This window comes from Brachycentrus maculatus, unplaced genomic scaffold (genome assembly GCF_059751285.1).
Source record: "Brachycentrus maculatus isolate JH-2025_06_01 unplaced genomic scaffold, ASM5975128v1 h1tg000326l, whole genome shotgun sequence".
NCBI classification, from domain to species: Eukaryota; Metazoa; Arthropoda; class Insecta; order Trichoptera; family Brachycentridae; genus Brachycentrus; species Brachycentrus maculatus.
Window position 1 is genome coordinate 3,095,591 of NW_028281075.1, and position 129,507 is coordinate 3,225,097.

Genomic DNA, 129,507 nt, shown 5'->3' on the forward strand with positions numbered 1-129,507 from the left:
GAAAGCTCTGGAGATTTTTATACCGTTTGTTACAACATATCTTGCGAGCAATCCTTTTCGAGGATGCTGAATATAAAAACGTAGAAAAGCGACAGACTGTTGCGAAAATGACATGTAAGTGGCACTTGCCAAGGTAAAGCCGCGCATTTCGCTCACTCCTTTCAAGAACGTCATACATAAAAAATCGTCAATTTTCAGTTGTGCGTGTTTTCGAAATGCCCAGAAAATGTACTATATTCCAGCAAAAGCGGCATATTTTTAACTAAGTATTTACCCGCTACAGGGCAGAAAGTGTTGTTTTTGCATTTTGAAGAAAAGGTATTGTTTAATAATTTTTTAAGTATACTAAATATTTTTCAAATGGCGAAAAAACCTTCAGGATTTATCTAAAAAGATCTGTTGCACTATAACAAGTTCAATAAGTGGCTTGATATTTATTTTTAATACATTTTATTATATTTTTAAACTTTAAAAACGTTCTCCTGAAAAATCAAGTTATTTTTATTTAGGACTTTCTTGAAAGGAGTGAGTGATTCCTGAACTGGTCGTTGTAATGCAACAGCAGAAGTCACACTGATTTGCGGTAAATATTCATTACTTTGTTTTTATGTAAAAATCATTTTATAATGGTTTTGTTCTTTGTTTGAATGGTTTTGTTCATTTTGTGCACCTATGTATTTTATTTTTCCAATTAAGGGGTTCGGTGAATGCGCAAATGAAACTGGTGGGGTTCGGTACCTCCAACACGGTTAAGAACCACTGCTCTGTACAGGTAGGGCAGAGATAATAACCTAATACATATATCCCTTTCGCCCACCGATACGGGAACGTGGGGGCTGAGATTTTGTTTGGAGAGATAATAACATTATTTCGTCAATAAATCAGTCAGTAATTTTGTTTGGAAAATACAGCTGATAAAAATGTGGATTAACTACCAAGTAATTATCGTATTTTTCCCACACCGTTTACCGAACACAAAGGCAATGGCGGATCCCCTCAATATAAAAACGGTCCTCCTTACCTCATCTTCACCTGATGGTGCATAGGGCACTGCATCAAACTGATACAATTTTAACGCCTTACTCGCAATCAGTCAGCGTTCGGCAACGGAAGGAACCGCACATCATTTCACGCCCGATTTTTTTAGAATATCTATGTGTACATTGGATTTTTTTGTTTGTTTTTTAGAATACATATTGAAAAAATATTTTTATAATTTTAACTCCTCGCTATTCAATAATTCTTTTTTTTCAAAACCATATATTTATTTCAAAGACAAACATATTTTTTCAATACAAAAACGATGTTGTAAGAGAGAAAAAAATAGTAAAATAAAATATTACCTGGGTGTAAAGAAAGTTAAGTTCCTATTTAACGTATGTAGGGCTTTAAGTTGATCCTTAATGTTATGAAGGCAAGGTAGTCATTCACTTCAAGCGCCCTTGTGGTCATTTCCTAAGAAAACGGCGCTATGTAAATTGGCCATATTTACTATTATCATCAGACCTGGGTAAACAGGTTTTTCACTTTAAATTGGGTGTATTACTAACCAAATTAGACACCTTAAAAATCAAATTGGACGTTTGACAAATTAAATCGGACGTGCAGCGTAACAAAATAATATTTTCAGAACGTTTTTAATTTTTGTTACATTTGACCGGATTTTATGTCCGTTATACCCGAGGTTCGTTAAATAGAGGTCCGTTATACCGAGGTTTTACTATAGGTATATGTCTTCATTATATGCATAATTATTCCCATGGAACTGAGGTTATACAATACATACCATATTAATATCCGCAGCATATTATAAAATATTCAAACCTCACCAATGCGCCACATGCCTTTGAATTTTATCAGTCCATATGGTATCTCCATTAAAGGTCATTTTGGCATGTTTACCTTGCTCTCACGAATAAAAGCAGATAGACTCTATGAAAGTATGATCAACTTGTTTAGAGTAAACCTTTTTAATAAAGAATCAATGTTCTAGTTTATTCATATGCGCTTCTATGTACATTACTTCATTAATCTTTTAGTTCTTCTTCAAATGCATAGGGTACTGCATCATATAAAAGCTGTATTATCATGATCAGTCATCTCAGGATGTCTTAAAAAATTATATTTGGAAAAACCCTGACATGAAGATTGGCAGCAAAATCTAAATACACAAAACTTGTGTGCGACCCATCATGACATATCGCTCACTCCTTTCAACAACGTCATATATCAAAAATCGTCAGTTTTCAGTTGTGCATGTTTTCGGAATGCCTAGAATATGTACTATATCCCAGCAAAAGCGGCATATTTTTAAAACTAACTAACTGACTAACTAACCATCACGCCGCTTCCCCGCAGGGGTAGGCAGAGAGAATAGAGTGCCACACCACTCTGTCCTTGCAAACATTCTTCGCCTCCTCCACGTTCATGCATCTCCTCATACATACCCGCCGATTGTTACGACTCCTAAGCTGACCACTTTCAAGTATTTGGCATACCTGATCGTGCCATGTTTTTCTCGGTCTTCCTCTGCTTCTTTTCCTAATGACATTCGCCTCATAAATTTGTTTTACCGTTCTTTCCTCACTCATTCGTTCATATTTTTAACATAATATTTACCCGTTACAGGGCAAAAAGTGTTGTTTTTGCATTTTGAAGAAAAGGTATTGTTTAATTTTTTTCATATCCTAAATATTTTTCAAATGGTGAAAAAACATTCAGGTTTTACCCCCCTCCCTGGGAATCGAACCTGGGACCTCCAGAATGGTAGACGGGCATGCTAACCATTACACTACGGAGGCGGACATCTTTTAGAGAAAATTGATACTCATACAAGTACTAAATGATAAAAATAAAAATAAAATAATGTGAGCGTGTGCGTATCATAAAAGAATTTATAACCACATCTACAATATTGTATCAATTTATAAAAATATTGATTGATACATTTTTATATGTATCAACTACAAACGTTTAATTTATCGTAAAAATTGTCACGTTAAATCTACCAAAATATCAAAAATATTAGGTAAATAATGTCATTTGGGAAGTATGGTTTCTAGGGATGGAAAGATTGTTAAAGGTATAGAAAAGAGAGTGAATGCCAGGAACATTAAAGAATTTATAACCAAATCTACAATATTGTATCAATTTATAAAAATATTGATTGATACATTTTTATATGTATCAACATCAAACGTTTAATTTATCGTAAAAATTGTCACGTTAAATCTACCAAAATATCAAAAATACTAGGTAAATAATGTCATTTGGGAAGTATGGTTTCTAGGGATGGAAAGATAGTTAAAGGTATAGAAAAGAGAGTGAATGCCAGGAACAGAGTGAATGGCAAAATAAGCTATAGAAAATAAAAACCTTTCAACAAAAGCTAAACTGGCAATGCACAATAGTCTTCATTCCAACCCTAATGTATGGAAGTGAAGCATGGAGTTGGCAGAAGAAGGATGAAAGTAGACTAAATGCAGTCTAAACCCGATCTCTTAGATGAATGAGCGGCAAAACGATGTATGATAGATGTTTGAATAGTGATATGTATAAGGAAAGAATGTAAGGGTGAGATAAGCAGTATTGATAAAATTAAGGAAGGTATGTTGAGATGGTTAGGGCAAGTGAATCGAATGAGTGAAAAAACAATAGTGAAACAAATTTATGAGGCGAACATGGTTGGTAATAGAAGCAGAGGAAGACAGAGGAAAACTTGACACAAATATTTAAAAGTGGTCATGTCAGGAATAATCGGTGGTTATGTATGAGGAGATTCATGAATATGGAAGAAGCGAAGATTGTTTGCAAAAATGGAATAGTGTGGCATTCTATTCTCTCGGCCTAACATTGCGGGGAAGCGGCGTGATGCTATATTAGTTTTTTATTTAAATAATGTTTACCTCTCCTGGATTTTTAAAAATAGCCACAACCATACTTGGTTTATCTTTATTAGTTATAAGTAGGTACTTGTTCTGACTATGTGAATATGTATTTTTATTATGTGCATGTAAGTAGGCACTTCTGTAGCCAATATTAATTAATAAAAATATACTACATCGATGTTCAATCTGCAATAGCCATTATCCTAACAGGAGCCAGAAACTTGTTTCGCCTGCATAAAAAAAACATTGAAAATGAAGATATACTCCTACAAATTCACATCGAATTACTACTAAATTTGTAATTTGGTTAATAACTTGGATATTAAATTTATATCTGCGCCAGCCTAATGTGAAAGTCAGAAAAGGAGGAATTATTTAATGTTTTTATAAGAATATTATGTACCAATCTCTTTTTTAAGGTCTAAAGCATGGGTCGGCAACCTGCGGCCCGCGGGACGCATGCGGCCCGCGAGACATCTTGGTGCGGCCCGCGAGATTCTCGCCGCAACGCACATGATGGACGATATTATACACAATCGAGTGAAAGGAAGCGAGCTTCCTTTCAGACCTCTCCAGCATAAACGTCCCATTTCCCACCAACATCTCAACCTTACTAACCTCCCCTAACAAACTTGTTTATAAAATAATTTGTAAATATCTTAAAATTAATTGTATAAATTTGTAAAGGTGTATGATAACTTACTAAAATAACTCACTAAACAAACTAACATAACTAATAAAACTAACCCTACTAACAGGAATACTAACACTTATAAGTCAAATGTAAAAAGTGTATATAAAGAATAACTCGACACTGGCTATAACACCCAAGAAGGGTGAAAAGCCATCAAAAAAAAGAAGAAGAAGAAGAAGAAAGGAAGCGAGAAAGGGAGCGAAGGGAATCTCATTGATTATATTAAATACAATAAATGTCATTAAAATATACACTTAGCGTTTTATTTTTAAAACTAAAATATTTGTACATAAATATTGTATGTATACCTACTGCAAGTGCGGCCCGCACTGATCCCCATGAAAAATATTTGGCCCTTTTACAACAAAAGGTTGCCGACCCATGGTCTAAAGTCTAAAAACTGTATGTTGAATATTACCCTGGATTGGTACCTGAAGCGGAGGGCTGATCTTTAGTCCGCCTCCGTAGTGTAATGGTCTGCACGCTTGGCTACCGTTCTGGAGGTCCTGAGTTCGATTCCCAAGGGGGGTAAAATAAATATAAGTGATTTTTTCACTGTCATATTTATTCAATATTACCCTGGACTGGTACCTGAAGCGGAGGGCTGATCACCTTTCCTTCATGTGTAAACGATCAAGATAACACTGCGTTTATATGACGCAGTGCCCTATGCACCATTGGGGTGCGGATAAGGGTTTTATTATTATTATTATATAATGCAGTGCTCTATGCATCATTGGGGTGCGGAATGAAAAAAAAACTGTATGTACACAATTATTAAATCCCATCACCAGGGATCTGCAGGCGTAAAAAGACACCCGTCCAAAATGTGTCAAGACCTTAACAAAGAGATTGGTACTGTTATATACAACATTTATATAAAAACATAATAGTATAATTCCTTCTTTTCTGCTTTTGAAATGAGCCCTGTGCAGGAGGTAAAAATACCCTTCCCGCCCTTAAGCATCAATCGACCAACCAGTTAGAAATACCTTTCCCGTCCAAAGTGTGTTTATGACAATGGTCACCAATATAGTAAGAACACATTTTTCCTGCTTATTTCATTAGTTTGTGCTTTCAACTAATGGATTCCTCCTCACTCACATGGTCCATCAAATAAGGCTTTAAATACAAGAGAATTAAAAAAATAAAAAAAGGTTTTGTAATCTTTGGATTATTTTTTATTGGGAATTATTTACAGGTGTTTTTTTTCAGTTTTATTTTACACATAGACATAAAAAATGAACAAGGATAGTTTTGGTGATGATAGCATTTCTTTGAGTTATTTCTACTTCTTGTCGAAAAGTGTGAAAAGGAAATAACATGTTAACACATTGTTGTCGGGACATATAAATCCCATATTAATTGTGCATAGGAAGCGGGTCACATATAAATAGGTTTTCTCGGAACCGTCCAGTTGGTTGTTTGCGGGGCACATATATATAATATATGGGTTTGAATGTAAGCGCAAAATACCACATCATAACTAATGATTCAAGTGACAACTTCAAATGGAAACATTACAATATTCAGGGTCAGGTCTGTCAACAGTATCATAAATATTGAAGCTCAATGGGGGTAGTCAAATTTCAGAAACTAAATAGCTTTCTTGGTTATTTAATTATTTTAGTATGATGATTGTCGTCTTGGGTGTAAGATTGTTGTTTTATAGCGCTGGTTTAAATTTAATAAACCATGAGAGTGTAATATACATAGAGATCCGCCCGACAAGAATGTGTTAATATAGAAAAATGCTATCACCACCTCGGCTCTCCAAACTTAAAACACAGTAAGGGACACATTTTTTGTACTACGTTTTTTTTTGCATTTTTGGACTAAGTAGCTTCTACTTAGTCCAAAAATGCAAAAAAAACGTACTACAAAAAAAATGTCCCTTACTGTCTTTTAAGTTTGGACAGCCAACCTTATAATAACTATGGTGACAAAATTCAAGAGTTTGAAAGAGATTTATTATCGGGTAAAATATCAAAAATAAAAAGTTTATGGTTTTATCAATTATTTTTCGGCAAAATATTTTTGAAGTCAGCTCTATGTAAAGAATGTGTAATATTATTAAATCCACTCAAAGTACACTTTGAGGCACACTTTGATCGAAGGACATTGCAGATTTTCTAAAATAAAATAATATTTCCTAACTGGCATTAATATAACTCAAAAGTAAAGTTTGAAACAGAAAATTATATTTGAGGAAGGAATTAAAATATATACTTTTATATTATTGTAGAGAAAAAAGTCAATAAATTTATCCTAATCTGTAAGCGAAATACTGTAGAATTACAGAATATTAATAGAATTACATTGTAGAAATTAAAAAAAAAAATTAAACATGATTAACGAGATCATGGCACATAATAATAAACAATGTAGATACTCGTATATGATTTTCATACATAATTTAAAACTAACAAATTAATTTCCCAAAATATACAAATTTCAATTATAGGCTTTAAAAAAAGTATGGCACCTTTAAACTAAGTACACATTTAATAATTGGAGGTTGAAATTGGCATAGCCATCAAATTATTATATGGGCAACGGCCCAAGGACGATAGGGCCTGGTCCCTGAAAATAAATAATACTTGATACCATCTTAATTAATTACAATTTTCAGTTCATCAAAATATAAAAACATTCTGTCACCAATTCTTTTCAATAAATAATACCTTAATTGAAGTAGGTACATGTAATAATTTTTATTTGTGTCTATAGGTTTACTAGAATCATGACTTATAAAGGCTTGACAATGATGCGGAATGCATCGAAACACGTGTCAAAGTAGATTTTAAGAAATAGTGGTATTTACTAAGTAAAAATTAAATTCAAATGGATAAATTTTACCAAAAGTGACTGCTGAATCAATTAACCTTTCCCTCCCAGTGATACGTATTTACTACAACTCGACTTTCAAAATGAGAATATCAATATAAAATTTAATAGTAATTTTTGTATTCTTCCGTAAAATATTACGTATTACATAAAAATATTATTATTGCAGCGATGGAAATAAATAATTTTTGAAAAAATCGGGAATAAAATCACCAATACACAAACGTTTCTGTGTGTGTGCATGTGCCGTGCTTTGCATATACGCGCATGTCTTAGCGTGTTTAGTAACGTCAGTAGCGCGCAGATCGTCCTCTGTGGAGGTTGTGTTGCAACGCTAGCTATTGCGGCTACTTGTGATGTATTTTTTTTTCTCGTTTTCAGATACTTACCAGAGCTAACATTACAAAATTGTTTCAACTTCAACAATAAAAGCAAAATTTAGGAATATTCACATTTTACCATTTTTAAATAACATTTTCATATGGTGTACAAATCACCATTGCACGCGAAAGTTTTTTTAGCACCGTAAGGGAAAGGTTAATGAAATAATATAAAATTGTTAACTTTATCAAAAATATGTTTCCAACATAAATATAATTACATGCGCAAATATACCTTATCATATTTTTATTATATTCATCAGCCTCGGTTAAATATTTAAACGAGTCAATAATTTCAATGAAGAAAAAAAAAAGTTTTACAAATGTGTAGTAAATATGTAAATATAATTTGAGGCCTGTTTTACTAATCCCTGTTTTGCTCACTTTGCCAAATTTTAGAGGGCAAAAATAATAAAATTTGAAAATAAAATTTTATTTTTAGATAATAATGGCGTGAAAAAATGTATCATAAGACCTTCTATTAAAAGTCACTTTTTCATGTTATCTGAACTTGGTATTTTGACTGAGAAAATTGGTATTTTGTGTCAGACTTGATGGATTCAGTATGACAATTACTTAAAACTATTGCAAAAATAATTCTCACATTTTATTTTGTTTGTTAGGATTGTGCTTTTCAATATCAAATTTAGTTCATAAACACACATAAATTTAAAAAAATTACGGACTTAGCGTAAGGGAGTTTAGAGTGATGGGCCAACTTTGAAGCCATTTTCCACCTATATCTGACAGGTTTTAGACGATAATGTATATAGTGTGGCATAACAGACCTTCCATGTGTGACGTAACAAAGAAATACCGAGCGTTATCATAATCCAATTCCTCACACTCAGTTGGAAAGAAGAATGAGTAACGAATAGATTACAAAAACCACGAAAAATTTAAAATAAATATTTTTTGGATTTTCGGAACTGACGGGAATAAACCAAAAATCTTAACCTAACTGATGTTAATAATATTTTGGTACGAAAGGGCAAAGTTTATCACTTTTAAATTTGAATACAAATAACTTTTTTATATTATTTCAGCATCACTCTCGTTTGAGTCTACTTTTTCCATCTGTAAAAAAAATACATCTTATTAAACAATGTGCTCTTCTATCAACATTAGCTTTTATACAAATACATATATATGTTTTTAAAATATAAGACAAAAATATAATTACCAGAACATCATCATCATCATTCTTTCCCAGAATAGAAAGTTTTGTAACCCGTTCCTCAGGCAGGATATAAGAATCATCCTAAAATAATTGGTATCCAAAATAATGTCTTATTAATAAATGTAATGATATAATATATTTATATATATATATATATATATATATATATATATATATATATATATATATATATATATATATATATATATATATATATATATATATATATATATTTTTTAATATTGAAAGCATTAACTTTGTGTATCATATTGATATATTATTTCGAGAAATAAAAATACTGTGTTCTGATCCACTCCCATTTTTATTAACCAACTAGTTTCGGCAACAACCTGTTGCCCTCTTCAGGGTTTAATTTATTACTAATACAGTAATAAATTAAACCCTGAAGAGGGCAACAGGTTGTTGCCGAAACTAGTTGGTTAATAAAAATGTGAGTGGATCAGAACACAAAGTATTTTTATTTCTCGAAATAATACATATATTATTATTTGAGTAATATGTTTGGGGCAATAGTGGATTATTTTGCATAAATAAATAATAAGGTATTTTCTTACCACAACACTATCATGCTGCGCCTTGAGATGATCTCTAAGAGCGAATGACCTAGCGTAACTCGCTCCGCAGTATTCACAGTTATACTTTAGGTTATTTTGACGCTTATGAGTTTCCATGTGGACCCGAACTGCGTACAATGATGCAAAAGGTCTGAAATATATCAAATATATATTAAGTCAAAATCGCATATTTTGAGTTAATGTTTGTTGCCAGTACACCCACAATATGTACTTATCTTCTTCTCATAGAGCTCTAAATCAGACTCTAGAATTGAATACTGCGCTTTCATTACTCACAAATTTCTATCAATTATCAGATGTACATTGTAGCAACTTTTGGAAAATCATTCAAATTCGGTCAATGTAAGAGACACTCATTCCTTTCAACAACGTCATATTTCAAAAATCGTCAATTTTTAGTTGTGCATGTTTTCGGAATTTCCAGAAAATGTAATATATCCCAGCAAAAGCGGCATATTTTTAACTTAATATTTACCCGCTACAGGGCAGAAAGTGTTGTTTTTTGCATTTTGAAGAAAAGGTATTGTTTAATTATTTTTTTAAATATAATAAATATTTTTCACATGGAGAAAAAACATTCAGGTTTTACCTAAGAAGATCTGTTGCACAGTAAAAAGTTCAAGAAGTGACTTGATTTTTATTTTTAATACATTTTAATTTATTATTTAACTTTAAAAACGATCTCCTGAAAAATCAAGTTTTTTGATATTTGACGTTGTTGAAAGGAGTGAGCGATATGTTTTTGAAGACATCAATGTTTGGAGTATAGCAATGGATAGAATACAGAATTTCCATTATTTTAAATTTCGTACCTTACATTGATTCATACATATTTCCCATAGTGAAATCAAATAAATATCTGATAATTTGTTACTTACCGATTGCACTCAGTACAGGAGAATGGCTTTGTGTGAGAATTTTTATGTCCTGCCAATTGAACTGAAGTTTTGAAGGCCTTCGGACAGAATGTGCATTTGTATGCTCTTACGTTTGAATGAGTAAGCGCATGATGGTTAAACACGCTGTGGGCCTTAAATCTATAACACCAAATTTTAAAAAATACATTTTAGTTTTTTTTATAACTTTATCGAAAATGTCAACAATTTTTATAATCATAAAGATTTTTTTTTTATTATTTTTTTAAATAAAGAGAAATATTTGTGTTTTTACTGTTTCTGTGAGCCTCAGCAGCTCATTATTAGAAATAGGTACATATCAAATTGTGGTAGCGTGGATTTGAACCGAGAAACTCTGACTTAAGAGTCCGCGACACTAACCACGGGACCACAACCTGACGCTATTTGTTATGAACCCAGGATTATAACAATGATCCATCTGTTATGAACCCAGGATCATAACAAATGTTGTTAATTTCTATATTCATCGTACATGCAAAGATTTTCTATTTAAATTTATACAATCACTGAAATAGATAATCCAAATCATATCTCAGTGTTGTAGTGTTTAACCACTTAACAGGTAAATTTTGATAAGAAAATTCGTGGGTGCAGGAAATCATCACCAAACATCTCAAAACAGGACTACCCGAACACTGCTCGGGTTAGTCAATAAAAACAAATACATAAATATAATTTTTGGGTAATATGTATATCCAAAATTGAACACGGTTAATGGATTGAATTGTGTTTTATTTACATATCGCTCACTCCTTTCAAGAACGTCATAAATCAAAAAACTTGATTTTTCAGGAGAACGTTTTTAAAGTTTAAAAATATAATACAATGTATTAAAAATAAATATCAAGCCACTTATTGAACTTTTTACTGTGCAACAGATCTTTTTAGGTAAAACCTGAATGTTTTTTCTCCATATGAAAAATATTTAATATACTTAAAATAATAATCAAACAATACCTTTTCTTTAAAATGCAAAAACAACACTTTCTGCCCTGTAGCGGGTAAATATTTAGTTAAAAATATGCCGCTTTTGCTGGGATGTAGTACATTTTCTGGGCATTCTAACAACATGCACAACTGAAAATTGACGATTTTTGATTTATGACGTTCTTGAAAGGAGTTCTCGATATATGATATGTGACGCGTTTCGTCTTAAACACTGAAGTGTTTGATAATGTCTTAATAAGACAAAACGCGTCACATATCATATATGTAAATAAATTAGAATTCAATCCATTAATCGTGATTAATTTTTGGATATATTACCCAACAATTCAATATGGAATTTTACCAACTCTCTGCAGTTACAAAATATATTTGGCTCGGGCAAATAAATTTATGTATTTGTATATTTATGTATGTATTTGCTTATAAATGAAACACAAACTCCTTGACCGAGTCACGCTCGGGATAAACTGGCAACTGGTTAATAAAACTGTTCCTAACCGTAATTCTACAAAAGTGTAAAGTACAATATAACTGACATTTATCTGGTAAATATTGATATGTATTTAAGTCATTCTAATATACCTTTTGCCACAAACACCGCACACATAAGGGCGAGCACCTGTGTGCGTACGCATGTGCAAAGTGAGACAATACGAAACTCGAAAAGATTTTCCACAAATGTCACAACTGTGAGGCTTCTCCCCTGAAAAATAAATTTAAAATTAGCAAAACTAAATAATTAAATAAACGCAATGTAAAATGACCCATATTAAATTTGACTTCATTGACCATATATGTATACTATTTATTCAACAGTAATATCAATGATAATATTAAATCAAATATTTTCTTAAATACTGCGAGTATACTGCGCAAAATTACGTTAATCAATCCATGTAATTTTGACATAAGTTAATTTACATAAGTATTTAGTCATGTCAACCGTTTGATAATAAAAAAACAATAATTTGCTCAGTTTTAGCCACATAATATGTATATGTGTTGAATCTGTTCAATCGGGACACATGAGGCGACGCTGGATATTTAGCATAATTAACACACTATGGACGGGAAAGGTATTTCTACCCGTTCGGTCGATTTATGCTTAAGGATGGCAAGGGTGATATTTTTACCTCCTGCGGCGACCTCATTTCAAAGTCAGAAAAGAAGGATGTTTTTATATTAATATTATGCACCAATCTCTTTGTTAAGGTCCTAAATATTGTACACAATTTTCGAATCCCGTCGCCAGTGCTCCGCAGGCGTAAAAAAACACCCGTTGTGTGTTAACCAGCTGCTTCAATCAACTGAAATAAGAAAATATATATGTATATACAAAATACCTGTATGAATCCTTTCATGTTTTACTTTCTCGTGCGGCCTCGCAAACTGCCTGTTACAGTAGTTGCATTCGTATGGCAATCGCCTACTGTTCTTGACGTTTGGTACCTGAAAACCAATATATAATCGTCACCCTAATTGTAGAAATACTCGTAACTCTGCGGAAGACTTACACTTCTTTGTTGTTGAAATTTTCAAGACATACAAAACATATTTAAAAAAATATATATGAAAAAGAATATGTCATTCGAGGTGGCATAAACATAAATACAAAGCAAGCTACTGCATATGTGTGCATACCACGTAATTTCTCACAGTCTCCTAATATTTGGAGTTACGAGCATTGACAATTAAGAAAACGAGAATATAAAAAAATGAATTACAATAAATGTATATAAAGAACGTTATTCGGAAGGTATAGTGTAGAGCAGTACTCCCCAACCAGTGTGCCGTGAGCCGAATACAGATGTACCATAGTCAGATTCAATGTATTTGACATTTTACAATTTTTTATTATGTATTTGATACACAAACACATATTATATTTAATAATATTGTCTATTTTTCGAAATGTAGTACAGAATAATTATAACTTAATAATTTAAGAATATTTTTAAATAATGTTTTACTTAATAAATATGTACCACTATTTCTTAAAATCTACTGTGACATATGTTTCAATGCATTCTGCATCATTTTCACCATGTGAAGCTAATTCTAAATTTTAGAGTTGTTCCTTGGGACGTTGAAGGTTGAAGAGGGGGTAGTAGCTGTTTCTTATTATTTTTTTTTTATTTAAAAAAAATATATATTTCTTATCAGTGGGAACATAGATAGATAGTAGATTTTAAGAAATAGTGGTATTTACTAAGTAAAACATTAATTAAAAATGGATAGATTTTACCACAAAGTGACTACCGAATCAATTAATAAAATTTTAGAATAGTCTATATTTTTAGCTTTTGATTTGCCGCAGAATTCTAGGAAGAATTTCGGTGTGACGTAGGTGAGAAAAGGTGGCGGAGCACTGGTGTAGAGGAAAAAAATCCCAATCATGTACAATAATATGTCGACCAATGAATGCCCCAACTAATAAATAATTTGGCTAACAAATATTTCCTTATAAAGTCCTTGATGCAGAATTATTTCAGGTCACTCGGTACATTTACTCCGCTCCCTAGGAAGTATGTTCATTAAAAAAATCACTTCATTCGATGTATCAAATTCATAAGATACACAAACTGCACCAGATCTATGAGAATAGCTTATTGAAACATTTATAAGGAAAATTTTATTCATTTTCTTGGCTTCATATTGTTGGCAGACTATTAATTACTTGACTTTTCCCTGTGGATGGTAGAAATATTATTTTTCAATCATAAAATAAATAGTAAAAATATTTCCCTACCTTGTCAACGGAGTGAACGTTCATATGCATATCCAAGTTCTCCTTGGTGAAGAACTTCCTGTTGCAAATATTGCAATTGAATTCCACCTGCAAGAATGTCTCTATTATTATCCAGAATATACCGCAATAACACGGTATTAAAGAGTGCATAGTTTGTTTTTTTTAATTTGGTCACCGTGGTTTTAGCAGACTGCCGTCACTAATTTTAATTTCATATTCTAGACCGGTGGTTCTTAACCCCAGGGGTTTGGTGAGTCAGTTTCCCGGGTTTGGCAAAGGTAAAAACACACAACCAACTTATTGTGTGAGAAAGGATACCATGTACGATATATAAATTTATCCAATAGATCTCGTATATTATTTAAAAGGAATACATACATCAATCTAGCAATAAAAAAAATACAAGAGCTCAAACGCTAAAACATTGCACCTACTCCGCATCGCACATTTCTTTTTACTGGGATGGGACTTCGATTAAGTCCAGTGGTAGGATTCAGCCGGTTTTAAAATTTTTAGAGTTCGCCAAACCTGTCCTTAACCCTTTGTCGTCACACAATATTTCGATTCAGATCATGTACCGGAGCACGCTCGGTTTACTTGATCCACCACGTTGTCAAAATATTTGAACCTCACAAAAAGAAAAAAACATTGGAAAGATGAAAAAAATTGTGGAAAAATTCAATTGCACTTAATAAAAAGAATTTCGTGAAAGATAAACGCTTGCATTTGGAGCATACTCATTTGTTACGTGAATGTTCTGTTTATGCGCAGAATAAAAAACAAATAAATCAATAAATGTATGAAACTATTTTTTTATAGGGGGGGGGTAGGGGTAGTACCTAAAGGGCGAACCGTTTCTTGAAAATCCGCGAGTGTTTTTGCCTAGAATTTTCACTCATGAATTACATGAAATTATAGTAACTCTAAACATAAAGAGTAAATCCACTTACGAGTAGGCATAGACTATAAAACTTATAAAGTTGAAGCCTGAGTAGGGACATGATAAACGGTGTTGCATAAGTCGTAGCTAGATTTCAGAGTCGCTTGGACATTAGGTAAAAAAAAAATCTTGATAATCTTGAATCCCATCACTAAATAAGTCATAACAAATGTACTAGATCTATTGTCATAACGTGTCATCATTGCGAAGTGTGGATTGGGTTTTTATTATTGATGTGAAAACTTTGTTTTTAATGGTTTTATTAATTTTGTGCACCTAAGAACCTTTCATCGCCATTTTAATGATACTTAGTATAATACGAAGATGTTGAATTTGATTACAGGTAATTTACAAATAAATAGAAGTTGAAGATTGGCGGAATTGCGCATTTACCTGCCCGGTGTGGACCGTCTCGTGGATCTTGCGGTAGCCGACGTGCATCCACTTGTCGCACAGGGCGCAGTGGAAGCGCTCGCCGGGGGCCGCGGGGCTGCCCGAGGGCGCGTACTCCGCGGGGCCCTCCACCAGGCGCTGCTTCACGGGTTCGTGCATGCGCCCGTGCAGCAGCAGCGACTTGTTGGACGGGAAGATGGTGTCGCACACGCCGCAGCGATAAGGGCCCAGGGGGCCGGCTGAGAGAAGACAAATTTACACATCTTTTTTAGCATATTTTATAAAAGAAAACTAGAACTTTGTTTTAAACAGGTACTGTGGCGTAGTTGGGTAGACGCTCGACTAGGAAACTGGTGTTGCAGGTTCGATTACCGCCAATTGCAAAATGAACTCAAGAAAAATTTATTTGCAATTGGTCTGGGTGTTTGTGATGTATTTTTCACATTGAAATTCCCTTTTCTTACTATCCTACCTGCAGACAAGCATCTAAAATAGACGCTTTGTGGGTTATTCCTTTAATAATAAAAATTTCAAAAAAACACTTTTTCTATTGGTACTTTTCTTAACTGGTTTCGACAAGAACACTGTCATCATCAGGGATTAACATGTGTATGTTTATCCCTGAAGATGACAAGGTTCTTGTCGAAATCGCTCGAAGAAAACTACCAATAAACAAAGTGGTTAAAAAGAAAACTCTAGTTATATTACATAAAATTTAACATCAACTCAAAATCAACACAGAAAAAAGGTGTTTTGCACTTTTTTTCTGAAAAATCAGAATCAGAATATTAAAGTCTGTCATTGGCTGGATAAAGTGATCATTTTACCTTTGTTTAAGCTTCAATTCAGAATGTTAGAGCAATGTAACGATTGAAAATAAGAAAAGAATTTATGTAACCTAGAAAGGTTTTGAACATTCAGTTGTACTTATTTTAAAATTTCACAGACTGACTTGTCAGTTTTCTTCAGTATCCCCGTGACATTATATAAAAGGTATATTTTACCTGATGTTTTCATAGTAACCCATTTATCGGTCCTTTTCAATGACTTGTGTACTTTCATATGAGCGCACAACGATTTGGAGTTATTATAGCTAACACTGCAGTGTTCACATTTGTATTTTCCTGAAAGCAACAAAATATTATATTATATTCAAATTTAAATTCATAAAGACACATACAGTATTATGTCGACGTGCCCTACGTAAAGTGCTCTAACTAAATTTTTGTCAATTTTGAGATATTTGGTGTATGTTATCAACTGACCATTATCTACAAATATAAATAAACAAAAAAATATATAAAATAAATTACGCCTATTTTCGGGCGTATAAGACACTTTCTACATCGAATTTTCGAAATGAACTAATCTCCTAAAACGCTAACTACATACTTAATTCTGACACTCAAACACTCATGAGTGTTTGATAATGTCTTAATAAGACGAAATGCGTCACATATTACCATATATTTGTGAATAAAAGTAGAATTCAATCCAATAATCGTGTTTAATTTTGGATATATTACCCAACAATTCAATATGGAACTGTCTGCAGTTAAAATAAATGAGATTTTTATTTTATTTATTGTTTCGGCATTGACTTTGTGGTAAGACATGTTACAATGATTAAAGAAAACACTTCGTTTTTTACCACTTGAGTTTTATTATAGACTACATGTTTCAGAAGTTAAACTTCCATCATTCAGGTCTGTATAATAACTAAAATATAAAATATAAAATTGTTCTATAAATAGCGGTCTTGTTAGTAATTATTTTTCGGAATTTGCAAATCATATAATAGATACTAATCACTCATTTCACTCATAAATTAAAATTATTACACCTTGTTCCATATAAAGGCCAAATTATGAATTATCTTGAAAATTTAGAAATACAAAAAAACCTGAATTCTAATAATAATTTATTAAATAATATATTGTTTCAAAATTCTTTGCCATTGCTTTCCATTTTTCCTTTGTTTTCAAACTCCGTTCCTTGACTAACCCCTTCCCCTTACTTTCCCCTCTCCTTATTTATAGAACAATTTTATATTTTATATTTTAGTTATTATACAGACCTGAATGATGGAAGTTTAACTTCTGAAACATGTAGTCGATAATAAAACTCAAGTGGTAAAAACCAAAGTGTTTTCTTTAATCATTGAGATTTTTATTATTTTACACAAAGAGTATAACTCCGTGATTTTTTTTTATGTTTTGCAACTTTCTTTATAATGTTTTTGTTCTTATATTAAAATAAGCAAATTTAAATTGAAATTTATTAAAAACTAAATAAATACAATAGTTTGCACAGAAAGATTTGCACGAAAAACTCACCTTGGGAAGGTTTGCATGTATGATTTTCAAACCTGTTCAGATTTGGGTAATGCATAAAACAGCGCGAACAGTAATATATCTTTGAAACTGTCGCCATAGCAGTTTTATTTTCTTCTCCTTCTTCCTCTGAAAATGAAAACATTTATATCACATAATATCAATGAAGATCAAAACATAGAAATATGCTAAATCATTTTTATAAAACAATTTTTAGTTTATGTATAAATTTTGAATCAAACACAGATTTTTGAGTCTACTAAGTTGTATTTTATTAACAAAAACACATAAAAAATTAAATTGTGACAATTATTTCGCCTTGTTAGGGCATTATCAAACGAATGTCTGACATTCGTTTGATAATGCTCTAACAAGGCGAAACAACTGTCACAATGTATTTTTTTATGTGTTTTTGTTAATAAAATACTTAGTAGACTTCAAAATCTGTGCTTGATTTGAAATTAATACATAAATTAAAATGGAGTTCTACAAATTAAACGCCAAATCAATAAATAACAATTTTTAGTTGTTGAAACAAAATGGAAAACAATATAATAAGAATTGTATAATCACATTTTGTGACTGAAAAAATAATAATTTTGATTATTAACATGTTATACGCCATGTGGGTTATATTTAACCTGTCCGAGAGTATGGCCGTACATGTGTACACCAAATTTTCCTCAAAGGATACAAAACATGACTTATATCAAAACATATTGAAAACGATTTATGTCAATATTATCAATGTTTCGATAAATCTTGTTTGCTGGTGTAAATAAAAAAAATTCAAGAAAATATATTGCTTATAGCATCGACTATGATATAAAATCAAAAAAAGAAAAAAAACAACAAAAAAACTCACTTCCCAGATACAGTTTTGTCCGCAGAAACTCACCCCCGGACAGGTTAACTCACGCTGTATTTGGTCAAGAGGTTGCGTGAGTTAAATGTGACTCCAATCATGGATTCGATTTTACGTTCTGTGAATTGGACACGCTTTACGTTTGCTATGTAAAGTAAATGTATGCACTTTCTGTGTGGACTCTTTTACATTTTTATCGCTTTGAGTTTCATGAAAACGTTTAACTTAAAAAAAAATTAACAGCAATGTTCACATTTGGATGCAGTCCGTTTACAGTTGTGGCCCCAAGGATGGTATATTTTCTAATTTGGCAGTCAATGTGTTAATATATTATTTTGAGAAATAAAAAGACTTTGTGTTTTGATCCACTCATATTTTTATTAACCAACTACATAGTTTAGGCCTGTTGCATTCTTCAGGGTTTAATTTATGACTGACACTATGTTTATGTTACAACAAAGTAATAAACCCTGAAGAGGGCAACAGGTTGTTGCCGAAACTAGTTGGTTAATAAAAATGTGAGTGGATCAAAACACAAAGTCTTTTTATTTCTCAAAATAATATATCAATATGATCCACAAAGTTAATGCTTTCAATATTCGAAGCATAATGTGTTAATAGTTTTAAGGGTCTACTTTAGACTGCCCTGGTTTCTATCCCCGAGAAAGTCGGGCCCTGTTTGGTCTGATCATGTTGCATATTAGATGGACAATATAGTTGTTAGGTACCTTTAGATTCATCTACCCATACGCTCTCATCCTTGATGGTGGTGTCCTCATCCCAGAACCTTTCTATCTGCACCACCTTTCTCGTGTAGAGTCGCCCGTCTCTGTCAACGCACTGTTCTTCGTGCAGAGTGTTGAGGAGTTGAGGTGTCCGGAATCGCTCTGTTACCAAAATTATATTTGAACAATAAAAATCAGGGATATTATATTATTAGTCTAGGTACAATAAAGTATAGACCTTTTCTGATAACCAAACATGCTCAAATTGAACTCCGTTCTTTCCCCTTACGGTACCTAGAGCTAACTGCATCGGAATACTGCAACATTATCATGATTTTACCCTATGTCCTGGAAATAATTCTCACAATACTCACATTCTGCCATTCTAGACACATTTTATATTTCTAGTAAAAATCTCTTTTAAATGATTAGTTCAACTTTGAAATCGGTATAACGATACACATAATTGCGAGAATTATTTCCAGTGCGTAGGGTAAAAAACTGACTAAACAGTGTTTGGTTGTTTACAGTTAGCAGCGAAAAGCCGACTAGTCAGTTTTTGGTAGTTAATATGTATAATAAAAATTATAATAATCAAACTATTGATACAGAAATTAAGAATGTATTTTTTAATTGCGTGCATTTTATGCTATTGGTACAAATATGCTTGGATTTTAAGGTAAATCTTTCAAAAATTTGTTGGTAAATAAGGTGTTAAGGCACCTCAGCTGTCCAAACTTAAAACACAGTAAGAGACATTTTTTTTCAGTACGTTTTTTTTTGCATTTTTAGACTAAGTAGAATCTACTTTGTCCAAAAATGCAAAAAAAAGTACTGCAAAAAAAATGTCTCTTACTGTGTTTTGAGTTTGGACAGCCGACCTATGCAGCACTGCAGGTAATTGATATTTTTATATAAATTAAACACGAGCCCTCAACTTACTATTGTGGTGCGAGCGAGACAGGTGTATTATATCTGACTGCACCAGCCGCTTTATTTTGTCATTCGACTTTACAAAAGGACATTTTTCTTTGAGATTATTTAGACAGATATCATTCTATGAAGGCAGAGATAGTAGGATACATTAGACCATGGGTGGCCAACATTTTTAGTAATCTGCCTTAAAAACTTCTCAGTTCTTCTGTTAGTCGTCTCTTCTTTAGTCCAACATCTTTGCTACTTGACGCCATTATGGGTCTTGCCGGGATAGTAAAATAATCCCATATATGGGATATGATACAAACTACGCACGATGGAATGTTCTTTTGGTGGTTTTGTGTACACTAAAGGAAAAAATGTGTGATTTGCTCCGCGGGCCGCAAGTAGACACTCGGCGGGCCGCATGCAGCCCGCGGGCCGCGGGTTGGCCACCCTTGCATTAGACAAAGATTAATGACACCAGAAGTTAATCAATGCTCACCTTGTGCGTCAACAGCCTGAGGTGCCGATAAAATTTCTCCATTCTCCAAGAGGATATTCTTCTTCCTATTCTCTGGAAGCATTTCTTCTTCCGCATCATCAGTTTCCTCCCCATCCTCGGTGGCCATCACTTGCAGAAGTGTCATGTCTTCCAGCGTACCGTCATCATTTCGCGCCATCTGTCAGGAAAATACCACTTTAAGCATCCAAAAACACTTTATACCGATACTATTTACTTTATTATTTTTTATTATAGTACCTCCACGACTACTTCCTGGTCACTATGGAAATTCTGTATATGGTCGACAACGGAGGTGAAGCTTATTCCGCAGCTATTACAACTGTAAATTTCTTCTTCTGCATGTTCTTCTCCAATAGCCACATTCGCAACTGAAAAGAATTATCATTTAACTATGAATTCAATACCCAGCTTAACCTGTTAACCGGGCGGTCAGCTGTCCAATTACACAACTAGTAACGGGCGCAAATACTGATTCACTGTAATTCTGTAGCGGGTAAATATTAAGTTAAAAATATGCCACTTTTGCTGGGATATAGCACATTTTCTGGGCATTCCAAAAATATGCACAACTGAAAAATGACGATTTTTGATATATGACGTTGTTGAAAGGAGTGAGCGATATATTCATTAACATCATTACTGCTATTTCTACTGAAAGGGTAGGTAGAGAGGATGGAACGCCACACTCTTCCTTCACATCCATACATCTAGTCATACATGCCCTCCGATTATAGAGACTTTTGACACCACCTGATTTTAGGTTCTGATTGATCTGATCGCGCCATTCGATCAAGTCTTTTTCGTGGTCCTCGATCTGTTCTACATTCGCCGCATATATTTTCTACAAAAGAAAATTGTTTACTACAATGAAAATTAAACTCCCTTTTTCCTTTGCCTTCCTTATTATCATCAATTATTTATGTTTTTTTAATGTTCAAGTACTATCTACTCTCTGATTGCAAACAGCTATATAAGGTATCAAACGTTTTGACCAATATCACTAGTCTGTTATTGGTTGGTTGGAAGATATTGCTAGAAAACAATATCTAACCCGCCAATGTGCTTATTTATTTTCTGTACATGAAGTTTAAATAAATAAATTATTATGATATGGCCGAATGATGCGATCTATTTCAGATCTACCCACTTCCATTATCCATTTATGAATAGGTCTTTTATATTTAGTTTCTATGTTAAATGACTATGAATAATAGAAGCAGGTTGTACAAATTTATTGCGTAATAATCAAAATATATTTTATCAATTTTCTATTTGTAATAAAAATTCAAGTACTTTGATTACCTTCTTCCGTTTCCGGCTGCTCTACAAATTGTGTTGAATCATACGATGGATCAGAATTATCTTTGCAAAGGATTTGTTCTGGATCTATATTAGACAATATAAGAACGGATCCATCCTCATTATCATCGAGAAGTCTGACTTCGATGCCTACATTTTCCTCTGAATAATCCTCCTCTTTTAACGTAGTCACTTGAATGCCATCATCGTCCATAGTTTCTTCCAGAACCATTACGTTTGAAATCTCTTCCGATTCTCCATCTTTAGAACACACCAGTTTATCAACAGCTGAAAAAGAACCAGTGGCTATTTTATAAAACCAAAATTCAGCACCTAAATAGCATTAAACAAATCTGTTTTTAAAATTCAATTTTCATTTACTGTAAACTTAAACCTTTCATAAAGTCTCAGGGCGTTTGTGCACTACACGGAATTACACGGAATTTTACTGTCTGGCACGTCAGTCAGCGTTTTAAAACGATGATTGGCTTGGATTAGCTTGTGCTTTTGTCCATCTTTCTTCAGATCGGTGCTCTTGATCGGTGCGTAAATTCGAGTCACTTTTATTTTTCAAAACCGGACTGCCGACGGTAAAATTCCAGGTAGTGCACAAGCCCTCTTAGAGCGCTTGTGCACTACACGGAATTTTACCGTCCGGCAGTCCAGTTTTTTAAAATAAAAGCGACTACTACAGTTTAGCGTGATCGAATTTAGGTTGTGGCAACCTTCACACATAATGTACATCGAATATGGCAACTCAAGCTCAACGTAGCGAGCTACCTTCACGAGACCAGAAAAGAACGGAACGGGCGACCCCGCCACACTTCGTCGCCACTCGTCCACAGATCGACACGTACTTCAACTGTTCTCATATTAGAGTCACGCGATTATCTTTAAGTATTTTCTTGATTGTAATTTGATAGAACTAAATAAATTTGTGTTAAAAGTAATCCGCTTTCATCTTGCTTCCCTTCTGATAAATTAAAGTGGTATTCAACTAGAAACCATAAGGTGCACCGTGATCATGCACCGATCAAGCGCATCGATCCGAAGAAAGACAGTCAAAAGCGCAAGCAAATCCAAGCCAATCATCTGTTTTATTATGCCAACCGGACTGCCTGACAGTAAAATTCCAAGTAGTGCACAAGTGCCCTTAAGACATTTATTTTTCCAGGAATTGAATCGGCAGCCACTTCATAGTAATATCAATATATATTTAAATTTAGAGTCAACTTGGCAAATACCACTAATTTTTATGTTTTGTCTCGTGTTTCGGTGTACTTATCATTATTACCAAGCACGGTATGAGAAACTTAGCCTAAATTTGAGAGTCGTGTTTGTATGCTATCATATGTTCCCGGTAATAAAAAATAGAAACAGCTCTTAGCCCCTCCTCACCCTTCACTGCCAGCAATTTAGCGATACTCGCAAATATATGAGTGCCTCGTGGTCAAGTGTCTTGGCATTAATGAAAATTTCTAAAGTTTAATTCCTTCTGTTTTTCTTTTTTCATTAGATTTTAATAATAAAAATATAACCATCCTATTAAAAATTTTAATCATACGTTATCCAACTTCAAAACCGATCCTTGATCAATACACTCAAAAAAATTATTTAATATTATATTTGAGATTTTTAACATATTACACTTCTCTGAAAAATATAATTACAAAAAGTCCAGTGTATTGATGGTTTAGTAAAATGAACAAGGCATGATTTCTTCACCTTCTTCTAACCCTCACCTGCACCCAATAGTGCATAGGGCACTACAACATATTGACACGCTGTTAATTGTATAAAGGCAAGGTGATCAGTACTACGCTCCATGTACCGATCCAAGGTGATATTATAATAAATAAATACAAGAGATAAAATCACTTATGTTTTTTTTAATGCTCTTGGATATCGAACCCTGGAACTCCGGCACTGTAGGGAAATGACATAATTTTTCATGTACTTTTTCTAATTATTATATATTTACCAGTGATTTCTTCCTGTGCTCCATCATCCGGACACAACTGCTCCTGTACACTGGTAGCTGAAAGTGATAAATAAAAATTGTTAAATACTTTAAAAAAAATTGAAATAGAGATTTTGCAATATAATTATTATGTTTATCTAAGGTCCAAATATTTTATTGGGATAATTGTGGGCAAAATTCATCAAACTGTATCTGTAGGAGATGTGAAAACACCTGTGCATGCTCGCCCAGTTCGTTCTGCGGAAAACATTGCTACTGTTCACATTAGTGTGGCAGAAGAGCCGCCAACTTCGACTCGCCGTCATCAATTGAACATCTCACGGACATCACTGATGAATTTTGAATAAAGACTTGAATTTACACGCTTACAAGGTCCAATTCACTCAAGAGCTAAAGCCTAAAGGTGGAGACTGACCGGAGCATTTCGTTGTAACGTAACACGTTACAATGCGAGCATTCAGGCAGTCAGTACACTGAGCCGAGCGCTCCATCCATAGTTTCGGATGCTCAGTGATGCTCGCCGCGAGCGATGTTATGACGAAATGCTCCGGTCAGTCTCCACCTTAATGATCATTTTAAGCGTCGTCACCACTTTAAAGTGGTATTACACAAAGTGAACAATGAATGATAAGGAGAGTGTTATTTGGCCGATATTTTGTTTTGCCCATAATTGTCATTGATCTTTCTATCATAATAAAAAAATTAAGATAATTCTCTGAAAACTTTTTGTTTTATTTGCAATTAACATTGTGCGTTATGGTTGGACCAGTCTTTATAATAGGCTTTTTATTTCATTTATTGACTCGGCAGTCACTTTGTGGTAATATCTATCCAATTTAAAATTTAAGTTTTACTTGGAAAATACCACTATTTCTTAAAATCTATTGTGACACGTGTTTCGAAGCATTCCGCATCATATGGTGTTTGAAAATTATCAAAACGGAACCCACCAAAGCACACTCCACAATACATTTTAATAAATAGTGGTATTTATTATGTAAAACTTACATTAAAATGGCTTCATATCATTGTTAACTGTTAATGAACATATTCTTTTCAATAGCTGTGGTTTTCCATATTGAATTAATTAATTAATGAATAATAAGTTTTAGTTGAAGTCTGTAAATTATATGATTCTTTATGTAATAATTTACTTAGTATTCACACAATTTTTGTCCGCCTCCGTAGTGTAATGGTCAGCACGCTCTGCTACCGTTCTGGAGGTCCCGGGTTCGATTCCCAAGGGGGGTAAAATAAATATAAGTGATTTTTTCACTGTCATATTTATTCAATATTACCCTGGACTGGTACCTGAAGCGGAGGACTGATCACCTTTCCTTCATGTGTAAACGATCAAGATAACACTGCGTTTATATGACGCAGTTCCCTATGCACCATTGGGGTGCGGATAAGGGTTTTATTACTATTATAATTATTCACACAATTTTAAACAAATCATATATGCATACGTGAATGATTTTTTTGTATCTTTTTCAAAATTATAAATGAAATTATGTTGTAGATTTGAAAAATTACACTCGAGTGTGTACATATTTACACAAAGGCTCAGATTTATACATGTCCCTAAAAGGTAACTGTTACTTTTTCAGTTACCAGATTGGGATGGTATTTGTTAATTTTTCTTGGCTTATATTTTTTCTAGGTTTTGATATGAAATTGTCAAATACATCACACGCTATATGCAACCAAATATATGCACTGATCAGCGTAATTAGCGGAATGATTAAATTATTCACAGGAAGTCATTGTTTCATTGTTTTTTTTTTATTTGATCGTCCATCACTGCATGGATTCCACAATACCGACATTTTAGTAAAGTAGACAAAGTAATAAGAGCGAGGCTAGTAAATTCCACTGTTTAAATATAGCAAAAGAAAAAGAATAGCTCAGTAGCCTGTATGCTGTTGTAGTCGGGTGAGTGATATAGCATCTACTTTTCTTTTATAATTTCCAATATGATTTAATACTGAAATACTGGATTTCAAAAATCAGGCCTGAGAATTAAAACAGTACAATTTAGTAAATATTAATAAGTGAGAAATGAATATATTTATTTATAAAATCTGTCCAGTCAACTAGGAATTCAGTGTTATTAGGTATCCAATAATTTGTTGTCTTAAAAAAAACATTGACAACATTCAATAGGTTTGTATTAAGACCTTTCAGTTTGCCTGCGGAGAATTTCCCGAATTTATTATGTATAAAATATATAATCTGTTTTAGATTACGTTTTGATTAATGTGATCAAGAGAACTGATGCTTCTCAGTTATCGGAACGTTAGAATGTAAATTAATTCGAATATCCGCTAATCCAACAGGTGAAATTTCAAACTTTTTCGCGGAGGAAAGTTGGTGAAACGGCAATCAAAACATCTTATTGTACGTATACGTCAATAATACAATTTACGCCATTTTAATAATGAAATGGAAGACATAATATCTAACGTACACATCTAGAACCTGGATTTAAATCGATCAAATCGTCTCGTAGTTAAGTATGATATAAAAAAATGGAATCCCCTCATCCGCCGACGACCCAAACTTGCAGGCCGACCTGTGCCTAATTTCCCATAAAACACTATTTTCCGAAATAACTTCACAACTTCACAGCAAACAGAATCTCACGACGCGAATGAAGTTAGAACCGGAACCAGTGGAAAAACATGATTTAGCGGAAATTATTTGGTACTGTTGGTTGACCTGAATTTTGTCACAAACATTCAAAAGCGCTACTTAGAACAATAACATTATTATTATTATTATATCCAGTTTTACCCTTCGAACGCTTGAACCTCGTTATGAAGAAATAAATTATTTACCATTTTGAAGCATTTATGTTACATCGCGTTATTTTTTTACATGGATTCTGGCCCTTTGATTAATATCTAAATTAGCTTTTTATATATGCAAAAATGACTTATTCTAGGAATTTTAGAAATAAGTTTACAAAAGTGTGCTCATTGTCTCAATTTGTTGTACTTTTTCTTCTTCTTCTTTTTGTAGATCCTAGGGATCGGTTAGTGCCTTCGCATGTCGCTCTTGGGATGTTGACTGCCATCTGTCTTTTTATCTTTTTAAAGGTCTGCCTGGGGGTTTGCGACCTTCAGGGTTAGTACTTTGGTACTTTAATCTCATTAAATATATTGTTAGTAACGATAAAAATGCTAATTGACGTGTGTTGTGGTAGAACTCATACGATTTGAAGGAGGAAATTGATTTGTTTTAAATTTTGTACGTCCTGTACGTAGTTTTACGTACAATATAGAAAAATATTTCAAATAAAAAATGTTACTTGGTCAAACATTTGCTTACCCATAGGGCGCTTGTCTAGTACATGGATTTTTACCGTCCGGCAGTCCGGTTTTGAAAAATTAAAGCGACTACGACAGTTTAGCGTGATCGAATTTACGCGCATCGTGTTCACGCACCGATCGAGAGCTTCGCTCTGAAGAAAGATGGACAAAATCACAAGCCAATCATAGTTTTAACACGCTAACTGACGTGCCAGACGGTAAAATTCCTTGTAATTCCGTGTAGTGGACAAATGCTCATTCCCTATCCAAATCATAATTACCTACCTATCTAGGTATACATATATTGTCTATAACAAAATTATTGCCTATGGTCTATAACATCGGAGAGTTGGTATCTGTAGAAGCGATTCCTTTTTTTTCAATAAAAAAAAATGGCCGACGGGCACTTCTGATACGTCAACAAGAAACATCGTCAATCGTTTTTACTTTACTGAAGATAGTTGGATGTGTATTTATTCAATTTTCGGGTAAAAAAAACTTGCCGTTTTATAATAAGCTTTGCCATTTTCCCTAAATTGTTGATATTTTCGAAGAGGTGTAGACGTTTTTACATATGACCTTTCGACAGCCGACAAAACGTCAGCTAGAGTTAGCGCGAGTTTCGTTAGTTTGGCGCACTGTAATCTGTATTCTTCAATGTTTACAATAATATTCAAAATATTTATGTTATAGCTTGAGTAACATGTAGAAAATGAGATTTGGAACGCTTATTCTTCAAAGCTCTTAAAACATTTATAGTTTTAAACCTGTTTATTAAAAATAACATTTTAAAAATCTACTAACTTAATAAAAAAATAAAAAAAAATTCTATTAAGCACTATGTGGAATTTTCAAAAACTCCCAACTCGCTATATATCCTAACCTGATATATTTTTTATATTCTAAGAGTAAATAGAACCTTATTAAGCCCAGAGGTACTAATCAGATATACCTTTTTGCAGGTCCGGCTTCTTCCGTCAAAATGATGGGAAAACGAATCAGTCAGAGCACCAAGGGGAGAATTGTCAGCAAAGGACATGACGGGGGCAAACCTTCTAGCCCGGGACTATCGGCCTACACTAAACCCGTGAAGTTGCAATCACCCGTAGTCCAGCCTAAGGTGAGGGATGTTCCGCTCATTCCTTACATTAGATTAGAAGATAATGCCACTGTACTGCCTCGGTATTCGGCAGTAGCCATTCGCTCCACCGAAGAAGGTATCGGGATGGACGAACTGGATTTTCTTCAAGCTGAGCTGGAAAACCTACTGTGTACTGCAGCTCTTAGGACACGAATGATCCAGAATGAAATAGAAAATATAGATGTCAACGAATCGAAACGTGAGAAAAAAGGAAAAGCCGCCGGAAAACAACTTCAGTATCCTGGTAAAAGGAAGTACCAAGATGAAAAGCCCCTCAAGCCCAAAGAATATATCAAAACTTCAGGCACCCAGCCCAAAATATCTAAATTCAAAAGTTTTACTCCCGTCATAAACCCGGTCACGAGTCAAGGATCATTTTCTCACGACAATATTCTAGTGTCGGATAATACAATCAAGTTGGAAATGCCATCATTCGCATCCTTGCCTAAAAATAACACGCCCTACAAATTCTGGACATCGGTGGAACCATACTGCGGTCCCATCACATTGGACGACATCAAGTTCCTGGAGTCGCTTCTGGCCACCAGCAGCAACATGTCTCCGCCTCCCATCCCGCCCCTCGGGAAGCACTACTCCGAGGTGTGGGCCGACGAGCACGCCTCGGAAGAGCAGCTCGCTTCTAACCCCTACAAGTACAAGAGTAGCGGCGTATCCTCGGAAGCCGCGTCCATGCGCAAGAAGGCCGAGAAGTCCATGGATGCCATGATCCCGGGCCCGCTCACTCAGAGACTCGTCTCCGCCCTGATGGACGACAGCCCCGCCCCTTTCGAGGTTCCCGATACCAAAGTGAAGCAAACAAATACCAAAAGCTCCAACGGGGTTCGGAATTCCCTCAGTCTGGAGAGGTGTTTGCGAAAGGAACTAATCGAGCAAGGCATTCTGGATCCGGAAGACTTGCCACCCTTGACCAGTCCAGCTGATGATGAGATATTGACCGAGATCAAGAAGTGCCAAGCGGAGCTGGCCGTCGTACGTAAGGAAAATGCCCGTAATTTACGTAATCTCATTTCCCTGTGTAAGCAAGAAATGGTGAGAATTAATTTAAAGAAGCAATTGGACCAAGTGGATGCCGAGTGCTCGGAAGCTTACAAGAAAATCCTATTAGCCAAACAAAAGAAACGTCCGTTATCTAAGAAGGAAAAGGACGACGCGTGGAAGGTTGTGAATGAACAAATTAGACTAAATAATGAAATAAATGCCTTGCCTCTTACCGGACCAAACTCGGGATAGTTTAATATGAAATTTCTTTTTGTTTTATATCTGCTTATCAAATATCATTTTATCCATAGTTACCAGCCAATTTTTTTTTAACCAGCGTTTAGGTAAATATATAATTTACATCATAATTTAAAAACTTGTCAGGTTCTCTACATACCATATGTACAGCAAAACTATTATTTTTCATGTGTTACTTAATGTGATTCTTAATGCAAATTATTCATCAGGAGAACCATGATTTAATACAAATATAAAGAGATCAGATGAAGGTTTATCGAGTAAGGCTTGGCACAACATATTTAGTACATATTCACTGTATGATTTGTTAGCTGAGTTGTAATTTTTGCCTTGCAAAAAAATGATATTAGTTATCAAAAATGATATTAGCTATCATTAAAATGTACATGCTATTTAAGTCAGCCATTCAAAATGTTGAAATGCATAATGTGTTTTTTCTCTCCTGTAATTGTGTTGTAACGTTGGTTAAGATAATTTGGCTGTTACTTATCGGAATATTTTTATTTATTTTTTACCTAATAAAAATGTTTTGTTGTAAAAACAATTTTATAAATTCATCAAAGCATCCTACTGTACAAAAAAAAATAGATATTATGATTCATTTTATTATTTCTTGTATTTTTATCTAATAAATATGGGTACAGTTTACTGTTCATTTCTTTCTTTTTTTAATTGTTATATTAACACATTATTGTCGGGACACATAACTTTTTTTTTAATGTGCATAGGAAGCGGGACACATATCGCTCACTCCTTTCAAGAACGTCATAAATCAAAAAACTTGATTTTTCAGGAGAACGCTTTTAAAGTTTAAAAATATAATACAATGTATTAAAAACAAATAACAAGCCACTTATTGAAATTTTTACTGTGCAACACATCTTTTTAGGTAAAACCTGAATGTTTTATCTCCATTTGAAAAATATTTAATATATTTAAAAAAAGAATTAAACAATACCTTTTCTTCAAAATGCAAAAACAACATTTTCTGCCCTGTAGCGGGTAAATATTAAGTTGAAAATATGCCTCTTTTGCTGGGATATAGTACATTTTCTGGGCATTCCGAAAACGTGCACAACTGAAAATTGACAATTTTTGATTTATGACGTTCTTGAAAGGAGTGAGCGATATGATTTTTTTTTTCAGAATCGTCCTGTTGGTTATTTGCAGGGCGCGTGTATATATAGGGGTTTGAATGTAACTGCAATATACCACATCACAACTAATGATTCAAGTGATAACTAATGGAAACACTACACTATTCAGGGTCAGGTATCAGGCTGTCATCAGTCTTATAAATATTGAAGCTCTATGGAGGTAGTCAAATTTCACGAACATTTGAAGCCACATTGCTTTCTTGGTTATTCTAGTCTGAAGTTGTCTTGAGTGTTAAATTATTGTTTTACAGGATTAAAATCAGCCAAAACTATACAAACTATTATGCCTCCATATAGGCATCATCTTTATATGGATAATTATTATAATAGCATTGAAAATTGTACATATCGCTCACTCCTTTCAAGAACGTCATAAATCAAAAATCGTCAATTTTCAGTTGTGCATGTTTTCGGAATGCCCAGAAAATGTACTATATCCCAGCAAAAGCTGCATATTTTCAACTTAATATTTACCCGCTACAGGGCAGAAAGTGTTGTTTTTACATTTTGAAAAAAAGGTATTGTTTAATTATTTTTTTAAAATATAATAAATATTATTTAAATGGAGAAAAAACCTTCAGATTTTACCTAAAAAGATCTATTGTACAGTAAAAAGTTCAATAAGTGGCATGATATTTATTTTTAGTACATTGTATTATATTTTTAAACTTTAAAAACGTTTTCGAAAAATCAAGTTTTTTGATATATGACGTTCTTAAAAGTAGTGAGCGATATGTTCATTACAAAATTATAAGTGGAACAAATGTTTATGTGACTAACATACATTATGACCACACAAGTCTCGAATTTCATTTGTCAGAATGGCAGGGTATGAGTAATTTTTTTTTGTATGCCTATTTTTTTCCGCAACAGATACAAAAAAAAATATGATTAGGTTGTATTTTGTGTACGATTCTATCTAAATCGCACTTAACTTAATATTTAATATACTTATACCTATTTTAAAGTTAAGTTATGTTTAAATTTGATAAACTATGAGAGAGTGTAATATGATTTTTTCTGTATTTTATAAATAAATTTTCAAACAATATACATATCTAATAATATGTCTACATATTATACGCTACTGAGTATGGTGTATACTACACAGAAACTTTCATAATATTTTCGAAGATATGACGTGTATACAAATTTATAAATTTTGCAAAATATGTAAAAGACACCCGTTCCTGGCACTAATTAGCCCGCAGTTCCGCCCGACAACAATGTGTTAACATATGTAGCATTTTCTGATGTTGATCCATAGCAATTTTAGCTATTTCATTTGTGTATGAAAGATTTTCTTCTCTGGAATAATATAACTGACATTTCTGAAGAAAAAGCTTGTACATAGTGCTAATATTGCGGTTTTGTTTTTTAGCTCTTAAATCCTTAATTTACTCATTTATAATACTTGTTTCAATAGATATATGACAGTTTGTAAGAAAATATTGAAATTATGTTTTTTCTCATTAAAAATATTTTCTAATACTGGAGAATTCATTAGAAAACGATATACTATGCAGAACACTACTTATAGTAATGTTCCGTACTACACTCCGTGTGAAAATAAGCGCACCACTGACCGATTGACAAATTGTATTGACGATTGACGATTGTAACCCAACTGTACACCACTGTCAAGAGGACAAAATAAGAATTGTGTAACTCCTCGAAACAGATTTTTAAAATGTACAACACATACGGATTTGAAACAGCCACGCAAATTAGAGCATCAAAGGAATCGGAAAAAATATCAACCTAAGAACAGTTTGATATGTATAAATTGAATAGTCTCCATTTTTTTTCAAGACGCCTGGTGAATAAAAGCTAACTAACTAACTAACTAACCATCACGCCGCTTCCCCGCAAGGGTAGGCAGAGAGAATAGAGCGCCACACCACTCTGTCCTTGCAAATATTCTTCGCCTCTTTCACGTTCATGCATCTCCTCATACATACCCGCCGATTGTTACGACTCCTAACCTGACCACTTTCAAGTATTTGGCATACCTGATCGTGCCATGTTTTTCTCGGTCTTCCTCTGCTTCTTTTCCCGCTAACATTCGCCTCATAAATTTGTTTTACCGTTCTTTCCTCACTCATTCGTTCTACATGTCCAAACCATCTCAACACACCTTTCTTAATTTTATCGATAATGCTTATCTCAGCTTTGCATTCCTTCCTTATTTCACTATTCGTACATCTATCATATATCGTTTTGTCGCACATTCTTCTGAGAGATCGCATTTCGACTGCATTCAGTCTACTTTCATCCTTCTTTTGCCAACTCCATGTTTCACTTCCATACATTAGAGTTGGAACCAGGACTCCGTTGTGCACTGCCAGTTTAGCTTCCCTTCAATAAAAGCCCTCAAAGAAAATGCAAAATACCCAGCTTAGATGAAAAGAAAAATTTGATCATTGAAGATTGAGAAAGAGTCATCTTTTCCGATGAATCGAAAATTTACCCGAGCAGTTCGACGAACATCAAGTGAATCTTGTAAAGAACCTTGTTTATATAACTGAGATGGAAAAGTTATTGATGATGTCTTTATGCCCGCATTAGATGGGATGAGAAAAAGTGTTTCGGATACCATTTCTCAAGATAATTATGCACTGTCGCATACATCAAAATTAATAGTATTAGAACTTTATTTAAGAATTGATTTTTTTTAAATTTTATTTGGTATATTATATTAGCAGATGATATTTTAAAATTTAATTTAACAATACAAAAACAGGCTGGAAATTAACTCTATTCTATAGGAAGTGAAGGCGGTAACATAAAATATCAAATAATAAGAAAGTTAAGTTTCCTTAAAGTCCTAATGTTTAAAGATGGCAAAAAAAAAAATTGATCACGTATTTAATTTAGGATCTCATCCCCATGGTTAGAAAAAATGTCTCAATTTCACCTAAAGATTTATTTTTACTAAAGTTTACATTAATATATAATAAGTTAATATTATCTATCAATAAAAACCTTTTTTGACTGGACCATATTGACGACGAAATGTGGAAACTTAAATAAAAATAAATACTCGAAAAGATAGTGTGTTGCTATTGGTGCGTTTCATTCTGCACAGAGTGTATGCTACTGTACTGTAATACCATATAATTATTTGGGTTTTAGGTCAGATATACAGTGGAACCTCTCTATAACGAGCATAATTTGTTCCAGAATCTTACTCTTTAAGCACAACATTTTTTGTTTAGACTGGTGCGGAAGTCCCGGCTCATAAGTGAATGTTGTGAAAAAGGGACTTGCCTTTCTATGTAACTCGTTATGCGTAATGTCGCTCGTTAAAGGAGCAATTTTTTCACTTTTTTTTGCTCAGTATGCGAATCAAGGTCTATTAACTTTCTTCTTAAGGTCTATTATCAATGCTACAGCAACCAAATTCATGAATTTGAATACTATTGCATTGATAATACCGCAATTCAAACTCTTAAGCTCTTGTTATTGTATAATACCACAAGTCAAAATGATTACTCTCTGGATGCTTTGTTGTATATTATGATATACATGTGTATATTTTATTTTATTTCTGATTTAAGATTCTTTAGTTGATTATTTTTTCATAAAAAAAAAACAATTATTAAATAGTTTACTACTTTTATTTTATTTTACCAGCGACTAGATATTGTTTTTACCAACATTATCAGACTGTTGCTCAAAGTGGAATTCATTCATTCTTTTATGTACAGTCGAACCTTACATAACGAGTATAATTCATTCATTACTCGTTAAGTGAAACATTTTTTCAAATCTCACAAGTAAATGTCGTGAAAAAGGACTTGCCTTTTCTCTGTAAATCGTTATGCGAAATGTTTCTCGTTAAGAGAGCAACTTTTTTACATTTTTTTGCTCATGCAGATTACTCGTTATAAGAGGTTCCACTGTACTTATATAAAATGCAGTTCCACCAATAAATGTCCGTAATAAAACTTTGTTTATCGTATATTTTTTGTAATATTTTATTCATTAGTTATTCACATTTTCACCATATTGCTACAGCCCATAGCCTATAGCCTACTGTTGATAAATACAGGTAAAGGTTGTTTTACGCTGATTTACATTTAACCTGTTGGGCGACACCAGTGGGAGTGGGAACACCAAAGTACCACCTTTCTAATAGGAGAAACACTTTTACACATTGTTTTTATTATATTATCATGTGCGCGAGCAGGCTATTGTGTAGAATTTAAAGAGTTAATGGAGGAATCAAATCACCAAATCAAAAAATATCAGAAAATATAAAAAAAGTATCAGAAAAGTATCAGAAAATCCAAAAGATAAAAAAAAAGTAGGAAAGCCCTAAGAACGGCCGATCTAATTAATATATTTTCTTCTATAGAAAGGTTAACAGATGAGCTCTTTGAGATAGATGGGGATTTCAATCAAACCATAGCTGCTGTTCACACTTATGCTATGATTCTGCAAGAAAGGAAGCAATATATGCTTTTTTTTTTAAGTGAGAATTTCATTTCATACCGATGAACTGGTAAATTAGTATTTATTTAAAAAAAATTATATTATATAATGAGATTATTTATTTTTCAAACAAATTAAAAATTTATTTGCTGAATACATTTACAATTTATTTTATATATATATGCTATATATTAATTAAACATATTATATTTTTATATATCGTCCATTATATGTATTTGTTTTCATTTTACATTGGTGTCTCTCCGAAGGGAACCCCGTTCCCGGCGTAAAATGACAGTTACCTGTTTATACTTTGCTATGTGGTATCTCTTTGTTTTAAAACCACGGATTGCATTATTATTATTGTAGCAATCAAACTTATGTAAATATTGTGATAACATACATTTACTTTAGGTATGTACGTGTATTTGAAATTTGTTAGGATATGTGTATTTAACATGGTAAATATTATTGATACATGTTTGATGTATGCACATACACTTGTTGGTTAAATGATTTTAATAACTGCATAATGTTTTTCACTGTAAAATAATGTATGCAGCATTAGGTACAGCTCTGTATTTTTATCATAAATATATTAATGCTAGCATATTCTATAGTCTTTTTCTTTTGCCTATAACGCTGACAGTCCCTTATCACAATAATGTGTTTTTTTAATAATAATAATAAAACCCTTATCCGCACCCCAATGGTGCATAGGGCACTGCGTCATATAAACGCAGTGTTATCTTGATCATTTATACATGAAGGAAAGGTGATCAGCCCTACGCTTCTGGTACCAGTCCAGGGTAATATTGAATAAATATTACAGTGAAAAAAATCACTTATATTTATTTTACCCCCCTTGGGAATCGAACCCGGGACCTCCAGAACGGTAGCCGAGCGTGCTGACCATTACACTACGGAGGCGGACAAAATCAATGTGTTTTTTTAAAGGATTCAAAACCTTAAAATGCATAATTTATAATGAAATTGATGAAAGTCTGGGTTTTTCTTTCTCCGTAAGTATTTGGATACCTTTCTAAAACATGGTAGTCTGCTGGACTATCACTGCTTAGCCATACAAATTTAGGTAACTATCGCACATTTGAAATATTTGCTGTTATTTAAAGCTTCTCAAAACTGATCACACTGATTACTAGGCAGGCGCCGTGGTGTAGTTGGCAAGACGCTCGACTGCAAAAATGGTGTCGCTGGTTCCATTCCCGCCAATTGCAAAATAAATTCAAGAAAGATTCATTTTCAATTAGTCTGGGTGTTTGTGATGTATTTTTCATATTTACCTTCCCTATCCTTAATATCTCACCTGCAGACAAGCCTCTAAAAATAGAAGCTTTGCGGATTATTCCTTTATCAACAAACAAAAAAAACTGTCATGAAGTTAACGATCAATATATACTGCGCTATACATTACAATTTGGTTAAGAGGGATAAGTGCAGCTTGAAGATACTCCATTACTTATATATATTTACAACACAATTAAAATACTAGGTCTAGTAAAGGATAGTTAATTAAAATGACAGTGAAAACGTGATTGCGATGCAAATTTACCACATATAAGGGACACTGAAAAATACTGGTGCAAGAATCTAATGAATATGATAAAAATGTTCTACTAATAAAACCATCAAATTTTTATTATTACGATTATGGGAATGTTTTTAAATAGTTTATTTTATTTTAGTTTATATTATTTTTTATTTACATTATTAAAAAAAAAATCAAAAAGTTAAAAGGAAATATTGAAAGGCCTTGTTTAATGGTAAAAAACAGGTTGTCAAAAATTCAGGAGGAAAAAGTGAGGACTCGTTTAAAACAAAAAAATAATAACATCTTCTGAAAGTCTTTGAATCTTGATTATAAATAAAGTGAATTCAATATGATTATTATTATGCTTTAAATGTATTTTATCGTTACTATTTTTGTGTACATTGTACACAAAAAACAACATGACAAAAAAAATAACACGAGAACTTTGATTCAATTCTCAATTGAATCAAAGTTCTCGTGCTTGAGAGTCAAATATACTTACCGTCACAGTACAGAGTTGGGGTAAGGTTCAGTTAGATACAATAAAAGTGTTAATTTTGCTTTTCATAAAATTGATTTTATTTTACACATTTTTTTAAAGACACAATAATTATAATTTTTATGCTACACTGCTGTTCTTCTTGATTGTCATATAAACCTTGAATAGCTTGACTTCAGTTGCACACTGGCTCATCTCGTTTATCATTGAGAGATACCTGAAGAAAAAATCAATATAGTATTTTAAAGGTTTATTTGTAAACGTATTTAAAAAAAATCGTTCATTTGGTGCAACAATGACGTATTACACTTTGTTTTAAAAACAAGTTAAATATGTCAAAATGTGCCGAAAGACTATTTATCGGGAGAAACATCGACAGAATTGATTTTATGGTAAAATGTTGCAAGAGGTGCGAGTGTCATTGTAGAATTGAGGTAAATGGCGCAAAAATGAGTAAAATATTTCTAAAAGTGTAATTACGCCATTGGTGCACCAAATGAGCTAAATGTAGTTTATTCCACCATGCTACGAAGAGGAATTGAGAGGCTTATTGTGTCGAGAGACTCCTACCTGGTAGAGTAATACAACACTAACAACTCGTCATAATGTCACAAAGGCCATGAGTAATATGGAATTATGACTTTAGACACAATGAGCAAACTTGTCAATCCTACAGATTACATTTAGAGACCTAATTCAACGAGTGTTCTGTATTCACCTACCCAATGGCCAGATTTTCTGGTTTATTGTACATGAGGACGTGTTCTTTGGGCCAGTTGGTGGCCAGATACTGCTTGTTGGAGGCGCCTGACTTAAACACGGCGCAACATCCGTGCACTCCCGTGTAGAGGATTCCCAAAGGGTCACGGCTCGCAAAGAATGCCTCCAGCGCCAATCTAAATACAAAGTCAATTAAAACTTGCATACTTAGCCTCTGAAATCACTTGAAACTCAACTTGATCCCTCAATGATAAGTCATTTAACTCTTACCACTCTGTAGGCCAGACATTCTGGCCCGTATGAATCTAGTAGGCAGCTCCGTGGGCCACAATGTCTGGGCCGGCGCAGGTATAACTTTAATCACTGATTTCTCTATCATCCACGTATATTCTACCAAAAAATATTTCAGATAAATACAGTTAATTTTAATTAACATGGTCATATGAATTGCCAGACGGAGTGTCCCAAAATTAGGGAACCAAAATATTTATTTCAATGGTAGAAAAACGTGGCATTTTTTTGATCAGAGTAGCTGATCAGTTATGAGAAAAAATGGTCAGAGTGGAAAGAGTTAATATGACAAAAATATCTACAGAATCATTTTATTGAAATAAAGCAAACATTTTTTCAGAAATTTATTTTAGCTCTGTTTCATGTTTGATTTGAATACATTTTTTGTTTATATAAATGTTTTTTACATAAGCACAATGAAAATATAAATTATAAATGGAATATTATTTTTTTACGTGATACCACCCGAAAAGTACAAGACTTCTCATATTAAGGGAATGAGTTTACTTACAATTGATTATATATTAAAAATTTAAGGTATAAATTAAAAGATTTATCTATAATAAAAGAAAATACAATATTAAAAAATATGGATAATATTGTGAACTGTAATAATAAAATCTGGAAAAAGGTCACAGGGATTTACAAATTTTTATTACCTTAATTTCTCTAATACGTCTTCGCATGTATCAATGTTTTGACTGAATATTTCTTCTATCTGAAAGTGGACGTACTTCTTTTCCAGGAGGAAGTCGTTTATAACCTTTAAATGAAAACAATCTTCAATTATCATTCTGTAAATTATTATTTAAATTATTTTGTAAATATAATATAACCTAAAGGAATACATTAGTTTATAATTGTCAGTCCGAGTACCTAAATTATTGAGGCCATTCACCCTTCCTTACCTACTACTCTTCGATTTTCTTTCCCACATAACAGTATTGTCCTTCACCCCGAGCTCTTTCGCTTACATTATCTGAATCCCATAAAATATATTCCACACCTATATTCATCATTCTAGATATATTGCTTTCATTTGTGTAATTAACAATCAAGATAATACTGCATAGCTCCAATGTAGTGACCTTCCCATCATTTGGTCAAAAGATAAAAATTTTATTGCAAAAAAATTGTTTTACTATAAATAAATAATCATAACATAATAAATGATTGTAAAGAATAACCTGTAAAGTCTCTATTTTAGATCAGCAGAATCGAACCTGCGACACCAATTTCTCAGTTCAGTATCTACCTAACTATGCTAGAGTTATAAGACGGTGTTATATAAGTGGTGATTTCTTTTAAGAATGCGCCTTGCCTATAATTTTTATTTTAGATTGAAAATGCACTTTTATATTCACCTGGGTAGGATGGAGCGTTCCCTTCTTAGCTATGAAATCGCATCCGAGTTTCTTTTCCGAAGCAAATCGGATCTCATTACTGATAGCCGCAATGTCTTCAAGGGCTGCACTGCTCCACAAGCTGATGTCGAGGAGTTGCCGCATTACCGTGGCCACGATAGCCCAGCAGATAGAATCCCTGACTGCGGTCAACTTGCACCTAAATGTCAAATGAATTTAGTTAAAGTGCCAGAGAGTTGTCTGGTATATCGTGAGTGTACTGGCACAAAACGTTAACTCGAAAATATGCGATTTCGACTTAATGGTGCATACTATAAAGTTTTCAACGTTCTACAAACTGGCAAAATACACTTAGTAGTTGTTATATTTGTGGTTTTAAAAGTAAATTCAAGTTTAAGTTTAATAGTGGGTATTTTATTCAGGCTTTAAATAACGGGGATTATAGGTTTAATGTGTTTTTGCCAGTATACCCACGATATTATATCTGATTTTTACACTATGTGTCCCTGGGATTTTGACAGCACGTAAGTCTGCTGACCATTCATCATCTGTACTCAGTGTAACTTATTTGGAATTATGAACTTACTTAGGTTGGCAAATGATATGGCATGGGACAAGATTATTTGGATTTAGCTTGCGGAGACCATTTACCTAGATCAATGATACTCAACCTTTTTTTTCTTCGGTCCGCATACATATATTTGTAAAGCTACGCGGGCCGCAACACTATACTGGTATGACAAAAATATCATGAAACCCACCACCCCCGTTTTTTTGGAAAACCATTTGATATTTATAAAAATATGACCAAAACAGAATAATAATATTTGTCGCATATTTGTCTGTCAAATGTTTGTTTTTTGGGAATAAATCTAGCAAGTGCAGTAGCAACACTCTTATACCAGATCTGATGTTGACACGACAACGACCATCCTCTTCGGGTTTCCATGTCTGTACGTCAAAGTTGAAATAAATCTCAAGATATACGATTCTATATTTATAGAATGCCAGATTTTGTAAATCATGTTCCTGATAATAAATGTGTTGGGGGCCGCACAAAAAAGCTTGGCGGGCCGCAGGTTGAGTATGGCTGACCTAGATAGTAGATTTAGAACTAGATAGTACCTTGATATTTACAAATTTTGAGTTATTTGAAATTAGATTGTGGAGACCATATGACATTTACGCACTTGACATTTACAAAACATGAGTAATCTTCACATTATCACCGTATCATAAAATTGAATCGCACATAAAATTTATTTTTAATATAATCAATAAGAATTGATTGTCTATATTTTTGACAGTATAAAATTTTACAGAACCAAACATAATCTACGCACCACATGAAATTTTGCCTACCATCTCATACAAATATGGAAGTATTATTCTATTGAGATCCTGTTAAAATAACAAAATATTGTTCAAATATTTGTATATTTTCGCAAGATTTGATTCTTCTTCCCTTTCAGAAGGCTTCGGAAATCTGTTAGACAGAGTATTATTAAGTAGCTCGAACGCAAAACCAGCTCTATTTTTGTGGCCAGCTCTGTTTTCATTCAATAAACTCTGTAAGTCCTCCTAACCTCCTCCACATCTACCTCTTCTGTGATTCAATTTCCTGGAAATGTATGTGCCATTGGATGCAGTTACCTGCAACCTCTGTCTCTGCCCACCAGGTAGGAGCGGCCTTGTCCGGCGTGCACGTAGGCCGTGGCTGCGCCTTCTGCACGGCGACACGACGGCACGGGTGCCCCTGGTCGGTCTGGGCAGTGCGGGCTTGCTGCGCGCTCCTCCGCAGTCTTGCGGCGCCACGACGCCTTCACACCACTAATCGTAAACCTATAAACAGACATAAACGCTAGAGTACAAGGCGAATTCTCATTTATAGTAGGAATAACCCACAAAGCCTCTTTATTATAGGAATGTCTGCAAGTAAGAGAAAAAACTCAATTTCCTATCAAATAACAGTTGCAAGTGTCCAACGGGGTTTATCTTTACTTGTACCTTTAACTAGAGTCACAGACTGCTGATGCAGTTCAGGTAATAGGTGTTTTAAATTTCATTGTAGTGGTGTCACATTTTGTCACAGGTTTGTTAAGAAACTGACCTTAAGATTGTGGTAAAAAAATCACTTAGACAATTGAAATCACACAATCTTTCTCAAATTCACTATACAATTGACATTAACGAACCCAAGACCATGTCACGGCGAATCAAAATTGAAAATGCACATGATAAATACAATATCTTCACACAACTAGAAACTTGCAACAAATTCACAGTCTTCAAAAAACTTCTACAAAACCTACACTTTTCTCACTATCAAAATGGATGGGTGATATTAGGTAACTGTTTTCATACTAGAAATAGGACTTGCTGAAGACTCTGAAAGAAGCCGAAAAGAAGGGCTCCGAAAAGCGGACCTTAAAAGATGGGAACGGGAACTAATATGACTAAGCATATAAACCGCTGGAGAGCTTACGATGAGACTAAACCCACCCTGGGATTTAGCATCGAAAGGATAATTGTTTCATTTAAATATTTGAGGATTATATTAAGAAAATGTATTACCTGTTTGATCCTGGTCCCGTTTCAAGGGTATTTGTCACAAAAAAGTCAGCCAAAGCTTGAGTGTTATCAAATGCCACGAGCGAGGGTTTACCATACCCCATGTGTAACTTCTCCGAACAATAACCGTGCGGATCCCACATGAAAATAATGCACTTATCTTTCTCAAAATGTATCTGGGACTGGGAGACATCAGCCAATCTATCATCATCTTCAATGTTTTCTTCTACACCTTGAATAAGATGCTCCATCACCGATTGTATAGAGCTGGAGATGGATAAGATCTCCATGACTGATTCTTCTTTAATTTCTTCAACATCGATATCTTGGAGATCTTGCATATCGTCTATTGCACTGACTTCTCCGGCTTCTACAATTTCTGTATCTTCTCCTTTCACAACGTCCTCTTTAATTTCTTCTTCTCCTGTTGCCTCGGTATAGGACTTGACTTCTGTTTGGGACTTATCCTTCGTAGCACTTACGCTGGGTTCCGACTTTGGTACATCACTATTTGATTCTGAAGACTTAACGAGAGATCTACTCTCGTGGCTCTTTGTCTTTTTAACTTCCACTTCTTCAGCCTGCTCTTCCGGTTGATGCCCATCACCGGCGGTTAATTGAGTCTTAGACGGAGTGGTGGACTTCGTTTTTTCCATCTTTCTTTCTCTGGGCATGTCTGTTGGTTCTTTTTTTACTTCTGCAGGAGGCGCCGGTTCTTCCTTACCTTTTCCTTTCTTATCACCTTTTCCTTTTTTATCCTTCTTTCCTTTCTTTTCTTTACCTTTCTTTCCACCTTTACCTTTACCTTTTGGCAGCTCCGGAGGAGCATACACTATCTCCGCGGCTTTGATTACGTCAATCATCACCACATCATTCGGAGCTACATCGAATTCGTCAGGATAAAACCTTTCTTGTGACTTAACCAACAGAACTTCTTCCTTTGTGGATATTTTTTCTTCCTCTATTTGTTCCTGGCCAAATTCTTCATCATCTTCCCCGCCACTCTCATCTTCTGGTTTGATTTCTATTATGCCATTCCCTTCGAGTGGCTCATCACCCAGAACCACAACAGAAGAGATAACACCTTCAATGAGTTTCCTAGCTTCTTCTTTTCTCTGCCTTTTAAGTTCTTCTTTCTGTTCCTGTTCAAACTTTCTGAATTCTATCATTTTTTTCTCATATCTATATTTGCTGTAGTGTTCTTCATCCATCAACCAAACACTCACAATATAATTCCTGGAAGCCAGTATACCATGTGCCCACCCATCCTGTAAAGTAAACAGACATTAATTAAATTTAGCCTCTATAGACTGTCCAGACTGAATAAGAGCAAATGTTTTAGTATCCTATTCTTAAGCTACGGGATACTGCCTAACAACAATGATTTGATCAAAATGTTTTTAATAGTTTAATTTTTGGGTGTATTGTTTTCCCAACTGTATAATATATGTATTACTTAATCATTTTATTTATCGCAATTTTCAGCTGCAAATTGTTGTTTATCAATCATAAAAACATATTATTTTACCATATTTTTTATGAATTCTAATGACGTAACTTATAGCTTGTGTGCATTTTGGGAGAGATATGAGTATTGAGACCTTTTATAAAATTTTGTTCCTGGGGTGGAATTACAGTGAAATGATAATATCAAATTGACTTCTACATTGTAGCATATGCGTCAACCAGTTTTAAAATACTTAAGACGTTAGAGTGACTAAGAAATAAAATATCACATTATCTGTACTATGTAGTTGAAGTGGACATAATATTTTCACTACAATTTCAGCCCTGAGACATTGGAAGACACATAGTGTCGATAGCTGATCTAAATACACAGTGCTGACTTTTGGCTCCTTGGCTCCTGGCACCCTCAACCTGATTGTTTTCAGGCGTCCCAAAAGATCAAACTTTATTCTGAATAAATTTTAGATGGAGCGCCATTCATTGAATAACTGTAACCTCCCGAAAGATTGGTACTGTAAATAAAAAGGGTTTTCCGAATCATGACAATTTTATTGAAAAGTAAATAATTCTTACTTCCCCAAAGAAAGCGTTGAGTGCATTATGCACACTCATAACATCTTCATCATCCTTAGCACGGATGTCTCCTATATGAAGATCTGTCTTGATGTCAAGATTAACCTGTAAAAAAAATATATAATAATTTATTCCTCACTAACAAATCAACAAAAAAATGACAATGTGAAGCAGTGTTTATCTATCAAAAGGCATTGGAACGACATGGTGTTAACCTGGTCGTTAATTATTATTTGAAGGCAAAGTGATATGTTCTGCGCTCCATAGTGTACATGATTATAGGAGTGGAATAAATTTGATGGAATATTTTAAATGTATGCTAAGGAACTCTGTATACCTACAGGAAAAAAGGCCAAACAATTGGAAAATCATTTTATCATCAGAGTTGCATATTCCTACTAGTTCAAACTTGTGTAAGTTGTATACTACTAATTGTCCACTCCTGTAGTGTACTGGACAGTAAGTGGTATTTAGCACTTTAGGGTACTGGGATTCCAAAAATGTTATTTTTTACAATAATATTTATTCAATATACTTATCCTGGACAGGTACCTGAAGCGCGGGACTGATCACCTAGCCCTTTTGTAATTGATGATCAGGTGAACAACATTTCAATCTGATGCGGTGCTCTATATACCATCCAGGTGTGGATAGGAGTTTAAGAAAATTAAAAAAAAATAAGAGTTTTCTTATACTATGTATGTATTTGTCATAGTAGTGTGCACTACCATGACAATGACATACTACAAACAAAATTGACTCAGCAATTAGTTTCTTGGTGCATAGATGTCCCGAAAAGTATTTTACTGTGTTTTTGCAGAGTTTTTTGTATAAACATACTGAAGCGTTTGGTAATACGAATTTTGTTTTTATACCTTAAAGTCAGATATGAAAAAGTTGGTGGCTACAGTCAAAGGTTTCCTTTTTTCACACTCTCCTGGTATCTTGGTAAAGAACAGCTGCTCTCCGTATTGTAATACAATGTCTAGCATCTCCGAGTCCCAGTGATAACTCGGTTCAATAGTGTCCGTCACTATGCCAATCACGGCGCTGGCAAAGTCCTGAATACAACAAATAGAGAATTATAACAGAAAATAAATTAATGTAAAAATCACGAGACAATCAAATCAAATCAAATAAATTTATTCAATAATTAATACTTGTATATCCATAACAAACTTACATTCAAGGTGTATATATTAAAACCATAAATAACAAAGTAAGTAAAAAGACTTTTTAAAGTTGTAGAAGAATCCTGCTTCGGAATGCCTCCTCAGACACAATCTGATGGATCGTAACAACCTTTATGGATAAAATCAAGATCCTTTCAGGAAATACAATAAAAGACAGTATCTGAAACACAATTATGTCCAACATATGGGGAAGAGAAAGAAGAAGAAATAGGCACCCATACAAGGAAAGAATGGGCGTTGAAAGACGTGAAATCCGTGATGCATCTCCAACTATCTGGCTGCTGTCTTCCCGGACAACCTGCCAAAAGGTATAAGGATAACTTGAGTCTACTGGCAGGAGATGCCACTGTCAGAAGATGACAGATCAACTGTGGAGGTTCTCACCAAAAAATTACATTTCCAATATTGCATAAAAAATCATTTAAATGCAAATTTGTTCTATTTACTGTATTTTATCGAAATCTTAATTAAAGTTGCGACAAAACGTAACCAATACTGTGTTAAACCAAAATAAAATCATTAAATCGTATCAAAGTTTATCAATTTTACAAGCTAGAATTCCTGATTACTTAAAATCATTTATAATGGAAATGTAACATTTTGGTGAGGACCTCTACAACTGGTCTAAACCAAGAAGAAGAATACAGTACAGTCTACTATACTATTTTTAAGAGGTAAAAAATATTATAATAGCATTTTTTACCAATTCCTTTCTGTCATTTTTTTTTACAGGGCTTCGGCTAGTGTCCGTGTCGCCAACAAGAGCCCACAGGCCTTGTTCAATCACCTTCATATTCTTGCCTAAACTAGGCAGTATTGGACTTTCTGAAATGAATTAATAAATTTAATAACACTCTGATACTTAATGGAACTGGGATTACAATAGTGTTATTTATTAATTTAACTTTAAATATTATGGAGCAACTGGTGTAGATAAGCATAAAAATGAAAAAGAGGCATTTCCGAGTATGTGAAATAATTTGGAAAGAATCTTATATACCATACATGAATAAATGTTTCAGTTTTGGAATTACAGCAAAATGGTAGGCTACGACTTCATATCTGGATTTTTTTTTAATTTTGTAATTTTTTTTAACAAAAATACTTATTTTACACCATTTCTATGAGCCTAAGCGGCTCATTATTAGAAATAGGTATCAAATTATGGTAGAGTGGGATCGAACCGAGAAACTCTGATTCAAGAGTCCGCGACACTAGCCACGGGACCACAACCCGACACTGGTTGTTGATCAATATTGTGGGAAAGTTTAAAATACAGAACAGAAAATAAGGGAATACCTATCTTTTACCAACTGGAAAACAAATAAAATTTATCTACATTTCGAAGTTAAAAGTCCCAGGCCAGTTCTAATTACCTAACGTAAGAATTTCAACAACAGATGAAATCATTGTATTGTGTAGCATTCCTGTCACATGGCATAAATATGCATGTTTCACAAGTTACAATAATATAGTTGTTCAATTATTGGTGGAAATATGATGTACCTTCAATGATCGGTGGGGCTGGACTACAAAGAATACTACCAGCAACCGTATTAACTTTCAGAGGGTACACTGTCAATCTCCCTTCGGTGAATCCATATGGTAAAACAGTTCCTGAGACAGAAAAAATATTTTTAGTTATTGAAAATACAATCAGAGCACTGAAAACAAATGTATTAAACTTTCGTGGGCTTTTAGATTTTCTTCTTCTCCTTCTACTTGGTGTAGGCCTTGTGGCCTGTTTATAATAGGGATTAGCCTCCTGCGATGTTGATTTCCAGCTATCAATCCATCTCTTTGGTGGTCTGCCCAGGAGCTGTCTACCTTGGGATTGGCTGTGCAGTGCAATGTGGTGGAATCTGAATGGTTCCATTCTCCTCGCATGCCATCGTCTTCTTCATTGTCTTCCCCACCTAAAGACGTCTTGGATCTTACACATTTCTCTTATCCCGATATTCCTTATTCCATCTCATAGACTCTTGCCAGATATGCTCCTTAAAATCTTCAGTTTATTATTCTAGTCACATAGTCAGAGCCGGGATGAAGATTTCAAGTCATCCAAATGATTATTTTTTCCAACAAATTTTTAAAAGAGGAAAAGATTTTAATTTTACAAAATAACTTTATCGACAAAAAAGTAACTGCGTACTCGGGAGCTCGAGCCTCTTTCAAACATTAAGGTTTTTTCAAAATTCACAAAATATTCTAAATAAGATTTACGCACTTCATTGCTGCAATTTATAACCCTTATCCGCAACTAATGGTGCATAGGGCACTGCATCAAATTGACGCAGTGTTATCTTGATCATTACTTTCATGAAGGCAAGGTGATCACTCTTCCGCTTCAGGAACCAGCCCAGAGTAATATTAAATAAATATTACAGTGTTAAAACACTAATATTTATTTTCCCCCACCCCCCCTTGGGAATCGAACCCGGGACCTCCAGCACGGTAGCTAAACACGCTGACCATTACACCACGGAGGCGGACAATACTAAATTGCTGCAATAGTAAACATAAGTTATTATTCTTCCTCAAGCACTTACCGATATGTCTAGCTAGAATATGAAGCGCCGGATAGAGAAACACGCACACGGTCCCCTTGCAAGCCCCTTTAGCAAGATTCACTTCTGGTGGCTTACAGGCGACATTCGGGTTCTCGGCTGGTATTGTTGCAACTGAAAAATGTCTTCCATAAATTGGACCGATCGGCACTTAAGCTGTAAGAATCCATATGGGAAGCTGACAGCTGAGGCACTGAAAATGAAAAGAAGTACCTACCGATCTGTGGCGGGGGAACGGGCTGCGGCGGCGGCAGGTTGGCCACGGGGTGCAGCAGCGCCACGGGGCCGCCGGGCCAGGCGCGCCACACACACAGGCACAGCGAGCGGTCCACCGCTAGTAACAGCTGCTGGCAGTGGCGCCACTGGAACGTGCGCTCCAGGAAGTGTCCTAGAGATGTAGCGTCATACTTCAAGGGGGTGCGATTCTCCGTACATTTCTGCAGAGCCAAAACACACAAGAGTATAACAAGAAAATTCGGCCACGGGGTGCATTAATTAATATAATATTTAGCTTGTTTCAATGTAATGAGATATGCATCTTTTATAGGTATATTCCATAAAAGTCGGTAACAATTATTTTTTATACAATAAAATGTAATTATGTTGTCAATTTAACTATGAATTTTCCCAATTAAAATATTAAAACTTGATATTAGTGATCAAATATTAATGAAGATTATTTTTTTATTTATTTCTAATATTCAAATATTTTTAACGATAGTAAAAAAACCAATTCTCAATCGGGCAAACTAATGTACAAACAAAGTGTAAAAAATATGTTATTCAAAGTTTCTACTAAATTTCAATAAACAAAACAAAAGCACGAGGATTACAGAGTGACGGTAATTTATTAGAATAATTATGAATCGGGCTAATCCTTTTTATATCAAGCTTTTGGTGCATTGACAAATTAAATAGCATTTGTGATTACACCTATTACAGTTACTCTTCGGTATGGAAGATGTATGTGTATAATTATAAGAACATTTTATTTACCTTTTCAAAGTCATAATTGGCCTCTTTGTCAAATACAATAAACTTTTTGGGGCCAAATGAAACAGAAAAGGGGTGGATCCCAAATGTGACATCATCGTCTTTGAGAAAGTCTCCTAAAGTCGTGTCAAACTTGCCAAACTTACTTCTCAGACGTCTACTGAACTCTGCACCACACTCTGAAATTTATTTTAATTGTTAAAACAGCCAATCTCTGATTATCTAGAAAAATCAATATTGTTGGGTGATACCACAGGTCTGTCATTTTTGAAAGCCCCGAGGATGGTGCAGGACCATCTCTACCTTGGATGGTAATATCTTCTATTAAAAATAGAAAAGACCACCATCTTCAGTAATGAGGATATAGGTTACAAGAAAAGAGATAAGGAAAGACATGTCATTGGCAGAAGAAAACTATCCTAGTTTAGGAATGTGCGTGACTTTACTGGGATCGGTCGATTCGCAGTAATGATCCAGGGTTCAAAAAGCAAAACTCGGAATGAAAGAATATAGTCTCTCACCTATCAAGGAGCTAAGATGGTGTCCGGTCATTTTGTTTGGACCTAGAAGGGTTGAAGCGCAGCCGAACATGACAGCTGCAGGAAGAGAACACTCATTGAAGTTGCGAGCGCACTCCCAAGACCTCAAAATTGCAACCTGACCCTCCTTGTTCTCTATCCAAGCAAATTCACCCTTGAAAAAATCAAACAAGAAAACAGATTAATCTTTTTAGTAGGTGACTGCAGATACTGAAAGCAATTTTTTGAAAGCTTAGTTTTTAAAAAGAAAATTGCTGATCTGATAGACATCACCGGCAGAGTTTAATGGATGCCTATGCCCAATGGTGAGCACTAAATACCTCTTAAAGTTAAAGTATGTTCTTCCATTTACCTCCAGTGTAAGATCCACGAGACCAGTACTTTTGTTGATTTTCAGAAGTTGAATGTTTATAGCGCTGATACTAAAGGAATCATCATTTGATAAGGGAAGATCACTTTCCACATATTGAGATAGGGCCATCTCATTTACAAGGCGTACAAGGTAAAATGTACCAGCTATGCCTGAGAAAATAAGATAATAAAGTATATGGTTGAATCTAATGTCACTTATTAAAGTATCCATTAATTTCTATCGGCTGCCAGCTCCTTTGCATCCTCCCAAGTCAGTCCCGCGTCCCGAAGCTCTGACGATAACTGCCGACGAATTGTCAGCAGTGGTCATTCTGGGCGGCGCAAACCTAGTGCCTTGTAAAAGAGGCAAGCTTGATTAAGGCTCTCGGGAGGCATGCGGAGTACATGGCCAAGCCAACTGAGTCGCCTTTTCTTGACGACAGTTGTGATTAAGTACCAATTACATAAACTTTTATATTTTTTCATAATGATTGTTTTTTTTCTTCAGTTTTAGGATTGAAGTATATCCTCCAGTATATCAGGGATCTGGCCAGAAGAACTGAGAGCTTGTAGTGGGCAGCATAGAGTCGCAGTGTGCCTATTTGCTGGAGTGACTAAGTCAGGAGTGGAACAGGTTTTATTTTGGCGGGGGTTTGTGGAACTGCAGAACTGCAGACTGCCAGAAGATATAGAAAGACATTGTAAAAACAGTCCACGAGGGCCACAAATCTCTTTAATGAGGAAGTGAATAAAAAATATACGCACCTGCCATATTATTTCACAAACCGCAGAAAATATATTGTTTTACTTGATTTTTTTTAAAAATAAAAATGTGTTATCTATCTTAAAACTATATTTATACAAATTTCATTGTTAATGCGGAATTAATTGATTTGAATTAAAAACTGTATGTGCGGTAATTTTTTTTCAACTTACCATTCTGTAATTCGTCCATTTTGTGGTTCAGGCAATAGAAAAAGTTGTCGAAGCTCTTCCAAACCGCCAGGGACTTGCCTCGTGCCGTCAGAATACCGTGGCGGTTATCCTTGAAGAATTTAGTTAGCCCCTTTTCCAGATTGGGTGTCTCACTCTTTTCGGATGGACAGTACATAAGTCCTAAAAAAATCATACACAATAGTGAGGAAATTCTGTTTTATTATTATTTTTTTTTAATTTGTAAATTAAACTAATAAAACAATACTCATTATCCAGAAATTATTACCGAATTTCTGTATTTTTGGATTTGTATAATAAAATATATATTTCATCAACCATATCCATGTTGGTTGAAAATGGCATCTGTTGAAAACTTTGTAAAGTAAATAGCTTTTCCCTTTTCACTAATGGGAAGAATCCAATTTAGACAACAAAAACAATTTTTTAGGTGAATATTTTAGATATTTGCAGTTATGAATGGATGTTAATATCCTTTTTTTGTGTTGTAAAAAATAAATGGTTTGCAAAGTTTTAAATTAATTTTACTTTACCAACAACAGCGTTGTGTATGACCTCTGTTTCTACAAAACCGACATCATCTATGGAAAAGGTTTTTGGTAGATTATGTAGACAAACTTCTCGTTGATTTGCATCATTTATTTGTGATATCATCTCTTCGAACATAGCATGACCTCTGTTTACAATCTGTGAGGAATATCGAATTAGACATACTTTACACATGAAGTGATTATTTAACTCTCTTCATAAAAATCTAAAAAATAAATAATGATGTGAATGTCTATGACCAATTGCATCATTGAGTGTATGCATGGTTTTGGCAAGTTGGTACCAAAAACTATTTTATAAAATATTTGTTTCTCTGTTTTCAGGTCCCAGTACGAAATACTTAGAATCGGGCTAAGTTCTGGATTTAAAATGATACGGTACAGATACTATAGTTTATAACTATGTATCTTGCCAGCTAGACATAAATTGCGAAGATCGGAGTAATGCTCTCTTCTAATGGATTCCAATTTACCTCATCGATGTCTATAGATTCCCATGATGATGATGGAATCCCGTGATCTAAGGAAAGTGCAACAAGACCAACAGCGATGGAAAGACCGGATTTCACTTCTGGATACTTCTGCTCTGTCCCAAAAAGTTTCCTGAAATCATCTGCACTAAAGTTTTTAATACGGAAAACAAAAATAATAAAAATATCTAAAGTTAATGCAGCAATAAAATATCCAAGGGGATTATTGTCTAAAATGAGTAAGTAAGATGTAGAAGGAAATTGTAAAAAAGTCCATATGCTGTAGTATAAAAACTAAAGTAGATACTGCAAACCATATTTTAAAATCATATCAAACTTATGCATGTTTGTTTAACCCTATGTTGTGTGCCCAAAAAATATATGTTTCATGGAATTACTATGTGGTCCAAAAGTGCTCCTGTTTTTGGAAATGGCTTTCATGAAATGAAATGAAAAGATACATTGACATTCTGGGTACATAATGAATTTAACACCAGACCATATGCATCCTAACAGGATTCAACACTGGCAAAAACATCCCGTGACAACCATCACATTTTCACAAGGTTCATTTTTGTCATTTTCTGTGGGAACACTAACTCCTTAATTTCCCTAAATTAGATTCATTTACTTCTTTATTTGAAGCATATTAGAGGGAATATTATTCATTACAAAAGATCTGGTTTATTTATTCAATGAGTGTTGATTATATTAATTTTTAATCAAAATTTCATATAAAAACAACAATATAAATGAATAGCAGTCCATTACCTTCTGTGTCGTCCATGGGCTCTTCCTCAGAATTGACACTGAAGTCGACTCTACTGACACAGATGTCAGCAGCAGATGGCAGTATGTCCCCGAGAGCCGAGGCCAGTAATGACTCCGAATGGAAGCACAACACTCGCGGAGGGGTCGTCTGCAATCCAACAGGGATCATGATACCGTAATAAATTTTGGCATAATGCAATCATATTACTGAAATTAATAATGTCTGTGTGAGTGTATCAAAATCAATTTACTTTTTCACTTACATTATTTTCCAGGCCGTGTGGAATAAAACAGTAATAATTTTCCTTTTCTCTCCATATGGCTATGTCCAATTTTCCAGGATACTAAAAATATTACAAACGATATTTAGGAAAGCGATACATGTTATAAATAATTCCAGATATAAGTAAATTATATGTATCTAGGCAGGTCAGTGCGATGACATCTCACCTGCAGTATGCCTCTTCCGTTGGACGCAAGCAGTGTGGCCACGAGCGCAGGCAGGCCGGGGGCGCGGCCCCACGCCGCAGTGCGCCCGGCCCAGCCGCCCCACTTGCCGCCCTTACACAGACAGCCCCACAACCCCAGCAGAGTGGGCCGCTTTTGGTTGCACGATGCCCGTCGGTAATCCTGACAAACATCACAATCACCAATCAATACATCGCCATGTCGAAACAACGTCAATGCCATGTCTCTGTTACCTACGTGCTGTTGCTGTTTAGGCCTACCAAGTACATTTCGGAACCCAAGAGGACGACTTCATCCATCAGTTCTCTATCCCAAGAGCTTGCTTTTCTGGAATCTATCCTCTTCAGTACAAGAATCGCTACAGAAAGTGCCTGGGATCCCCAACATTCTTTATAACTATAAAACAATAAAACAAACAATAAAATGTTCAGATATTTACTAACTACAAAAATTATCTACTTAAGTATTAAGTTCCCACAACAGCAGAATTTTGGATGATATTTTAGATCAGGGGTTCCCAATCTTTTTCAGCCCGCGGTGCCCTTACAAGTTTAATATTTTGTCATGGCGCCCTACTTTAGTAAGCTATTTGGAAAAGACAATGTGACTGTATTTGCATATACATATATTATAGTCGAAAGGAATAGGTAGGTACCTACAATAATAGTAGTAGGGTAAAAAGATGCTAGCTCTAAAAGAAGAAATTGTTGGTTTAAAGGTACCCGAGAATATTTGTGGTTTCGGATAATGACAGAGGATCGACTCACGGCGCCTCTCTTTACTTTCTACGGCGCACCAGGGCGCCACGGCGCACACTTTGGGAACCCCTGTTTTAGAAAATAGAAAATATTTAAGAGATCCTTTAAACATGCAAATGTTTCGTGAATATTCATGGCAGGCTATTCAGTTTATCTACAGTTCTAGGTGCCAAGGATATCCTCAATAACTTATGTTTGGTTACTTTGTCGGCATTTACACCGTGACATCATACAATACAAGTTAAGACAATAGATATTCATTTGTAATTTATGTAAGTATATATATTTCTTAACAAATCCATTAAATATAACTATGAAGCTACTCGTAATTCCTTTTAATAGAGGATCCGCTTTTTCACTTTGCATAAAATTTGCCGCATCTTACTATATCAGGCTCTTGCTAGCTTCCAACACCAGACAGCCCTGACCTCCGCTCCGGGAGTAGTGCGCGTGCTCTTCCTCGCACTCCTCACCCAAGTCCTGAGGGTCCGGACAGCCCGAAAGTCCTCTCTGCAGGAATACTTGCCCCTTCAACTCCACCCCGTCACCCTGGCGACAGCGACACGCCCTGTAAAGAGAGATTATGTCAAAAACATGCCCCTACCCATCAATTACAGTATCAACTATCAAATTGGTCAGGAAAACCCCTTCAATTGTGTCTTTTTAAAATATATATGTGGTTAATTCGTATAAGCAGAAGTGCAAAAGTTGTTATTCATACTTTCCAACTAAAAAAACTAGTTGAAAATATGTTTTTTTCATATGCCCATTGACAGGCATCGCAGGGTTTATATATAGGGTCCGCCATCTAAAGTTTTTTTTTTCAACTAGTGCTTATTTCGTGAATGGTAACACTTAGCTCATGTCTGATTTGACAGATAATTAGTTTTATCCTTCCGCTGAGCGAATATGGTTGTGTATACGCTTGAACAACGCTGGGAAATATTGCGACATTACTTTGAAAATCATGGTAATGTTGCAGAATGTGTGCGAAAATTGCGTACGGTTTTTGGAAGAAGAGAAGCACCGTCAGCTCCGTATGTTCGTTATCTTGTGAAAAAAGTGAAAGAAACTGGCATCCTCATCGATAAACCAAAGCGTGAAAAGCCAAAAACAGTGCGTACACCCGAGAATATCGATGTTGTGGCAGAAAGTGTGCGTGAAGCGCCATCAACATCAATTCACCGTCGTTCTCAACAATTGAACATTTCGGAGACATCATTGAGACGAATTTTGCATAAAGACCTTGGTATGACGCCATACAAAGTCCAATTGGTTCAGGAGTTGAAGCCAACTGACCATCCAATGCGTTTTCGCTTCGCTGAGTGGGCCTGCGATCGACTTACAGAAGATGCCGATTTTGCCAAAAAAATCATCTTTTCGGATGAAGCTCATTTTGATCTTGGCGGGTATGTAAACAAGCAAAATTGTCGTATTTGGGGCACAGAAAACCCGCACGCATACATTGAAAAGCCGGTACACCCAAAACGAGTCACTGTTTGGTGCGGATTTTGGTCCAGAGGCATAATTGGGCCATTTTTCTTTGAAAATGAGCAAGGAGTGGCCGTTACAGTCAATGGCGATCGTTATCGGGCCATGTTGAACGGATTTTTGTTCACAAAAATTGAAGAGGAGGATATTGGCAACATTTGGTTTCAACAGGACGGCGCTACGTGCCACACAGCCGAAGCTACGAAGTTTTTTTTTTATAGCATTTTCAAAAAAAAAAAGTTATTTGGCGGACCCTTTACAATAACTAAGCCATGCAAACCGGTTTCAGCCATGAAAATCTTAGAAAATCTAATCGTAATACTTTTCCTGTTTTGTGGGAAATTTCAATGGGTTGAGAAAGAATCCGCTGCCTCTGGGAGCCAAGTTGTTCATGTCAGCATTGGGATCATCCAGAGATGTGGTAAACTGAAATAAAATTAATCTGTTTATTAACAAATTAAGGTTCCCGGAAGATAACAAACAAGGATAAGTTCAAATAATAATAAGTTTTTAGTACATAGGTTAAAATAAATCATTCCTGCGGGAACCCATCAAGAACACTTCATATACTTTTGGAAATTTCCATTTCTATAACAGAACAGATACTGAGTGCTTATAAGAAGCTCCCTTCACGAAAGAGTATGGGTATAATATCCTAAGCTCTACCCGAGAGAGTTTGTTTGAGGTATAATAGTTTAGTAACCAGAAAGAATGTGTATTTTAGTACTGATTTGTATCGGTTGCTGCGCGGTACGATGATAATCCTGAAATTATACCGAATATTGGTTTGTATGTTCTCATCTCCAACCCTTATTCGCACCCAATGGTGCATAGGACAGTGTTTCCTATTGATGCAGTTTTATCTCGATCGTTACTTACATGAAGGCAAGGTGATCTCTCCTGCGATTTAGGGACCAGTCCAGGGTAATATTAAATAAATATTAGAGTGTAATATCACTAATATTTATTTTTACCTCCCCTGGGAATCAAACCTGGGACCTCCAGCACGGTAGCTAAACACGCTAACCATTACACAACGGAAGCGGACAAAAAAGGGGATTTGCATGCACCTGATAGTTACTTGTCAACGTCAGCATAGATTGTTTCACATTCCATAATGCACGACCAATCTGCAGATAATCACGCCCGTTGGAAGAGTTACAGCTATGCTGAACAATATCACGTCGGATATTCATCAGTTCCATGTATTCCAAAGGGTTTTTTAAGCTACATTGGCAAGTCTCTTTAATATATTGAGAATTCTAATAAACACTTTTACTTTGCTTTGTTTATTATGCTTCTGTTCATTTAATTTTTTTTTTTTCTGTTTTTCATTTGTCACATGGACAGTTGATTTTTGTCATTAGTGAAAAAAACTGTTCATTATTAAAAACATTAGTTTCTATGAAGAAAAAAATGTTTTACTTTCTGAAAATGTCAAATACATGCGACATTCGTGATAAAAATTGTGTAAATTGATTGCAGACAGATAGATCGAAGACAAGTAACATGACAGCATAACAGGGCTGGATTTATTATGATTTTCGTTATGTAAGAGATAATAAATCCCGCCTAATGAAACTAAAAACTAACTACTAACTAACTAACCATCACGCCGCTTCCCCGCAGGGGTAGGCAGAGAGAATAGAGCGCCACACCACTCTGTCCTTGCAAACATTCTTCGCCTCTTCCACGTTCATGCATCTCCTCATACATACCCGCCGATTGTTACGACTCCTAACCTGACCACTTTCAAGTATTTGGCATACCTGATCGTGCCATGTTTTTCTCGGTCTTCCTCTGCTTCTTTTCCCACTAACATTCGCCTCATAAATTTGTTTTACCGTTCTTTCCTCACTCATTCGTTCTACATGTCCAAACCATCTCAACACACCTTTCTTAATTTTATCGATAATGCTTATCTCAGCTTTGCATTCCTTCCTTATTTCATTATTCGCACATCTATCATACATCGTTTTGTTACACATTCTTCTGAGAGATCGCATTTATGAAATATAATTATATATTAATGAAACTAAATAAAGTGTAATATACTAATTTTTTTATTGGCGTCGAAAGTTATAATTTAAATCACCTTTTTCCCCCTTTGAAACTGAGCCGCAGCGAGGTAAGCTTCCTTACAGTGGTGATGCATGTATTGGAGTTCAGTGTTATCAGGGAAATTTCTTTCCTGTAATAAAATAAGGAAATATGTATGAGAAATACATTTATTTATGTACTAAAACTATTTACATATACAGTAATTGTGTGTCAATGTGTCCAACCAAAATTATCATTTGTATGCCAATTCTCAACAGTCATAATGACTGATTTTAAGACAACGAAATTCTTTCAAATACATCCATTATCTTTGATTCCTCGGTCAGCTGATACCAGCTGTTATTTTGTTTGTCATCGAAATAGTGAAAATCTTTATTTTTATCAAATATTCATTAGGATTCAAAAAAAGGGTAAATGAATAAAATTAAATGATTGATCATGCATTTACATTTATTCATTTTTACAAATTAACCATGTAATAAAAAAAGTGAAATGTGTAAACATGTTTAAAATTATATATCTTTAAAAGAAAAGTTAATATAATATTTTCAAGACATTTCATAAAATATTACAAAGGTAAGTGGTAAGTATGGATACGAATTATCATTGGAAATTCCATTATTTTTAACGGAGATGATAACCGTGAAACCTCTATCTATCATTTTTTAAGGGATCTTTTGAAATAAGCAATAAATGCGGGAAAACAATGAATGCGGGATTAAGAAATTAATACACAAGGAAATACAAGTAGCAGTAGATACAGATAGTAAAATGGTGGATAGAAATGATCAATGCGATCTAATTATGTATAAAATGAAATCAGGGTAGAAGAAATAAACGGAACATCCGGGAAAACGATTATTCAAGGAACGATAGAAAGAGATTTCAATGTATATAATAAGTTTTTTGACATATAGGTATCAATGACCAGTGATTCACTAGAAAACATTATGATTTTAACTGGATGAGGATAGGATACAAGGAGTGAGGATGGCCATTTATTTATGTATTTTTTCATTGCGAGTTTGAATTTTGAAAGCCATGACATAACAGGGATTAAAAAAATCAATTAATTGTTAAATCACTTTTATAAAATAGACAGAGGGAAGTAATTTACCAAGTACTGCCTATTTTCAATAGTAAACTTAGTCAATGCAAAAATCCTTTTATTTCTTCCTATCCCACAAATGATCTCCAGTACATCATCCAGCATATACTCCAAACAGTTGTATCGGGATACGCACGGGGTGTCTTTTCTAAAATGTAAACAGAAAACAAAGCCATTTATTGGTAAGAGTTGATTGTGTAGCCGACGATGCCACTAGTGGCGAGAGATATAGAAAATAAGAAATAAAAATAGTTTAGGGACCTCGGTATGTGTAAGCAATGTACTACCCCCTAAATAAAGACCGTATGTCACATTCGGGGTGGTTTTTACCCATACCGAGATAGAATAGCATAGTATATCATTACGAGTATGAATGTGTTATAGTAAATTATTATTATAAATGTAAACCCGGCCACTCTGTGGTGACACCACCACCTGGGGTATACAGTATCTTGTAGGGACGCGTGATTGGCCGCGTCTCATACAGATTGTATTAACTAAGTTATCTAAAACTAAAACAGAGCGCCTCCGCCCCAACAATACTAAGCCCTTTATGCCAAACAATACTATTTATTTCAGTATTAATAAACGGATCAAACTTACTTGTAAATAGGAGTGCAATCTCTTGTCCCCTTAGCCGAGCTCTGCGGGTCAAACAGGAAAGAAGATGCAGGCGGCGCACAAGCAGGAGTGCAGGGGACTCCTTTACCGTAGTCACCGCTCCACAGAGCAATGTTGTTTCTTTCCACTGTGAGGATGTAGCTGTCACCAGTTAAGAGCGCAGCCCGAATCACACTGAGGAAATATGAAGTGCATTATTATTGACAAGAGAATTACCACTTGGGCGAACATTCTCTACATATCAGCCTAATATTGTCCAAATATACGCCCAAAATCATAATGATAAGGGACAAAGCACAATTTACAGGAGTAGGTTTTAAAAACATACTGTCATTACAATTGTTTTGAGATGATCGAGTTTTCCATCAAAGAGAAAAATAATTACTGCATTATATTTTTTTGTTATTTGGAACTAAAGATATCTTCTTCCTGGCTACATCCCAGCTTATTGTCCTTGTAGACTGCTGGGGTCAGCGTTCCTCGTCCTCGGGTTATAGGTCTTTCCGTCCTGGATAACGTCACCTAGGCCATGCCTTCGAATCATGTTATCTTTCTGCTTCACCCATGAATTCCTTGGTCTTCCTCTAGATAACTTTCGAGGAAGATCCATTACTTGCCTGGTTAACTACATTTGGAACTTAAGATAAAAAAATTAAATAAAAGCTCAAAATTTAGTATTTATGGCTTATGATGTTTGACTGCCCTCCTTGTATTCTCCCATTCACATTTGCCAAATAGTCATCACTCATTATCTGATGATCTGTACATTCCACATGTCCAAACCACCTTAAAGAACCTTTCGAAATCAGTTTAACAATCCCTAACTCAGCCTTTCAATCCTTTATAATGTCTCAATTTTGAATTTTCTGATTTTTCCACAGATTCGTCTAAGGAAGAGTGCTTGATCTTTTTTGCGTCAGGAGATAAATTTAAATTATGTTTCTTTTGTAATTGACACATTCTTATACGATTTTTAATTTTTTTATTTGGGATTTTTAATTAATTAGTAAAATGGAAATTTTAAAGGTAACCATTTTAATTTGTCTCTTTCATCTTCTATTTCAGGGTCTAGTTTTCCTCGTAGTGCCTCGTCCAGTTTGATGCAGTATTTTGTATCACCGATATAGAAACAGGAAACGATTTCGTCGATACCAACATACTGGCTACCTATATACAAATAATGCAATTATTTAATTTTCACATTTACAAAAATAATAATAACATATATTGTACCATATACATATATACTAGCAATATTACAGAAGCTAATACTAGCCATTTCTGGTATTTTCCTTTTCGTACCTAATATTCCTTCTCTATTTTGCCACCTGCTTTGGAATAACTTCAATTCAATTTAATTCAACAGTTTACCTATACATGCTAATCATGCACTCATATGGTACCAGTACCAACTCTTGCGATAACTGCTTACAATTATCATGGATTTTATAATGGCTGAATTTATTCAAGTCCAAATTAGGTTAATTCCACTTCAAACAGAGATGCAGGTAGAAATTTCAACATGCTGTTGGTACATAATTTCCATATTTTGCGGTAATAACCACAAGTTAAAGCATATGTACTACGTATATTCCTAAACTTATTACATATTGATACAACTTCCAATTCCATACAAAAAGGCAGTGAGTTAGATTTTAAATAATAAAAGTAAGCTTACTTCTAAGACGTAGATACTTGATGCATCTTCTATAGAGAGTTTTACCAAAATCCATGGTATATCTCAGAATTTTTTTGTTCCATCTTGGCATAGGAAAGTCTTTTTGGAGACAGCATGCCACACAGCAAATAGCCGCCGATTGATTGTCTAAAAAATCCAAAATATTACTGTTCTACAGACGTCATCTGGTGTTGCAGCACTATTATGGGTTTTCATGCTCTCTGCATTGTGCGCTTTTGATCTTACATTACTTAACTCATTAAAAAAAAAAATAAAGTCTGTTAGATGTAGTACGAGTAAAAAGGATTGATATTTTAGCGATACAGTTAAGGTGATTGATGTCAACTATTTTACATATTTCATTTTTTTTCTTCTTACGTATAACAGTAGGGGTCGGTGCTTTAAAAGATTGTTTGCAAATGCATGTAGGTGGATCTGTTATGTATTGTGCACATAATGTCATTTTATTTCCATCCACGGGATAAAATCCACGCCACATTTTGTTTTTTTTATTTCACTAATAATTTCACTTTAAACCAAAACACTGAATTAAAAGCCTTTAATTCACATAAAAAGTTTGAAACTAGAAAATTTATTTTAATATGGACATTTTACTACTATACAAGAATTTGAAATACTTTGAAGTACAATAAATTTTATGGAGTAAAAGATTCCTTAAGTACTATTTTTGTTTTTTCTCTTGATATTAAATTTGCAAATAGAATTTATTTTTCTATACTTTTTCAGGTGAATACTGTTTTTATAAATTCAGTGCCTCCTATAATAAATACATACATACTAAAGTATACCCTAAAGGGTACTCAATAATCAAGCTATTATCATTTTTGTTATTATTGGCGAGTAATTAATGTCTGCCTCCGTAGTGTAATGGTCAACACGCACGGCTACCATTCTGGAGGTCCCGGGTTTGATTCCCAGTGTGGAGTCAAATAAATTTAATTATTTTTTTCACTCTAATATATTCAATATTACCTTGGAATGGTACTTGAAGCGGAGGGATTTATTGCAGTATTGTTTTTATATAGGGGTGATCGCTGATTCCATAGGTATTTATTGTTCCGATATAAACATAGAAATTGAAATGATTTATCATCTCAGCGAGACATTTTGGAGTCAAGTCACACACGTAACCCTATTACGAACTGGATTGAAACTAGCATCAAAACACGCCTCCCCCTTCCACACCCACGTTGCGATTAGCATGCCCGAAAATCGAATGGCTGCCGATTTTTGAGCATGCTCATTTTTGGCAAGGTACTTGCATGCATGAAACTACATAGCACTTGCTCAAATATAGCATGCTCATGAGCTTAAATATAGCATGTGTATTTAGACCTTTACTTATTCCATAATCCTTGTATGTATATGCGTAGATTCAAAAGATTACCAACGAACCATTTTTTTTTGGCTAACCGAATTTCGAAAATGAAATAAAAATTAAAATTTAAGAGATTTATTAAAAAATTATGAAAAATTTAAAAAAACTAACTAACTAACCATCACGCCGCTTCCCCGCAGGGGTAGGCAGAGAGAATAGAGCGCCACACCACTCTGTCCTTGCAAACATTCTTCGCCTCTTCCACGTTCATGCATCTCCTCATACATACCCGCCGATTGTTACGACTCCTAACCTGACCACTTTCAAGTATTTGGCATACCTGATCGTGCCATGTTTTTCTCGGTCTTCCTCTGCTTCTTTTCCCGCTAACATTCGCCTCATAAATTTGTTTTACCGTTCTTTCCTCACTCATTCGTTCTACATGTCCAAACCATCTCAACACACCTTTCTTAATTTTATCGATAATGCTTATCTCAGCTTTGCATTCCTTCCTTATTTCACTATTCGCACATCTATCATACATCGTTTTGTTACACATTCTTCTGAGAGATCGCATTTCGACTGCATTCAGTCTAATTTCATCCTTCTTTTGCCAACTCCATGTTTCACTTCCATACATTAGAGTTGGAACCAGGACTCCGTTGTGCACTGCCAGTTTAGCTTCCGCTGATAGGTTTTTATTTGCTATAACTGATTTCAGTGCACCGTTCACTTTGTTCCCAGCATTCACTCTCCTTTCTATATCTTTATCAATCTTTCCATCCCTAGAAAACATACTACCCAAATACACAAAATCATCTACCTGTTCCAGAATCTCTCGGTTTACTAATATTTCACATTCAGATCTGCATTCTTCTCTTTCAAAAACCATAATCTTGGATTTGCTAACATTCATCAATAAGTCACTTTCCTTGCACACATTATACACTTTTGTCACCAACGCCTGCAGGTCTTCTCTGCTATTGGCAAGAAGAACAGCATCGTCAGCATACAAAAGGCAACAGACAGTCAAATTATTCATTCTGGCTCCAATATTTAAATCTTTCAGTTCTTTCATGCAATTATCCATGTATAGGTTAAACAGCCACGGTGACATTACACATCCTTGCTTAACACCTTTAGAGATGCTAAGCCAGGATGAAAATGAACCACTTACCCTTATGCATGCAGTGCTATCCTCGTACAAGGATGCTATGCCTTGGATAAGTTTACTGCTTACCCCATACTCAGATAACACCTTCCATAGCTTCGTTCTATCAACTCTGTCATACGCTTTCTGCAAATCCACAAAAGCACAGAAAAGCTTTTGGTTTTTGGCCAAAAACTTTTCAGTAATGTTGCGCAAGGCAAAAATTTGATCCGTACATCCTCTCCCATTCATAAATCCACTCTGGACATCCCACACTTTGTCCTTTGTTATGGTTCTCACTCTTTCAATAAGGATTCGACCATACATCTTGCCAACAGCACTCAATAGACTGATTGCTCTATAGTTCCCACATTCCACCCTAGAACCTTTACCCTTGTAGAGAGGCATTATAACTGCCCTTCTCCAATCCACCGGAGTATAACTCTCCTCCAGACAACGGTTAAAGAGCCTATGCAACCATGTGAGAACTATTTCGCCACCATTCTTGACGTATTCTGCGGCAAATTTGTCGAATTGTCGAATGAAAAATTTAATCTTTCATTTATATGTACAAAATGGTAAATACGTATTTCTCCGGGGTGAAAATAGCCCACAGGAAAAAGTGTTTTTTTTAGAGGTTTGGTTTTTAAACTGGCGACATTGTTTCTACAGACTGTTAATTTGACAGTTGATTTGTAGTCAGTACGTTTTTTCATTTCACCATGAATAGACTGGATGACAATTATTCGCCTCGTAGGTTCGATGAACGGGCCGAAAACAATTTTCAGTTTGATCATCTTTTTCAACGCAAAATTTTATTCACTAATGAGTATATTTTTGGTTAAATGGCTATGTCAATAAGCAGAATTGCCAAATTTGGAGTGGAGAAAACCCAGATGAAGCTTTTGTCGAGACGCCCTTACATCCATTAAAAGTCACTGTTTGGTGTGCTTTATGGGCAGGTTTAATCATTGGCCCATATTTTTTTTAAACGATGCCGGCCAGAATGTTACGGTCAATGAAGAGCGCTACAGAGCCATGATTACTGATTTCTTCGTACCTCAGTTGAATGGCATTGATGTGATAGAGCTGCGGTTTTAACAAGATGGCGCAACATGCCACACGGCGGGTGCAACCATCAATTTACTGCTAGAAGTTTGAATTTGTATACCACTAAATAGCGTCCCTTTATATCATTTTGGTTAATTTTGATATAGGTAAAAAGGTTTCCGATACCTGACGAATTACCAACTTTATAGGTTGGTAATCTTTGAGCCAACTTGCATTTGAAAATATATTCGGTAACGCCGGAATTTGACGTTTTCGGCTGTTTTTTGTTTAGCTCGGATGATTCTTGTTTCGGAGTTTTTATTTATTTAAATTATTTATATACAATTTATTTTTTCTTGCGCATTGAAATGGAAGGAAATGATAATAATGTATTACTGTCGTGTGCTGTAAGCATTGAATGGCTATCTTCTCAAGGATCGATCGTCAGGAAAGTAGCTCATAAATTTGCTACTTTAAGGTTAGTTAGAAATGAATTTCGAGAGATGTTTGTGGAAATATCAAGCGAGAAGTCTGCCACCATTAAACTTCAGTTGAAGGGTATAAGTGTACATAAAAAGTTTATGGCCGAAGGAAAGGCTAGCATAAAATTCCAGGAGATTAACTGCTCAGTTTTCCTTTCAAATGCGCCGCCGGCGAATTTAGTAGGATTTTTGAGGACATTGTTCATTAAGATGACGGGTGATAAAGAAGTGAAATCGACGCCGCCGAACAAAGTCGGCAATATTCGCGCACAGTTACTGTCAAGTAAACCGAAATCGTTCGAAGACGTAAGCCCTGTAACCGTCGCCGATATTCAAAATGCAAAAAATAAGATTTCTAAAGCCACGACCACGACGCCCTCTCCGCCCACGAAGAAACGAAAACTGACGACCGCCGAGGTTAAAGCCCCAGCTGCTAAAAAATTATATTCTCCATCTCCATTATCAGCCGAAGCCACCTTGAATGATGAACAAAAAAGGGTTCTAGAGGCCTGTGTCGGGGGGAAGAATGTATTTTTTACGGGCTCTGCGGGAACGGGGAAAAGCTTTCTGCTGAGGAAGATCATTTCAGCGTTACCCCCTGATGTTACTATACCAACTGCTTCTACTGGAGTTGCGGCTTGCCACATAGGTAATTGGTTTTATCTAATTTTGTGTATAAAAGGGAAAGCGGAATGAGTTATTTATAAGCTAAAATTAATAAGGAAAAATGCACTTAACACTCTAAGGACGGGTGCTTTTTTACGCCTACGGAGCGCTAGCGACGGGATTCTATTATTATAGCAGATTCTTCTCTGGCGCTGTCCTAGCTGCCGGTCCTGTTTTTACCCCGCTCCGGAAAAAAATCATTTGTTCTGGACTCTCTGGTTCTTTTAATTTATATTTTACATAAAAATTTTCTGTATAACATTAGCCTCAGTTTGAGTGAAAAAAAATTAGTTTTTCTTGTAAAAAACTGTGTTTTGTGAAGAATTATCGAAAATATTAACTTTATCTTTGTCAATATTCAACAAATGTGTTAAAAGTGCGTTCGATGGTTAGGCGATTCCCAGACCCGAGCCGGATACACCACGTGTGACCAGTAATTTGACGCTCGACGGACCCAAAGGAAAGTAATCCATCAATATAACTTTTATTACTGTTTTGTCCAAAAATGAACAATGCTTTGACTTTATTTTGTCCATGCCATTTAAGTAAATTGCTTAAAACGTCGGAATATGTGTATGGAGGATAGTAAATCTAGGATTGTTTACACAGTAGAGAACCTTCTACAGTTTCAGAATCACACCGCAATTAATACATTTAATAGAAGTAACATACTTAAACATAATTTAAATTCAAATAATCTTTATCAGGAAAGATACATCCGGAAAAAAAGATACAGAGGATGTCGCGGAGGCAGAAAGCATAAAGATCTACCGGAAATCTTAGATACTGTAGGCATTGAAAGTCAAGGAAATGCGAAGCCAAATAGGCATATAGGTAAAGCATATCCAGTCTCGATTGGTACATGGAACGCTCGCTCAATTAATAATAAGATCGATGACATCTGTGATATAGTAGCGGACTATAAAATAGATGTTTTGGCTATTACTGAAACGTGGCATGAAGATGGCAACTCTGTCACCATTAAACAGCTCCGTAGCAGAGGTTTTAATATTATTGAGCGGGCGCGCAGGTCCGAAGATTGTAAAAAACGTGACGACCTTTCGTGGACAAATCATGGCGGAATAGTTATACTTACAAACAATAATTTTAAACTAATGAATATAAGATTACCTTTGTTCTCGAGTTTCGAATCCATTTGTTGCAGAATAACAGTAGGAAGTAAAAATTTTACTCTTATAACAATTTATCGGCCCGGCTCTAAGGCACCGACTACTAAATTTTTTTCAGAAATAAAATCCCTGTTAGAATGGGCGGTTACTCGCACAGAATTATTAATTATAACTGGAGATATAAATATTCGTTTCGACCGTGAAACAGATTCAGCGACCAAACGCTTTAATGTACTTCTGAGTGATTTTGATTGTCTTCAAGAAGTAAATACCTCAACTCATAACGCAGGGGGTATATTGGATGTTATAATACGACGCAAATGTGATGAACGTATTGCAGTCAATGTAAGAGACATCGGACTGTCAGATCACAAACTAGTACATGGCGAAATCAATATCGGCAAACCCACCCCTATCTACAGATCCTTCACATCACGGTCGTGGAGGAAACTAGATATTAATAAATTTAAGACCGATATCTCGAACTCCTTAATTGGTCTGGATACTGATCGTAGTTCCAAGAATGTCGACCAGCTGGCTGATTTGTACAATGGTGTACTTTTCAGCTTGATAGACAAACATGCGCCTTTAACCACGAAAACCGTTCGTAAAAGGAAATCGGATGCATGGTTTGACGAGGAATGTCGACATGGAAAACAAAAACTACGGCGTTTTGAGCGTAAATATAGAAAGACGCTATTAGTTTCAGATCGCTTAAAGTGGCTCGAAGCACAAACCACTAATAGATTTTTGATTCAATCAAAACAATCTGCATATTGGTGTTCGAGAATTAGAGAACATAGGTCGTCTCCGAAACTCCTGTGGCAAAGTCTGCAATCTGTCCGCGGAGATTGTGAACTTAAAATCAACACACAAGCCACTGCTTCCGAATTCGCTATTTTTTTCAAAAATAAAATCGAAAATATTCGGAAAGCAACATCATTGGTTAAAAATCCAACAATTTCCTGTAATGCCTTGCAGTATCTGAAAATTTTCGAGTCCACAAATATAAGTGAGGTAACAAAACTTATTAATGCTTTGCCCAATAAACAGTGTTTACTGGACCCACTACCGACATGGCTTTTGAAAGAATGTGTTAACGAGATTGCTCCATTTATAAGAGATCTTATAAACATGTCTCTGGAGAAAAGCATTGTTCCAAGGACCATGAAAAAGGCAAACGTTACACCACTAATAAAAAATTCTCAGATGGACTCCGAGGACCTTTCAAGCTACCGCCCAATTTCCAACCTTCCTGTCATATCAAAAATAATAGAGAAAATTGTTGCCCATAGACTGACAACGTATGTTGAAAATAGCAAGTTGTTTTCAGAGAGGCAATCGGCATACAGGCGATACCACTCTACAGAGACAGGCGTAGTGAGAGTACTGTCTGATATAATAACTGCTGTGGATGCTGGTGACCTTGTTTTGGTTTCCTTTTTGGATATGAGTGCTGCTTTCGACACGGTTGATCACAATATTCTGCTGGAACGCTTGAGGAAGACATACGGCATCTGTGATAAAGCACTTGCATGGTTTTGCTCATACCTTCGAGAACGTGAATATTCAGTCATTTTTCAAAAAGTTAAATCCCCTTATCATTCCGTCTCTACTGGTGTACCCCAGGGATCAGTCCTAGGTCCTCTTCTATACCTTCTATATACGAAAGACATAGAAAATATTATAAAGTCACACGGATTGTGGTCTCACTGCTATGCGGATGACACTCAAATTTATTTTTATTGTAGGCCGGAGGAAAAATATAAACTTGTTGACTCTATTAATAAGTGCATTGAGAGAATAGGAGAATGGATGGCTGAAAACAGACTGACGTTAAACCCGTCCAAAACGGAACATCTCTGGATAGCCACACCTAAACGACAGAATTTGATTGATAACACGACACCACTCAATCCAAAGAGTACCACTACACCGGCCGTCAAACTGCTCGGCGTGTTCTTAGATTCTGATCTCTCCCTTGAGACTCAAATTAGCAAAACAACAAGTACATGTTTTTATCAGCTAAGGCAAATTAAAAGCATTCGCAAGAATCTGCCAGTTGATGCTGCCCGTCAATTAATAAATGCGTTTGTAATATCGAGAGTAGATTATTGTAACGGTATATACACGGGTCTACCAAACAATAAAATGACTCGACTGCAATCAGTGTTAAACGCAGCAGCGAGACTAATTTTTGGAATTTCTAAATTCAGTCACATCACCCCACTACTTCACAAACTCCACTGGTTACGCTTTCCCGAAAGGGTTGAGTATAAACTCTGCCTACTCATGTATAAATCAATACACAATATGGCTCCAGAGTATCTTAAGGAGCTGTGTATTCCAGATGAATTGGTTGATAGACGTCTCACGCTTCGATCGGCTACAACATCTGCAATGGGCAAAGTTATCTTACCAGCTCGCAACCAACGCACTAAATTTGGCGAGCGTGCCTTTGCTGTTGCAGGACCGACGGCGTGGAATGCTCTTCCACCAATGGTTAGAAATAGTGAGAGTGAGATGATCTTTAGAAAAAGACTAAAAACACATTTGTTTGCTAAATCATTTCCACCATAATATTTTCCCCAATTCATTCACCGTGAAGCGCCCTTGAGGTATTTTTTTACGAAAATGGCGCTATATAAGTTATCCAATTTTATTATTATTATTATTATTATATAGTTAAGACCTTAACAAAGTGATTGGTACATTATATTCATGTAAAAACATTAAACAATTCCTTCTTTTCTGACATAAAAATAAGGCAAAAATATCCTTCCGTCCTTAGTGTGTTAAGATTGACACTCTCTTTGATAAATTATGCATTTTTAAAATTTATATACCTACTAAAAAAATCACTGAAGTATCCAGTTTAGTCCGCTTAATTTTGGTAAAAGTCATTTTTATGCATTCATTTTATGGGGAAAAAAAACCAAGCTGTTTTGTTCGAATGAATAAAGCACCTGGCTGGTCATTAAAAGGACTCAGGTTTGAGCTGGGAGTAGGCGGGTTGTTTTTTCCTGTGATATAACTATATTAAAATTATTATTTCTCTCTATTATTAATTATTATCTATTTATAAAAACCAATTGATAAATTTAAAAATATTTTTAGTCTATCTGGAAAATTGTTTTATTTTATCAATAAAATATATATGTAAATGAATTTTATTATTTTAGGTGGTACCACACTACATAACTTTGCAGGCATCGGAGATGGAGAGGGATCCTTGGAAAGGAGCTATCAACTCGCTTCTAAACCAGCTATATCGCAGAAATGGAGAAAGTGTAGACATTTAATTATAGACGAAATATCAATGGTAGATGGGAGGTTCTTTGAGGTAAGTAAAAATTTTAAATAAAATAAAACATTAGGTTATTATTTGTTCATAACTGTACTTTTTAACTACAATATAAAATTATCTTTGTTCATTTTTTTTATGAAATTTAAGTTTCTTAATTTATATTTGAATTAATCATTTAAATTTTATTACTAGTTGAAACTATACATATATATTTTTTTACAGAAAATAGAAGCAGTTGCTCGACATATTCGAAAGAATGACAAACCATTTGGTGGTATTCAGTTGATTCTGTGTGGAGATTTCCTGCAACTTCCACCCGTTGTGAGCGGTAAAGATAAAGAACAAAAACGATTCTGTTTCCAATCCTCCGCCTGGGAAAAGTGCATGGACCTCTCCTTTGAATTACAAACAGTACATAGACAAAAAGACTCCCAATTCGTATCCATCTTGAACAGTATTAGGATAGGACGAGTCACAGACGAGATAAGTGCAAAACTCCTCGCTACAGCCAAACAAAATATAGAAGGGGATGGTATTCTGGCGACGCGTCTGTGTTCTCACACTAATGACTCTAAGCTTATCAACGAATCTAAGTTAAAGCAGCTACAAGGTGAGGACAAAGTGTATAATGCTCAAGATTGCTCTCCGTATTCGACTGGCCAGCTGGATGCGCAAACCGTGGCTCCCTCCAAGCTAGTGCTGAAGGAAGGGGCGCAGGTTATGCTCTTGAAAAATATAAGTATAAATTCCGGACTCGTTAATGGAGCTCGAGGGGTGGTGGTTAGATTTGACGAGGGTTTCCCGGTTGTTCGGTTTAAAAACCAAAAAGAATACACGGCGAGAACAGAAAGATGGGTCGTGAAGACTTCCGGAGGGGCCCTACTCGCTAGAAGGCAAATACCACTCAATCTAGCCTGGGCCTTCTCGATACATAAATCTCAGGGCCTCACTCTGGACTGTGTTGAAATGTCTCTGTCCAAGATTTTTGAAGCGGGTCAAGCCTACGTCGCCCTGAGTCGCGCCCAAAGTCTCCAATCTCTGAGGGTGCTAGATTTTGATTCTAAACAAGTCTGGGCCAACCCCACCGTTTTAGAGTTTTACCAAAAATTCAGAAGGCGACTGCAGCAATCTGAGATCATTCCATTAGGGAGAATTTTCACTAATCAAAATAAGTCCAACGGAATAAAAGCCTTAGCTCAAGCTAAAGCTAAAATTAGCAAAAGTTTATTAAATAAACCTGTTATTAATATATGCTAGTCATATTTTTTATAGCTTAACAATAAATTTTTCTTTTTCTTAAGAGATTTGTAACAAATGATATTATGAAGCGCATAGTTAAATATCAGTACTACTCATAGTTTAGTGGTTAGCTTTTTTGGCTACCATGCCAACTCCTGATCAGAGAAACCTACGCTAGTTTTTAATGTATGGTAAAAGCTTTTGATGCTTCGAACAATGATATTTAAAATTTTGCTGTAATTTAAAAATCATTGTAAATTTTTTAATATAAAATTTCAATTGTTATAAAAAAATTGTATTTCAAAATATGATAAAGTTTAAACTACCATGTGTACTTTTGTTATTTTGTCCGCAAAAAAATATAAATTTCTTTTAAAACATCACTGAAACATCATCAGTTTGTGTATGGAAAATCATTATTGTTGAAATCTGCTTTATAATTCTTAATATTTTTCAAAATTTGCACCTTCTCAATTTAAAATTAACAAGTTTTTACTGTGCAAAATCCTAGGTAGGTGCTCTGGACTGACAACTGAAGCGTAAGACTGATTATCTCGCTTTCTTATAAGTTTCTTCTGATCAATGGACACAAATAGAGGAAGAAGGAAGGAGTAACAAATATCTAGCTTCAGTAATAAATATAAATAAAATAATATTATAATTTTAATAAGCATGAAGAAGTACATTCTACATAATATAAAAAGAAAGTTAAACTAGAAATATCGCTCACTCCTTTCAAGAACGTCGTAAATCAAAAATTGTCAATTTTCAGTTTTGCATGTTTTCGGAATGCCCAGAAAATGTTCTATATCCCAGCAAAAGTGGCATATTTTTAACGTTATATTTACCCGCTACAAGGCAGAAAGTGTTGTTTTTGCATTTTGAAGAAAATGTATTGTTTAATTAAAAATAAAAATAAAGTAGTTATTTTTTAAATGGAGAAAAAACCTTCAGGTTTAACTTAAAAAGATCTGTTGTACAGTAAAAAGTTCAATAAGTGGCTTGATATTTATTTTTAATAAATTGTATTATATTTTTAAACTTAAAAAACCTTCTCCTGAAAAATCAAGTTTTTTGATTTGTGACGTTCTTGAAAGGAGTGAGCGACATATCATCCTTGACTACATGTCAAATGTTCCTGATGGATCTCTTGATTTACCTAAACTACTTATAGATACATATTTACTGTATTCTGGGATATGTGCTGCTGTAATACATACTACTTATAATAAATTGTAATTATGTTTTAGTTGAAAAATATACATATTTATCTATTTAAAAAAAAAAAGAATCTACATTAATAGACTTATGATTAGCTAATACATATTGTGATATTTTAAGGACTTTTGGTAAATATAAACACCATTGTGAAATGTTTAATGTTTAATATGTAAGACATTCTAAAACAATCATGTGTTCAGACAATAAAAATAAGTAGTAATAAAATTGTATTCACTTAAAGGTATATTTATTTTATAAATAAACAATTTAATACAAATGTATGTTTTATTATTTAAGCTTCTGCATAACTCTGAAAATACAATTTACAAGGTTAGTGACAGTACAACTTATCTACATTTTTAAAATAAAAATAATGTAGATGTTGAAAAAGGTGTAAATAGAAAACTGTTATTTTTTTGCTAATTTTTTATAGGTGTGCTTTGCGTCGCTAATCCCGGAAACTGACAAATGTAAATATCCAGTATGTATTTCAATCGGCGACACTTATGGCAACGGGTGGAATGAACCTCCAAACATGATTGAGTTCCGGTAAGGCACAGTTAGGACCCTCGGAAGAGTAATCTGCAATGGAGTGGTCCAGTTGGGTAATGAGACAACTCTCTTCTATGGGCTCAGACGTAGAACATTGTATATCCACCTTGTATTGTCCGGGTGTTAAAAATATGACAGAACACTCGTGGCTGATCTTGCCCGATTCTTCTAACACTGGCAAAGTGACCCTGAAAATAGGAAAAACATTAAATACTGCTCTCCAATACTGCCATACAAAAGGCTGGCTACACACATTGATTTTCCATACTTGATTTTGTTATTTGTTTCCCTCTTATATTTATTCAATATGTATTACCCTGGACTGGTACCTGGTCACCTTTCCTTCATGTGTTAACGATCAAGGTAACACTGCATTTATATAATACAGTGCCCTATGCACCATTAGGTGCGGATGAGGGTTGGAAAATTGAATTGAATTGAATTTGTTTTCAAATCAAACATCCAGAATGCACAAAACTCATGCGAATACTCTGAGCCACTGACACAATTCAAATGGAAAAACGCTTAATTACAAAAAAAAAACAATTTGTTGGACATGAAGGATGATACTTTTAAAAATGGTTTCTGAAGTAAGATATTTTAGTTTACCACTAGTAAGCCAATAATTAAGTACAAACTTACTTATTGGAGCCTGCTGTAGCCACTCTATTATCAAGGCGATAGTTGTGAACCCCATTTTGGTGATCCTGGTAGAATTGCACAGATAAGCTTAGCTTCTTGAGAGGTCTGTCAAGATGATTAGATACAGCCACAGCTAAAGAAATGCATTCACCAGCTGCACAACTGAACTCCTCCTGAGGTTTGATGCATTGTGAATTGAAACTTACTTCTGCAAAATAATGGTTTCCAATTTTATTAGCCAATATTTTCCAAGTGACCAAAGAGAGATTATATTACAATTTATATTTGAAGCACTAAGTTTGTGATTCTCCATTTAATAATTAAAATGTAACTTTGTTTAAAAATCACTATAAATATTTTATTATAACCTAATTATAATGTCTACCGGTTTTGAAGCTAACCACTTCTTTATCAAGACTGATTAATACTAATTAGTTAATCAGTCTTGATAAAGAAGCGGTTAGCTTCGAAACCGGTAGACATTATAATTAAGTTATAATAAAATAGTTATAGTGATTTTAAAACAAAGTTAGATTTTAATTTTAGAGATTGATTTGTTTACCTTAGCTTAAAACGTTTCGGATATAGAATAAACACAATAAATGTTTTTAATAAAATAAATTGTGACATCAGATGAGATGGTGAGTGTAAATAAGTTTGAACAAGTTGTAGGCAGGAGACAAGAATAAAAAGTATTACTAAATCATAAGTAATCAATTTGATGTTTCTCCAAAAGTTATATAAGAGTGGGGATCGTTTACAGGGAAATTTTACCTGCCTCACTTCAAAATGTAATAGCTTTCACAGAAAATTAATCACTAAAAAGTACACAATATGTTGAAGACAGAGATAGACAATGAATATTGGAAAAAGTAACAGATGTTTTTTTCGTTGAGCATTAAAACATTACTGTATATTGTTTGTCTATGGCAGAAAAAAGAGAGTGAAAATAATTAAATTATTTGTTTATGAAAAATGAGATTCACTATAAGATTAGGAGAAAAGGATGAGCTTAATGCCAATTACAGTATTTTTTTCAAATTAAAATAAATACTTCGCATACCCCAATTCAGCGGCGACATTCGCACAATATCCATCATTCCTTGAGAAAGGGTAATCCCTTTAACTGATGCTTTTCCGGTTATATCTTCATTGAGTAGATGCCATTTAAGATCTACTTGACGACTTAAATGCTCCGAGCACATTTGCTCTATGCTATTCACAGTACTGGTTGTAATCGATCGTGGCTCTGAATATTCTTTTTCTAAAACAAAAACTTCAGTTACATTTCTTTCATTAATTAACCTTTTAACCACGTCAACTTTATTCCTGAGAGACGCCCGTACGCGGCGGTATTTCGCCGTTTTTAAAATGATTACTTTTATCATGTATTTAGTTAAGAAACGATTTATTTTCCTAAACAAAAACGTTCAATGGGATTCATTGTGCCTTTTTGATACTCTATAATACACTTGTGTCACATTAATCTTGAAATATATCGTAATATAAACAAATCAGATCGTAACATAAATAAATCAAAGCACGCATCGTGTGTCACTCTTACCCACTGGCGATGGGTAGCGTCGAGAGTGAGACAGATATAGGGCATGATTATGGCGCGGACTAATTACCGACCGCAAGATAAATCAGGGATCTGTTCTTTTATTTATCCTTGTGATGTTACAAATTATTAGTCAGATATTTCAACAGATGTCATAAGGCCAAGGATTGACGTATTATTTTATCCAAAGTTCCACACCATGAAAAAATCCCTCCAAGTTGAACTGAGGTTCGAAACTTGGAGCAAAGTAAAAACACATACGGTTATGTCAGCCGCGTATGGGGCATGTTTTATTAAAACACTTACGGTTATGCGAGCCGCGTGGATCCGGTTAAATCACAGAGCAATGGGCAAAAATTAATCTTTTCTCTCAGCAGTCATCAAACATTGCTTTATAACAAACAATAGTCATTACTTTTTTTTTGTAAACCGTGTTAGTTGAATGATAAAGAAGTTAAAAGTAGGATAATGAGTATAGAAATAAACACAAAATAACTTCAAACATTTATAAAACTGACTTTTTCTGGAGGATGAACATAAATATAAGCATATATTGATTTGTTCAATGCCACAAAAACCTAAATGGTAATCCGGCACACAATAATAAATCAATATTAAGAAATATATATTCTAGAATATCTTTGTACATTATCTTATTGATACCGATAGAATTTATCTAGGTTATTTGTCATGTTTGTTTTTTTCTAAATGATATTTTAGGCTACAACGTACATATCATGCATCATTTAGGCTAATGTAGTCTGCATGTGTTTTTGAATTTTTTCATTTAAAACACAATTGTTTTATTCTGCACTATACATACTATGAAGGGTAAACATGCATTGATAGAAAAGCAAATGAGAGATGGCATAATAACTAAACATAAACTAAAATTCATTTATTGTTTCGGCATTAACTTTGTGGTAAGACATGTTACAATGATTAAAGAAAACACTTCGTTTTTTACCACTTGAGTTTTATTATAGACTACATGTTTCAGAAGTTAAACTTCCATCATTCAGGTCTGTATAATAGTTATTATACATGTAGTCTATAACATGTAGTCTATAATAAAACTCAAGTGGTAAAAAACGAAGTGTTTTCTTTAATCATTGTAACTAAAATTCAAACATACTGAAAATTAAAGTTAGATTTATGCATAGTTCTATTCAGGTTTCTGAAGTGTGTAATAAAATTAGTAATAACCTGGAGGGAGCGGCATGTTGAGTGGACAGCGGTCCAGTGGAACCGGCACCCGACATGACTCCCCTCCGCTGAGCAGCATGCGACGTCCCTCCCAGTACTCGAGTGCCATGTCTCCCGTAGTCAGATTACTCACATCCAGAACTAGGTACAGCTGGCTGGGACTAAAAACAAAAATGGTTAGTTGCAAATCAATTTTTTTAATAATTTATATGTGAAGCAACAACTTTTTTTCCATTTTATAATTAAAATATAACTTTGTTTTTAAATCAATACATATAAATATTTATAGTGATTTAAAACAAAGTTTTATTTTAATTATAATTACAAAATCTATTCATCAAAATAATGCCTGTATTCGATAAACATGTCTAAAGTTGACCAGTTTAAATAAAACTCTCTTAAAAAAAAAAACATTAAACAGATCCTCGTTCGCTGTATACTACCCTCATCCATTTGTAATCATGATTTTTTTCTCATACTAAAAATTCTAAGCAAAAATTTTCTTACAAGATCGTGTTTAATTTTGTTTCATGAATTTTTTATTGTTCCTTTATACGTGTGAATGTTTTCAAGGATGCATATTTTTGTTTTATCTCTGTCTTGCAACAATCCGCTCATGATCAGTTTTTTGTCACGCATCAAAGTGGGGGAGATACTCTGGGCTTTTTGCCCAGAGTATCATTTTTTATGTTAACTCGAAAATATACAATTTTGACTTATGATGCACATTACAAAGTTTTCAACGTTCTATAAAATGCCACAATACACTAAGTATGCGCATAGTTTGAAATGTCATATATCGACCTCTCTTATTGCATAGTTGTGAAGAACTGTAATTGGTACTCATGATTTTATTTTTTGTATTCTGATGTATCATATATTGTAACTGTTGTTCTTTCTTCCAATAAAATAAAATAAATAAAATATGTGGTTTTAAAAGTAAATTTAATTAAGTTTAATAGCGGGTATTTTATTTAGGCTAAAAGCTTTAAGTAACGGGGATTTTAGAGTTAACAGTTTGTGCCAGTATACCCACTATATGTTATAACTTTCGAATGATTTTATTACTTTTGTTTACAATTAATCATGACAATTCAATCTCATTGGTAATAAGCACGGCCACATCCAAATGACTTACACTTCAGCAGGTAATACGTCCCAGTGCGTGATGGAAACACTAGGTAGCAGTTCCATGTTGATGTGAAGAGCTCCTTGGCGACAATGCGTCTCTTTACCCACTCCACCAGAGTATCTAACCATCATCTGAAAGATTATCATCCATTATTGTGAGGTATATACAATTCTACTATTACAAATATGAAAAAATGCAGTGCCATGATTGTTTGCAATTTGGCACCTCCTCCCATAATACCATAGTGTAGCAATTAATTGTGATGTATGTATTAATCTATGTACAAGTTGAATCTATGCCAGTCACGTGCGTTTACAACTTAAATGACAAGTTGAATCTATGCCAGTCACGTGCGTTTACAACTTAAATGACAAGTTGAATCTATGCCAGTCACGTGCGTTTACAACTTAAATGACAAGTTGAATCTATGCCAGTCACGTGTGTTTACAACATAAATGCCTATCAAACTCTGATTCGAAGACTGTAAAAACCTTTTGACCTGTTCCTAATAAGCTAGGTGCCAATTTTGCTATGCATACAAGTGATATGCATGAGCACTGGTAGTTACTGCTGACCTTTATAATATATTGATTTTATATTTTATAGTTACCTGGGCATCTATCTGCCTTCCCTTTGTGGGTGGCAACACAGATATTGGAGCAGACCAAGCCGTGCTGTGCGAATTCACCGATCTAAAATTTTGAAATCGGCTCAAATTGAGACAGAAATAATGAATATCAAAAAGTCATTCACATATTAGCAATCAATCTTTGTAACGGTTGGAGAGCTAAAATTTATCTGACAGACTTGCTGATTAGATATTTGAAAGACCCGGATTGAAATCCAGAAGCAGACACTATTTTAATATAGAAATGTAAACGTTAAAGTAATATACAAACATAATTACGTAATACAGTTCCAATAATTTTTCTCAATTATTTGAATTATGCAATATATAATACGCTTTGTATTTTTTATTAACAACTTAATTAAAATTCTTATAAAAAATCTTAAATTTATAGTTGATAGCTCAAATAATATTATTTTCAAATATATAATATTATTATTTTCTCCAACTATTCAACGATTTTTGCCACAAGTATATTAACTTTCACTCAAAGTGATTTTTTTCATATATCGCTCACTCCTTTCAACAATGTCATAAATCAAAAAACTTGATTTTTCAGGAGATCGGTTTTTAAAGTTTAAGAATATAATAAAATGTATTAAAAATAAATATCAAGTGACTTATTGAACTGTTTACTGTGCAACAGATCTTTTTAGGTAAAACCTGAAGGTTTTTTCTGTTTGAAAAATATTTAGTATATTTAAAAAAATAATTAAACAATATCTTTTCTTCAAAATGCAAAAACAAAACTTTCTACCCTGTAGCGGGTAAATATTAAGTTAAAATATATACGGCTTTTGCTGGGATATAGTACATTTTCTGGGCATTCCGAAAACATACACAACTGAAAATTGACAATTTTTGATTTATGACATTGTTGAAAGGAGTGAACGATATGTTACTTTGTACTTTATGATCGTTTTGCCAAATTAATGCTTCCCGGCAATTAAAGGGTAAATTGTATACACTACCTGAAACTTGAGGAAAGTTGGTTTCTCATAGGATAAGAAGTATTGGTGTGAGGAAGCGAAGAGTTAGTGTGCGGCAATGAGCTGCCGGCTTGGTTCGGGGTGGGCGAGTTCACTCGAGATGGAAGACTGTTCGAGTTCAAGCTGTTGGGGAACAAGGCATCTCCTCCGATTCCGCCAATGTCTAAAAAGTCTGCCTCTGCGTACAGGCGGAGTGTGAAGACAGCGGTGTTGCCCGGTGCAATGGGGAGTTGCTCTTGGATCTCTTCATTACTCCATTGGAACATCTGAGACTGCAGTGTGCCGTCTAATGTTGACTAAAATAATTAAAAACAATTATGAAGCGATATTATTTATTGATTCGACATTAACTTTGTGGAATGACATGTTGATTTTTTTATTTTTATAATTAAACACTTGTACAACCACTTAATGAGTTTTATTTCATTACACATGACTAGTTTCGAAAACTAACAGACGTTTTCATTTACAGGTGAAACATAAAACTTAACAGTTTTCAAAATTAGTCATGTGTAATGAAATAAAACTGATTATGTGGTTATACAAGTGTTTAATTATAAAAAAAATATGAAGTGACATCTAGAATGTGATTATTTTTAATACTGTTTAGTTTAACTTAGTTACACAAGTAAAAATGACTGAAATAATAAAACATTACTTATATCAAACCAGTACAATTTTGATATAACTGGAGCTGAGAGATGCGGAAGTTTTTCGACTGACTGATTACTTACACCCAATGGGGTATACTGTATGTAAACCACATTTACTGGTTTTTGGAACTTCGATATACATATGTATATCTTCATGCGATAAGGACCATATTCATATGCGAGTTCAAAGTCCCGGTAACTGGTTTGGCATGTGTGTTTACCAGAGGCCAGTAGATCAGACCTGCCGACCCAGAGTAGCTATGTCTATAAAACTTACTTCGGTTTTAATTCATTGGATATTCAATGATTAGTCTAATTAAGAAAGTAAACACAGGTTTGCAGCATTAATATTTAGCAGAAGGTCAAAGTAGATAAACAACTTTTTTCTTAATATTTATGGAGATTAACTGATAGATTGACAATATATGGATTAGCATATAGGTAGGCACCATAGTGATAAAAATTAATTACCTGTACTGAAACGTCGATGAACTCAATTGGCACGTCGCTAGTATTAGTGAGTGTGATGTTACACTCCGTACTTTGCCCGTTGTACAAAGAAACACTCGCTGAAGATATGATGTTCTCGTAGTTAGGTAGAGTGCTGAATGTAGGAGAGGGGGGGAGGTTTGTCTCCAGAGCCATTATCGGCAAACTGGGAATAACATCAATGGAGTACATAGGCAAGAACTTGGACACCTCTGGCATGTGTTTCAAACGACAATTGGACTTAACGCCGAGCGTGTGAGTTGAATAGCCCTGAATATCCAATTGGCCGTATTCTTTGGGGGTTCCGAGTAGAGTCACCAGCGTAGGAATGTCGGGTTGAAGAATAACAGTTTCAGGAATGGACTCAAATACAACTCCCGATGTCAATAGTCGCATATTAGAAACCTTCAGCTCAAACGGCAGAGGGTTAGTTAACTTTAGTTGAACTTCGCACGTATCATTTTCAACCCACAAATAATCTGGAAAGAAAAAACCTATTTTTAATTAAGTTAAGTATTTTTGCGCCTCCGTAGTGTAATGGTCAGCATGCTCGCCTGCCGTTCTGGAGGTCCCGGGTTCGATTCCCAGGGGGGTGTAAAAAATATAAGTGATTTTTTCACTCTAATATTTATTCAATATTACGCTGGACTGGTACCTGAAGTGGAGGGCTGATCACCTTTCCTTCATGTGTAATCGATCGAGATAACACTGCGTTTATATGAAGCAGTGCCCTATGCACCATTGGGGTGCGGTAAGGGATTTATTATTATTTATTAAATATTTTTACCACCTTTGACTATGTTATGCTAATTTTGTTTTAAATTTATATACAATATTTAATCAAATCTACACCTTTTTACAATTAAAAAAAGTCTAAAATTATGTTATGAACTAGTACTATTAACCCTCACTGTACATCAGTACCCAATGGTGCATAGGCCACTGTATCATATTGACACAGTGTTATTTTGATCATTAATTATCTGAATGCGAGGTTATCAGTCCCGCGCTTCAGGTACCAATTCAGGGTAATGTTCAACAAATATTAGAGTGAAAAATTATATTTATGAACATATACCTTTACAGTAAGGCGGCGAAAACAGTCAGATCATTTTACCACTCCCCGTATATATTTACAACACACTACTAAAATTATAATCTACTAAAATTGAGTATGTCAATATGAAAGTGTGTACATAATTTCCTTCAGTGAGATTTTTAAGAGTATATCCAGTATATTTTTGTGAGTTATTCCATTTTTGACTACCGTAAAGTGGGTATACTTTGCACCATGGGTGATACTTTGCACCACCTTCTGTAAAGAAATTGTGGAGCTGGTCATCTCTGATATATGTCATTTTTCATTCTACTTTCTATTGTTTCTGATAGATGGCACTTAAATCTACTTTTTAGTTTACAGAAGTAACAGTCGGTGGCCATTGCTTCAATGCGTTTTTCCTGTCCGAACGTAAAGAAAGTTTTCTGTCAGAAAATTGTGTCTGAAAAAATCCAGTGTAATCAGTATACTGAAACAAGTTACAATAAGTGAGTGGTCTCTAAATCTTAGATAGGTAGGCCCTGCTTTTCTCAAATGCTGTATTTTTTAGTTACGTTGTCAAGTTTATGTAAAAAAATTATTTTTTTAAGAACTGACTTGTATTGACCTTATTTGGGGTAACATTGCACCAGGTGCAAAGTATCCACAAAAGGCCATAGTTAATTAATTTGATGAAAAGTCTTAAAACGGCTAATACAACTTGACATTTTTGCTAAATATCTATAGGTTTTGTGTACTTACTTACTTCCTGATGGTATATTTTTTTCAAAAATGTCAAGAACACACAAACAGCGGCCTTATGCCAGACGATACTGCGATTTTATACCGAAGAGAGTGGAGCAGTGTTTGAAGGTCATTCGAAATGGTACAATCAGGCAAAGAAAGGCTGAAGAAATTTTCAAAATCCCCAGAAGGACGATTAACTATAAGCTCAAAGGTCAGCACACAAAACCTGTGGGAAAACCTCCTATATGTGACAAGGGCGAAGAGCAATCTTTCGTAAACTGCATAGTAGACATGAGTGAGTACGGTTTCCCAGTGAGTGTTTTTAACATTCGCTACATTCTAAAAGCCTATTTGGATAGATTTGGCAGAAGAGTACGAATATTAAAGAACAACGTACCAGGCTCTGTATGGATATGATCATTTTTGCAAAGACATAAAACCTTGACTGTTGCTAAAACTAGTTAGTTGCTTAATCGGTTGCCATTAAAAGCGTATGACGATGACGTGCGCCAGAGTTTTCAACAGTTTTTGGAAGAAAACAGATTCAACCCAAAGAATTCAGTATTAAAACGCAGGAAAACGATACCGATAGAACCAGGTAAGAGCATTGCTCACGATCCAAATGTCGAAATGAACGTTGACGAGACACAAATGCTACCTGAACCAACTACATCAATGATCCCACCTTCCGCATCGAAACTTCCAGAATATCTAGCATTAACTGATAATAGTTCACACGGAAGCTTTGAGGAAGAGGGAGAAGAACAAAAACGATGACTGAAACCAGTTATCGTATTTGTTCTTCTGTTTCATTAGGACCAGTAAAAAAGAAGGTGGAAGAATATGTCGTATTTCATTATAAAGGAGAAAAATTTTCGGGACAGATTTTGGAAATAAAGAAAGACAGAGCTGTTAAATCCATGCAGGAGAGTCTCAAATCGTGGAAGTGGCCGATGAAGGATAACTTTCTTCAATATTCTTGGAAGGATGTAGTGGGTTCCATAAAAGAACCGAAAATGCAATCCAAAAGAGGTTTCTTTACCGTCCCGGAACTTGACCATATTTAGACCTAATTTCATTTTAATTCCTATTACCTATGTAGTACGATATGTTTTAATATCCACCTTTTATTTTATATAATTTTAAACCTTCAGTATTGGAAAAAAAAAACATTTTTGTTATAGTTTTCAATATTTTTTTAAAAAATATTCTATCAAATGTCTTATTTTTCCATAATTATACAATATTATAATCTGCATTTAGCGAACTGTGAGCCAAAACCCTTCATAAGATGCAACGTAACTTGTAGGATAGTCTTTACTTTGCATCAATTTGAATTCTAGTACGAAAAGTGTAGAGAAAATATCATGGTTTTACTTTACCCTGGGATACTTTGCACCAAAATATAAATATAAAAAAAAAATACAGGCAAAATAGATAAAAAATTAAAAATGTATCAGACATGTTACAGGTATATGTGTTATTACATTGCGATAGTTGAAACCTCAGAAAAAGTAAAAAACCTGATCTGAATAGACAATTTTTTGAAAAAATGCAGTATTTTGGTGCAATGTATACCCACTTTACGGTACTTAGAAATAAAAATTTGTTTCCATTTAAAATTTTGCTTAAAGATTTGCTTAAGATCTAAGTAGCTTATTCTTTTAAACTTATAACTCATATAGTACATAGTTATTTATTAACTTTAATTTTTTTCATCTTTTTTATTTTTTGTTTTCTGTTAAAATCAAATATTTCGCTCACTTCTTTCAAGAACGTCATAAATAAAAAATTAACAATTTTCAGTTGTGCATGTTTTCGGAATGCCCAGAAAATGTATTATATCCCAGCAAAAGAGGCATATTTTTAACTTAATACTTACCCGCTACAGGGCAGAAAGTGTTGTTTTTGCATTTTGAAAAAAAGGTATCATTTAATTAATTTTTTTAAACATACCAAATATTTTTCAAATAGAGAAAAAGCCTTCAGGTTTTACCTAAAAAGATCTGTTGCACAGCAAAAAGTTCAATAAGTGGCTTGATATTTATTTTGAATACATAGTATTTTATTTTTAAACTTTAAAAACGCACGATCAGGTATGCCAAATACTTGAAAGTGGTCAGGTTAGGAGTCGTAACAATCGGCGGGTATGTATGAGGAGATGCATGAACGTGGAAGAGGCGAAGAATGTTTGCAAAGACAGAGTGGTGTGGCGTTCTATTCTCTCTGCCTATCCCTGCGGGAAGCGGCGTGATGGTTAGTTAGTTTTTTTAAAAGCGTTCTGAAAAATCAAGGTTTTTTTATTTATGACGTTTTTGAAAGGAGTGAGCGATTAGTAGTTTATTTTACCACTTTTAATCTATTTATATTTCTCATTTTTATTATACTATTTCCAGTTCCCTTTATTATACCATGCCACGCCTTTGTATGATTTTTTTTTTGTACTTGTAATTATAATATATTGTAAAATGAAAGTATAATTTTATATATTGCAAATTAAAGAGGAAACTGACCCATTTTTCCCGTGGGCTTCTTGGGCTTCCTGTCCAAGCTGCCAAAGTGGATGGGCGTGAAGAGAAAGGGGCCTGCGGGGACCCGGGCGGTGGCACGCGGGCGGGGCGCGCGGGAGGGCGGCGGGGGGCGCGGCCAGAAGCGCCCGCACTGCGGCACCTGGCTCAGGTTGGCCGGGGGGATCACCTGGCCCCACTCCAGCACCAGGGGCACCGGACCCCCCTCGCACTGGGCAGATAGAGCCTTAAGAAGAGAGTTTCTCATTATTGACAGGTTCATCGTCTCATATAAGCCAGTTATGCACTTCCACATTATGTACATTTAGTTACTCTTTTTATTAGATTTAAGTTTTGTGCTGACATTTCTTGATGGATCTGCATTTTATAAATTAAAATAACAACCATGTAATTTTTTTCACATGAATTTTATTTGACCAGCAACCCAGTTTGATGTCGGTTACGACGAAACCTACGGTTGCTGGTAAAATGAATTTCATATGGAAAAAATTACATAGTTTTTATTTTATTCTATAAAATGCAGACTTTTGGTGAATATTGAATATTGGCCATATGCTCCACCTAGCGAGCGAACATGGAAAGAAGAAAAAGATAAAATGCAGATGTCAGTACAAAACTTAAATCTCATTATCTATTTCATTTAGCTGTTTCTACATATACCAATTTATTTATCAATTATATTTTTTTTGTTGACAAGACAATAAAAGGAATGCAATTAGTTTTTTTTTGAAAATTTAATTTCATATTTCTTTTTTAAATTTTGGGTAAAATATTTTGTCAAATTATTTAAGGTATCGTAATCGTATGAACAAAATAGAATTATGTTAATTATTGTTGTTTAAATGAATGAGCTTAACATTTATTTATTTAGGTCCTTTATTTGTTTACCTGACTTTTGAAATGTTCTAATTAAGTTTTGCAATTAGTTAGAATTTTTATAAAGATTTTAATGATTTATCATTGACAGTATTACAATAAATTTTTCAGTTTCTGTATGAATGGCTGATATCACACATAGATATTTTAAATTGACTTTTATTCACATTGTTTGTGGCTTCATTATCGATAATGAGGGATATTGTAGGCTCAGGTTTAATCTAAAGCCGCATGATTTTCTTTAAATGAAAGCTAGAATTGGATTTCCGACAGAAACATTTTCTTTTACCTGAAGTTGGATAGCGAGATCTCTCTTCTCTTGAGTGCTGAGGTGTGGCCACATAGTCTGCAGTAAGAAAGTCATATGACGTGTAGCTAGGGCGGGGTGTCCCATACGACGCGCCGCTACAACCAACTCTTGTAACAATTGAATTTGCAATGCCGGCCAACCTAGAGTGCGTACAAATGTAATTGTTTACATAATTCTCATGATTCACTTCTGAAATCTCAAATGAATACAATGTATTATTACCAATCTGGTGTTGAACAACTTGATTAGGATCTAGGCTCAATTTATGTCCCGGGAAACTATGCAACATGAGAGAATAGCAACGCTGCCAGTCAGGATTGGGATTGTTAGGGCTCACTTGCCTAGTCGCTGCTAACCGCTGGCAAAACGCTACTTTTCTTAGAAAACCTGTACAAAAGTGTAATTTGTTGTTACACATTATGCGATAGATAATAGCAAACAAAAAAATGTGTTGATAACAGCAAATAAACATTAGAAACTTACCTATTTCCTGATACATTTCAGATAACGTATCAAACCTTTGAATTTTTTCTTGTTCGCTCAGATTCAAGTTAATCAGAATAACATTTTGTAGGATATTTGCAGCTTGAAGGCTACTATTTTGTTCCACACATATTCTAGCAGCCTTGAATATTGCCTCAGTTTCAATAATACCGGCATTTTTATAATTACTGTAGTATATGATCGCTTCCTTATACCTTTTGATTATATCTTCCGCGGAAAGAATGTATTGAATATGCATCTGCGAATGTCTACTGTGGCCAGATTCCGAAGGTAAAGACATCCTCTGATTTGGTTCCATATCGCTCGAAGAGGCCACAGAATCACTTTCGGCGTTATCAGTTAGAGAAAGCCTCGATGAAGTGTCGATACTATCCGAAGAAGAGGGGGGCGTGTGGTCACTGTGAACACTCACCGGACTAGATGGCTGAACTATTTTGGATGGAGATAAAATTATATTTTGGTTGGACAAGATATCAGCTTGTTGTTGAAATAGTGATAGTGAGCGTGTTTTATTGGGTGAACTTTCCTGTAAGCTTGCATTCCGTTGAAGCGGAGCGGGATTACGAAGACTAGGATACAAGAGAATAGCAGATGCTGCACAGAGACCTGAAAATGTACACTTCATTGTTAAATCTGTTTATAGAATATTTTAACAGCACTAATCTCAAACGTAACTTTCCACAATTTTACAAATGTTTGATAACGATGTTGAATATATTGAACATGTGTCAAATTAGGTTTATAAATTTATAGACGTGTTTGCAAAGAATGAGTTACTTATGCATTTATAAAAATATACATATATATATTTCCCTTAAACCATTAGGGTGTCCGTAAGACAATGGACACTTGTCACCTCAAATCTCTCCACTATGTTAAAGTCTAGTTAAAAAATTTAGCACCCTAAGGATATTTCTGTACTTATAAGATATTTATTTTAATTTGTCAAATAAAATGAACACTTTTGGCTAAGTTGATCTTATTTATGATAAGTTAACTCACCTTCGTAAGCAGCTGCCAGCCAAAGCCAGTCATTAACAGCTTTGAGAGTTTCAGCCGCAGAATGATATAAACTCAGGCAGTCGGGCACAAGACCAGCTTGTAGGGTCAAATCGGCTAAATGCTTTGTCATTCTACCCATGCTCCGCTTCTTGTTGTTACGGGATTCCATATCGAGACCTAAAATACAAATTCTTACCTTTACCTTTACTGCAACACTAATGTGCAAAGGCAAATAGCCGCGAGTTAAAAACAGTAGTTTAGAGATAAACGAATTTATAGCTAACTTAAAATGATGCTTTATGCCAAAACATGTATCAAATTACTACAATTTTGTGGCTATTTGGATAATGAATAACTCGGTAAAGGAAAGAGATAGAGCAAAATCTGTGATTGTATATGAGGCCAGTTATAAGAATGCTTAGAGCTGTGTTAAGCCAAACAGCCGCAACTTGAGTTACGGCTAGTTGCCTTTACACATTAGAGCACTGTAATGTATTATGTATGTATAATTCCAATCTCGCTGCTTACCAATAATATCTTTTTTTTCAAAAGGAGCTAAAATCAGCGAAACTTTCTCTAGCTTCTCTCTAGATCTTTCTAATCTTTTGGATTCCAGTATCCAAAACAGCGAATTGATATACTCTTCTAAATTCCTTTCCAAATCAGCACACGGATCAGATTCACTGTAGAACATAGCTCTCGTTTTGAAATTGGATGGTGTCGTGTAATTCTGTTCATCCTGTAGAGGATTACTAACGCTCAATGAAGACGGCCTTTGGAAGCTGTCGACTGATGATAAACTGTCGGATACTTCACAAGGAAGAGATGAAGTTCTGCAATATAATATAAAAAGTTAAATAAAACTAAAATTTTACACTTGTATTAAAATATTCTTCTCCTTGAAATCCTTATCCGCACCCCATGGTGCATAGAGCACTGCATCATATAAAAGCAGTGTTATCTTGATTGTTAATACATGAAGGAAAGATGATCAGCCCTACGCTTCAGGTACCAGTCCGGGGTAGCATTGAATAAATATGAGAGTGATTTTTTTTTATTCAATTCAAATTATAGCCCGTACATAAACTATTCTATTCCCACTTCAATATTTTATTTCTTTCATCAGAATTTCACATATTATTATGTTAATAACACAATCATCGATAGAGTTTGTGAGAATATTACTTCATTAATTATACATACCCATCACTCTGCTGGGATGAGAGACTGCGTTCACTGTGTGCTCTTTCTTCTTCAAATATATCAGGGACATCGCTCACCGGACTGCCCTCGCGGTGAGGCTTCCCGGGCCCGAACAGCAGCGCTCGGGAGTCGTACAAAGTGCTCGAGTACTTCACCTTCAGAGACTCGTGAACACGGCAAACTTCGTTCAACTCTGTTTGGTTACTGTATTTCCCGAGTGTGACGAGACCGAGCAACCGCCTTGCAACGAAAAAACACAAATAATAAATATGCTATTTGGTCTAGCATAACTATTACATAATATATCAATAATGATGTATTAATTATGGGATTAAGCAAAGCTATTTGGATATTAGATATGTGAAATGTAAAGACAAATTTATAAATATACATAGCCATGAATACCATAATGCTACCTAATAAACTACTACATATTTTGGCTGGTACATGAATCGCTCAAGTACACACGGCAATCCATGGAAAGATCAATGCTTGGTTTTAGCCTGAGAGATAAAAAAAAAAATTAAGAACCAAAGTAGAGAATATCATGGATCGCATGGCAAAACTCAAATGGCAATGGGCAGGACATATAGCAAGACAGGACCCCACAAGATGGACCCAAAGAATTTTATCATGGAGACCTTGGGAGAACAAAAGAGGTGTCGGAAGACCCCAAAAGAGAAGGTCCGACGACATGGTCACTGTAGGGGGTAAAAACTGGCTGCAAGCAGTAAGAAAGAAGGGGAAGACGCTATATCCAGCAGTGGAGGTTAGAGTCCTCATGAAGAAGAAGAAGTATATGAATTGAAAGAATGTTGATTTTTACCTATATTTTCTGAAATATTAATATATTATGAGTATGCTCCGAAAACTGGCCAAGTCAAAATAAAAAATTAAGTAAATTGACACATGCTTCATTAATTCTAAATCAGATTTTTTTACTTAAACTAGAATGTATGATGAATATTATAATAGAATTCGAAAAACAAATACAGAAAAAAGATTGCTTGGTAAATAGCAGTATTTCTTACACATATTTCAATGCATTCGGCATCATTATCAAACATCAAATTTTATATTTAAATAAAAAATGGACAGATATTACCACAATGTGATTAAAGTGTCAAATAAGTTAATGAAATTCACAAAACACTGATCATTTTTATTTAAACGTGCTTATGTCAAAATTGCACGGATTGACTTCGTAATATGCTCACAATATATTTTATTTCACATTGAAAAAGTCCAACATTATAGGTGAGGTTAGGTTAGGATTTTTTTGGCTTTTGGGAGGAATCAATTACAGCAGATACGTAAAGTGGAAAATGATTACCTGTGAGTTTGAAAATCTCCCCAATCATTATTCTCCACTGGGTGCTCTCTGACGTACCGCACCCAAATATCACGAACATGACCAGTAGAATCTAACCAAACAAAGTTAACAAGTAATATTTCAAATTAACACAATTCTCAGAAAAAAACTGTTTTTCAATTGATAAATATAGTACTTGGCTTGGAAAACTCCATATAAGTACTTCTTTCCCTTATCTGCACTTGTGCGTCTGCGGGACAGAAATGTTATAGTGTCAACTCAGGACTTGAAGAGGGTGTAAAGAAGCAAAACCAGCTTACTTACACTCTAACACTTCATTTAAATAATTTCTTCATCTTTACAAAAGTGTTCAATGTGTTCAAATGATGTTTTCAAATGTTTCTTAAATATGTGAATATATATCCAGGATTCGGACCTCACACACAAATGAAAGAGTCTCTGCTTAGTAAAAGATTTCTTCATCCCACCAAAGATGTCTCTAGTGAACTCTCGCATACTGTGTTTTGAGTTTGATCAATGTATTTACAAATTTCAAGAATTTGAGTAGTGTGGTTGTCAATCATGGGTCGAATCAGTGAATGTTACACATCTGTAGTGTGATCATAAAACCAGCCTGTGTCGGTCGTAAGCCCTGTAAATGCCTATGTTGAGTTCTCTTCATCTATGTAGAGTTGTCAAAAATAATTTAAATAAATATGGGTTAAAAAATACCTGTGATTTTGACATTGTTGACTTTTTGTATTCGGTCGAAGAGTTTATTGAAATTGCGCAGCGGGCTTCCGAGTCCTCGTACCAGCAGTAAGAGAGTGGCGTGGTGCGGGGCACTCTGCCCCCAGTCGGGGCGCGCCGCCGGGGCCTCCCCGCTCCCCCCCGAGAGCATCACGCTCACAGACGAGCGCATTTAACACACATCCAATCGACTGGAAAACGGACATTCTATTTATCAATCTTACAAACTAAGAATTCCATCAATCTTCACCCACTCTCAAGCGCAGACAAATTGACTGTAAGCTCAGTTTAATCCAACTACATATGTAGAGGTCCTCACCAAACTATTACGTTTTCATTATAAATTATTTTAAGTAATTAGGAATTCAAGCTTGTAAAATTGTTACGTTTTGGTGGGAAGAAATGATTTGGCATCGGTTTAACACAGGATTAGTCACATTTTGTCGCAACTTTAATTAAGATTTCAATAGAATACTGTAAACAGAACAGATTTGCATTTAAATGATTTTTTTGTGTAGTATTGGAGATGTAACTTTTTGGTGAGGACCTTATAGATAGGAGGATATTATATTTAGTTTATATTCAGACCCGAAGATGGAAGCAACTGTAGCTTGCGAAACAAGTCATTACAGTAAAAGTGTTTTCATTTACAATTTCAGCATGTTTTACCACATAGCGAATGCCGAAACAATAAATAAAATACAATAATACATACTAGTCACTTAATTTGGATTTAATGTCAGGTTCAAAAAATATTAAAACACCCAAATAAAAGCATGATGTTTCTGAGGTGTAATGTTTCAATTCATTGTCAACACAACAGTTACGTGCTTACTACGCAAATAACAGATTTAACGAGTATAACAGAACGCACAAAAGGGTTTTAACGAATACGTTAAATTTTAGAAATCAACAGAGAATATTTAACAAATAATAATATTTACCTAGAAATCTGTCCATTTATATTTGACATATCAGCTGAAAATTTTGACGCGTGTAAGCCATAGATGTTAACTGTCAAGTATTGCAAATGCAAACCATAAAATAAACTAAAAAGATTATCGATCGCTGTAAGTCCATTCATGAACATTTATAATTTGACCATAGAAAAACATGAAATTAAACCAAACATAACCTAACAAAACATTGTCATATTATCATTATTGTCAAAAACCAACGCGACTGAAAATACCGGCAAATTACTTAGGTAGTTAATTAGATTTTTTCGTTGACAATAACTATAACGCGTATTTATTCCTAGATATTCTGTTTTCCTGAAAAATGAATGCAAAAGACTCGAGTGGAGATAAAAATAAGGTTAATTAATTTAAATATTTAAACATTTTTAAAGAGAAATATTTGTGGTTTTATTATTTACAAAAATAATTCAATTTCCTACTTTTTCTGTGAGCCTAAGCGGCTCACTATCAAAAATAGGTATGCATATTTAAATTATTTGTATTTTAAGACTGGGGGTGGCGATGGAAAAGAAAAAAGGCGCAAAGAATCGATTCTGGACCTCAGCAAATACTTGGAAAAAAGCATCAGAGTCAAGTTTGCTGGCGGGCGAGAGGCTGCCGGAATTCTAAAGGGATATGATCCACTATTGAATCTCGTATTAGATAATACAACTGAATTTTTAAGAGGTAAGGTATTTTAGTAATAAACAATCTTAACAAAAAGTTATTAGAGCATTGTACAACTGATTTTTTCTTAGTTCATTTGATTGATAACCGGTGGTTATATATTATTGACTGCATGCTCCATCATTAATACTTTGATCAATGAAAAAAGTGTCAATGACCATGTATGTAACGCGACGTTCCATATAAAGTTACACAACATATATATATTCATGCAAAAGTAAGCTTATTTACTATCATTTTTAGCCACCATAGGCTGGGTTAAGTGTTCACTTTACACACGTGTAACATTCACCAATTCTACCCATGATCGACAACCACATTACTGAAATTCTTTAAACTTCTAGATATATTAATCAAACTCGAAACGCAGTATGCGAGAGTTCACTAGACACATTTATGGCGAGATGAAGAAAGCTTTTATTAAGTTGAGACTCTTTCATCTGTATGTGAGCTCCGCATCCTGGATTATATTCACTTATTTAAGAAACATTTGAAAACATCATTTGAACACATTGAGTACTTTTGTATGTCATATGAATACTATGATATCCAGCATCACCCCCCGCCATCTGCAGTTGACTATCCACTATGACGGGAGGTCAATAAGCTGCTCTCCGGCATTATCATTACACAGGGACGCGTCCTGCCCAACATCTTGGCTATGCTCCAGCCCAAGAAGACCGAGATGAAGGCGTAATAATACGGCGGCTCCCTTTCCCCCTTCAGACTCAGCCGATTGACGACGTTTTTCTTTGATATGTTTTTTTTTATATCTCATTATCATTTTTATATCATAATCCATATCTGTGTAAGTGCCATTGAGGTGGTATTTTACAAAAATGGCGCTATATAAATCATCCAAGATTATTAATTTTTTTATGATCATAGAGTACAGTTGTGATGCAACCGATTATGCGCTAATTTTTTTTTTATTATTGTTTTTATATACAAAAATTGTATACATTTTTTTAATGAAAAATTTTAAACATATAAAAAAATTGCAGACACCCCAAGCCACCTTGTGTCTTGTCGGTGGAGTTCTTTTTACATACATTTTTACTGTTTTTAACCATTTTAACCTAATATACACACATAAAAGAGAGAAAAAATTAAGGACATAAACCATTTTATAATTTTCATAAAATTAACTCTTGGTCATTTACCCATTCCTTTATTTTGCCTTTGTTCCATATTTTATTTTGACCTCTAACATCCGTCGGCAACAAATTTAAAATGTTCGGAACGATATATTGCAGTGTTCGACTCCCATATTTACTGTTAATTCTTGGGACTATCACACCTTCGTTGTGTGTAAATCGTGTATCATGGTTGTGAACTAGAAGATTTCGATATTTTTGTCTAGTTTGTTGTTCAATGATGATACTCATCCACAATATTCCACGTACCGGAAGTAACTTTAAGTTTTTATATATCAAGATTGGATTGTCCCTTTGGTTATATCTTCTTCTTCATCTTTTTGCTCAATGCTGAGCGTCGTGGTCTTCTGGAATGTCAGGCACTTGGTGCACAAGTCCTCTCCATTCTTCCCGGTCCTGGGCCAACTTGATGGCAGCGTTTAGCGAGGATCCGGTTAATTCCTTTATTTGGTCTGTCCATCTTGTTGGAGACCGTCCTCTTGCCCGCTTGCCTTCAACTGTACCTGTTATATATACAACTGCTAAAATGAGTATCAAGATTTGATAATTTAAGTAATCAAATGTGCATTTTAGATCCAGATGACCCTTACAAGCTAGTTGAAGACACTCGACCACTGGGGCTTGTTGTATGCAGAGGAACTTCAGTAGTGCTTATTTGTCCCGTCGATGGTATGGAGGCAATACAAAACCCTTTCAACGCTCAGGACGCGTAATGCTTGTAATGCAATTTCTATCCGCAAAGATAATTTAGTTTTTCAAAATATTTTTTTAATGAAATGTACAATGTTCGTATAATATTCCGCTCGTATAATACTTCAATACAAATTTATGCTGGATTTGTCTGAAGATTTATGAGAAAATCCATTCGAATGTTTAATTTATATATATTTAAGTACCTACTTATTAAAACTGTTGTATGCTATTTTTTTTTTAACCACATACCTTATTTCTTAAATCCTGTTATTGAGTGTGTTTATTTGTACGCCTCAGTGGCGGCTACCGTCCGTACTGGAGGTCCCGGATTCAAATCCCAGGGGGGGTCAAATAAATATTAGAGATTTTTTCACTCTAATATTTATTCAATATTACCCTGGACTGGTACCTGAAGCGGAGGGCTGATCACCTTTCATTCATGTATTAATGATCAAGATAACACTTCGTTTATATGACGCAGTATCCTTTGCACCATCGGGTGCGGATGAGGGTTTTGATTGATTGATATTTATACATCTGATCAGATTGAAGAGTTCATTTCAGAATAAAGATATAAATGTTAAATTCTAATAATTTAGTAATTAGTAACTGCCAGTATACTGTAATGTCAGAATGAGCAGAAACTTACTTTTCCTTTTTTTCTACTAATGTTGGAAATACAATGAAATATTTTCTGATACAATTTATGTTTTCATCCTGGTTAGTTTATTTTTTATAAAGTTCATTATTGTTTTCAATCCGATTTATTTTAACCTTAGATAACCAAGCTATATTTGTAGATACATACCAACTAAACATTAGTCAGGCGGACTACGCAATTACAAACCTGAAAATTATCAAAATTATTTATCAAAAATAGTAACTGGTTACATGACACTTAAGTTTGGATCATTAGGAATGAATATAAGAGACATTTAACAATAAATTACTTTTCCGTAAACAAAGCCTGGCGGGTGCGGGGTGCAGGGAAGTAAGTGCACTTACTTTTTCGGAGAAGGGCGTCGTCGCGTGGACGAATGTTTAGTTATCTAGGGTTAATGATGACTTATCACTGTTGAATCTACTTTTTACAAATAAATGAAGAAAAAGCTTGTGAATTTTTATTTTATTTATTTTATATAACACCTATGTACATAATTTATTCATTTAACTTTTTATAGCCTTAATCACTTTAATGCTTTCGAGAGTGTTAGTATCTATCAGTGTTTCACGGCTAAATAAAGACTAATGATTGGATCTCAAGAGGTAGACAAAGAATCACATTCCTCTATAATATTGCGTTGCAAAATTATTCATAAAATAACACTGGCCAACAATGAGATTGTAACTGCAATTTTGATGACTGATTTGGACTAAGTTAATTGTTCTTATTCAAAGTCGATATGGTAACAAGCTTGTATCGTGTCAAATTTTGATGTTACAGTCATATTATTGTTTTTATGGACCCCATACGTTGAAACCGCAATAGTTGTTGGTATCTAGACATGTTTCAGTCTAAAGTCTATGGGATTCAAAAAAGTATTGATAATTATGGAGTAACAGTGGAAATATATTAACTTATTAATACATAAATAATAAGATAAACTTTAGTCAATATCAGAATTAAAAATATCCATAACTAAAAAATCAGACGTGCTACATTTTTTTTGCTTTCGTTTTTTAATTCAGCTATGCAAAGTGCATAAAGAACAGGTATTTTCGTGCAAGTTACAAAATAAATGTTGTAAATTGTAGGCCAGTGTAATCTGGATGTCACCATATAACTTTACAATAATTCGTTTTATTTACGCTAAATAGGTCTAATTAATATTTCAGTCTAATCCGAATTCATTTCTTAGCCACGGATACTGCGGGGGGCATTCATTGCACGTTGTCATGTATCTATCCTGTTGCAACACTCGCGAGTGGAGTTTACAAGTATTGGGTAAGTTGCAAGCAATTTCCATTGCTTCAAATGGTTGTTTCGTGCATTGCCAAGGCTCAAACTGACTCAACTGATTGGTCGGAGTGGGATGACGCATCCATTGAATTGCTTGATAATTTGTTACAAAATATACATCTGGCATTTTAAGAATTTCATCCAGGAATTTCTGAAAACACAATTTTATATTAATAAAAGTTCAATTATTTATTTTCAATGAATAATATAAACCTCATTTTTTTCAACTTTTGTACCGTACAACGGGGCTTCTTGAACTTTGATGTGTTATTTGAGCCCAGTACAAAAAAGATATTTAGATCTGTATTTGGTCTACAATAATGAACGTATCGACATGGTTCATTGTTTCCCTGACAGGTGACACTTCGCTCACTCCTTTCAAGAACGTCATAAATCAAAAAACTAGATTTTTCAGTAGAACGTTTTTAAAGTTTAAAAATATAATACAATGTATTAAAAATAAATATCAAGCCACTTACTGAACTTTTTAGTGTGCAACAGATCTTTTTAGGTAAAACCAGAAGATTTTTTCTCCATTTGTAAAATATTTAGTTTATTTAAAAAAATAATTAAACAATACCTTTTCTTCAAAATGCAAAAACAACACTTTCTGCCTTGTAGCGGGTAAATATTAAGTTAAAAATATGCCGCTTTTGCTGGGATATAGTACATTTTCTATGCATTCCGAAAACATACACAAGTGAAAATTGTCAATTTTTGATTTATGACGTTCTTGAAAGGAGTGAGCGACTTATTGTCACGATACGTTCATTATTGTAGACCAAATACAGATTGTATGGGCTCAAGTAACACATCAAAGTTTAAGTAGCCCCGTTCCATAGTATATAAAAAAAATTATCGACTTAGTAAAGAAAATCTACAAATTTTTTTTTGTTTCCAATATGTTTTTTTTAGTTTTTTTTCAATGTCAAAAGTAATACATATTCATGTCACTGTTAAACGACAGAAATAACTTTTATTAAAATAGTCCTAATTGGAATATCCAATGTTTGATTTGCCTGTATAAACTAAGCTTAAAATAATAAAAAATTAAGCATATAGTCAAGTTCAATATTTAAAAAAAATACATATAAATTAATGTTTAATTTAAAAAGTAAATAGATCATTAGGGGGCTTGTGCACTATCCGGAATTTTACCATCCGGCAGTCCGGTTTTGAAAAATAAAAGCGACTACGACAGTTTAGCGTAATCGAATTTACGCGCACCGTGATCACGCACCGATCGAGCACACCGATCCAAGAAAAAAAGACAAAAGCACAAACCAATCCAAGCCAATCATCTGTATTATATGCTAACTGAAGTGCCGAATGGTAAAATTTCATGTAGTGCACAAACGCTCTTACCGTGAAGGCGGACAAATATTCAGGTTTCTTAAACCAAGCTGTATGGAAATACAGTCCTAATGGCGCCCTGTTGGTTAGGTAGTGCCTCTTGAAGTTGGCTATGAGCATTCTGTAAACTTCTTCCCCATTCATGTTGGGTGGACACGAGTCTACCATGGCACACGTGTATTCACTGACTGTGAGTTGATTCATCACCATTTCCCATATTCCTGGATAACTCCTCGAAGGACAGTTCTGACCATTTCCTGCATTATTAAATGATTATGTACATGTTTAACAAATAAAAATTCATAGTAATTTTCTAGACCCTACATTACTTTTTATTTTTAATATTGTTTTGTTATCTATTTCGTATTGTTATAATCAATAATTTACATAATCCTCTAACTTTTCTCTACATATGCGCAATATGTAGTTGGTTGGAGGAAAAAGACTGAGGAAAAAAACAGTCCTAGAAAGAATGTAATGTGTTTACTCAATTAGCAAAAACATTTAATATAAAATCTTTGTTATTACACTCAGAATTTTTAATTTTGCAAAAATTTTAATGCCTCGTATTGGATAAAATTCACTTATATTTTTAATTGATTTGTCGTTTACTTTGTGGAATAACATAATGAAGTAATTTTGAGAACTACAGATGTTCTTATCATCTGTTTGTATTTTCACCTTAATGAGAACATCTGTAGTTCTCGAAACTAGTTGTGTTTACATTGATAAACTCAAAAAAGTGGTCTTAAACAAGTGTATTATTTTTTTATATTGAAAATTCACTTATTTTATTTAGTGAATATTATGTATTTTGAAAATTATGGGGGCTTCCATACCTGTACATTTATGTGGCATCTTGTGATCGAGCGTATAAGGCCATAGTGGTGGGTCAGAAAATGGTGCCGTCATTGAAGAGTCATATACAAAACCGAACTCTTTCATCATTAGAAATTGTCTATTCCATCCGACACGCAAAAATGGGACTCGCATTCCTCTAAAATGAATTATACCCATTTAGATTTTTTGAATCGCAATAATTTTATTGATGTATGTATTTTTATTTATACCTTAAATCCTCCATGCGAACATTAGCAAATTTATTGACAATATTTGCCATTCCAACCATTTCATCGAACCAATCTTCTATTGTCGCGTTTCGAGACCACCATTCTTCTGGTCCTCTATGGCTAAAACGTCAAAATGTTAATTAATATAATTTTGTTATAAGAGTTGACATCTATTAAGCACTGCTTTTAGCTTACGTAATGGAGTGAACTGCTATTTCATGACCATTGTTCCACATTTTCTGAACTTGCATGTAGTTTGTGTATTGATGAGACACATAAAATGTTGCGTGAATTGGACAACCATTTGGATTCTTTCTGTCTGGTGTAAATAATTTCTCAGTGTACAAATCCCAATTCTCAAAATTAATGGCGTCATCAAATGTTACAGTTATCATCTGAGGCACCTATAAATAGATACAAGTAGGAATCATTTTGAAATAACTTATGATACTCTTTATCAAGGTGTCCAACATCAATTCATACAAGGGTCATATTAAAAATGTGGCTATCTGGTAGTTGCTCCCAAAATAATACAGGTATAATTTTCTATTTCACTGTACAAATGCTACTCCAGTGGAGTGACGTTAAGTTTTTTTGAAATTTTTCATAAATTATATAATAGCAATGTAAACCTTACGTGGCATGTGTTGTCAGGATTTAATCCTGAATCTAGTGTGCTGAAACACTGTGATTCCATATCATTGAACTGTTGGGAATAATATAAAAATAAACAATTCGGAACCCACTTTGCCTTTTCGTATTTAAATTTAAAATATACAGATTTATAGTAAAAATGTATGAATTTAATAATTTAACTCCCAGGAATCTATTAATGTGGTGGTGCCAAGCACACTACACATTTATTGGTGAAAATGAACATATCTTAGTTTGTCACAATTATCCCGAGAGATGTCTTTGCACTTCCAATATTGAAATTGTCAAAAACACATTGGTCAGTTAAATGATCAGGAAAATTATACATGTAAACTTGGAAAATTTTCATACTCAATGCTGCGAATGCGGAAATGGGAGATATGTTAAAAACTGTGTTGGGTTGTGGTCCCGTGGTTATTGTCGCGGACTCTTAAGTCAGAGTTTCTCGGTTCGAACCCACTCTACCACAATTTGATACCTATTTCTAATAATGAGTCGCTTAGGCTCACAGAAATAGTATGAAACTGAAATATTTGTGTAAATAATAAAAACGCAATTATATCTCTTTTTTTTAAACTATGATCCAGCGCCCACCAGCTTGGCCACACAAAAAAGTTTTTTAGGGACGTTTGATTTGGACAGCTTTATATATTTTATATTTTAATTGGTTAGATAATATTTTAGATTTGGTATGTTTTATTTACCTGGTTAGCGTCTAGATTTCCTGGAATGATTGTACCATCTTTGGAACAAAAACAGTCTGGTAATATACATGTTTGCAAATTGCAAGATTCTGCAGCATTCGGGTCATGATGCACATCACACCAACCCTATATTATTATCATAGACATTAGATCTGTGTTTATTATTATCATAAAGCAACCTTATATGTATGCATAGATCATCGATACTTTATACCTCATCGGACGAGTCGGGGCAATCTATGGATCCATCGCAAAAGTACTCATTTGGCAGGCAGGTCCCATCGGCACAACCTAATTCCGATGGATCGGGACAATCTGCATCTTCCAAAAGTGGTTTTGGAACCTGGACCTCTACAAATTTTGAATTAAACCACACATTAGAAATTAATTTAAGTTATTTAAATTTTAGTATATCGGTATGATTTAGTTACTTTTTTACTTAACTAACTAACTAACTCCACAGTGGTAGGCAGAGAGAATCGAACGCCAAACCACTCTGTCTTTGCAAACATTCTTCGCCTTTTTCACATTCATGCATCTCCTCATACATACCCGACGATTATTACGACTCCTAACCCGGCCGCTTTCAAGTATTTGACATACCTGATTATTCCAAGTTTTCCTCGGTCTTCCTCTTCTTCTTTTTCCAACTACATTCGCCTCATAAATTTGTTTGACCGTTCTTTCCTCACTCATACGTTTCACGTGTCCAAACCATCTGAACACACCTTTCTTAATTTTATTGATAATGCTTATCTCAGCCTTGAGTTACTTACCTGCTGTAATATCGCAATTGTGAACATTGGCTTTGAAATCGCATATTTGTCTACTGACATCAAAAAGTAGTCCCACTGAGCATTTGAATTCAAAAACTTCTTCATCAAGGCATAAATAATATTTAGAGCATTCATTATTCGTCCATATCTTGCTAGGCAGTCTTTGAGGATTTCTATAAATTAAAATAATAGGAATTTTATTTTCACTGAAAAAACTGATAAATTAAATAATATCAATAGGAAAATCCAATGAGAACATGTTACTTTCATTTTTATGTAAAAAAAATGTGTAATAAATAGTATTACAGAAAATGGAATATTACTCCTGTGTTATGAATGATTATTTGGCAGGTGTGCTTACAAATAAATGATTAAACAAACAAACAAAATTACGAATTAATTACTTTCTGTAATATTAGGCAAAAAAACGCGACTAGAGAAAGAAATGAAGACTCTAAGAAGCATATCAGGCAAAAGTCTTCAAGATAGAATAAGAAACGCCAGGATCAGGGAAATATGCGACATCGAAGATGTCATTAGGTGGGGAAAGAGTCAATGGTATGCGCATGTGAGGAGAATGAAACCATCCAGACTCCCCCACATCGTACTGTACGGCCAACCCTATGGTAGATAACTTTCGGGCAGACCACCAAAGAGATGGATCGATAGCTGGGAATCGACATCGCAGGAGACTAATCCCTCTTAAAAACAGGCCATGAGGCCTACACCAAGAAGAAGAAGATTAGGCAGGTATAAGACATGTCAAAGCTAATTTCATAATTGGCAAAAATAAAACAGTTATAAATACATTACTTTCTGTAAGATTAGGCTGGGATAAAACATCGCTCACTCCTTTCAACAACGACATAAATCAAAAAACTTGGTTTTTCAGGAGATCGTTCTTAAAGTTTAAAGATATAATAAAATGTATTAAAAATATATATCAAGCCACTTATTGAACTTTTTACTGTGCAACAAATATTTTTAGGTACAACCCGAATGTTTTTTCTCCAATTTGAAAGTATTTAGTAAATTTTAAAAAATAATTATAGAATACCTTTTCTTCAAAATGCAAAAACAACATTTTCTGCCCTGTAGCGGGTAAATATTAAGTTAAAAATATGTCACTTTTTCTGGGAAATAGTACATTTTCTGGGCATTCCAAAAACATGCATTACTGAAAATTGATGATTTTTTAAATATGACGTTGTTGAAAGCAGTGAGCAACATGTCAAAGCTAATATCATAGATTGGCAAATATGCCCAAAAATAAATAATAAAACAATTACAAATAAATTACATTCTGTAAGATTAGGCTGGCATAACACATCGCTCACTCCTTTCAAGAACGTAGTAAATCAAAAATCGTCAATTTTCAATTGTGCATGTTTTCGGAATGCCCAGAAAATGTACAATATCCCAGCAAAAGAGACATATTTTTAACTTAATATTTACCCGCTACAGGGCAGAAAATGTGGTTTTTGCATTTTTAAGAAAATGCATAGTTTAATTATTTTTTTAAATATACTAAATATTTTTCAAATGGAGAAAAAACCTTCAGGTTGTACCTAAAAAGATCTGTTGCACAGTAAAAGGTTCAATAAGTGGCTTGATATTTATTTTTAATAAATTGTGTTTTATTTTTAAATTTTAAAAACGTTCTACTGAAAAATCAAGTTTTTTGATTTATGACGTTCTTGAAAGGAGTGAGCGACATGTCAAAGCTAATATCATTGATTGGCACATATGCCTAAAAATAAATCATTAAAAAATTACAAATACATTACTTTCTGTAATTTTAGGCTGCCATAAGACATGTCAAAGCTAATATCATTGATTGGCACATATACCTAAAAATAAATAATTACACAATTACAAATACATTACTTTCTGTAATTTTAGGCTGCCATAAGACATGTCAAAGCTAATATCATTGATTGGCACATATACCTAAAAATAAATAATTAAACAATTACAAATACATTACTTTCTGTAATTTTAGGCTGCCATAAGACATGTCAAAGCTAATATCATTAATCGGCAAATATGTCTAAAAATAAATAATAAAACATTTACAAATAAATTACTTTCTGTAATTTTAGGCTGCCATAAGACATGTCAAAGCTAATATCATTAATCGGCAAATATGTCTAAAAATAAATAATAAAACATTTACAAATAAATTACTTTCTGTAATTTTAGGCTGCCATAAGACATGTCAAAGCTAATATCATTAATCGGCAAATATGTCTAAAAATAAATAATAGAACATTTACAAATAAATTACTTTCTGTAAGATTAGGCAGGCATAAGACAGTTAAATTTCTAATACCAAACCATAAAGCTTTACATAATATGTATCTATAATTAAGATAATAAGTATATTATTTATACTTAATAATATACGCTACGCTCACTTAGCGAAATTATTTTAGAAAATACTTTATTATTATTATTGTGTACGGAAATTTGATAAATACAGATTAACTATAAATTATTATATTTTAAAGATTTGATCTATATTTTAACATAAATGACGAGGTTAATGTCCTACGACCTGTCATTGGCTGGTTTAAGTGATCATTATATGCAATGTGTAACATTCACCCATTATCTTTGCATCCACCCATGATTGACCGTCACGTTATATAAATTTCGTTGTTTAAAAGTTGTAAGTCATAAGACAACTTGTTTTTTTTTCAGAATACACTTCATAGACGACATAATTTTTCCAAAAAATTGCAATATATACAGATACGTACAACTTTTCGAGTGTCGATTGTTAATCATGAGTAGAATGGTGAATATTACACAGTGTATAAAGTGATCACTTAAACCAGCCAATGACAGATCGCAAGCTCTGCAAATACCTTAATACCTTTCCATCTAAATAACTTCCTACATGTTAAGCTTGCAATAAAATATTACCATAAATGACTCCTCACTCGAGGATTTACGAGCAAATATTTAAGCATAACTTTATAGAAACGTATATTAAATGGTTATAGAAACTCGTATAAACCGTAATATCTGTATATAATTGTAATTTCCCGATAAAAATAAATCACGGAAATAGCATTTCCATAATTGTAGGCATGTTTACATAATAACCTTTAGCGGGAAACTCAAGTCGGATCGCGGCGTGTTATGTTTGTCAATACAAGTCATTTTATGTTTATTTAGAAAACTGATCCGAGTTCACACCGTTGCGATGTTACATTTTATTATATTGGTGCTAAAATTCAATCTAACATTGCCATAAAATATATAATATGGCTCGGTATATCCGCACACACGTAGAAAGTAGAATAAAAAGTCTGTATACCTGTAAAACTTGCCGTCTTCTAAGCAGCTAACGGTATTTCGTAAACTCCTTTTTACCAAATTACCAGTTCGTACACCTGAAATAAATATTAAATAATAATTACTACACCAGTATGTAAGTATGTGAAGTTCGCGACGTGTATTTACCGCATTTATTTGATCATTATTATCTTTAATTTTGTATATGAACAACACAAAGCGAAGATGATTTATGAAAATTCCTCGAATTATTGAGTTTATAATATTATTTTCATTGATATGTTGACGTAACATTTCATGTAAATAGTATTAATAAATAAAAATCATTTTAAGTATCCATAAAAAAAAACAATATACTTGTATAATATGTTGTCTATTCAAATCATATTTATCTGAAATCATATCATTTTAATTATATTTATTTTGAAAAATAGGGCTTTTTTTTTTATTCATGGGTTAAAATGATTATTGCACCGATAGTTAAATTCATACGAAATAATTATTGCTTCCCTATTTTTAAAGATGAAACACTTTTCCTATATTTCCGCGTCAGAAAAAAATACAAAATCACACATAAATTAAAAACTCAATTACTTGAAAACTATACGATTACGGCTTTCAAATTTAAAAAATATATATATATGATCAATACATACTGGTCAATGTCAATATAAAACATATCAATATTCCTGTTAGCAAAGTAAAGCTTCTTGCCATCGCGGAATGTAATCTGTTTGATACTGAGCACACAGACTGAGCACATAATAAATTGAAACACGCTTACAGTATCTGCGAGAGATCGGAGCGACTTTCTTCTTTCTCCGTTATAATGTGTCTTGTGTGTGTACGTATGTATATGTAAACTCGTATATTATGTATATGGTATAATATTTAAAATACCCGCGTGTATTTTATATCTGAATAATACTACACAGCTTTACAATTTTTGGCCGAACAGAGGGCATTGTCTGAGATACAGAAGCAATAAAATATTCAAATTGCAGGTTAAGTCAATTTTACTATTTAAGAAAATCACATTTTATTTTGAGAAATAAAAAGACTATGTTTTTTGATCCACTCACATCAATATTCAAAACAAAAAAATCATAGTTCATATTTTTACTCAATGTACACATTTTCCTATTTTCTGCACTCTTGTTAGGGTATGAAAAAGAACCGTTGGAATGGAATAAAAACTCCAGAAGGGAGTCAAAAATGCACTCGTAATTTGAAAGTTTCAAAAAGCAAAAAAAAAAATCTGCATTTTTTAGACCATCTAAGACGTATCATCGTAAGACGATGATCAGGTGAAGCAGAAATTTATGAAATCATGGTGCTCCGAAATATTTTTGAACCGGTTAGGTCCATTATAAAGTTATTTATTTTTAGGAAACTGTCAAAATAGTAAATAGACCATTAAATTCTTAATTACGAAAAAAAACTATAACTTCATTTCATATAATTTTATTCTTAAAAAAATGTTTTAAAAAATTATTAACCACATCTACGGAAATTTTAAAAATCTCGCATTTTGAATTCTAAACTGCAGTAGTTACAATGTAGTGTAGCATAGTGCGTCCAAGAAAAAACTTAGTTTACCTTTTTTTATTAACACGTTGAATGTCAGCACGAGATAACTCGTAAATCTCATACTGTGTTTACTTGCCATATTCGTGCAACTATGATAAAATTCGTAGTATATCAATGCAAATATGGATAGATGGCGCATGGGAAGAGAACAAAAAATCAATGCTGGCTTACGTGATCAGAAAATTTATTAATAAATGAACAGAAAATGTAATGTAAAATGATATTTTTAAAGAATTGGCTTTTTAGACCGGAATTCTGAAAATTGCCGTGGCAGTCAACGTGTTATATATAGATTCATATACAAAGTTAAATAATTCAATAAAACGTTTTTATTTTATTTATTTGTTATATTGTTATCTTTTGAATTCCATTGTATTTTAAATTGGGATCTTATATAATTATATATTGGTGTTATCTTTATTTTTTGTATCCATTTAACTGTATTGTACTATTAAACTGTATTGTACATTTGTAACTATTAAATTGTATTGTTTTTTATATCGATTTTCTTTAAGTAAAATTATATTCCTTTATTGATGATACATAAATTACAAATATTCAAATTTGAATAAAAACTTCTATCTCACATTTCTAACACTCTTCTTATCCCCCAGGCGATGGACAAGAATATGATTTTCGATTTCAATGCTACATATAAATAGCACGACATGGAAAAAGTCAGTAAAAAAATAAAAGGCGGGATAACTGTTTAGCAAGTTTTAATAAACCTTTTAGACATTGAAAAGATACATTCAGTTATGACCCTTTGGTTACCGAAATCCGATATATCGGCTTTCGGTACTCTATCGAGAAATATTGGATCCGTCGGATCTAACGTCACGTAACGTGATTTATAAAAGTATCTTATACATTTTGGACAGTATGTAAGGGAGTATGTTATATTTCTTCAGCACTGGGCAATTTTTTTCCGATTTATATTATTTTACTTCTCAATAATAATAATAAAAAAATATAATTATTGATCATATACATCTTATAACTATGTAATTGTAATACTACACAAAATGAAGTTATTAAATTGCTTAAAAGCACATTAAACCAATTTTGCTGTAAAGCTGTGATATTCTTTAAAAATATACATTTTTAGGTATTAATAAACAATATGCAATAAATTGATACATTTATTGCATAATTAAAAAAATATAATAAAATTTATTTATTAATTACATGCACTTCTTTACTTTTTTTTTCAACACCGGATGTCGGCAATTATGTCATTTGATGATCTTCTTTTTCTTTTTAATGGCTTTTCACCCATCTTGAGTGTTCTAGCCAGTGTCGAGTTATCCATTTGATCATCAGTGTTATGCGTATGGCGTAAAAAAGGTGTGGATAATAAGCGAGCAGCGTTTACTTGTTAGTTTTTTAGTCAAATGAAATTCGAGAAATATTTTTGTTGCGCCGAAGATAAAACAATTTCAAAGTTTATAAATTATGAAACTTGGAAATGATTTTGTTTTTCTGGGATAGAAACCCCAAAAGTCTTGGTTATCAAATCGCTCACTCCTTTCAAGAACGTCATAAATCAAAAATCGTCAATTTTCAGTTGTGTATGTTTTCAGAATGCCCAGAAAATGTACTGTATCCCAGCAAAAGAGGCATGTTTTTTACTTAATATTTACCCGCTACAGGGCAGAAAGTGTTGTTTTTGCATTTTGAAGAAAAGGTGTTGTTTAAGTATTTTTTAAAATAAACTTAATATTTTTCAAATGGATAAAAAACTTCAGGTTTTACTTAAAAAGATCTGTTGCACAGTAAAAAGTTCAGTAAGTTCAGTCTTGATATTTATTTTTAATACATTGTATTATATTTATAAACTTTAAAAACGTTCTCCTGAAAAATCAAGTTTTTTTTATTTATGACGTTCTTGAAAGGAGTGAGCGAAATGGTTAATACTTTAGCACTGAGCTTATTTTTGTTCTGAGCGCCGGTAATGTATTATCGAAATTTATGATTTTTAATTAATTTTAGGATACAAGGGGTAAGCGTCCGGTAAACCCTTTCTTTTTGACAGAATCAAAAAATATCGTGCACATAATATTATTCGTATAAGTACCTAACTAAAAACTGTTGTTTTGGTATGTCGTAGTGTTTGTATCGCTTCTAGCCTTCCCTATTTTGACAGTTTATTATTGTCAAGTTGTCTGAAAATTTTCCAGATACATTTTCTTCGCGATATTTCGTGTGTTTTCGCGGCGTTGCTGCCGGTTTCTCGATACAATAATAAAGCGAAATTTATGTAATTAAATCTTAGTTGCAAATTTTTCATTCATATTAGTTCTTAATTTTAAAAATGAAATTATACTTAGTTATTTGCGTATTTCTGTTTTTATATATTAACATTTCGAGCGCTACCATAGCCCCATCAAAGCCCGGAAAATCTTCCAAAATAAAAGCGGCTTATAAAGAGCGAAAAGGTCCAGTGAATTCGTCAGTTATTGAAAGGAATTTGGTAGTAGAAGAACCTGCTGTTAAAGATATTGTATCGAATTATCAAACTTTCCATTCTGATACCAGCAGAAGATACTTTAATGGTTCAGTGTTAGGATACGTCACACCTGTGAGTATTATTTTATGTGATTAACCAATTAATTATAAATGATACACAGTGAAACCTCTATCTATCGTTTTTAAAGGGACCTATTGAAATTAACTATGAATGTGGGAAAACAATGAAAGCGGGATTAAGAAGTTTATGCACAAGGAGATGCTATCTAGTGAAGATACCGTCCTCCCAATCTGAATAACCATTGGTAGGTTCAAATTCTAAAAAGGAATACAACGTTTAGATGTAAATAAATGTATTTATATTTAATAATATACAAAGTTGAACAGAACCAAAAAATATCAAGTTTATTTTTTATTTTAAATAATCTGTGATCGACATTTGTTTTTAAGTCAACAGTATGTTTTCATCTTTGCAAATATTTTTTTTCGGCATTGTGCGTAGAAGAAAGTTTTCAATCTTTCAAAGAGTGTGCATGCTTCTGAAAATAAAAGTACAGGCAGCAGCTCCTCTTCATCAATATTGACCTCTCCTGCTGTATCCGTCAACCTTGCGTCACATAGGCTTTCTATAGTTTCTATCCCACGCATTGGAATATTGTCATCGAATGTAACAACATTGAGGAGAATGTAAAAAAAACAGCCAAAATATATCAAATATGCAGCGTAATTCTAACAATGAATGCGGTAAAATGGTGATAGAGAAACGATCAATGCGATCTATTTTTGTATGAAATGCATTCAGGGTAGAAGGAATAAACGACACATCCGGGAAAACGATTATTTGAGGAACGATAGATTAGAGGTTTCACTGTATTTATACTATTACAAATAAACTGCCATATAAGGTGTACAATATTTTAACAAAAATTCATAAAATGTTTTTCTCTTATTATCACAAAAGTAAATGCAAACATATAATTTTCTCTTGAAGAATATCTCTCGTAATACATTTTTGTAAATCTTACATTTGATTGTAATCTTGATATATTTACTGTAAATTACTTGTCCGCCTCAGTAGTGTAATGGTCAGCACGCTCGGCTACCATTCTGGAGGTCCCGGTTTCGATTCCCGGAGGGGGGTCTAATAAATATAAGTGATTTTCTCACACTATTCAATATTACCCTGGATTGGTACCCGAAGTGGAGGGCTGATCACCTTCTTCGTGTGTTAACGATCAAGACAACACTGCGTTTATATGATGCCGTGCCCTATGCACCATTGGGGTGCGGATAAGGGTTCGAATGGATGAAATTACTTGAAGGCAAGGTCTTCTTTTTGAATGTCTGCTTATGTAGCATATTAAAGTAATTTTTTTTTATATACATATATATTTTTTGTGATAATTATTTAACTTTCTGTCAGCATTGTTAACTGTTGGTATCAGTAACCGATTGTTGCAGTTTTAAGTTTCTTTTTTATTGAAGGAATAACCCGCCATACCTCTATTTTAAGTAAAAAGGACTTGTAGGATAATGTTTGTGTTTGCAGTGGAACAACCGCGGTTACAGTGTTTCCAAATTGTGGGCGCCTAAGTTTGCGTATATATCACCGGTGTGGTTGCAAGTGAAGCGCCAGGGAAAAGAAGAATATCAAGTAATTGGATTACACGACGTGGACCATGCTTGGATCAAAACTATCAAACAAAATGGGGCCAGCAACCGACTAAAAGGTATAAATTACTTACTCCATTTGAATTTAAATTAAATAATGCTGCTATATTAAGTGACGTAAATCATCCTATCTCTACAAATGTATTATATACGCGCAACAAAATAGTAGATACCATCAAATAACCCAATCCGTACCATGTAACCTTTGAGTAAAAAAAAAAAATAACAGAAAATTCATAATGTGATCAATTATGGCAAAATGAAAAGCATGTCATCAAACGCACCAGTTTTGTAAAGAATGTATTAACCGGATCCACGCGGCTCGCATAAGCGTATGTGTTTTAACAAGACATGCCCCATACACGGCTGACATAAGCGTTTGTGTTTTCACTTTGCTCCAAGTTTCGAACCTCAGTTCAACTTGGAGGGATTTTTTCATGGTGTGGAACTTTGGATAAAATAATTCGTCAATCCTCGGCCTTATGACATCTGTTGAAATATCTGACTAATAATTTGTAACATCACAAGGATAAATAAAACAACAGATCCCTGATTTTTCTTGCGGTCGGTAATTAGTCCGCGCCATAATCATGCCCTATATCTGTCTCACTCTCGACGCTACGCATCGCCAGTGGGTAAGAGTGACACACGATGCGTGCTTTGATTTATTTATGTTACGATCTAATTTGTTTATATTACGATATATTTCAAGAATAATGTGACACACGTGTATTATAGAGTACCAAAAAGGCACAATGAATCCCATTGAACGTTTTTGTTTAGGAAAATAAATCGTTTCATAACTAAATACATGATAAAAGTAATCATTTAAAAAACGGCGAAATACAGCCGCGCACGAGCGTCTCTTAGGAACAAAGTTAACGCGTTTAAAAGGTTAAATGGTAATATTGGAATCATCTTTACTATAATTTACTGAAATCTATTGTGTCGATACATTCCTCATCATTTTGAACACCTGTGTTTGAAAATGACACGGAATGCATTGAAACCCTAGTCATAATAGATTTTAGGGTATAGTGGTATTTACCAAATAAAACTTAATTTAAAAATGGATAAATATTACAACAAAGTGACTGCTGAATTAATTAATGAAAAAAAAAATCTCATTAAATTTTATTATTTTCAGTCAATAAGTCGGGTCTGACAATAGAGATTTTATTTTTATTTTTATTCATTTAATATATTAACATTTTTATTTATAACATAATACATTTGAATCATTTATACATATGGAGAACTTTTATATTTCGATTCGCTGTGACTCTCCATAAAAGAGACTGTGCTCTTGTGCTTGGAGAGGGACTTACACTTGTGGTTTAATGTTAAATAATAAAAGATATAATAGTATTTTTTTATATATTTTTTCAAGATTTAAATGTACAGAGCTTTAATTTTTTTCTTAAGTATTTTTATATAATCTATTTTTTTTATTTCTTTATGGAGTTTATTGAAATGTTTGATTGCCAAATATGGGTAGTAAATATAATTTATTACCCAAGAGTTTTTTAAGAGTGGCATGTATTTTTTTTTATGACATGAATTTCAACTATCATACTATTGGAGCTTTATTTAGTCAAACCATTGTACCTAATCTTAATAAAAATTACCTATTTGTAATGGATTGTTACACAAAAATTTCAAATTACACATGTTATATATCGACGTGCCCTACGTAAAGTGCTCTAACTACATTTTTGTCAATTTTGAGATATTTGGAGTTGTTTATCAACTGACCATTATCTACAAATATAAACAAACAAAAAAAATATATATAAAATAAATTACGCCTAGTTTTCAGGCGTATAAGACGCTATATACATCGAATTTTTGAAATAAACTGAACTCCTAAAACGCTAACTACTTAATTTTGACAAAGCATAAAGTTTTAAAACGATTTAATACATTATTTTATCGTGTATTTGAATGTATAATTCTAGTTTAGAATTTCAGATAAAATCGTTAATTAATAAAATAAATACCTCGAAAAAATCTTCTAAGCTGTCTCCTGTAAAAAAACGGATTTGCAAAAAGAGTACTTTATGTAGGAGCTGTTGATATAATCAGCAATAGATTTAACACCGTGTCACTTACTGACAAGGAATGGAAATACGTGAGAGTAAATTATAAAAGACATAATAAATTATAACATATTCTCCTCTTGTAAGCAAAGGCCTAGCCACTTAGTCAAGTGAACCAATTTAAGTCCGACATTGTATATAATGGGAAAAAAACATAGTTATAACTACATACAAAGCATAAAAAAACTATGTGGAATTACATGTTAAATATTTTTTCTTTAGATATATGAAATTAATTGAAGAGATTCATCTCAAAACGGGGACCAATATTACCAGCAAGTAGGAAAATAAGGTTTCCTTGGGACATGTCTTGCTTTACTTATTAAAAAATAATTGTTTAGGTGTATTTTTAACTGTCCGCCTCCATAGTGTCAGCATGCTCGGCTACCGTTCTGGAGGTCTCGGGTTCGATTCCAAGGGGAAGGTCAAATAAATATAAGTGATATTTTTACTCAATATTACCCTGGACTGCTACCTGAAACGGAGCGCTGATCACCTTTCCTTCATGTGTTAACAATCAAGATAACACTGCATTTATCTGATGCAGTGCCCTATGCACCATTAGGTGTGGATAAGGGTTTGAGGAAGAAGAAGAAGATATTTTTGATCAATATTAGGATATAGTGGCAAGGGTAAAAAGGGGATACGCAGTTCCGTTATGTAGTTAGATAGGAGCATTTCTAAATCCAACTTCATAATAAATTCTAAAAATGATTACTCTGATACGGAAGATACTTACAGCACCTCTCAAACTCAGAGAGAAATCGCATCTGATATTTGATCACTTAGTGAAATTTAATTAAATTTTTAATTTCCAGTTCTACCTCGATTCCTGTTTGAAGGCTGGTCTGGCCAGGATTTCTCTCAACTTTTGACTGGTCCGAGAGAGGAAAGGGTTGCACTCGTTAACACAATCAAAAGGCTTTGTAAACAATGGAAGTTTGATGGAATTGTTATGGAAATATTGTCGCAAATATCAGGACGGATCAACTATGAAATTATAGTTGATTTTATTAAATATCTTGGTAAACCTAAAATTTTATCCTTATTTGTAATAATTCATTCTTTAGTGTTACTGAAATAATTAAATTAGGTATTTACAACATTTTGAGTGTGTCCAAATACTTGTTCAAACAAATCTGGATTATCTCCAATAGGCTTATGTCACGATGTTGGATAATTAGCTAATAAATTAATATGAAAAATTACAAGACTATCGATAACATTCTTATTGAAATCTGTAGGGAACTAAGGGAGATATTAAAGTTTAAACTTTAGATATTTGAATCAAACGAAAAACGTGCGTTCGCATACATCATCAAATTTACATCACGGAACGTTTTATGACGTCATACGGTTTATTGTCTATGGTATATAAAGCTGTAATAGTAGTAGTATGGATTGTTTGTTTACCACTACACTACCATTTGTGTTATACAAATATGAGGGAAAGGGGGGGGGGGTGGGAGGGTGGACCATAGACATCAACAAATAGAGCCGCCATTGTTTCTGTGACGTCATTCATTGCCAACTACGAAAATAACGTTTTTTCGAAGGCGAATTTTCCAAAAGAAAATGATGAATGAAAATATTAATTTTATCGGCTGTTATAAACACATAATCAATCTAATACAATCCTTTATAGGTTGAGTATGTTAAATTAGATATTTCTCCCGTCTGACAAGGATCCATTATAGGAGTTATTTTTCAAATTATTTTTTGACATCTCATCAAAGATGAAGAAGAATATGGAAGTCTGATTATAATCCAGGATTCGGACCTCACATACTAATAAAAGAATTTCTGCTCAATAAAAAGCTTCTTTTCATCTCAGCAAAAGATGTCTCTAGTGAAGTTCTAATGATTCAAGAGCAATGTTTCAAAATTGGTTCACATATATAGAACTTCCAAGTATTTGAGTAGTGTGATTGTCAATAATGGGTAGAATTGGTGAATGTTAAACGTGTATAAAGTGATCACTTAAACCAGCCTATGACGGTCGTAGACTGACATTTCATAGATGTAGAATTCCCAGACTTCCATATTCTTCTTCACCTTTGATGAGATGTCAAAAAATAATAATAATAAAATTAGGGGTTATTATAAAATATGCGCTCTATTTAAAGGTTTGGCAACAGCTGAAGTATTACTAGATTTCATCTTGGTGATGCCTCCGTCTCGTGGAAATCAGAATGATGATTTGATTAAACAATTTGATGCTCTTCATCCTTACGTTACGGCCTTTTCTGTCATGACTTATGATTTCTCCAATCCCCAAAGACCAGGTAATATTATTCATTTTAATTAACTCTACTTTTTTTACAAAGCAATTTGCGAAAATGGACTGCAGAAAATGATATCCAATGTGCATTGGGTAGACCTAGGTGTGCACGTGCAACCTGCGAATTCAATTTTATTTTTGTCAGTGCTCGATTTAGCATTACCCAATTCGTTGTACCCAACAGAATTGGGTAATGTTAAGGTTAACCCAGATAAACCTCGATTTACTTCGTATTTTAGCATTACCCTTAAATTTTGAGAAATTTTTCTTGGGCGGGCGCGTGTCATAAATTTTATGTCATTAAGTTTTCTGTATGTAAATTGGGTTTTCTTTATATAAATGTTATGAAAGTGCTGATATGTAATAAAAAATGATAAATGTACTTAAAAATATAAACATATATCGCTCACTCCTTTCAAGAATGTCATAAATCAAAAAACTTGATTTTTCAAGAGAATGTTTTTAAAGTTTAAAAATATAATAAAATATATTAAAAATAAATATCAAGCCACTTATTGAACTTTTTACTGTGCAACAGATCTTTTTAGGTAAAACCTGAAGGTTTTTTCTCCATTTGACGAATATTTAAATTAATTAAACAATACCTTTTCTTAAAAATTCAAAAACAACACTTTCTGCCCCGTAACGGGTAAATATTAAGTTAAAAATATGCCTCTTTTGCTGGGATCTAGTACATTTTCTGGGCATTCCGAAAATATGCACAACTGAAAATTGACGATTTCTGATTTACGACGTTCTTGAAAGGAGTGAGCGGTATGTCTTTTCACCATCGTGTAAATTTATTTTTTCCAATTAAAAATTCTTCCATTGTTTTCTCCTCTCTTCAGTTGGTCCGACATGTTTTCCTGTTAAAACACGTCTAAAATAAATAAAAAATACATTTAGCTATAGCTGAATGTATTTTAGGACACGATGTAAATGAAAAATAAATAGGAAAAATAGTTTATTTCCATATGAAAAAAGCAATTTTTAAAATTTAAGCTCAAAAGAAATTTCCAAATTTCAATGAAAAATAGAAACTTGTTAGCATACTAGGTACGTCTGCAGTTTAGAGAGACACTGACCCTGGAATAGCTCGGAGCTCGATGCTTGCAATTAAGTGGTAAGGGTGGAGGAAGCGATAAGGTGCATTTGTCATAAATTTTATGGCAACGTGCCCGCTGGAAGGTTAACGTATATACGATAATCAGTTTCTTACTCAAATTGTAGTAATCAAAGTGGTTATATTCAGGTCCTAATGCTCCACTGGATTGGATGAGGAAGTGTGTCTTGGATCTGGTGCCAGATGATGAAGATAAAGAAAAGAGAGGAAAGATTTTACTGGGACTCAACTTCTACGGCAACGCTTACTCTCCCACGGGAGGAGGTCCCGTCGTAGGGCACGAGTTTATCGACCTTTTAAAAACTACCAAGGGAAATATGAAATACGATGACAAAAGTGTCGAGAACTTTATTGACATAAAGTAAGTTAGCCTATTTCATATTATTCAATACAATATTTATAGGATGTGTATATATTACTTAGTTTCTTAGATTTTAAAAAATATATATTGGATGCATCAAAGATGCATATATTTTTCAAAATTTACAGTGACTTGTTCTATGTATTACTGAAAAGAAAATACACAACACTGCATTTAAATACTTTTTAAAAGTATAAACTTATACACGCATTTTTGAAAAATGATGAAATGCGTGTATTCTACACATTATTAAATACTCTTAATTTCTCCTAAACCAATTTTAAACTTATTTTACTAATAATGCGGGGTGATATGTATATGTATGTAAATATCGCTCACTCCTTTCAAGAACGTCATAAATCAAAAAACTTGATTTTTCAGGAGAACGTTTTTAAAGTTTTAAAATATAATACAATTTATTCAAAATAAATATCAAGCCACTTATTGAACTTTCTCCTGTGCAGCATATCTTTTTAGGTAAAACCTGAAGGTTTTTTCTCTATTTGAAAAATATTTGGTATATTTCAAAGAATAATTAAACAAAACCTTTTCTTCAAAATGCAAAAACAACACTTTCTGCCCTGTAGCTGGTAAATATTAAGTTAAAAATATGCCTCTTTTCCTGGGATATAGTAAATTTTCTGGGCATCCCGAAAACATGCATAACTGAAAATTGACGATTTTTGATTTATGACGTTCTTGAAAGGAGTGAGCGATATGTGTATTGTTGGAAATATCCTGGCTAAGCCATATGCAGTAAAATGAAAGTCTGTTATAATTTATATGAATTACATAAGGATCAAATCTTTGAGGTCATATTGTAATAATTTTTCAATGTTTACTTTAAGGACTCCACAAGGAAAGAAAATAATATTCTATCCAACATTGTATTCCATACAGCGAAGAATTGATCTGGCATCAGAATTAGGAACGGGAATCGCAATATGGGAACTCGGACAAGGCCTGGACTACTTTTATGATCTATTTTAACAATCTTCATGTACTATGAATGAATATGTACTTTGTGACAATATTGTATTATGACTAAACAATCGCTTGTTATCGATGTATCTATTACTTGATCAAATTTAAGAACATTCACAGAAAATTGGTGTGCTTTCACTTGTTTGTCAGCTCATTTGACTTTTTCTTTTGTTAATAATGAATTACTTATACTGAAGAAATGCTGTTTGAATTTTTTTATTTATTTATTGAGTAATCATACAGAACAGGGTATATCGTGGTTAAGTGACTCATTTAAATTGATGTCATTTGGAGCGAACACGTTTCAAATAACAGGTTCAAAAACTTAACAATAAAACATTTCACTTCACAAAGATAAAATTTAAGAAAAAATACATTTTTATCAAAAATAAATGTCACTTTTTCTATCCTGGTAAATATGTAAGTAAAATAGTGAATATGGAACATTAAAATGAATTTCGTTCTGAAATGGTTTTAAATCTCTTAAAAAAAAATTGTCTGAGGGATGCATTTATTATTTTTGATACTTTAATTTCAAGTTTCTGTTTGCATTTATACAACTCTTTTTATAATTATTTATTACTAGAAAATAAAATAATTCTTGTAAAAAATGTTTATTTGTATGTTTATTTATTTAGTATATTTTCAATGGAAAAGATGTGTTTTTTTTAATATTAGTTTTTCTACATTTCACCTCTTAAAGTATGTTTTACTTACAATAATAAGCCTTTTGTTCGCAGTTTAGCTGTTGTTATTTTTTTGATGCACTATTTCAAATATGAAAAAGAGATTAAAATCGATGTTCTTGAATAAAGTTGCGATATTGAGCAGCATCAGTAAATATAGCAAAATGATTTGGGTCACACACATTCTTATCCATGCGTTTCACACTCATGGACACTATTCCACGTAAGAACCAGGAGATCTTACTGTCTGGCTCCAAGCGAGGCATTATGAACCCTCCACCGCTGTCCCCGTTGCATACGGAAGAACCTACAGACAGGAATTTAAAATTCCATTATTAAAATATGCACGAGTGTCAAAACATTAAAAATAAATTAAATTAACCCATGTGATTTTAACCTTCCCCTTACGGTGCTAAAAAATTCTACGTGCACCAGTGATATGTATTTTGTACACCATATGAAAATGTAGTTTAAAAATGGGAAAAATTTTAATATTCCAAAATTAAGATTTTTCGTATAAAAAAATATCATAGATATCAAATCATAAGGTATATCATAGAGGTGAGCATTTTATCCAACAAGTGCAAGTTAGTATAATTCAATAAAAAAAATCTTGGTTGATTTAAAATTATGAAAACATCTATCAAGCTTTTTGATATCCAGAAACATAAAGCACCAGTCTGTTTGTATTAGGTAGATGTACTTACTTAGGTACTTTTGGCAGATTTGTTGTATAACTTTGACAAATAATATGTACACTTCTCAGTAATATTTACTATATAATCTGTGTATTAATTATTCCACTCGCCTAGACTCACAGATAACTGGAGACAGAGACTAATTCACAAAACGAAAAATACAAACATCCTGAGATAAGAATACCTCGTTAATTCAAAATTCATTTAAATTCTAAATTCTGTTTGTCTACAAAATAAATGTTGACATATTACATTGCTTTATATTTCGTTACATTAACGCATTTATTGTATATGTATATATTTATTTCCATATTATTTTTTGACATCTCATCAAAGATGAAGAAGAATATGGAAGTCTGGGCATTTACGGGGCTGACGACCGTCATCGGCTGATTTAAGTGGCCACTTTACACACGTGTAACATTCACCAATTCTACCCATTATTGACAATCACACTACTCAAATTCTTGGAAGTTCTATATATATGAACCAATTTAGAAACCTTGTTCTTGAATCACTAGAACTTCACTAGAGACATCTATTGGTGAGATGTAAAGAAGCTTTTTTACGAAGCAGAAACTCTTATATTATGTTGTAAATATATTTATTTTATAAGACCGGTTACAAAATTAACACTTTGAGATATTTCAATTATCAGCTGTTACATGATTTTAACATACATGGATATATTTGTTTCATAAATATAAATGCAATTGCCAAATGAATGCATATTAATTGGGAAAGACATTAAGATAGGTATATATTGAAACGAATATAACAAAAAAATCTCGATGGATGATGTTGGTATCGAGGGAAGTCTCTCGTTTCTTTCAAAAAGCTATTGTTTTTGTATTCAGCCAGAAAGCCTAGAGATAATAAACTGCAAATTCATGATGCTGAATTCACATCTACACAAGTTACATATATTTTGTTTATCTCAACCTCGAATTAACGATTTTGCTTCCGAAATGAGATATTGAGTAGGTAAGTACGTTCAGGTTCAAGACTATATTAAGGTCACAGTGATAAGTTTATCTTAAAATATGAAACTAAAAAAACATCACGCCGCTTCTCCGCAGGGGTAGGCAGAGAGAATAGAGCGCCACACCACTCTGTCCTTGCAAACATTCTTCGCCTCTTCCACGTTCATGCATCTCCTCATACATACCCGCCGATTGTTACGACACCTAACCTGACCACTTTCAAGTATTTGGCATACCTGATCGTGCCATGTTTTTCTCGGTCTTCCTCTGCTTCTATAAATATAATATGTTTGAAAACAACATGAATCAGTGGCGGATATGCAGTCTTGGCCGCCCTAGGCCCCAGGCCATGTGGTAAGTCCAGCCGCTCCTTTCTCAGTCCCCATCACAGACTACATAATGAATTTACTTTATTTAGTAAACTAAAATAGCAGCTAGTTTGTTATATTGATTTCAAGGATAATTGCACATTTAAAACTATTTAATATTTTAGTTATTTAACTAGTTTAACTACAGGTTTATTCTCATACAATATATATTAATTGTTTCACAATGCGTTACAAAACTCGTCTGCACTTAGTGGCAGCAAAATCATTGATTAGATCTTTGCAATTCAATTTCCTTAAAAAATCTGTTTCTAGATCGTTCGACCTTTGCTCCTTATCATTATTGTGTGTAAACAAATTTTAACTCGTCACAAACAAGAAAATGATTGTTCTCCAGAATAATTACTGACGAGAGTACACACACACAAACACATTCGAAGAGAAATATCCACATTTAGGTAAATGGTTTGAAGACTTTGGGCGTTTGTGCACTACCCGGAATTACTCAGAATTTTACCATCCAGCACGTCAGTTAGCATTTTAAAACTATAATTGGATTTTGCTTTTGTCCATCTTTCTTCGGATCGGTGCTCTTGATCAGTGCGTGAACACGTTGCAAGTAAATTCCATCACGCTAAACTGTCGTGGTCACTTTCATTTTTCTAAACCGGACTGCCGGATGGTAAAATTCCATGTACACAAGCGCCCTTTCATTAAAAAATGTAAAACCCTTACAACTTTATTTTTATTGAGATTTTTCCTGTAGATTTTAGTTTTTAAATATTGGGTTCATAGCTGGTAGCTTTTAACAGAATACTAGCAGTACCGTAGAACGAGGCTACTTGAACTTAGATGTGTTACTTGAGCCCAGTACAAAAAAAAATATTAGATCTGTATTTGGTCTACAATAATGAATGTATCGACATGATTCATTGTTTCCCTGACAGGTGACACTTATTGTCAAGATACGTTCATTATTGTAGACCAAATACAGATTTGATTTTTTTTTGTACTGGGTTCAAGTAACACATCAAAGATCAAGTAGCCCCGTTCTACGGTAATACTTTTGTCTGTAAGTTTAAACTTCATTTTTCTCTTCATTCGCGTACCATACGAAATCGTGTCGCGTTCCACCTTTGGTCTGCCACCCTGCCATATAGGAATAATGTACTTTATCTGAACTCCTCCACTCATATCATCTATACCTCATCAGATATATTCAACTCTTGCCCAAGTATCAGGAGTGCAGGACTGATCGCCTTGCTTTTATGTAATTGACAATGAAGTTGACTCCGCATTAATTCAATGCGGTGCCCTTTGAGTCTAGATAGGGCTTTATAAAAAACCTAGGAGCGAACGAACATACTGAGGTTTATTGAAACATATATACAGGACAATTTTATATTAAATTTTAGTTACTTGTCTGCTGGTAGGGAAATGATACAATAACTGGGGAAGGCAAATATGTAATACAAATTAAAATAAATGTTTAAGTCAATTTTGGAAATAGTGGAGATTAAACCCGTAATGCCAGTTAAGTGTAAACAGTTATAAAGAACAAAAACAATATTTACGAACCCTGAATATCTGAAAAACAAATGACTGCTGAAATGTTAGGGAATGCAAGAGCAAAAGAAAAGTAGAGTTAGATAGCAAATATTCATTTATTTTTTCTCTGTACAGCCAGCTACTACACACATAAAAATATACAATGGGTATGTAAGTAAGTTTTGAGGAATTCTCGAGGGTTGATTGTAAAACATAAATAAAAAAAATATTTTATTTGCTGCATGCCCTATCTGAATCTACAACCTTTCCCATTTTTCAGACATTTAATGTATTCCACGAATAAAGAAGTTCGGTTCTTTTGAAGCAATCCAGTTGTCTGGCCAACTATCGATTTCTCTACAAGAACTATACTATTCTCCGGAAAGTGCTGATTGCGTTGACCAGAACAAAAGAATTCTAATAAACCGTTATCGGGCGAATATGGCGGGTGGAGTAGAACATTCCAGTCTGATCATTCAAAGTAACTTCATAGGTTGAGCAACACGTGGTCGCATCCATCGGTTATATCGCTGACATTTACTATTGAAAGGTCTAAACCAGAGGTCGGCAAACTTACTAGCCAAAGACCCAAATATACACATTACGTTACGGACAGATCGCACACCCCGTGCGGCGGCCCGGAAAAGGACTTCTAGGCGTCCGGCGGGCGAGACGGCTGCCTGTCGGGCCGCGGCCCGAAGAAGGGCTTTTGAGAATTCATATAGACTTCGTATGGCTTCGGCACTGTATTTGTATGTTTAGGATAAGGAAAATGTATTAGATATAAGTAAGAATTATGGAATATGGGAAAATATGAATTGGTTCGGAATTATGGAAATGTATCGGATGTATTATTGTAAAGGCACCGGTACGGTATGGAAATATAGCCCGTCCGGTGCCCCTTAGAGGGAGACAGCAATATGGCTGTCTCTTTCCCCCGGCCGCTGATTGGCCGTGCTTTCCCACTGTCGGGCGGAACGCGATCACGGTCGGGTATAAGTAGGGTTGACTTTGCCACAATAAATTAGTTCTGGTGTGACTGCTGAAACCTGTGTTTCATTTCTCCGCTCCCGCTCCTTGGACACCTCGCCGCGCTGCCAGCCTGGACCGTTTCGCTTCTTTGCACCGATTCACAGACCAGTTTCGGAAAGCCCTTGTCAGGGCTATTGAGGTTGACTTGTCGGTCCAGTGCTCGCTCTTCCCGGCTCATACATCCAGTCACCTCCGTCCGTATCCAGCTTACAACTCGGTACGGCGGGGCTGTCTGGAACGTCACCCCTTACAACGGTGGCAAGTTGGCAGATTCCGAGTGAAGGCCAGGCGTGTATATTTCTTCCGAGTCATCGCCCGTAACCCGCATCGGTTACACATTACAACGAATAAATTTTTCTTGAGACCCAATTCTGTTGGTAATTCTAGTACACCTTAATTATATTTTTAGTAGTCCTTTATCGAATAACGGGTATACACAATAAAATTAGATTTCACTCTCAAAAAGAATTTCATTCATTGTTAAAAAAAATATTTGAAAGTGAGGTATCCATAAGAACACTACTTATTGGGAATAATGTCCTTGCATCTCCTTTGAAATTTTGGTCAAATCAGGTAGATTGTAGGTTCTCGTCAATAATAGGATATCTCAGATTATTTTAAATAAGGTTCACGCTCCAAAAAGATTGTTCGCATGTATAGTAGAGTCGAAGAGCCGCAGATATTTGTGCAGGAGCCGCACTTAAAAGGTCAAAGAGCCGCATGCAGCTCCGGAGCCACACTTTTTTTATGAATGGATAATCCTCGCCATAAATATTATATTTGACATTCAACAATATATTTCAGTTTAAATAGATTTCATTCAAATAAAATCATCTTCCTGCAGTAATAATAGTAATAATAATAAAACCCTTATCCGCACCCCAATGCTGCATAGGGCACTATGTAATACAAACGCAGTGTTATCTTGATCGTTTAAACATGAAGGAAAGGTGATCAGCCCTCCGCTTCAGGTACCAGTCCAGGGTAATATTTAATAAATAGTACAGTGAAAAAATCACTAATATTTATTTTACCCCCCCCCCCTGGGGAATCGAACCCGGGACCTCCAGAACTATAGCCGAGCGTGCTGACCATTACACTACGGAGACGGACAGTGAAGTTTCCCACAAATGAGTTGTCGAGTTGTGGTCCCATTATCAGTGTTGCGGACTCTCAAGTCAGAAGCTGTAGGTTCAATCCCCACTCTGCATCAACTTGATTCCCATTTTAAAACACAAGCCACTCTTAGAACAGTATTTATTTAATTGAAATATTTGTAAACATCATAAGAATACATCATAATACATCATAAGAATACAACTGTTTATTAAAATTTAATTTAAAATATTCTTTTTCTACATCTGTAGGTAAAAAACTTTATATTTTCATTAATATAAAAATATACTTTTTTAAACTGCATTTGAACTTCATTTATTGAGCGCTGGCTATAATAATACATATTACCAAATTAAAATAAATGCAATCCAAACTAATTACGATATTTACTGTAAATCTCTCAAAAGTGATTAATACACCCAATATTAAAGTTTTTATAATAGAATATTTGTATTGTACTCATAAAATTCAAGAAGAATTTTCATCCTCCTCTGTTGCCTCTTTGTGCTGTTCATACCAATAGTGGGGATTTCTATTGAATGCCTGTGAACAAATAATAAAAATGTAGCAGTAACATTAATTATTAAATACTGATACATACAGTCAGCTTAATCCGTAAAATTACCAACTCTATCTGAGCTTACTGTAAATGAGTGAGCAAAAAATGAAAACAAAATTGTTCATCAAGCTAAATTGAAAAATTCCAAAAATACACTTTTGCATACACATGAAACAACAATGCGTATCTTTGGAGTTTATACATTCCGCTTGATGGATACCACACTGTAAAGTAATGATACATTCCGCTTGATGGATACCACACTGTAAAGTAATGATACATTCCGCTTGATGGATACCACACTGTAAAGTAATGTTTATTGATTCAAATAATAAATCAGTAAGTAAGAAGTGTTTTTTTCTTATTTAATTGTTGTTCCGCATTTAACCTTTTAAACGCGTTAACTTTGTTCCTAAGAGACGCTCGTGCGCGGCTGTATTTCGCCGTTTTTTAAATGATTACTTTTATCATGTATTTAGTTATGAAACGATTTATTTTCCTAAACAAAAACGTTCAATGGGATTCATTGTGCCTTTTTGGTACTCTATAATACACGTGTGTCACATTATTCTTGAAATATATCGTAATATAAACAAATTATATCGTAACATAAATAAATCAAAGCACGCATCGTGTGTCACTCTTACCCACTGGCGATGCGTAGCGTCGAGAGTGAGACAGATATAGGGCATGATTATGGCGCGGACTAATTACCGACCGCAAGAAAAATCAGGGATCTGTTGTTTTATTTATCCTTGTGATGTTACAAATTATTAGTCAGATATTTCAACAGATGTCATAAGGCCGAGGATTGACGTATTATTTTATCCAAAGTTCCACACCATGAAAAAATCCCTCCAAGTTGAACTGAGGTTCGAAACTTGGAGCAAAGTGAAAACACAAACGCTTATGTCAGCCGCGTATGGGGCATGTCCTGTTAAAACACATACGGTTATGCGAGCCGCGTGGATCCGGTTAATAGTATGAAAGCTGTGGAGATCGAATTTATACTCGGTGAAGACCAAATGCCGCCCTGTTCTCTTATACGGCTGTGAAATATGGCACCTTACAAGGGCCCAGAACAGCCGTGTACTGAGCTGTGAGAATAGGTGTTTGCGGAGAATCTTAGACGTGCAGTGGTTTGACTTAGTGAGAAATAAAGAGGTAAGGCGTAGGACGCAGGAAATCTTGGTCACAACTGTCGTCGAGAAAAGGCGATTCAGTTGGCTTGGCCATGTACTTCGCATGCCTCCCGAAAGCCTTAATCCAGCTTGCCTCTTTTACAAGGCATCAGGTTCGCGCCGTCCAGGACGACCACTGCTGACAATTCGTCGGCAGTTCTCATTAGAACTTCGGGACGCGGATCTGACTCGGGAGGATGCAAAAGAGCTGGCAGCCGACAGAAAAGCCTGGAGACAGTTTGTGGACTCCATATGCTCTACCCAGCGAGCGGATATGGTTTAATAATAATAAAATAATTGTTGTTAATATGAGACAGTTGATTAAAGTCACGGGAAACTGAATAAAATTGATGAAGCTATGACTTTTAAGTAAAACAAGTGTCAACTTTTTTTACGCTCGGGACTTCATAACACATAATTAAAGTCAATCCAATATGGAAATAATCAAGATAACACTTTTTTAATGTGTTTAAATACCTGGCCAATTCTTTTCAATAGAATTTTTTTAGGTGCTTCTTCCTCAGCTCTGCGACCCCACTTGAAATAAAATTTTGGATTATCCAACTCCCCAGTCTGAAAAAATACACAATTTTAACACCCCTCGTGTAAAAAAATATAACTATAGTATTTTTAATTTTTCATATTCAAACATAATATCTTTTAGTATTGGTTCTTGATTAATAAAATTGGGCAAACTTGTATGAAAAAACAAAACCAATTTGTTTAGTACTACTCAATTATAATATAAAAAAAGTAAATAATATACAAGGGTGGTGACTGACCGGAGCATTTCGTCGTAACATCGCTCGCGGCGAGCATCCGAAACTATGGATGGAGCGCTCGGCTCGCTGTACTGACTATACGAATGCTCGCATCGTAACATGTTATGTTATGTCAAAATGGCTCCGGTCAGTCACCACCCTAATACATACTAGCTGAGAATAGTCTCAATATTTGCAACCTCAGCAAATATAAAAGATAACAATATTAAAAAGTAGAATTATTTATACTACTAACTTTAAAATAATTGAGGTATAATTCTTTTGTAAATTGGTGTGTCAACATTTTCTTAGTATTGGTCTCATCGTTTCCCATTAGATTAGCTTTTTCTAAAAACCTCCACATTGCATCTAAAAATACAAAATCATTTAATTACAACATAAATGTAGCTTTATTTGTGGTTTTGATTTATTTTGAATTCCTCATAATGCCTCAGACTTAAACATAAATGATTGTAAGGAACGGTATCATTAAAGTTTGGACATACTTCTCATTATATAAACATGTAGTATCTGGTCATCATTGGCATTTGAATTAGGAAACCTTTACAGCCTAATTGGAATAGTTTGAGGTAAGTTATCGTGGGTTTTTCATTAAAAAGGGTGCATCTCCATTCTTCCTATTTCAGATAATAGATTACATTACATAAGAATATTATTTTACCTTCTCTAACAGGCGCCCCAGACATGAAAATGTGGGATAGTGTGGAAACTAGCAGTGTGTCTTTTTTTGAAAGAGCTCCATCATTATATTTGGTTTCTTCTTTGCACAAAACCAACAGGTAATGAGATTTACAACTCAATTCAACAAATTTAAATCCATATACCTAAAAACGTGATAAATTTCCTTAGTATAAAATTTTTTCATACTTTTTACCTAATGTAATATACTAACATCAGCCAGTTTGCTGTTGGCAGCCACCAGAACTTCATTGAAGTTGCGGGATAATCCTTCTCGGATAGAATTCAAATATTTTAATACATCAGTTCTTTTGACTGGGTGCTTTGTAACGCTTTTATTTATTATAAATCGTACAACATCGTTAGAAAGAGTTTCCAATTCTTCATCAGGCAAAGATCTATTCGAGGACCTGTTTATCTGACTCATGTCTTTAAAGCGGTAACTACAATTAGTTTAAAGAAAAACTTAGTTTAAAGAAAATACATCAACACAATGACGGAATGGATAATTTTTAAAAATTATGTGCGATTTGCGTTTTTGACAGCTCAACCATAGAAAAATTAAAGAACAGAGGACTACATTTAAAAAATTTCAACCCCGAGTAATGATTGAGGCCACAATGCGCAGTTCTCACTTGTTTAGAATTCATGTCCGGGATATTACCATGTGTGTATGTCGTCTTCAAGAGGAGGACCTAGATCACATATTCTTTGGGTGCCCGTTAAATCACAGCTACCCAAGCTTCCTTTCAGACCTCTCCAGCATTAACATTCCATTTAATACTAACATCTCAACCCCTCCCCTAACAAACTTGGATATAAAATTATTTGTAAGTTTCTCAAAATTTATTGTATAATTTTGTAAAGGTGTATGATAAATGTAAAATAACTTACTAAACAAACTAAAATTACCAATAAAAAAAACACTAACAGGAGTACTAGCATTTAAAATTCAAATGTAATAAAAATAACTCAACACTGGCTGGAACACTCTAAAACAGTGGTTCTTAACCTTGTTGGAGGTACTGAACCCCACCAGCTTCATATGCGCGTTCACCAAACCCTAAATTGTAAAAAAATATGCTTTTTTCAAACTCAAAACATAGGTTTATTTTTATTCATAGGTGCACAAAATGAATAAAATCATTAAAAATAGTGAAAACTATTACAACATGATTTTCACATAAAAAAACAAAATTATGAATATTTACTGCAAATTAGTGTGACTTCTGCTGTTGCCTTTTAGAGACCAGTTTAGAATTTTGGGCGTCAGTGTTGCTAGGAAATCTTCCCTTTTCTATGTGATTCCCCGATTTCGCAAATCACGACATGTTATGATACATTTATTTTTATCTAGTACATTTTTTATGACTTATTTAAAGTCATTCATTCATTCCAGTAAAAAAAATGTGCGATGCGTAGTCCGTGCATTGTTTTAGCGTTTGAGTTATTGTTTTATATTTATTGCTAGATTGATATATTCCTTTCAAATAATATACTAGATCTATTGGATAAATGAAAATATCTTGCGTCGTATCATTTTTCATAATATCGTACATAAGTCGGGTTTGTGTTTTGACCTCCGCCGAACCCGGGAGACTGACTCACCGAACCTGTGGGGTTCGATCGAACCCAGGTTAAGAACCACTGCTCTAGAAGAAGCCATTGAAAAAGAAAACGTTAACACAGCACTGATCTACATAGAGATATATAAATTAGTAAGTCTGTGATACAGATGGGTGTTGGTAGTACATAATCTTTGGTGTTGGTTAACACCACTTTCGTACTCCCATTTATACTTAGTAACTGAATATTGACTAGATGGAAAGGTGGGATCAAATACTGTCATTGAAGATGTATATATATATATATATATATATATATATATATATATATATATATATATATATATATATATATATATATGTATATGTATATGTGTATATATATATATATATATATATATATATATATATATATATATATATATATATATATATATATAAACTATTGTTACCGTCGATTTTTTTATTTAATCAAGTAGAAAAGTAGCGACATGGTAGAGGGGAAAGTAAAAACACGATGAGTATTCCCTGAGGAATCTGGTGGAATAAAATCCCACCGCAACTGTTGAAGAACCCGCAGAGAACCTTGGATGTGGTCATTTAACCCATCGGCATGCCAGTCGCATATCTCGGTGGCTAAGAATATTTTACATTCGGGTATCAGCCGCGGTTTAAACCACGCCTCCATCCGTGGGGAGTTCATATTATAAAGATACTTTCGCGTGATATCTACAAATCAGTAGAGAAAACTTTTGGTAATACATGATTTCTTATTATTTTTATACAAATTTATTAACGGCACTTGACCAAAGATATTCCCTTGAGGATAGAATTATCCTTTTGATTAAAATCGGTCAAAATTCAAAACTTTACATCCCAGGCGTAATGTTTTTTTTTTCAAGTTTTTTTGTCAATTTATCGCATTTCTGATTAAGACACTCGATAAAATACTCGGGCAACTAGTGTTCATCGGGCACCAAAAGAATATATGATTCCTTTTCAAGACAACATTCACAGATGGGAGTGTATATATATATATATATATATATATATATATATATATATATATATATATATATATATAAACTATTGTTACCGTCGATTTTTTTATTTAATCAAGTAGAAAAGTAGCGACATGGTAGAGGGGAAAGTAAAAACACGATGAGTATTCCCTGAGGAATCTGGTGGAATAAAATCCCACCGCAACTGTTGAAGAACCCGCAGAGAACCTTGGATGTGGTCATTTAACCCATCGGCATGCCAGTCGCATATCTCGGTGGCTAAGAATATTTTACATTCGGGTATCAGCCGCGGTTTAAACCACGCCTCCATCCGTGGGGAGTTCATATTATAAAGATACTTTCGCGTGATATCTACAAATCAGTAGAGAAAACTTTTGGTAATACATGATTTCTTATTATTTTTATACAAATTTATTAACGGCACTTGACCAAAGATATTCCCTTGAGGATAGAATTATCCTTTTGATTAAAATCGGTCAAAATTCAAAACTTTACATCCCAGGCGTAATGTTATTTTTTTCAAGTTTTTTTGTCAATTTATCGCATTTCTGATTAAGACACTCGATAAAATACTCGGGCAACTAGTGTTCATCGGGCACCAAAAGAATATATGATTCCTTTTCAAGACAACATTCACAGATGGG

General features: G+C 34.0%; 9 protein-coding genes across 10 annotated transcripts; 4 read left to right on the forward strand and 5 right to left on the reverse strand.

Moving 5' to 3' along the window:
- Window positions 1–5,739: 5,739 nt before the first annotated feature.
- LOC148304299 (uncharacterized) lies at window positions 5,740–26,842 on the reverse strand. Of its 2 annotated transcripts, XM_088268676.1 has the most exons (17): window positions 26,646–26,830; window positions 24,176–24,232; window positions 22,198–22,482; window positions 21,133–21,263; window positions 20,875–21,052; window positions 19,458–19,616; window positions 17,868–17,993; window positions 16,536–16,655; window positions 15,532–15,770; window positions 14,199–14,285; window positions 13,091–13,111; window positions 12,793–12,898; window positions 12,032–12,152; window positions 10,463–10,621; window positions 9,564–9,714; window positions 8,992–9,069; window positions 7,790–8,885 (listed from the first exon to the last, which is right to left on the reverse strand). In XM_088268676.1, exons 1-17 carry the CDS (start codon window positions 26,647–26,649, stop codon window positions 8,841–8,843), a joined length of 2,067 nt encoding a protein of 688 aa, XP_088124802.1. In that variant the 5' UTR covers window positions 26,650–26,830; the 3' UTR covers window positions 7,790–8,840. The 2 variants fall into 2 exon arrangements, with proteins under 2 accessions (XP_088124803.1, XP_088124802.1); XM_088268677.1 differs by lacking the exon at window positions 13,091–13,111 and having other exon boundaries at window positions 5,740–8,885; window positions 26,646–26,842.
- A 1,019-nt stretch (window positions 26,843–27,861) lies between these two features.
- On the forward strand, window positions 27,862–30,542 carry LOC148304300 (transcriptional adapter 3-B-like). The gene is made up of 2 exons (XM_088268696.1): window positions 27,862–27,977; window positions 28,452–30,542. The coding sequence occupies exon 2, from the start codon at window positions 28,472–28,474 to the stop codon at window positions 29,879–29,881; it is 1,410 nt and encodes a 469-aa protein (XP_088124822.1). The 5' UTR covers window positions 27,862–27,977; window positions 28,452–28,471; the 3' UTR covers window positions 29,882–30,542.
- Window positions 30,543–37,597: 7,055 nt separating this feature from the next.
- Window positions 37,598–61,764, reverse strand: LOC148304301 (uncharacterized). Its single transcript, XM_088268718.1, has 30 exons — window positions 61,468–61,764; window positions 61,090–61,236; window positions 60,443–60,578; window positions 59,394–59,585; window positions 58,800–58,938; window positions 57,717–57,812; window positions 55,944–56,047; window positions 54,516–54,698; window positions 53,633–53,768; window positions 53,355–53,534; window positions 53,168–53,248; window positions 52,905–53,052; window positions 52,137–52,276; window positions 51,649–51,802; window positions 51,098–51,277; window positions 50,163–50,332; window positions 49,793–49,964; window positions 49,275–49,450; window positions 48,496–48,715; window positions 48,261–48,392; window positions 47,218–47,328; window positions 46,415–46,536; window positions 45,394–45,579; window positions 44,519–44,623; window positions 42,482–43,746; window positions 41,561–41,749; window positions 39,908–40,106; window positions 39,203–39,306; window positions 38,255–38,428; window positions 37,598–37,749 (listed from the first exon to the last, which is right to left on the reverse strand). Exons 1-30 carry the CDS (start codon window positions 61,586–61,588, stop codon window positions 37,653–37,655), a joined length of 5,559 nt encoding a protein of 1,852 aa, XP_088124844.1. The 5' UTR covers window positions 61,589–61,764; the 3' UTR covers window positions 37,598–37,652.
- Window positions 61,765–64,852: 3,088 nt separating this feature from the next.
- On the forward strand, window positions 64,853–72,743 carry LOC148304302 (ATP-dependent DNA helicase PIF1-like). Its single transcript, XM_088268732.1, has 3 exons — window positions 64,853–65,759; window positions 70,089–70,249; window positions 70,436–72,743. Exons 1-3 carry the CDS (start codon window positions 64,997–64,999, stop codon window positions 71,468–71,470), a joined length of 1,959 nt encoding a protein of 652 aa, XP_088124858.1. The 5' UTR covers window positions 64,853–64,996; the 3' UTR covers window positions 71,471–72,743.
- Window positions 72,744–72,825: 82 nt separating this feature from the next.
- LOC148304303 (protein brunelleschi-like) lies at window positions 72,826–91,791 on the reverse strand. Its single transcript, XM_088268731.1, has 18 exons — window positions 91,738–91,791; window positions 90,776–90,984; window positions 90,065–90,155; window positions 88,732–88,971; window positions 88,057–88,361; window positions 87,529–87,705; window positions 86,506–87,132; window positions 86,245–86,409; window positions 86,002–86,162; window positions 84,822–85,062; window positions 80,508–81,004; window positions 79,366–79,679; window positions 78,377–78,458; window positions 77,773–77,897; window positions 76,635–76,795; window positions 74,931–75,131; window positions 73,868–74,075; window positions 72,826–73,413 (listed from the first exon to the last, which is right to left on the reverse strand). The coding sequence occupies exons 2-18, from the start codon at window positions 90,963–90,965 to the stop codon at window positions 73,164–73,166; spliced, it is 4,035 nt and encodes a 1,344-aa protein (XP_088124857.1). The 5' UTR covers window positions 90,966–90,984; window positions 91,738–91,791; the 3' UTR covers window positions 72,826–73,163.
- A 132-nt stretch (window positions 91,792–91,923) lies between these two features.
- Window positions 91,924–95,407, forward strand: LOC148304304 (U6 snRNA-associated Sm-like protein LSm7). Its single transcript, XM_088268734.1, has 3 exons — window positions 91,924–92,110; window positions 92,262–92,439; window positions 94,170–95,407. The coding sequence occupies exons 1-3, from the start codon at window positions 92,075–92,077 to the stop codon at window positions 94,307–94,309; spliced, it is 354 nt and encodes a 117-aa protein (XP_088124860.1). The 5' UTR covers window positions 91,924–92,074; the 3' UTR covers window positions 94,310–95,407.
- On the reverse strand, window positions 94,348–104,887 carry LOC148304305 (chitin deacetylase 1-like). The gene is made up of 10 exons (XM_088268733.1): window positions 104,766–104,887; window positions 104,132–104,207; window positions 100,807–100,979; window positions 100,245–100,381; window positions 100,031–100,156; window positions 98,868–99,076; window positions 98,673–98,792; window positions 98,442–98,599; window positions 97,615–97,859; window positions 94,348–96,400 (listed from the first exon to the last, which is right to left on the reverse strand). The coding sequence occupies exons 1-10, from the start codon at window positions 104,824–104,826 to the stop codon at window positions 96,122–96,124; spliced, it is 1,584 nt and encodes a 527-aa protein (XP_088124859.1). The 5' UTR covers window positions 104,827–104,887; the 3' UTR covers window positions 94,348–96,121.
- A 2,961-nt stretch (window positions 104,888–107,848) lies between these two features.
- LOC148304306 (chitinase domain-containing protein 1-like) lies at window positions 107,849–117,193 on the forward strand. The gene is made up of 6 exons (XM_088268534.1): window positions 107,849–108,280; window positions 109,718–109,898; window positions 112,757–112,963; window positions 114,065–114,223; window positions 115,472–115,703; window positions 116,552–117,193. The coding sequence occupies exons 1-6, from the start codon at window positions 108,014–108,016 to the stop codon at window positions 116,691–116,693; spliced, it is 1,188 nt and encodes a 395-aa protein (XP_088124660.1). The 5' UTR covers window positions 107,849–108,013; the 3' UTR covers window positions 116,694–117,193.
- Window positions 117,194–123,200: 6,007 nt separating this feature from the next.
- On the reverse strand, window positions 123,201–126,830 carry LOC148304307 (non-structural maintenance of chromosomes element 3 homolog). The gene is made up of 5 exons (XM_088268594.1): window positions 126,491–126,830; window positions 126,260–126,422; window positions 125,834–125,946; window positions 125,294–125,389; window positions 123,201–123,619 (listed from the first exon to the last, which is right to left on the reverse strand). Exons 1-5 carry the CDS (start codon window positions 126,701–126,703, stop codon window positions 123,545–123,547), a joined length of 660 nt encoding a protein of 219 aa, XP_088124720.1. The 5' UTR covers window positions 126,704–126,830; the 3' UTR covers window positions 123,201–123,544.
- Window positions 126,831–129,507: the final 2,677 nt, after the last annotated feature.

Excerpts from the sequence above, each read along its gene's own strand:
- LOC148304301 (XM_088268718.1), bottom strand. The coding sequence starts at position 61,588 with ATGTGGCGTGGATTTTATCCCGTGGATGGAAATAAAATGACATTATGT. Across the intron at positions 57,813-58,799 it reads TTGAAAATAGGCAGTACTTG|GAAAGAAATTTCCCTGATAA; the intron begins GTAAATTACTTC and ends ATTTTATTACAG. Across the intron at positions 47,329-48,260 it reads TATTCTAGCTAGACATATCG|GAACTGTTTTACCATATGGA; the intron begins GTAAGTGCTTGA and ends TTTCTGTCTCAG.
- LOC148304300 (XM_088268696.1), top strand. The coding sequence starts at position 28,472 with ATGATGGGAAAACGAATCAGTCAGAGCACCAAGGGGAGAATTGTCAGC.
- LOC148304299 (XM_088268676.1), bottom strand. Across the intron at positions 14,286-15,531 it reads AGACGGTCCACACCGGGCAG|GTGGAATTCAATTGCAATAT; the intron begins GTAAATGCGCAA and ends ACATTCTTGCAG. Across the intron at positions 9,715-10,462 it reads TCCTGTACTGAGTGCAATCG|ACCTTTTGCATCATTGTACG; the intron begins GTAAGTAACAAA and ends GATATATTTCAG.
- LOC148304302 (XM_088268732.1), top strand. The coding sequence starts at position 64,997 with ATGGAAGGAAATGATAATAATGTATTACTGTCGTGTGCTGTAAGCATT. Across the intron at positions 65,760-70,088 it reads AGTTGCGGCTTGCCACATAG|GTGGTACCACACTACATAAC; the intron begins GTAATTGGTTTT and ends TTATTATTTTAG. Across the intron at positions 70,250-70,435 it reads TAGATGGGAGGTTCTTTGAG|AAAATAGAAGCAGTTGCTCG; the intron begins GTAAGTAAAAAT and ends ATTTTTTTACAG.
- LOC148304303 (XM_088268731.1), bottom strand. The coding sequence starts at position 90,965 with ATGCGCTCGTCTGTGAGCGTGATGCTCTCGGGGGGGAGCGGGGAGGCC. Across the intron at positions 79,680-80,507 it reads TCATCGACGTTTCAGTACAG|TCAACATTAGACGGCACACT; the intron begins GTAATTAATTTT and ends TAATTATTTTAG. Across the intron at positions 78,459-79,365 it reads CAACTTTCCTCAAGTTTCAG|ATCGGTGAATTCGCACAGCA; the intron begins GTAGTGTATACA and ends TCAAAATTTTAG.
- LOC148304305 (XM_088268733.1), bottom strand. The coding sequence starts at position 104,826 with ATGGCAAGAAGCTTTACTTTGCTAACAGGAATATTGATATGTTTTATA. Across the intron at positions 100,382-100,806 it reads CAATTGCGATATTACAGCAG|AGGTCCAGGTTCCAAAACCA; the intron begins GTAAGTAACTCA and ends CAAAATTTGTAG. Across the intron at positions 98,600-98,672 it reads GTTCGCATGGAGGATTTAAG|AGGAATGCGAGTCCCATTTT; the intron begins GTATAAATAAAA and ends AATTCATTTTAG.
- LOC148304304 (XM_088268734.1), top strand. The coding sequence starts at position 92,075 with ATGAATGCAAAAGACTCGAGTGGAGATAAAAATAAG. Across the intron at positions 92,111-92,261 it reads CGAGTGGAGATAAAAATAAG|ACTGGGGGTGGCGATGGAAA; the intron begins GTTAATTAATTT and ends TTGTATTTTAAG. Across the intron at positions 92,440-94,169 it reads TACAACTGAATTTTTAAGAG|ATCCAGATGACCCTTACAAG; the intron begins GTAAGGTATTTT and ends TGTGCATTTTAG.
- LOC148304307 (XM_088268594.1), bottom strand. The coding sequence starts at position 126,703 with ATGAGTCAGATAAACAGGTCCTCGAATAGATCTTTGCCTGATGAAGAA. Across the intron at positions 126,423-126,490 it reads CCAACAGCAAACTGGCTGAT|GTATATGGATTTAAATTTGT; the intron begins GTTAGTATATTA and ends TCACGTTTTTAG. Across the intron at positions 123,620-125,293 it reads TATTGAAAAGAATTGGCCAG|GCATTCAATAGAAATCCCCA; the intron begins GTATTTAAACAC and ends ATTTGTTCACAG.
- LOC148304306 (XM_088268534.1), top strand. The coding sequence starts at position 108,014 with ATGAAATTATACTTAGTTATTTGCGTATTTCTGTTTTTATATATTAAC. Across the intron at positions 108,281-109,717 it reads TGTTAGGATACGTCACACCT|TGGAACAACCGCGGTTACAG; the intron begins GTGAGTATTATT and ends TTGTGTTTGCAG. Across the intron at positions 112,964-114,064 it reads TGATTTTATTAAATATCTTG|GTTTGGCAACAGCTGAAGTA; the intron begins GTAAACCTAAAA and ends CTCTATTTAAAG.